General features: G+C 45.2%; 2 protein-coding genes and 2 long non-coding RNA genes across 8 annotated transcripts in view; 3 read left to right on the top strand and 1 right to left on the bottom strand.

The window, feature by feature from the left end:
- Nucleotides 1-16,676: 16,676 nt before the first annotated feature.
- LOC110303008 (uncharacterized) lies at nucleotides 16,677-36,984 on the bottom strand. The gene is made up of 6 exons (XR_003837776.2): nucleotides 36,777-36,984; nucleotides 32,653-32,875; nucleotides 21,194-21,304; nucleotides 20,053-20,239; nucleotides 19,801-19,928; nucleotides 16,677-17,274 (listed from the first exon to the last, which is right to left on the bottom strand). It is a non-coding gene; the product is annotated as an uncharacterized LOC110303008 (long non-coding RNA).
- LOC110303009 (uncharacterized) lies at nucleotides 22,528-30,040 on the top strand. Its single transcript, XR_002378890.3, has 4 exons — nucleotides 22,528-22,729; nucleotides 27,758-27,897; nucleotides 28,620-28,817; nucleotides 29,482-30,040. It is a non-coding gene; the product is annotated as an uncharacterized LOC110303009 (long non-coding RNA).
- A 63-nt stretch (nucleotides 36,985-37,047) lies between the features above and the next one.
- Rab3ip (RAB3A interacting protein) lies at nucleotides 37,048-83,125 on the top strand. Of its 5 annotated transcripts, none has more exons than XM_021173888.3 (11): nucleotides 37,048-37,205; nucleotides 48,781-49,061; nucleotides 50,554-50,809; nucleotides 60,829-60,924; nucleotides 69,181-69,258; nucleotides 69,871-70,074; nucleotides 72,974-73,102; nucleotides 74,715-74,827; nucleotides 78,493-78,592; nucleotides 78,675-78,744; nucleotides 81,778-83,125. In XM_021173888.3, exons 2-11 carry the CDS (start codon nucleotides 48,811-48,813, stop codon nucleotides 81,858-81,860), a joined length of 1,380 nt encoding a protein of 459 aa, XP_021029547.1. In that variant the 5' UTR covers nucleotides 37,048-37,205; nucleotides 48,781-48,810; the 3' UTR covers nucleotides 81,861-83,125. The 5 variants fall into 5 exon arrangements, with proteins under 5 accessions (XP_021029547.1, XP_021029550.1, XP_085699308.1 ...); XM_021173891.3 differs by having other exon boundaries at nucleotides 37,062-37,205; nucleotides 48,786-49,061; XM_085843182.1 differs by lacking the exon at nucleotides 37,048-37,205 and adding an exon at nucleotides 48,663-48,684.
- Nucleotides 83,126-91,959: 8,834 nt separating this feature from the next.
- The window catches only part of Myrfl (myelin regulatory factor like), a 121,537-nt gene continuing 86,287 nt past the window's right edge, over nucleotides 91,960-127,209 (top strand). The window contains exons 1-2 of the mRNA XM_021173503.3: nucleotides 91,960-92,005; nucleotides 125,678-125,768. Coding sequence (XP_021029162.1) covers nucleotides 91,960-92,005; nucleotides 125,678-125,768 — 137 coding nt within the window. The remainder of the gene's footprint in view (nucleotides 92,006-125,677; nucleotides 125,769-127,209) is intronic.

The raw sequence follows: 127,209 nt of genomic DNA, 5'->3' as shown, positions 1-127,209 counted from the left end.
AAAGCAAGAATTCTGACCTTCTGAGAGGTCTTGAGAGTGTTCTTCCATTAAAAGCAGCAAGTGTGTGTGTGTGTGTGTGTGTGTGTTTAGGATGTGAGTATATTTATGTGTATGTGTAGTATGATTATGGGGTATGTGTGTTTGTGTGTGGTATATAGGTGTGTATGCATGTATGTGATGTGTATGTGTGTACATGCATGTGTGTCTAGGATATGAGTACATTTATGTACATGTGTGGTATATAGGTGTGTATGTGTACATCTGTATGGTGTATAGATATGTGTGGTGTATAGGTGTGTGAGTATGTAAGTGCATGTGTGTTGTATATATGTGTATTGTGTATAGGTGTGTATGTGTTCATGTGTATTGTGTATATGTGTGTGGTATATAGGTGTGTGTGTGTGTGTATGTGTGTGCATGTGTGTGGTTTATATATGTATGTGCACGCACATCCATGTGTGCATGCATGTATGTGTAGGATGTGAGTATATTTGTATGGTAAGTATGTGGTGTACATGTGAGTGTGGTATATGTGTGTGTGTGGTATGTGTTTTAGAAGTGCACAGAGAATTATGTGATGACCTGGTGCAGTGGAAAACCGTAACACTCTGTTTTATTATGTTTCTCCCATGGTTAACCAGAAAAGCTTGTTATTCGAGATGGTTTCTTTCAGATTTATAATAATAGATATTTTCTTTCTTAAAAGAGGCTGCTTATCTGAGTTCTGTAGGTGATAGAATAATTAATTAATCTGAGGGTCATTTCCTGAGACCCTTTTAACTTTCTAAGGTAATTTTTCCACCTGTCATTACACCACAAGCTTAAAGAGAATAGCAAAAAATAGTTTTTGTAGAGAAACATATAGAATAAAAGATTATAAAAATCAAGACTAGGCTATGCCTGGTGGGTCATGACTGTAATCCTATTGATGGGAAAGTTGAGACAGGAGACTTACCCTGAGTTCAAGGGTAGCCTGGGCAATTCAGTAAGTTCCAGGATAGCCTCAAAACAAATAAGCAAATGGATACTTCCCCCACAGCCCTTAAGGATATATCAAATAAAAAGGAATACATAAAATTCAAATTTCTAAAGAATTATTCAACCTTATGTGCATGTGATCGACTTGGTCCAACTGCAAGCGCTTTAGAATCCTGACAGACTTATTTGTCTGGCTTATTTGTATTGCTGGCTTATTTGTCCCTGTTCCTCTTGTTGCTAACTTCAGGTCGGGGGTCCTGTGAATAATGAATATTCATTTAGTAATTGTGTGCTAACTGATCGCACCCCTGGGGCTCCATTAAGACCCCTGGATCTTGTTACTGTTTTGTTATCACACTTCTTCCCTGCTTCCACAGCTTTGAGTACCACAGGGGATTTGCGAACATGCAGAATGCAAACATAGTATGCCACATCTTACATCTGTGCTGCGGTGAAAGTGGGCCGATAGACCTGCAATATTGTAAACAGTTTTCAGAATTGGTGAATATTATGGAATTTGAGCTTCTATAAACCCTTGTGTGTACAAAAGAGAAATGCTGCAGGCTCTATACCTTCCCGCTCCGACCAGATGTGTGTCAGCCCCCAAACAGCGTATTTTGCAGTGGCCTTAACAGAAAACCAGGAAATCAGCATTGGTGAAGGCCACCAGGTATCCCATAGTGTTCTTTTTCTGCTACAAAATATTAAGAAAAGACGTGGTAGACAATCCCTACATGAGCATGCCATTAGATACAGAGGAGACATGACTAAGATCAAAGCTTAAGTAAAACAACATAGCTAAACAAAGCTTAAAAACTCAAATGGATTATTTTATATAGTGTCCACTGTTTTGTTTCGAGACAGAACCTTTCAGTGACCTAACACTCTCCCAGTAGGCCAGGCTAGCCCACTAGTGAGCCCTAGGGAGCCACCTGTCTCCAACTCTCAGACACCACACTGAGCGCTTTTCATGTAAAGGTTTGGGGTTGAACTCAGAGTTTCCAAGGCAACCATTCTACCCACCGAGCATCTCCCCGGGTTCCATTGACTGATCAATTTCTCAACAACAGAATCTCTCAGTTCAGTTGATTTGTGAACGACACTCACAATGATTCTTACCATACAGGTAAAGTTTCCCTGATGATAAGTGTCCTGAGAACGCAGCAGACTTTATTCCATCTCTGGTGGACTAAGCCAGCCTGGGCTTCCGTGATGGCATCAATGGCTCTAAACCAGGCAGCTGGTTGGGTCAGTCACATGGATTTCAGGTGTGCAAAGTTTGATGCATGCCATTGGACAGGGAACTCCGCCCCATGCCAAGCCAAAGGCTATGGGAAACCTCCTCAATTAGGCTTCGATTTCAGGGAGCAGTACTGAGCCCCCGAGAACCAGAAACACGGTTCATTTTACGACAGGGTCAGCTTTAAGCCCAGAGGAGACTGGATATTTGAGGAGCCATCAGTTCCTCTCCGTGCAGAGACAAATTGCCAACTCAACAAAATGGAAGTGCATTCGTTCAGGCAATGAAGGTGATCTCTTTTTGAAATGGATGCTGTGGAAATTTCGTTCTATTTTAGACATGAAAGGTCCGAGTCCAGAGAATTATGAAGACAGTGCTGAGAGTGTATCTGTGCACAATGATGTTTCCTAAGTAGATGACACGGCTCCATTCACAGCCCAGACCGCTAGAGGGGAAAATGAATTAAAAATCTGTACAATTTCACCAAAATGAAGTAAATTCAAATATGTTGCTTATTCCAAACAGCCATGAAATTCTGTTACTTGACAACCCGAGTCTGTAAATCATATTATGATGTGGGTAAAGGGTAGATTTAGGGAAATTTTACCCTTAAGTCGAGGGATAAGGCAGGATTTGGAAGCCTGAGGACCAAGAGTTCAAAGCCTATTGTCTTGGTCATGTAGTGATGTTCGAGGCCAGTCTCGGGGGGACACAGGTGGCCTGGGCTGCATTTGACCCTGTTTCAAAGATGGTGGATGGGGTACAGGTGGAAATGAGAAGCACCCATTGCTTCTAAGGAAATGTTGATTTTGGCACACAGTTCCACAGGTACAGTGCATCACGGCAGGGAAGCTGCAGCAGCAGGGGCAGGAAGCAGGTGGTCAGTTTCACCCACGGCCAGGAGTAGTGACCCATGGATCCTGGCACTCCGTTCACGGTCTTCTCTTTATGCTGTCTAGGGCCCCTGGCTCACGGAACTGAACCATCCACACTTGGAGTAGGTCCTCTGGCCTCAATAGCTCTAAGTAGATCTAGAAACTTCCTCATAAATGGGGCCAGAGATTTGTTTTTACAGTGATTCTCACTCCCATGAAGCTGGAACAGTTGCCTGTCACGTCTTCTAGGTTGATAGTCAGCTCAGCTCAACTCTGTGGTGGCTTGAATGAGAATGGCTCCCCGAGGGTCATATGTTTGGATACTTGGTCTCAGTTGGAACTGTTTGGGAAACGTGAGTGTGGCCTTGTTGGAGGAAATGAATCACTGTGCTTGGCTTTCAGTTTTTAAAAGATTCTTGCCATTCCCAGACTCTTTCCTTATCCCTCTCCCACCCCACCCCCACCCCCACCCCCTGCCTGGTGCTTTCAATCAGGACGTAAAACTCGGATGTAGCTACAATTCCAGGGATATGCCCCTCCCACCATGACAGTCATAGACTCTATATTTCCCCATAAGTGCTTTTAAAAAAAAGTTGCTGTGGTCATGGTGTCTTATCACAGCAATAGAAAAATAACGACAAATTCAACTCAGGTTTGATACTCCTGTAAATGTGCTTCAAATTGTCAGCTCCATCTTTTTCCTAGCAAGTGTTCTACCTGCTGCTGCAATTGCGGCACAGATTCCTTCCTTGCAAAAGGCCCCAAACATGAAGGGCTTTCTTAGATGTCCCCTTTACACCACCGCCCAATCTTTCATCAGCTCCTGCTGGGGGCACCTTTGAGATTTATTCAGACTCCGTTCCCCTCTTTACCTCCCCCCTCCTGGGCTCTACTCCCTCCTGGGCTTTCCAGCTGGTCCCTGCTCTATACTTTCTCCCTCTCAGTTTATTTTGACACACAGCAGAGCCATCTTATGAAAAGCTAAGTAGGAAAGGCCATTAGATTGTTTAGGGGAATCAGATTGTTCCTTGCTAACTTTATTAATATGTGATGAAATTACACGTAGATTTATATTTTCCCCTTGGCAATTCCCTTTCCAGGAACCCCTTTAAAGCATACCTATGAATGAGATGGGTAAGGACCCCCTCAGGGGTCAAAAGGCAAACTGACTTTGGGTCTTTAACCTGTTTCTAGTTAAATGTGTGGTCTTAGCAGCCTTGCCACAGAACCTCAGACAAGCCACAAGGGCAGAATGTTTACAGACTAACAACCTGTTATGGCTGGATCAGACTAGACCTAGTGGGGTGTGAGGTGGCCACATATATGACATACAGGCTAGGGAAGACAGTCGATAAGGGGAAGCCTCAGAAATGCCCCAGAGAAGCCCCCAGAGTCAACTCAGATGGTAGACAGCCTGTCAAAGGAAAATCTTGATGGTTGCTTTCAGATGTGTTTTAAAAATCACTGGGTTTGGGGTGTCACACAATTGAACCTTACGTTGTTTGCGTCCCAGCTCTGCTGCAGATAACTCATCAGACGTGGGACATCTTTGACAGTTGCCTAGGTTACTTTGCAGAAATTTGAAAGCTGTTTTGGGGGCTTTGCCTTCAATTGGCTGAGCCATCTTTCCAGCTCAAAAGCTATTTTTGCTTAAAAAACAAACAAACAAACAAACAAAAAACAAACCAAATAACCACCACCACCAATAACAAAACCCCTTTTACTTTGGAGGTCTGGAGAGAGAAGGCACTTAGTGCTCCTACAGAGGACCTGAGGTTGGTTCGGAGTACTGGATCTGATGCCCTCTTTTGGCCTCTGTGGGTACTGCGTGCACATACAGGCAAAAAAATCCTCATTATGTGCAATAAAGCAAAAGTAAATGAATCTTACACATACACACTCACACATACTCATACACACTCATGTACACACAGACAAGCACAAACACACACAGTCACACACACACACACACACACACACACGCCTCACCGATAGCTAATAGGCACTGAAATTCAATGAAAGGTGTGGCATTTCTGTCACCAAATTGTATCTTTGGGCCACATTCTACTCTTTATGCTAATCATTGAAAAATATTCAAAACATTGAAAAAATATAAAACAGAGGGTGCGCTGAGCCTGTCGCCGGTTGGAGCTGGTATGTTTCTTTCACCTTTGCCCTAGTGCATTCTTAGCAGCTCAGGCACCTAGCAGAGTCCTTCATCCTCACTGCATGCAAGGTCAGGCGGTTTATGCAAGCCAGCAAGTAGGTCAGCAGCTCCGAGGTGAAGCAGGCCACCCACTCACCTACAAGTCTCAAGACTAGAATATTTGTGTACAAGAAGGAAAATATCTTTTGAAATCTTGACCATGATCAATGGACAACTACCAAACTTTAGTCTACTCCAGGTGAAAAAAAAATCAATAGAAGCAGGGTCAAGGCAGGCCAGGGTCTGCCGGTGGATTTCCTGGCCTGCCAAGGCATGCAGTGATAAGAGGAGGTACACCTGAGGCTCAACGCTAGGGGCTGAAGATTTTGCTGACCTTGGTGGAAGGAACAGGGTGGATTTTTGAGTGAGAGAAAATGTCTTATGTGTGTATATCAGCAAAATTGTTTCTGTGTGGCTTTGCTTCCCATGGTACTGTAATATAAAAAAGTAATGGGAAATAACACCTGCTGCTGATGTGTTAATGGCCTGCATCTCTCCTGTACCTATCTCTTGCATCTTTTTTCTATCTTTCCTATAATCAGCCACACCCTCCCCCGCCCCCAGAGGGCTGTTTGACTTCGTACTGGCCAGACAGGTACAGGTGAGGATAAGTAGAGATTGAAATCCTTATATCTTGCTAGCAAGGACTGGAAATGTTGGTAAAATTATTATAGATATTGTATTGGTGATCCCTCAGAAAGTTAAAGATCACCTTGTGGTCTGATGAACAGTGAGGTTCCATACACCCTAAGGCACTATAGGCTATTGACCTTGCTTTTCGTTACAGTCCAGAACTTGAGGGTAAGAAATCAAAGACTGGCTGTTCTACAGAGTGAGTTCCAGGACAGCCAGGGCTACACAGAGAAACCCTGTCTCAAAAAACAAAAACAAAAACCAACCAACCAAACAAACAAAAAATAAATCAAGACTGGTACTCACATGGACACCTCATCCCTACTGTGTTAGAAGATACTATGTATATATTACCAGACAAGAAAGGTAACTTGCTGTGAACATTGTGACTGTGACTTGGCTGGCAAGACACGCCCACAGGCACAACATCGTCCTGAGCCAACCACTTTTTGATTGGATTTAAGTCTCACTTCGGAAGATAAAACCCAGGCCCGATCAGGCAAAGAACCTATGGTGAGACAGATCACAGGAGCCAGAGGAGAGCCTATCTCTGTAATTCTGCTAAGTGGACATAGTATTAAACGGAGTCTAATGATGTACAGTTAAATCCATAAATAGATGCTTTTGCTCCCCACTCTCTTACTGCATGGTTTGTCATGTCTCCCAACATTATAAGCTGTTGACTTAGTCCTCATTGTTAGAGTGTTGGGTGGCAGAGCCCTTCTGAGCGGCTTAGTGTAGCTATGACAGAGTCATTAGAAGACCAAGCCTGGCTCCTTAGGCTCTCTCCCTTGCATGAGTTGGCTTGTCTTGCAATGTCGCACAGTGCCAAGACACAAAGGCCCTTGCTAAGTGCCAGCACCGTGCCCTTGAGCTTCACACCCTCTTTATCAAGTACCCAGTCTGACCTTCTGCTACTCTTAGATGCTTTATTTTCTGGTACCACCCACCCCCAAATGGTCAGGCTAAGTTTCCGTTTTTCTTAGAATCAGCATTACTCCAGAGGATGTACTTGCTCGGTCCTGGGATGTGCATAAAGTAGTTACAGAATTGATAACCTCTAGGAAAATCTAACTAGAGAGAGAATAGTTTTTGTGCACTTTTTTTAATGCCTTGAATATTAGGTTATATTGTCAAAATACCCCATTCTAGAGTTGACAGTGTTAGGCTGGTACCTTTCAAGAGTCAAGTGAAGAAAGTCCATGGGATGTTGAAGATGGGAGAGGGAAGAATATGACAACTGGATCTTGGTCTAACTGGGGCACTTATGAGACAAGTGATAGAATTAATAAATAACATTTACAGGTTAATTAACAGAGTTGACCAGGCTTGGGGGTTGTCTTAGTCACAAAACATCATGACCAAGAAGCAAGTTGGGGAGGAAAGACTTTATTCAACTTATATGTCCACATTGCTGTTCATCACCAAAGGAAGTCAGGACAGGAACTCAAACAGGGCAGGAACCTGGAGGCAGGAGCTGATGCAGAGGCCATGGAGGAGTGCTGCTTACTGGCTTGCTTCCCCTGGCTTGCTCAGCTTGCTTTCTTATAGAACCCAGGACCACCAGCCCAGGGATGGCACCACCTACAATGGTCTGGGCCCTCCACCACTGATCACTAATTGAGAAAATGCCTTACAGCTGGATCTCATGGAGGCATTTCCTCAAGGGAAGCTCCTCTTTCTGTGACAACTCCAGCTTGTGTCAAGTTCACACGCAAAGCCAGCCAGCACAGGAGTGAAGCTTACTGGCAGAGCATATGCCCAGCATGTGAGAGAGCCTGGGTTCCATCCCCGACACTGCCAAACAGACAAACAGCATACCTATGTCAAAGCTAGCTTCCTGGTTATCATCATCACAGCACCACTTGGTAAGATATTAACAGGATGTGAAATCAGGTGAAGAATCTTTGTGGACTATGCGCTGCTTTTTGTTTGTAACAGTTCTACCTTAAAACGTCCTAATACAAAGTTCAAAACATAAAAAAAAAATTTTTTTTTCTAACAAGGTCTCAACCTTATTTTTCTATCCCTCCCCTCAAATCCCCACTCAAATTTGACCATTTTCTTAGTCATGACCAAAAAAGCAAGTTGAGGAGGAAAGGGGTTATTTCAGCTTGCAATTGTGGTCTACCGTGAAGTGGGGTGAGGTTATCTGGAAATACCTTTCCAGCTGAAGAGGAAAGGACTAGAACCTGGGGAAGATAAATGGATATTAGGCAAGGTCTGAGACATTAGGGGCAGTCTACATCCACCCATAGCAACCAGATGGGGAGCCAGTTGAATAAATTCACCCGTTTAACTCTGCTTTATCAGACCCAATGCCCTGACCCTTTAATACAGTTCCTCACACTGTGGTGACCCCCTGCCATACAATTATCATCATTGCTACTCCACAGCCGCAAATCTGCCCCTTCTGAATCACATGTAAACATCTGTGTTTCCTGGAGGTCTTACGAGGCCCAGGTAAAGGACTGAAAACTGCTGCCTTAGACCTGCCAAGCCCTTGCTAGGGCCTTCCATTGACCAATCAGAAGTGAGATGTCGGTTTAACCATGTCTGCCTCAGGGCCTACTGTGTGCAGACCAGGCCGGAGAGTGCATGTGGAGGAACCAAGGAAAGTACCATCCACCTTCTTGCTTTATAAATAGGAACGAGCATCTAAGACGTGAAATTTATCCAAGATCGCAACAAAAAGAGCAGTTTGGTAGAGTCGACACTCACTGGTTTCCTTGTGGGAAGACCTAGGTCCTTGTCCCCACCAGGCCACTAACAGGGCCTTAATTTCCATACTAGTTAATGGGGGTGGCCTAAAGCAATGGCCTTCAAACTGGCCTTCACTTACTTCTGGGTAGATATGAGATACTTAAAAAAAAAAAGCCTTTGTTAGTGTGTGTATTATAGAAAACAGAGTTTCATAATGATTTTATTTTAAAGATTTATTTATTTTATGTAGTGTGAGTACATTGTTGCTGTCTTCAGACACACCAGAAGAGGGCATTGGATCCCATTACAGATGGTTGTGAGCCACCATGTAGTTGCTGGGAACTGAACTCAGGACCTCTGGAAGAGCAGTCGGTGCTCTTAACCGCTGAGCCATCTCTCCAGCCCGATAATGATGTTTTTGTGTAAGCTTGCCATGGACTTTGATTGTATTTATTCTCCATTGTCCCCCCTCCTCCCCCTCCTCCTCTCAGGTAGTCCCCCTCCTATATTACGTCCTATTTAGTCTTCACACGTGCACACATGCCCACACATGCCCACACAGAGAGAGCCACGCACAGCACTCAGGTTCCACAGAGGAGAGAGCAGGTGTAGCATTTCTCTTTCTTGGCCTGGAACATCTCACTAACATGGCTCTCTCGAGTTCTATTCATTGTCCTGTAAACGATATGATTTCTTTCCTTCCTGTGGCTGGATCAAACTCCATTGTGTGTAGATACAGCACACTTTATCCACTCATCTGATGCATACGTATTGATGCGGCGTCTGAGGGTGTGTGAGGATGGGTTTATTTTAAGTGGCCTTTCAGACACAGCTTCTTCACCTGTGTTCCCTTTTTAGAACCAGTGTGCTTTTTCTCCTTTCAAGATGGCCCTTCTCCCACATGACCAAAGGAAGCTTGCTTCTCATTCATTTTCTATATTCTGGGGTATGACATTTTGGTGGCACCAACTGATAATGTTTGGAAAACGCATAGCCTTTTGGATTACTGTGACAGCACATGGGGGGTGGGGTGGAGTTGGGGAGGTTCTAAGAATTATTGAGAAGAGCTGTGGTCACTTATGGGGGATGCACACTGTACACAGTTGTTCTGAGAAGACTGTGAGTTTCATAATGGATTGCTTCACATTTGGACTTGAGAGTGGGTCACGGTCCACCCAGGAGGAAAGACGATCCTGGTCTGCTTCAGATGAGCAATGGCACACTTCTAGGAACTGGTTATACGGCATACTGGGCTGACAGGCACACCACTGGTAATAATACACAATTATCTCAAACTTTTATGTGTGTGCCTTTGTTCTTGGACACAGTCTGTGTCTTCACACGTGAGTCAGTTCACAAAAGGTAGATAGAGTCAGAAACTTCCAGGGCCAGGTGCAACTTCCCTTTGAATATGTCAAAACTAGGACCAGAGCGCGTCCCTGCTGCACTGGGGGAGCCTAGGACCAGAGTGCATCCTTGCTGCACTGTGGAGGGCCTTAAGGTCTCTCCCACTCTACTGTGTACCTAGAGAGCCGAGCACCCTCCACGATGCCAGTGCTAAGGTTCGTAGCTTCCAAGTTACATTTGATTCCCAATGGTGGCCTTGCCTTCTTTATGGTTTTCCAAATAGTTTCTCCAATTCTTGAAAAATGCTGCTACCATTTTGATTAAAATAATGTGTTTTGTAAAAGTCAACAAGAAACCCCATATTTTACCATGCAATAATAATTATTGACTGTCTCTGTGTGCATGTGTGTGGTGTGTGTGTGTGTGTGTGTGTGTGTGTGTGTGTGTCTGTGAGGAGATCTCCTTACACACCAGGGATCTCCTCCTCCTCCTTCTCTTCTTCTTCCTCCTCCTCCTCCTTCACACAAATACTTACTTCTGTTTTCTAGTTTTTGAAAGGTAACAAATAAGAACAAACTGTACCTCTTATCGCAGTTACATGAATTCCATAATTATGGATTTTTATTTAGTCTAGACAGAGAGATTAGATCTGGCTGCCTAAGAGTCTAAGAGGTTTCTTGCTTACTCCTCAAAGATGATATCTGAGTGTAGAGTGTGTATTCAGATGCAATTATCTTCTCTCTTTTGCTATCAGCAGCTCCCGTAGCATTGAGAGATGGTAAGAAAATACATTTCAGAATCTAAATGTTGAAATACTCAGGTCTTTCGATTTTAAGTACAAAGTTCTGTTGTGTTAAAATTCTCTCTACAAAGAACCTGGCTAAAAACCTTTAAGCATCAGTTGTTCAGGTGGGACGATGCATGCCACCAAGGTCCAAGACTTATTGGTAGACACAGAATCTCAAGTCTGCAAGGGAGGGGGCGAAGGTCAGTCTGGTTTTTATCTTAACATAAATACGAAGATGATCTGACCACTAGGGAGAAATGCAGGGACCAATGGGAAAAAGAACAGGACCCCGTTAGGATGAACAATTTTAACAAATTATCTAATAAAGGAAAAAGCCCTTTTCATGTAGAAAAAAGGATGGAGGTGGCGGCAACCTGCCGTGTCATTCAATAGTACACTGTGATCTGTGTGCTGCATATCTACACATCTTAGATAGGTCCCTAACTGCCCCATTAGAGTCTCATATCATCTCCCATTTCCCTCTCTCCTGAGCAATGCTTTGGTAAGCATCTTGGGCATCTTTCTTTTAAGGTTCTGCAAATATCCCTTTGAAGTCATGTAATTTGCCATTTTGGGTCATTTTGGTACTCCGTGAGGATCTAATGGCTGTTATAAGCACCTCTTTCATGTACATCGTCACAAACCTTAGTGGGATTCATTGACATTCCCCATCCCCAGAGCTCATTCTTGGACCTGCTAAGGATCCATGAACCCTAAATTAAGAGCCTGTCCTTTAGGGTGAATCCCAAAACATGTGAAATGCTAATCGCCATTAAGCTAACTAGCATTAGTCGCTCACTTGTGCAAAGCAGCAACACTACGTTCCTCTGGTCACTCAGTCACTGTGCCATCCTCCACGTTCTGGCCAATTCTAAGGGCTTAATGATAAATATTAAATAATCAGATTATATAAACTTTGATTATCACTATCCAGAGGCTCAAAAGATGTGGGACACCAAACATTGCCTTATAGCCTTTAAGGAAGTTTTATAAGTCAGTATGACTTATTAGGTAAGGTGTTTCATAAGGTTAAAAAAGAGGGGGAGGGTTAAGTATCTGACTCCACCTCACCTACTAATTCAACAGATGCTGAGTAACAGCTGCGAGTCAGGCACTAGGAGCTCGAGCTGCACAGAAGAGCCAGAGGCCTCTCCCCGATTGCTAGGAACTCAAGGAGGGACTCGCTGTCCAGAGGAGGTAGGGACACAAAGAAATCACTGTCAGCAGGTAGCGATCACAGGCCGCTGGAAACAGTATTGATAACAGAGAAACAGGAAACAGCAAGGGATTCAGGGGTGAGGTGGGGGCTGCAGGTGAGGTGGGAGGTGTGGGTGAGGTGCATGGCCACACCATCCCTGAGGTAACTTAGTACATCAGCCCCTTACACGGCCATCCATCCCCCACTTACTTCAATCTTCTCTCCTCTCCACACTGTTCATTTTCTAGGAAGTCCTAAGACTAACTTGAAACTCAAGTTTTCTGGGATAGTTTAAAGGAATCTAGGAAGCTAATGCTCACCAGAAACCAACCAACCAACCAACCAACCAACCAATCAACCAACCTACCAACCAACCAACCAACCAACCAAATACACCCGATCAAAAGAAAAGGCCCTCAGAATACATGGGGCCACAGGCTGTTTGGTGATACTCAATTGTGCAGGGTTAGAACCAAAACACCTCAGTGATGAGTCACTCCAGCGACAGGTCACGTTTCCATATGTAAATAAGCAGATGAACTGGTGTTCAGAAGTCTGTGTGTGTGTCAGAAATGTATGTATGTCAGAAGTGTGTGTGAGTGCACGATTACTGTAATCATAAGGAAATAGATTATCTCAGAAACTTGCTATTGTGTCTGTTTCTATTATCATTATTATTATGTGTATGTGTGTGTTAATCTACAGTGTTTGGCTCAGCCTAGCCCAAGAGTTCAGTGTTTTTAGATCAGTCATTTCTTTCACCTGGGCCACAGTCCAAGGGTCTCCTCAGTAGCTTGTCCCCCTTTTGAAGTAGGTGAGTTTGCCCCCTGTGTCTTCCATCTGCTCCGTTGTCTCTCTCATCTTCCACCTGCTCTGCATTCTACTCTTTCCTCCCTGCCTGTCTCCCAAGCGTGTGTCTGAACTTTTCCCGTCTGCGTTGCTACCGACTGACTGGGGACCTTTTTCTAGAACTCTGCATTTCTCCATATTTATGATCATCTTTGATGTCCACCTTCCTGCCTTGCTGACCCAGGTTCCTGGGACCCTCCACAAGACCACCGTTTAGCTAAGTTTTCCTCTTGTATCTGGGAAGAGGAAGATAAGAGTGTCTTACTTCTTCAGGGCAGTGCTCACAAAAGCTTCCCGTCCTCTTGATTTGCCTAGGATTCTGGTGCAATCTTCCCCAGGAAAGATTGACTTGTTTTTTTTTTTTAAAGAGAAAAATATGCAGAGTATGTGCCCTTTTAAAAATGAAAGTAGGTTTGATAATATCAAATATCATTGAATACACATATTAATTCTCAATAACTCCAGAGGCATCCAAAGCCAAAGGGCTCAAGCTGTCAAGGGCGGGCTCAGTGGTTCTTAAACGGTACAAAGAGCGGCTGGATTGTCTGCCAGCATCCCTGGGAGTCTTCTGTAATAGGTGCTCAGTTTTTCTAGGACTGCTTCTGGATACAAAAGAATCCACTTCAAAAGCATATGTGTGTGTGTGTGTGTGTGTGTGTGTGTGTGTGTTTCAAGACAGGGTTTCTCTGTGTAGCCCTGGCTGTCCTGGAACTCATTTTGTAGACCAGGCTGGCCTCGAACTCACGGAGATTCTTCACCCTCTGCCTCCTGAGTGCTAGGATAAAAGGGACAGGCCACTGCCACCTGGCTCCCTTAACGTTTTTATATCTCACTGAAGCATCAGGGCTTTTAAGTTTGGTTTACGTCGACAGGCAGGGATCACAGTTTTAAAGGGTTGAAAAGTGTCTTATGTCTTTCTACTCAGCGTGTCCTTAGTTTTCTCTTTAGTAAGGGGGGAATGGGAGTAGGTCGTCATGAAGGGGACAGATGCACACAATGAGACTGTGTGCTTTGTGTACTGGCTATTAAAATTCAGGCAGACAGATTCGGGAGCCTGCATGCTCGCCCACTCTACTAGAGCGTCTTGGGCGTGAGAGAGCCTGGGAGAACCAGGTTGTGGGTAAGAAGAATTTCTTTTACCCGGCATAGTAAATGGATGCTTTCTAGTAGCTTTAGGTCCGTGTAGTCCCCTGAAGCGTCCCTTACCTCCATGATTGCTGTTTGAATCAACTTCTTCCTTTCGCTGATTTTAGACGTCTAGCTTCAGGAAAAGGCACCAGATAAGGAAAGCTGAGGTGTTCAAAAAGGAAAGGGTTCCATTCCTTACTACCTTGTGACCCTGAGTAACTCTATTTTTCTCTAAGAACCAGCTCCGGGTTTTGTTGATTCTTTGTATAGTTCTTTTTGTTTCTGTTTGGTTTGATTATTTCCTGCCGTCTACTCCTCTTGGGTGTATTTGCTTCTTTTTGTTCTAGGGCTTTCAGGTGTGCTGTCAAGCTGCTAGTGTAAGCTCTCTTCAGTTTCTTTTTGGAGGCACTCAGAGCTATGAGTTTTCCTCTTACCACTGCTTTCATTGTGTCCCATAAGTTTTGGTATGATGTGTCTTCATTTTCATTAAATTCTAAAAAGCCTTTAATTTCTTTCTTTCTTTCTCTTTTGGCCGAGTTATCATTGAGGAAAGCATTGCTCAGCTTCCATGCGTATGTGTGCTTGGAAATATGAAAATTAAATTTGAAAGATAAAAGCGTGTGCTTGAATTTGTCTTTCTTTCCTTTTTTTTTTTTTTTTTAAATCAGTGCGTGTTTCTGTGTGTGGGTGTTCACATGCCACAGCACATTTGTGGAGGCCATTGAGGCCACACCGAGGCCATATTGTGGACAGAGACAATTTCCATGTGTTAATACTTGTCTTTCTGTCTTGTCTGAGGCCAGGTCTCTTCGCTGTAAGCCAGGCCAACTGGCCCCCAACTTCTGGAGACTTCCTGTTTCCACTGCCTTCCCTGTCCCTGCAGGCTGCTGTGGCAGGCGTTTAACCACTGAGCCATTTCTTCCTTTCCTCCTTTCCTTTCTTCTTTAATTTTTTTTTTTTAAAGATTTTGTAGAGAACAGAGGAGGCCTGTGTGAGGGAAATCCTGAGAGAACGTGTGCTGTTGGCACAGGTGTGGGCATTCCAAGGGCCTCAGAGCATCAGACCCATGGAGGAATGGCAAAGCCTCTCTCAAGCCCCTTTGGTGTTTGGGGATGAGGCTCAAAAGGGATTGGCAAGGCCTTCCTCTGGTCCATGTGTACACAGTGATAGTGTGTTCAGAGGAATGTCAGTATAGCTTTCTCCTCCTAGATATACAGCATAAAAACTGCTCCTGTACAGACACTGGCCCTAACTGAGATTAGCTAACTCTGACTCCTTAATCCAGTAAACCCGGCCTCTTTGTTTACCTATGTGTAATAATCCTACCTCCTTGTCCATCTGTATGCAATGATCCCACCTTTTGTACAACTGTATGCAATAGCCCTGTCGTTCTGTTCCACTCTATATAATAACCATGTTGCAGTTAGAGCTAAGCCCACCCAAACTCAGCTTCCTGTCTGTCTGTCCATATATCTGTCTGCCTTTTCTTCATTTCTTTACTGCTTCGGTCAGGTGTAAGTCTTCGGAGCCATGCCAGATGTGGGAATATCTATTTATTTCTATTTTGTATGTGTGAGTGTATTTTAATGCATGTATGTCTATGCACCACATCTGGCCCCACGGGGCCACAGCGGATTCTCTGGAACTGGAGTTACAGTTGTAAGCAGCCTGTGGGTGCTGGGAGTTGAACTTGGATCCTGTACAAGAACGAGTGCTCTGAAACAACGAGTCATCTCTCCAGTCCCTTCTCCTTTGAATCCTGAGATTTCCGAGAGCAAAATCAGGTCCACGATTTTGAGCCAAGTTTGAATCAAGCTTTAACTAAACAGTGGCCAGGATGGTGGACTCTGGCCGTGTTTACTCCCAGGTCCTCAGGAACTGGTCACAAGTCACTTTTTGCAGAGGCTTAATTAAAAAGGGCAGAACCACAGGGATACATTTCCCATCAGGTCCAACCTGGGCCAATTGGATATCCTGACTCCTCCCTCCTAGAACCTCCAGCCAACACTCATTCAGGAGCCCTCAGGCATCTGGCCCGGCTCCTGTTTTGTCCCAGGAACTTGCAAAGTATATCCTTGTTCCTGTTTTGCTCTTAGACTTTCCTCCCTCCCTCCAATTTTTTCACAAATATAATTTATACTCTGGTAGCTATTACTGTTTACAAATTATATGGAAACAGCAATTTGTGGAGCATATTAGCCAATATATGGGAAATAGCCAATTTCTCTAGAAATCAAGAAATATGTATACAGATATATACTCTGCTTATCTGAAAGCATCCAGTCTGGATAGGAACGTTATTATATATGAGCTGAACCTGTCGGGAGGCCAACATTTAACATGTAACAAACACTTTATGTTCTAAGATTATAAGAGAATTTTAGTTTGGAGAATCTAGATGTAGGAGATAAAAATGAACCTTCAAAAGAAATTTTCATGTGAAATTGTTCAGTAAGGATTTTCCATTGCTTGTTGTGAATTCTTTGAAGCTGGAAAACACCAGATGCACTAAACTGGGAACCATTAAGTGACTAAGACAGCTCTTATGTAATAATTAATGCACAGTTATTTAAAATTCTACCTAGGAATAATTTATCATGGGATGGGGAAATGCATGTTTCCTAACAAGTAGGAAATGGAATATATTTCATACACATCATGATCATAAGCATTGTGGTGCACACTTTCAATCCCGGGGCATGGAGGCAGAGGCAGGCAGAGTTCTGTGAGTTTGAGTTTAGCCTGATACAGCAAGTTCCAGCCAGCCAGGGTTACACAGTGAGACCTTGTCTCAACAGCAACATAAAACTAAAACGAATACCCCGCCCCAAATGAGTCGAAAAAAGGTCATCTGAATAGTAATATTTTGGGGAAAAATACACAAGAAGGCTGGGTGCTTGTTTGAGGTTCTGGCAAACCCCGCGAAAAACAGGAACACAGCAAAAAAGAGGAGCACGGCAAAAAAGAGGAGCATGGCAAGAAAGAGGAGCACAGCAAAAAAGAGGAGCACGGCAAGAAAGAGGAGCATGGCAAGAAAGAGGAGCACAGCAAGAAAAAGGAGCACGGCAAGAAAGAGGAGCAGGGCAAGAAAGAGGAGCACAGAAAAAAAAAGCCAATAATAAGGTGAGCTGATGACTGTGGGTAAATTTGTTTCACTGTTTCTCTGTATTTAAAAAGTTTCCATAGTGAGCAGGTGTTATTTGACAATGTTAAAAAGAGCAGCATCTTGCAAGGCACAAGGAGTCCATCTTGAGCATCCCCCCTGGAGTAAGATGTCCTGATAAGGCAGCTTCCACCTGAGCACGTTCCACACTCCGCTGCTCTACGGGGCTGAGGTGAAAATGAAATTCAGATTGTTTATAACAATAGCCAGTGCATTTTCATAGATTAAGAAAATGTTCCAAAATTTAAATTTTAAAGCCTTACATAAAAGGTGAGAGTGTTTTATGAATGATTAAATTTTTTATATTTTATTAATTTATTTGTGTGCTCTGTGGGTGTGTACACACTCACAGGAGGGTGAATGCCATAGCATGCATGTTGATGTCAGAGAACAATTCCTGTGAGGTGTGTGTGTGTGTGTGTGTGTGTGTGTGTGTGTGTATGTATGTATGTATGTGTGTGTACACCCACATGGATGTGATTGCCATAGCATGCTTGTGGACGTCAGAGGACAACTCCTGTGAGGTGTGTGAGGAGTGTGTGTGTGTGTGTGTATACACTCACATGGACATGATTGCCGTGGCATGCCTATAGAAGTCAGAGGACAACTCCTGTGAGGTGTGTGAGGAGTGTGTGTGTGTGTGTGTACACTCACATGGACATGATTGCCGAGGCATGCCTATAGAAGTCAGAGGACAACTCCTGTGAGGTGTGTGAGGAATGTGTGTGTGTGTGTGTGTGTATACACTCACATGGACATGATTGCCGTGGCATGCCTATAGAAGTCAGAGGACAACTCCTGTGAGGTGTGTGAGGAGTGTGTGTGTGTGTGTGTATACACTCACATGGACATGATTGCCGTGGCATGCCTATAGAAGTCAGAGGACAACTCCTGTGAGGTGTGTGAGGAGTGTGTGTGTGTGTGTATACACTCACATGGACATGATTGCCATGGCATGCCTATAGAAGTCAGAGGACAACTCCTGTGAGGTGTGTGAGGAGTGTGTGTGTGTGTGTATACACTCACATGGACATGATTGCCGTGGCATGCCTATAGAAGTCAGAGGACAACTCCTGTGAGGTGTGTGAGGAGTGTGTGTGTGTGTGTGTCTATACACTCACATGGACATGATTGCCGTGGCATGCCTATAGAAGTCAGAGGACAACTCCTGTGAGGTGTGTGAGGAGTGTGTGTGTATACACTCACATGGACATGATTGCCGTGGCATGCCTATAGAAGTCAGAGGACAACTCCTGTGAGGTGTGTGAGGAGTGTGTGTGTGTGTGTGTACACTCACATGGACATGATTGCCGTGGCATGCCTATAGAAGTCAGAGGACAACTCCTGTGAGGTGTGTGAGGAGTGTGTGTGTGTGTGTGTGTACACTCACATGGACATGATTGCCGTGGCATGCCTATAGAAGTCAGAGGACAACTCCTGTGAGGTGTGTGAGGAGTGTGTGTGTGTGTGTGTACACTCACATGGACATGATTGCCGTGGCATGCCTATAGAAGTCAGAGGACAACTCCTGTGAGGTGTGTGAGGAGTGTGTGTGTGTGTGTGTGTGTGCATACACTCACATGGACATGATTGCCGTGGCATGCCTATAGAAGTCAGAGGACAACTCCTGTGAGGTGTGTGAGGAGTGTGTGTGTGTGTGTGTGCATACACTCACATGGACATGATTGCCGTGGCATGCCTATAGAAGTCAGAGGACAACTCCTGTGAGGTGTGTGAGGAGTGTGTGTGTATACACTCACATGGACATGATTGCCGTGGCATGCCTATAGAAGTCAGAGGACAACTCCTGTGAGGTGTGTGAGGAGTGTGTGTGTGTGTATACACTCACATGGACATGATTGCCGTGGCATGCCTATAGAAGTCAGAGGACAACTCCTGTGAGGTGTGTGAGGAGTGTGTGTTGTGTGTGTACACTCACATGGACATGATTGCCGTGGCATGCCTATAGAAGTCAGAGGACAACTCCTGTGAGGTGTGTGAGGAGTGTGTGTGTGTGTGTGTGTGTACACTCACATGGACATGATTGCCGTGGCATGCCTATAGAAGTCAGAGGACAACTCCTGTGAGGTGTGTGAGGAGTGTGTGTGTGTGTGTGTGTGTGCATACACTCACATGGACATGATTGCCGTGGCATGCCTATAGAAGTCAGAGGACAACTCCTGTGAGGTGTGTGAGGAGTGTGTGTGTGTGTGTATACACTCACATGGACATGATTGCCGTGGCATGCCTATAGAAGTCAGAGGACAACTCCTGTGAGGTGTGTGAGGAGTGTGTGTTGTGTGTGTACACTCACATGGACATGATTGCCGTGGCATGCCTATAGAAGTCAGAGGACAACTCCTGTGAGGTGTGTGAGGAGTGTGTGTGTGTGTGTACACTCACATGGACATGATTGCCGTGGCATGCCTATAGAAGTCAGAGGACAATCCCTGTGAGGTGTGTGAGGAGTGTGTGTGTGTGTGTGTGTGTGTACACTCACATGGACATGATTGCCGTGGCATGCCTATAGAAGTCAGAGGACAATCCCTGTGACTCCGTTCTGGTTTTTTCCTCCCATCTTTTTGGTCCGGGGATCAGACTCAGGTCATCAGACTTGGTGGCAAATACTCTTAACTCCTAGCCACATTGCCGCCCCTACGAAAGGATTTCTTTTAAAAAATCCATTTTCTTACCTTTCCTTGTGCAGTTTCCTTAGCTTTATCATGCAAGTGAAATTTTATCACACCGCTTCTCAGGACTTCTTCTGTATGGAGTACCATACATTTATACACACGGATACTCTTTTTTTCTAACCAAGAACCTATCAAGAAAGAGAGCATGCTAAAATTTAATTAATTGGTTAGTTAATTAATTCATTCATAAGTCTCTTATTTTTGGAGTAATAATGGGTTCTGAGCTTGCTCAGGACGCCTTTGTCAACTCACACCTGTCATCTGTGGTTCCCCTCTTTTGTTTTGGAATTACACTGGTTCAGACTGGAAGTTCCATGGTTGCTCCAACTTATGAGGCAGAGTCTGATCTGGATGCTGCCTCGTGAGTGGAGGCATGACTGATGGGGTGGAGGCCAGTTGGCTCCTAGCAGCCTGCGTACGGAGTGAAGGAGCAATTGCCCTGGAAGGGACAGAAAGCACCCTGGCTGCCAATATGCCTGGGCTGAGCGTCTGTGTTAACCTGGGTTAATCAGTGTTCTATCAGTTACCCGAGACTGATTCTGACAGTGCTGGCTCTATCTGAAGGTGGAAAAAGAAAGTCTATCTGCTTGATTTGATACCCAAGATCCACCCGCCCGCCCTGGGAGATCTTTTCCACGGCCTGTGCAGGAGTCTGGCCTTTCCACAGTTGCTATTAAACTAAACGTTTTCCAAATAATTGAAAAAAGCTACCTGGAGACAAGAGTTCAAACATACAAGAAAGCAGCACTCTGAAGGAGAGAGAGAGAGAGAGAGACAGAGAGAGAGAGACAGAGAGAGACAGAGTGAGAGAGAGACAGAGACAGAGAGAGACAGAGAGAGACAGAGAGAGACAGAGAGAGACAGAGGCAGAGAGAGACAGAGACAGAGAGAGACACACACAGAAAGAAAGAGAGAGAGAGACACATACAGAAAGAGAGAGAGAGAGACAGAGAGAGACAGAGGGAGAGAGAGAGAGACAGAGACAGAAAGAGTCACACAGAGAGAGACACACACAGAAAGAGAGAGAGAGAGACAGAGACAGAGACACAGAGAGACACACACATACACACAGAGAGAGAAAGACACAAAGAGAGAGACAGACACAGAGAAAGACAGAGAGACAGAGACAGAGAAAGAGAGAGAAAGAGAAAGAGAGACACACAGAGAGAGAGAGACAGAGAGAGAGAGAGACAGAGAAGACGTGCTGGCTGCTCATCTTCGTTGGGCCACCCTAGACAAAAGATCCCCCTTTCTTGAGCCCGCCCATCTCATGGGTCTGAATAAAATGGTCACCCTACGGGGAAGTGCTCTGTAAAGACAAAAACACGGAAGACATTTCATGCTCAGCACTATGAAGTTATTAAAATACAGTCACACAGAAACTTGAGCTCACCCCACCATCTTGGAATGCAGTGAGCAAGTTCTGGGCAAGCTGACACGAACAACGTGCAGATGTCTGGTGACAGCGTGGGGCAGACAGAAACAGGCTGGCTGATCATTAGAGCTGTCCGGGAGAGTCAGAAAAATAGATCTGTGAGTTCCGAGTGGTATGGACATAGATCAAGGTGGCTAGCCTTTTTTTTGTTGTTGTTGTTTTACCCTCAAGATTTCTGCAGAACACAAGCTATCCTTTAATAAATTAAGAATGAATATATAAGTAGTTAAAACTACTGGTCTATTGATAAGAAAAAGCTAGAAGGTTGCAGAAAATCACCAACGGGGTTGTGTGAGAACGATTGTTTTTTCTCAACACTAATTTGTTTGAAAGCTATAACCCAGAATTTCTAGAGATGTCTATACCTTATGGTCCCAGCTTTCCCATGATCCCGCTCTCTGTAGGATCCAATACTTTTAAGCCAGCTTCAACGCTTTCCTAAAATATCATTAGGATGCCAGGGTTGTTTGCACCCGCCCACTGCAGACAGACCTGTTGAAACTCACCCCTTTAAGGACGGCTGCGGTCCAGTATCCTCTGAGGGACCGGGCATCTGTAATAGCAGCCGCTCACAGTGACCTCCCTGAGGCTCTCATCCCGCACTAGCTGTCCTTACCTGGCTTTGCATGCTCCTGTTTGAATGTCTTCTATACGCTAGGTTTCTAGAACCTTCCTTCAATGTGTTGTCTACACAGACGGCTGCTAAAGAGGATAATTGCTGACATGATTAGAGCTACTGACTGGAAAACTACACAAGCTGCCAGAAGTGTTCCCCTACTTGAGGGGAACATTGTCCCTCGTTTATAAAATGAGTGGAATTTGGAGTAAAGGTAAGATTGGGCTAAGTCCTGGCTTCAAACTGAGTTTTTAGGTAAAGTTCTTAACACCCCTAAGCCTTCATGCTAAATTTTGAACCTTCTGATTTGGAGTTAGACCATGGGCTTAAGACATTGAGATAGGGGTGGTGGTGGTGGTGGGGGTGGGGAGCAAGAATGGCGGGCAGCAACTGCTCCTCTCTGTCCATCCCCTACCTCACCCTCCTCCTCCCTCCGCTCCCCCACCCCCACCCCGAGTCCCCACTGGTGACTTGTCAAACAAAGTCTGTTGCGGGAGTTTTGACATCTAGCTGGCACTCGTCCTTCCAAGCCATAGTCTACCAAGAACGTTGTACCTAGACACAAAAAGGTGCAGAAGAATCTATCAGCTCCGGCAGCGATTGCTTGTGTCTTACAGTACTCCAACACGATAGGGATTTAATCGCTTTGATGGTCCGTTTTGTTTGCTAACTTTCTTTAGAGCCTTCAGCTTTTTTGGGTCAGACGTGATTCCAGCCACACGTTCTGGTCCTTCTTTACTCTCCTTTCCTTAACTCCCTACTAGGTGTGTAATACATATAATATGTAAATTGCAGGATGAGATGAATGAACCAATCACTTCAGGAGGTGTTCGTTGAGAGCCTACTATGTATGAATGCTACGAGCTGGGATTATGAAGGTAAGGTGGTTACTGTCTCCCAATCTCTGGTGACACACATGACGCAAGAAATTATTCACATACACACACTCCGGTGAATAGATTCATGTGTGTGTGGGTTGTCAGGATTCTTTGAAGGCAAGTAATATAACAGCTAACTTAAAGGGTGAACGGATTTATAATCTTAGAAGCCAAAACCTTTGGGTGTAGGCATCTCCACAGTTGCCTAATACATCATGGTTCTGGTCCTTTGAGTTTTCCCTCACAATCCCAAGAGGGCAAAGGGAAGCAGTGAAAACAAACAAAACAGATCTGAGGTTTCTAGCAAGGAAGAAATATGTGTGTGTGTGTGTGTGTGTGTGTGTGTGTGTGTGTGTGTGCGCGCGCGCGTGCCAGGGCGAGCAAGATCGACTGCAGTACCAGATGGAAGAGTTTAGGAGTCCCAGAGAGCAATTTCACCTGAGCCATGCGACAGTTTAAGGCTAGGCTCAAGCACACGCCTGAGAAATACACTGTGCTAGGCTTGTTGCAAAGGCATTTAACTACCACTGTTTAATAAATACACAAAACAAAGCATGTCCATTAAAAAAAAAAAAAAAAAAAGCAGCGGCAAAGGCCGGCAGTCTTAGGCGTGCTGGGTGCCCCTCACATGCCTGTATTCTTACAAAGGCGTAAGTGTCCCCCGTAGGGACACACTCATCATTGCTTGTGGTCTTAGCCTGGCTCCTCCGGGCTGAAGAATGAGCAGACAGCAAGGATTATCGGGGTCCACTTTATTTGGGAAAAGCAAGCGAGGCTGGTGAAGGAGAAAGTTTAAAAAAAAAAACAAACCGGAAGTTAATCCAGAAACAATGAAGTGATGGGATGCGTAGCTGTGCTGGCTGGTTTCAGCAGGTGTGTCTACTGCCGGATTCTTCTGGAAAAGTTTGCGGGAAGAAATCCCCTTTGGAGTAGTCTCCTCAAGCACAGAGGGAGGGGCGCTTTCTTGGGTTCTCCTGCTTCTGATATCCCATGGGGCCAAGCCTCTTCCCGGCCAGGGGGCGCGCGCAGGGGGTGGGGGTCGGGGGCACGAGGTAGCTCCTTAACAGCCCTTGGACAGTCATCACGCTCCACTGCGTGGCACGTCTCCAAATCTGGAAAGTCTCGAGAGGGACAAATCCATGCTGAAAGCATCTGTGTACCTGTAGGCCCCGGGTTCAAACTCAAACTGCAGCCTGCTCAGGAAACTCAGAAAAGCCACATATTGCAGGGAGGGCATATATAATGAGGGCATTGGTGTGACCTTCAGGACAAAGACTTACTTGAAAAATGGAAGTCTTGCAAAAAATGGAATATTGTGAACCTTGTTCTATTTGCTTTCCTGATGAAAAGCAAAAACAAAAACAAAACAACATCAACAACAAAAAGTACAGCCACTTTTCTATATCGGTGTTTTGGGACCCAGCTTGCTTCTTTTTCCCAAATACCTAGGATTCCAGAGACTAGATCTGCCGTAATTTCTTGCCATTTTCTATCGATGGGCATTTAGATTGTTCTTCTGAATTCTCCCGATCGTGCAAGGCTTCCGGGAGCACAAACTCAAAGTCCGAAGTGGAGTTCCGAAGGAAAGGCCTTATTGAAACCCAGGCACACACCTGTGGGGCTTTTCAGTGACCTGTGTCTGGGACTACATTAATTATGCACCACTGCACCTCGCCCGAGGGCTGGCGGGTGGCGCTTTCCAAATGGAGCTCTGTAACTTTGATAAGTCTTGCTATGCTCCCCCGAGGCTTCCGACTCGGAGAGATTATTTTTTTTCTCCCCGCTTTTGCATATGCCCAAAGCCTTTCCATTTGAGTTCTTTTGTCAGTGAATGATCTTACATAAGTAAAGAAATGAACTATGAATTCCGACTTCTGTGCTTGAGTGATGGGCGCTTTATCGTCTAGGCGATGGCATTAGTCAGAGACTGGTGGGGACCCGGATGGGGGAGGCAGGTGACCACAGTGTGCTTTCCCAGACAATGTTCATCTGTAAGGAAAAACATATTAGAAAAGCAAACCTCTTCAGGTTTCAGCAAAGAGGTTTTGTTGTTGTTGTTGTTGTTTTTAATCTTGTGTTTGTATTTTGTTAAAGCCATGACATTTTGACAGTTTCGAATGTCTTGACCCCTGATGGGGAGCAAAAGGAGTCTTACTTGATTTTCCTGTTTTCTAGACATGTCTTCCTCCTCAGTCTCCAAAACCTGCTCCCACGGAGTTCACCGCCTACCCCTTTCTCTTCTCCCGCTAAAATGACATTTTGGAAATTGCACTTTTCCTCTGATGTTTATAACTCCCTCAGTTTAAAACTCAATTGATGTCAGACAGTAATTGTCATAAATAAAAAAAAGTCTTTATCCTAGTCCCCTTTTCACTCTTTTTCACCAGAAAACTTTGATAACTTTTTTTAGTGTCGTTTGAATGAAAATGGCCCCAATAGGCCCATGGGGAGTGGCACTATTAGGAGGTGTGGCCTTGTTGGAGTAGGTGTGGCCATGTTGGAGGAAGTGTGTCACTGAGGGCGAGTTTTAAGGTTTCAGAGGTGCAAGCCAGGCCCAGGGATAGAACTCTTTCTTCCTACTGCTTTCAGACTGGGATGTAGAACTCTTGGCTCCTTCTCCAGCACCGTCTGCCTGCAGGCCACCATGCTTCCCATTATGATGATAATGGACTGAACCTCTGAACTGTAAGCCAGCTGCAATTAAATATTGTCCTTGATAGGAGTGGCTGTGGTCATGGTGTCTCAAACAGCATTTGAAACTCTAAGTCATGTAGGTCTGTTGGAGAAAGAAAAGGACATTCTCCATAGAGTTGTTTCAAATACACATTGTTTGGTATAAATAAGGAAGCCAAGGTGACAATGTATCCTAGTCCTGACAGGTGCTTACCCTGACTGCAGTGAGCTGGAGAGTGCTTTCAAAATCTCAAAATAAATTCTAATTCTAACACTTACATTTTAATGACAGCATTCTAATGTTGGGGGATATATTTTGTGGCTTTTGAATGGTAGAACAATTTCAAAGATAACAAACTGAGTTAACCTTATACCATTGACTTACAGCCCTTCTCGCTGATTATAAAACGTACCCCCTGGGCTCAGTGACTGCCTAAAATTTTATTATTGTTTGGTTTTTGATACAGGGTTTCTCTTCATAGCCCTGTGTCTTCGTTAGGGTTTTACTGCTGTGAATAGACACCATGACCAAGGCAAGTCTTATAAGGACAACATTTAATTGGGGCTGGCTTACAGGTTCAGAAGTTCAGTCCATTATCATCAAGGCAGGAGCATGGCAGCATCCAGGCAGGCATGGTGCAGGAGGAGCTGAGAGTTCTCCATCTTCATCTGAAGGCTGCTAGGAGAAGACTGGCTTCCAGGCAGCTAGGATGAGGGTCTTAAAACCCACAGCCACAGTGACACACCTACTCCAACAAGGCCACACCTCCTAATAGTGCTACCCCTGGGCTGAGCATATATATAAAACCATCATAGCCTGGCTGTCCTGGAACTCACTCTGTAGACCAGGCTGGCCTCAAATGCATGGAGATCCACCTGCCTCTGCCTCCCCAGTGCTGGGATTAAAGGCTTTAAATGTCAAGGCTTAGAATTTTCATGTTCTTAGAATCAGGAGTTATTTGCATCTTTTACAAGCTAGGACAGAGGAGATGGTTCAGTGAGTCAAGGTTTTGCTGTGCAAGCATGAGGATCTGAGTTCAACCCCCCCCCCCCAGCAGTCATTTAAAGCAGGTGCTGCAGTGGGTGCCTGTGCTAAGGGTGGAGCAGAAGCAGGTGGGTTGCTGGCCAGTCTGTCTAGCGGAGACAGTGAGCTTTAGGTCTAGTGAGACATGTTTTAAAACTGAGGTAGATCTGAGACACCTGACAGGTCTTCAGATGTACACACACGGGCAGGTCACCCACGCACATGTGCACACACCTGCATGTACCACACACATATGTAAATAAGTAAATACAAACAGAACCAACGCTCTAGAAACCAGCGCCTGTATTTGGCAGGATATTCTAAAGGAATAGAACTGTCCCCCCACCACACCCCTTTGTGTGTGTGTGTGTGTGTTTGGATAGGGATGGGGTAGTCCAGCAGTAGCCATTTCTACTAGGGAAGCCTTACAACCTTGTAGCTTCTCAGTCTATGAAACTAGAGGTCTCAGCTTTTCCAGTTTGATGCTGAAGGCTGAGAAGACTCCTGGAGAGTGGGTGATCTTTAGTTCATGCTAGAATGCTGAAGAGGCTGGAGTCTGATGGGGCAGAAAGTGGTAGAGGTGGAGCAGCAGCAGCAGCAGCAGGTGACACCCATCTGCAAGGGCAAGGCTGACGGCAGGCAGCACAGTCTTTTTCTCCATCTCTCCTGCTGCCCACTCTGACCTAGCACAGGACATCTCTCCTCAGTACATTCTTTCTGAGAATGCCCTCACAGAGCTGCCCTGGGGCATGTCTCTTAGTTGACACCAGGTTCCTATCTAGTTGATGGTGTGTGTGTGTGTGTGTGTGTGTGTGTGTGTATGTCTGAGAGGCGGGTCTTGTTTCCCAAACTCCTGGACACCCAGATGCCACTGGGAACCTTGAAGGTCTGAAACAGGGCCCTCTGGCCATCAACAATCCTGGGGGGCCAGGGGGAAGGGGAATCCAGCTTAGCTCAGGAGTGAGTGTCCGTGTCTGGAGGGAAGACGTCTTGGCTCTGTATGCTGAAGGCTTCCCTCCATGGCACTTCTTGATGAGAGAGACAGTCCTTGCTTGTCCAAACTGTTGATTGGCAATTGGAAAATGGATGCATAAAACGTACTCAGGGTGGGACAGAGATTAAATACCTTTTGCAGGAAGGAATGTCCTGGCAGGGAAGCTTATTGACTAAACCCTCAGGGCCTGCCCATCTAGATACCTCCTTAGCACGGAGAACTCATGCTCTGTGCTCTGTGACTAGTTGTCACAATTCTTATGTGGGGTGTCCTGGCCTGAATCTGCTCACCCTTCCCAGTTCTTGTCTGCTGACATGGTTCGACTTGCCTCACACAGAGGTGGCGTGGGAACAGAAGCTAGAGCACACCTGGAGACAGCGACTGCGAGGGGAGGTGGAAAAGACAGAGACTGTGTGAACGATCTCCTATCGGCTGGATTTCATGACACAGCATCACACCAGCACCCAGAGATCTGTGGTAAGAGGATCACGAATTGGAGGTCAACAGGGTTGCGTGAATAGACTTTGACAACACACACACACACACACACACACATACACACATACATGTACACACACAAACATTTAGGCACACAAAGAGACCATTTTCCATATTTATTGAAGTTTTTGTTTGTTTGTTTGTTTGTTTTTTGAGACAGGGTTTCTCTGTGTAGCCCTGGCTATCCTGGAACTCACTCTATAGACCAGACTGGCCTTGAACCCAGAAATCCACCTGCCTCTGCCTCCTAAGAGCTGGGAGTAAAGGCGTGTGCCACCATTGCCCAGCTTTATTGAAGTTTTGAGAAGACTAAACCAAGAGATTATCAGACTGTAGGTGGTTATGATTGAGAAATATTAAAATCTGGCTGAGGGACCACTACATGATAGAAAAATCAAACATTTCTAAATGGCTTATTCTGAGCATTAAAGATGGGGACTCTGCGGGAGAGGAATGAGAAAAGCCTGAGGGTTAATGAGGCCTGGCATAGAGACCCACGCATAAAAAAGTGTGTGTGTGTGTGTGTGTGTGTAACACTGGTCAGGACTTATGGTGGCTTTAGGGTGATTGGTTGAATTTCAGGGGGCACAAAGGTAGGGTGCACAGAATACTTGCAAGCAGTTCTTTTGTGATAGTCTGGAAATTCCCTTTTGTCACCTAAAATGAATCCTTTAGAAGTTTTCTTTTCCTTTGCTTTAAAGGGTTAACAGAAGCAACTGTGCCCGGATGGTTGTGCAGTTAAAACTCTCTGCCTGTTGTCTTTCTACTCAGAAGGCAGTTTGGCGAGACTTTCTGTCTAGCATGCCCACTTCCTTCTTGCATCTTAGACTGCTCCAGTGCCTTCTTGGAATGAGCGTTCCTGTGTAGGAGTCTAAAGCCAGCCTGACAGTTCCCCTGGGGTAAGTGATCTGATGGCTTAGAAGATCTCCAGAGGACTTTCTTCGTGGTCAGGAGCTGCGATAGGTATAAGTTGTCTGACGTGTAGCAAGTCCCTTCAGTGAAGATATGTAACTTTTTTTTTTTTTAATTGAGGGTTTTTTTCTATTTTGGACATTTTTCTTTGGGGCATCATTAAAAGTTCCATATAAAGGCTTTTTAAAAAAGGCTTCTCCCTGATTGGTGTGACGCTTGCATCCAAGAGCTATGAAGGAAGCAGCAGCCCCAGCCATGTGGTGGCTTCCTTCCCAGGATCCGATGCTGGCTCTACTGTGGCTTTCTATGCTGCACTAGGCTTCCTGCCCCTTCTGGATGGATTATGTGTGCAGGCTGGAACACAACCCCTAGCAAGCTTATGTCATTCATACAAAGCATACCTGTTCTCTATGGTGGCTACAAGGTCCAATTTATGGCAATCCTCTTCAGTTTGTTGTTGAGGAGAGAGCTGGATGTCAGGGTGGGACTCTGAGAGTCCTGACAGCTTTCTCTGGCTGTCCTAGAACTAGCTCTGTAGACCAGGCTGGCCTGGAACTCACAGAGATCTACCTGCCTCTGCTCCCGGTGTAGTGGGATTAAAGGCGTGTGCCATCACCACCCGACTGAGTCTTCAACTCTTCACCATTGCAGAAACGTCCACATATAAATTCCGAGGTTCTCCTCATCAACCCACTCCATAAAACTATCAGAAGAAAGTCTGATGCTGGCAGGTCACTAATCCAGGGCTCGTGCACAGGGAGAGGCGTGGGCCGATATCTGCAGGCACGTGGTCTTACTGGTGGCTCTCAGCATGCAACCGGGACAAGGTGCAGCTCCCCACTGGCTCCATTGTTCCTGCTAATGTTAGTGATGCTTGTAAAATTCATGTCCAGTAAGCAATTTAGGAGAGTAAACAAGAAGATCGACCTGTTTTCAGTGTGTGTTTTAGCCTTTTAACTCTAAGCTTTTCCCCGCCTCCCTTCCCCTTCGCTTGTAATTTTGTTTTCCTGTGATTTTTGTTTTATATTTTTCTACTGTAACTCTTTTGACTCTGTTCATCTACACTTCTCTGTCTCCTGTTATCTGGTCATGTTTTCCTTGATTCCCCACATTTCCGCTTTGTGGCTGTTAATAGAAGTGATTGTTGCGTCTCCGTACACATCCTCCCCACCATAAAATGTGCCGGATTAAAGCGTTCCTCGTCTGTTGCTTTGCTCTGTGTTGGTTTCTTGTTTTGAGGCTGTGACTGCACATGGGAGAGAGGCAACCTAAAGAAAAGAGGTTTATTTTGCTCCCCGTTTACAGGGATGCGGGCCATTGCTGGGGCTCGGAAGCTCTGTCTTTGGCCGTGCTTGCTCACATCGTGACAAATCAGGAAGCAGAGAGCTGTAAAGTGACCATTTCCTCTCAGGGAATCCTACCTGCTAAAGGGTCCACGCCTCATCGCAACAGCGCTGCCACTTGGAGACCAAGGGAGCTCGTGAGGGAAATTTCACCGTCAAACCAGGACCTGCTCCTTTCCTCCCAATTTTTATCCAAGTATCTTTATATATTGGCATTACTTTCCATTTCTCAACATTAAACCAACTGAGTGTTCCTACACCTGCTATCTGCAGGAGTTTCCAGCGTTTGAGTGGGAATTCCTAGTGTTCCAGATAATAATAGAATTGAGCCCTATACCTCAAGATGTCTTTTACCCTCAGAACATTATACTTTTATTTTATTTTATTTTATTTTATTTTATTTTATTTTATTTTGTAGTGTAGGGATAGATCACATTTGCTCAGCAGGTAACTCCCCGGCCAGGACTCACACTTTTCCTTGTGTTATCCAGCTGAGTCTTCTAGCTGATGAGCGAGTCTTTGCTCTCTCCTTTCTCCTACACAGCTTTTGTTAAATCAGGGCTGCTTTCTTTATCATTCATATGTGTTTTGGGAGCTGGGCAGTATACTGGTGTCCTAGTTTGCAAGAGAAAAGAGACATGGTTCTGGATCTTGAGGGATGGGAGTTAGTTTTCTTTTTGCTTTCCCCTCTCTTAAATGATTTCTGAATATGGGAAGAGGGATAGTAATGCATTCAGACATTTCATACCATGGCTCCTCTATAATTCGTCAGAATAGTGGTGTCTATATTTTAGGAAAAAATAGAAATCTACATTCTTGCAGCCTAAATTTGTCCTTAGTGTTCGGCTATTCAGAATTATAGATTTTTTTTAGAGTAAAATAAAAAGTTGTAAGACCCCAACTCAATGTGTTTCTTAGACCCCTAGAAACGAAGCCCAGCACGGAGTTCTGGGCTTCAGCCTGAGAGAATGATGGCCGCTGGGTGACCCACCCAGGCACCTGACCCATTGTGTAAGGGACCAAGAATGTTTTCTGAAGATAGCCTGTAACCGTTCCGTGAGAGATGAGCTGCGATTCACCATCCCCATTCTTACTCAGGTTCCCCATTCTTTGTGCTCTTATCTTCCCCTTACTTTGCAGCTTATTCTTTAAAAACCCTCAACTGCAACTGCTGGGGGGCTGATCTCCTCTGCCCCAGTGCGGGTTATAAGCTCGGCCTCAGCATGCTGATTTCCGAATAAACCTCATGCAATATTGCATCAAGAACGGTTTCTCTCGAGTTATTGTGGTGTCAGCTCATCCTGGGACTTGAGCGAGGGTCTACCAGAAACAGTCTTTCAAAATGACTGTGTTTCTAAAAGCTCGGCAATATTAAATCCTGGTTTTGGCTAGTTCTTACTTGGAGCCTAGTAATTAGAATACACTGAAAATTTCAGGGTCCCAAAAGATAGATCAATTGCGCTTACATTACTTATTTACTCCTTATAAAATACTAGGGTTCCCAATGGTTATTCCCCTCAAGCCCAGACTCTACAATCCTGTGGCTCACCCGTGTCTTGGGTTGGGATTGCTGGTAGCAAACTGGGACTGGTATCCACTCCAGGTAGCCGCAAGTATCCGCTTATCTAGAAAGAACTCTTTTCATGGGGTTAATAGCAGAGTGCAGAGCACTTCTGGTCCTGAAAAAATTATCATAAATCAGAAACTTGTTGGCTAATATGTTATGTTTGTGGCGTGACTTGAACTGTGTTCGGGTGGTGGGTTGCTGAATGTAGACTTGTTGTTGCTGTTGCTGACAGGACGATGGCTTTCCACCTGGATGTCAGTGTTGTTATGAAAGACATCCCTGAAGGCTAACATTTAGGACAATTTTGTCATTCACATTCCAGTTCTCAAATTCCAATTTAATTTCTGGTAGAATAGTCCCTTTTTCAGACGTAAGATCAAATTCCTTATGCATGCATCAGAGAGGTGCTTGGTGATTCAAACACATGTTGAAGTTTTTGTACCAAAAGCAGCTGCAGAAACTTAAAGTAGGATTCAAGTTCACCGGAAAATGTCTCTTCTGAAATTTGGACTCTGTTTCTACGGAAATAGGATAGGTCTTCGGAATCCGTAATTCCACTAAGCTCTGGGCTCAATCCACATGCCTTGTTTAAGCTTAGCGTTCTTCATATCCTGAAAGCCGCCCCGCCGCCCCCTTCCCCGACTGTTGCTCCAAGATCAGAATATTCTGCTAATTCGTCAGAACAGCAAGAAAGCACATTCTCTCGGGTCCCTGTGCGTTGGATGAGTTAGGCCCGTGAGAGTTCTGTAGTTTCCCCAAAGCCCTTCACCTTGAAACATGTTAACAAGATCCCAGAGTCTAGGATTCTGACTGCATTAAAAGAAACTCAAACTGGTTTGGTTTTGCCCTCATTGGAAACTGTTAGGAGCATGGGTGTGAAGAACACCAACAACCATAACATCCTGTTCTTACCTGAGGAAAAGGCCTTCTCTTCATAGTGCTAACGGCAAAATGGCTGACCACCGATGCTAGGCTCGTCAGCCCATAGCCTTCGTCTTCAGTGGGTACAGAGCATCTCTTTGTTCTTCCACTGCAGACAACCCCTGACTACTGATCAGGATCAGGTCGGTCTCGTTACTGATCACTGATGAGCTCCGATGGTCTAGTCTGTGCACTCGCTATATGCAATGTGCATCTTAAAGAAAACCAACAAAACAAAACCTCTCTGTAGACCAGGCTGGCCTTGAACTCATAATCCTCTAGCCTTAGTCTTGAGAGTGCCACTATTATGAGCATATACTGCTTTGCTTGGATCATAAGAAATACACTGTTTAAGAGTATTTTCTGGGCCAGCAAGATGGCTTAGTAGGTAAAGGTGCTTGCCACCAAATCTGATGATTTAAGTTCAATCCTTGGGACTTACATGGCGGAAGAAAACCAACTCCTGAAAACTGTCCTCTGACCTCCATACTCACTCATGTCAGGGCACGCACCACCCTCCATCCATATAAACAATTAAATGTTAAGCAAAATTAAAAAAAATATGAAAAGAATATTTTTCTGGTGACCAGTAACAGCAATCCCTTTAAAGCTATATTAAGCAAAACTGAGAATTACTTTAAGTATTTTGAGGGGGTAAGGAGACTGTACTCTGTAAAACCAGGAAGTCCTCTCTATGGTATAGAGAAATACATATTTGTTTAATGAATGGCTGGGAGGGGGTGCAGGTAGAAGAAACTATATGATTTAAAGTCTAAGGTCTTTGTGAAGCCCTCAACCCTCTAAATCTCTTATTTCCTTTTTCTTGAACCATAGAAGTGGCCTCAAATGCAGACCTGGCTATAGCCGGTCTAATGAAGAATACTGCAAAGCAGTGGACGTTCCAGTTCCCAGATGTTTTTGTACAGGAATTTCCAGAGCTTTTTGTATCCTTCCAGAGTTTCTGGTATCCTTTCCTCTAAAGCCAGAACCATGTGGCCGAAGCTGCCAAGTTTGTCTGCTTGCTGGGGCCCCCTTGGTCAAATACATTTTCCTTCACTGCTTCAGCCTGGCTGTCCTTGACCTTGCTTTGTAGACCAGGCTGGTCTGGAACTCACTGTGTAGACCAGGCTGGCCTGGAACTCAGAGATCCACCAGCCTTTGCTCTCTGGGTGCTGGGAGGTGTGTGCATCTATGCCAACCCCTAAGCTTTTTTTCAATTCCTTTTCACAAGTTGGAAGTTTGCTTGGGTGGAGGTCTTGCTCTGAGGGCACTACTCCCTTTAGTCCATTTGGCAGCAGACTTTTCTTTAAACCTTTTGTTTTCTTGAGCCCTAGACTTTAGCTCCATTGCACTTCCTGGTGCTCTTTTTTTTTTCCCTCAAACTGCATAGCTCATTTTCTTTTCATTATAGATCTGCATAAGACTGGCCACTAATAACCACATGACATAATCAATACTAGGCTGTTTTGAAATCTCCTCTGCCAATCCCATTAATCCAAAACTCTTCAATTTAGCCTCAGATTTATTTATTTATTTATCTATTTATTTATTTATCTATTTATTTATTGGACAAAGGCAGAAAACACTCTTCATCAAAATATTACAAGTATGATCTCTGGGCCACTTACTAATATTCTTCTCCTCTGAAACCCTTTGATCTGGGTCATAATCTACATTGTTCTGTCTTCCATGTAGCTAATAGGATGGTCCATTAAGTCCTGCTTAAAATGTTCAATTGCTTTCCCCAATCCAAGTTCCAAAGTCCATACTGCACCAAGAAACACAGCTTGTCATAACAATACCCCACTCCTGGTACCAACTTCTGCCTTAGTCAATGTTCTATTGCTGTGAAGAGACACCATGACCACGGCAACTCTTATGAAGGAAAGCATTTAACTGGGGCCGGTCTACAGGTTCAGTAATGTAGTCCATTATTGCCAGGGAGGGGAGTCTGGTGGCATGCAGGCAGACATGGTGCTAGAGAATGGGCTGGGAGATCTACATCCAGATCCACAGGCAGCAGGGAGAGAGAGAGACACAGGGTCTGGCTTAGGCTCCTGAAATCTCAAAGTCCACCCCTAGTGACACACTTCCTCCAACAAGGCCACACTTCCTAATCCCTGTCAAGGACCCAATTATAATAATTATAATATAAATAATTCCCAATGACCGAGCTCCAGATATATGAGTCTCTGGGAGCCATTTCTAGTCATAGCTCCACAGTAACTCTCCCCATTCTCAAACAGTGCTAGAGCCCACTCTCCAAGACTACAGATGATCTTGTAGTCAACATACATGTGGGTCACTGTGGGATTCACACATGTTAGCATTACTCTCTTCTGTAGACCCGTGACGTTTGGGGTCTTACATTGAATAAACCGAAGAGCCAATCCTCCAAATGTTCATATACCAAATAGAGCATTCTGCCTGTGTGTCAACCATCTCCTCTTCCTACCTTTACAGAGTTCTCCGTCAGGCAGAGTGCCTGTTCTCAAGACACAGACTAAAGAGAAAAAAGAGAGGAAAGCCTACTTATGATTCATGGGGAATCATAAGCACTGCAAGAGCTAAAGCAGCAGTTCTCAACCTGTGGGTCGCAACCCCTCTGGGATCAAATGACCGTTTCACAGGGGGTCACCTAAGATGTCAGAAAACACAGATATTTATGTTAAGGTTCATAACAGTAGCCAAATTACAGTTATGAAGTAGCAACGGAAACAATTTTATGGTTGGGGGTTAGTATGCACTGTGAGGAACGGTATTAAAGGGTCACAGCGTTAGGAAGGTTGAGAACCACTGAAATAAGGTGCTCTGGGATCACAGGTAAGGAGTTAGGGTTGGGAGGCAGGCGAGCATCAGTGAATGGTTTACAAAGAAACGGGAGCATGGGTTAAGTAATTAGTAATTCCATATGATAAAAGGTGTGTGTGTGTGTGAGCTGGGTGGTGGTGGCACACGCCTTTAATCTCAGCACTTGGGAGGCAGAGGCAGGTAGATTTCTGAGTTCGAGGCCAGCCTGGTCTACAGAGTGAGTTCCAGGACAGCCAGGGCTACACAGAGAAACCCTGTCTCAAAAACCAAGACAAAACAAAAAGTGTGTGTGTGAACATCTCTTTAGGAAAAAAAAATGTGTAAAACAGGGAGCCCACAAAGTTGTCTCTTAATAGTAAACTTGTCTCCCTTTGTTTGAGTCTTTGGATGGTAGGAATTTTTTGTAGAGGTGTGTGTGTGTGTGTGTGTGTGTACATGTGTGTTTCTGTATGACTCACTGTGTCACAGAATGTGCAGAGATGAAATGTAATAAATATCTGATTGACAACATAGCATTAAGGAGGGACGTTAGAAGTCCACAAATGATGAAGGCTACTTGAAACAAGATACATTTAATAATTCTTTGGGAGCAAGAACAGATAAGAATTGATGCTATATTAGAGATGAGAATAATGGCTTTCTATGTTTCTGTTGGATTGTAAGAGGGTTATATTCACCGGACACTCTGTGGTGAGGTACACTAATTACATATATTAAACCACTTAACTCTCAAAACCTTGATGAGGTAGACATTCTTACTTCCAATTATCAGTGAGAAGATTGGCGTTATTGCAGATGAACTAGCCTAAGGTCACAGAGGTCAGTAGGTGGCTGATCACAGGGACCACACAGATAACTTCCTTTTTATTACCACCTCCTAGATGTACTCAACAGAATGGCAGCCCCTGCCTCTGAGTATCACAAATATTGGCGGAAATATTGGCGGAAATATTGGCGGAGGATGACTGCTCCCTCCCACCCCCCATCCCTGAGTTAGATTTTCAGGGCTTGATTCTGTCTGTACTTTGTTTTTTTTTTTTTGTTTTTTTTTTTTTTTTCCAACTTGGAAGCCCGAATGTGGGATGGAAGTTTGATAAGCAAAACAAAACAATAGTTATAGTTCCTGTAAAAGATGAGAGCCGGTCTCTGGAAACTGCAAGTGGAAGGATCTGGGTTTACCAGCTCCCCGCCCATTCCCCCCGACTCCCGGCCCCCTAACCTTCTACTCCAGCTTCAGGTACCCACAGACGCGGAATTTCAGGTCGGCTCTGCTTGTCCTCAATACACAGTTCAAAGCCTCTTACCATCCCAGGAGAGTTCACATCCTCCAATGGCACCCGCAGGTTTTCCAGCCAGAGTGGTTCCCAGGGAAACCGCTGTAGAGGGACCCTGGACAACGCGCGCGTGGATTAGCCTGCACCGAGCCCCTCCTGTCGCCAGGGGGCGCCGCAGCGCGCGAGCCCCCCCCTCACCACTCCCTCCCGGCCCCGCCTCTAGTCCCGCCCTCTCTCCCGGGGCGGGGGCGGGGGAGAGGCGGCCGCTTCCCCGCCCGGCGCTCGGCGCAGGCGCAGTCGGCTCTCCCTCCCTCGGCTCCCATCACAGAGCGCCAGCCGCGGCGGAGAGGAGCGGCGTCTGTCCGCCGCCGTCCTCCGCATCTCCCGAGCCGGGCACGCGCACCCTGCGGCTCTGCGAGCGCTGCCGAGCGCGGGCGGCGGCCGCGGCGGATCCGGCAGGTGAGTGCGGCGGCGGGAGGGAGAGGCGGGCGGCGTGAGCACCGCCCCCTCGGCGCCTCGCCTCGCGCCTTCGTCCCGCCGGCCCGGAGCGCGGCCGGGCAGGTGCAGGAGGCGGCCGGGAGGGCGCGGACCGCGCCCGCCCGTCCGCCCGCCCGCCCGCTGCGGAGCCCCGGGGACCCGGAGGGCGGCGGCTCCGGCGCTCACCTGGCGGCCCGCGCGGCCTCGGTCGCGGAGTTGCTTAAGTCGCGGGCGGCGCGGTTGGCTGTGGATGTGCGGGGGTCGCCGGTTCCCGGGGTCTTCCCCGCCGCGCTCGGCCGGGCCTGACTTCGGGAATCGGGACCCCGGGAGTGGGAGAACAGCGGTTCCCCCTGCGTGGGCCGCTCGCCCCCCGCCGCCCGCGGAATAGCGAGGCTGGGGAGAGGATGGTGCCGGGTGAACGCTGCAGCACGCGAAGAGTTGCCAGTTGTTGGGGATTAAAAACATCGATCCGTAATGGCTGGCTGGAGCACTCTGCTCCGAGTTAGAGCCGGTGCCCCAGAGGCGCTTTAGTTTCAAGGAAATGTTGCCTGTTCCCAGCCTACCTGTTTAGACACTCCTCCGTGTCCCCCGTGTCAAGGGAAAGAGCCCTGTGATCTTTTGGCTCTGGAATGATTGCATAATTGGAGGAGAGGCCGATAAGAGGATTAAAACAAACCGTTCTATTGTAAACCTCTTGAAAGACCCGGTTTCTGTCCATTACACTGTTCTTAAGTTTTTGTTTCTAAACAATGATTCGAGAGGAAAAGGAGGCAGAGTAGGTATGCAGCCCATCGTTGTAAATATTTGATACTGTTAAATATTTCACCAGTTTTATGGGGCCTTGTTCAGTTAGCATGTGTTATTTATTTACCAGGACTGTGCGTTTTCAGAGGACTTTTCATGTTTGAATAGACACTACATTCTGAATCTACTCCTCAAGGCCCTAGGGGAATGAATATATTAACTGGAACTTAACAGTTACACAGATTTACTCAGCAATGCATTCTTAACTATAAGGACAGACAGACGTCTTTCAACTTTTTTCTCTTTCCGGTCCAAGGATGTTTTGAATTAATGCCTACTTTTGTGAATGAGCTGCTTGATGAAACGCCTCATTGCTTACATAGCAAGTCATCTGTGCTAGCGAATGATTCTCACCTTCCACGGCCTGGTTGATGTTCAGTTTCTTTGTGGAGCTTTGATGTCTCTGTTTAAATGCAGCTGCGCTTTTGAATCAGTGTAATTCTATACTCTGAGACATATTCTTTGCCTCAGAGTTTCTTTATGCCTCTACCCTGCGGTATACGTGGATGCCCTACAAATATTTTTTTTTAATGGAAAAACTACTGGGACTTGCCCACCCCTCATATTTTTCCGTGGCAGAATGGAAGCTTGGATATAACGTTAGTTTTGTATATATTGTATGGGTTAGATAACCCATGCTTTTCTGCTGAGCAGGTCTCACAGAGGCTTAGCTCTAACGAAAACAGCCTAACTTTCAGAACCATCTCTCACCAAGCATGCGACCTCGAGTAAATAATTTATTTATTTATTTAATTTTTTTTTAGTTTTTCGAGACAGGGTGAGTAAATAATTTATTGAGCATACTCTGTAGAAACACATTCAAATGTCAGCAGTTGCTCCTTTAGTAGTTGTGGGTTGTTTCAACCCAACATGAACTTTATTTATTTATTTATTTTTTTTAAAGATTTATTTATTATTATATGTAAGTACACTGTAGTTGTCTTCAGACACACCAGAAGAGGGCATCAGATCTCATTATGGATGGTTGTGAGCCACCATGTGGTTGCTGGGATTTGAACTCAGGACCTCTGGAAGAGCAGTCAGTGCTCTTAACCGCTGAGCCATCTCTCCAGCCCCCAACATGAACTTTATAAAGGTGGGATATGAGTTTAACTGGAAATTCTGTTGAGATGGGGCATGGGGGGGTGCTGCAGGGTGGGGGAAGAAGCAAGAAGTGTTAGCTTGACTGTGGCCTGGGCACTGGGCTGGTGGGCTTGTTGTTTGAGGCTACTTTGGCTTGTTGGTCCTCAGGCCATTTTTTAGGTCATAGATAGCTTTATCAGATTTTTCAAACCCGGAAACCGAAGTGCAGAAAATCAAAATAACTTGCTCGAAGTACATGGCTGTCATTTATAGTGGCTGATCGAAAAGCCAGTATTAAAAATTATTTGAGAACCTCAAATGGAGATTTAAACTCTGTTGTTCCTTATGCTACTGGTCTATGCTTTCTGAAAAAAGAGCTTTGCATTTAGAGGGCATGCCAGTGGAAGGTGTTGCCATTTGTGTGTCTGATTAAAAACTACCCCAAGTGTCCCGATGGTGACATCCCTGTTGCCACTGTTAAACTGAGTTCGAAGTCCTGATCTAAGCTTGCCCCAGCTCATGTACCCTCACCAACCAAGAGATAGGTCATTTATATCCCCTTGCTTTTCATAGCTAAGGGAATTGATACACGAGTGATTGTGTAGCTTAGCCAGGATCGGATAGCTGGCAGGTCGATTAGAAGTCAGGCAGCTTCGGTAACAGGGCTTCAACTGTCATAAACCCACGGCTTCTTGTGGTATAGGTTGTGACGCCGACGTTGTTTGCTCTTAGTCACGACGTCCGACCAGTTCATGCTTGAAGGATTGCCTGGTCTTAATTACTGCTCTGCCACTTCATCTGTAGGTCGTAATGCTGAAAAATTGCTTTTAATTTAGCTTTTATGAGATAGTTCTATTGAGTGTAATATGTAATTCTTATGTCACCAGAGGGTTTTAAATAAAATATTCAGTGAGTATCTACTTTGCAAGCCAGCGGGGGTTAAAGGAAGCTATAAAAAGTTGAAGGTAGGAACTTACGATACTCTTATATACTATATAATATGTTCCTCAAAGCTTAGAGGGACCTGGGATATAGCTCAGGGTAGAGGGGATTGCTTAGCTTACTTAGCCTGTGAGACTACAAGCTCAGTCAGTCTCTAGGATGCAAAAAGCAACAGCCTCTACCAAAACAACAGAAACAATTTAGGAGGATATGTGTGTGTGTGTGTGAACATGTACATATGTATATATATATGTCATATGTATGTGAAAATCTACGTATACATTTTGTTGAGTATTCAAAGATCTATAGGTACTTGGGTACTGGGGTGGAAGCAGAGATAAACAGTAGGCACGGGTGTGTGTGAAGGTAAGGACAGTAGGCACGGGTGTGTGTGAGGTAAGGACAGTAGGCACGGGTGTGTGTGAAGGTAAGGACAGTAGGCACGGGTGTGTGTGAGGTAAGGACAGTAGGCACGGGTGTGTGTGAAGGTAAGGACAGTAGGCACGGGTGTGTGTGAGGTAAGGACAGTAGGCACGGGTGTGTGTGAAGGTAAGGACAGTAGGCATGGGTGTGTGTGAGGTAAGGACAGTAGGCACGGGTGTGTGTGAAGGTAAGGACAGTAGGCACGGGTGTGTGTGAGGTAGGCACGGGTGTGTGTGAAGGTAAGGACAGTAGGCACGGGTGTGTGTGAGGTAGGCACGGGTGTGTGTGAGGTAGGCACGGGTGTGTGTGAGGTAGGCATGGGTGTGTGTGAGGTAGGCACGGGTGTGTGTGAGGTAGGCACGGGTGTGTGTGAGGTAGGCACGGGTGTGTGTGAGGTAAGGACAGTAGGAAGTTATAAGAATATTGTTCTTGAAGATACATTTTAAGCAAAACATTTGGCCAGTACAATGCAGGTCAACAAATTTCACTACTGTATCTACTTGATACCTTAAAAGTCAAACCTCAGGGTTTGGGATAACTCATTTAACTAGTGTCTCCTTTGCTGCAGTGTTCTCTTTAACTCCCACCCCTAACCCTCACTCCACCAGGCTAGAGCCCAGGCTTCTTTTATTCTGTAACCTTCCTTCTTCCCTCGCTTATATAATGCTGAAAGCTTACTTTTACTGTACCCTTTTATGTATTAATTTTGATATTTGTGCTACATTTATATTTTTACTTCTTTTTCTTTATTTGTTTTAGTTTCTTTGAGACAGGGTTTCCGTGTGCAGCCTTGGATGTCCTGGGCCTGGCTTTGTAGACCAGGCACAGAGATCGGCCTGCCTCAGTCTCGGGAGCGTTGTGAGCTGGATGCATGCTTGGGCGGGCAGTTGTCTGAGCTCCTGGACAGCAGCAGGTTTCACTTTATCTTACCTCAGTTTATAGCTTAGCACTGGGCTTGGTATCCAGGAGGGACTGTGCTGGGAAATCCACTGAGATTGAGCTAACAGCAGAGGTTGAAGTGTTGGGAATGAGAGCTGAGGGGACTTCGGGAAATACGGACTTGAGTAAAATCAGGCTACCATGTACTTAGTTTACACGCTGTGCCGTACACCGTCCTGCAAGGATCGTTGTGGAGAAGGCTCAGACGGTAAAACGCTTGCCCGAGTTTGAGCTCCAGAACCATGTACAAAATTGTGTATTAGTTACTTTTGCGTTGCTATGAGACCACCACCAAAGCAGCTTATAGTTGAGGTTATTTTGGGTTATAGTTCCAGCAGGCTAGGAATCCCTATTAGCAGGGACAGCATGACAGCAGGCACCAGAGCGGGGCGCTGAGATACCCCATCGTGACTATGGGCATGAAGCAGAGAGCGTGCACGGGACATAGATGAGGATGTGCGACACTAACCCCCAGCTAAGCACAGCGTCCCCCAAACGCCTGACAACCAGGTGTTCAAATAGGAGAGCCTGTGGGACATCACTCAGTCTAACCACCGTAGGTTTGGTCTGGTGGCTGCACTTGGGGGTCCCAGTATCGGGGAGGCTGAAATAGGCAAACCTGAAGCTTGCCATTCTGCCTAGTCTAGCATAATTGATGAGCGCCAGCCAGTGTGTGTGTATGTGAGAGAGAGAGAGAGAGTGTGTGTGTGTCAGTCCTCTGGTCCCCATATGCACAGGGACACACACACACATACACACATTATGGCAACTCTAATGGCAAAAAATGTCAACTAAGTAGTAAATTCAGGAAGACATGAGCATAGCACCCAAGAACAGGGAAGGGAGAGAGAAAGGACACAAAACAGCGGTGACCAGCGGTGGGGTCAGCCACGATTCTGCTGTTCCTGTCTCTCAGGCTTTCTACATTAACTGTGTTTTTAATGTAGCGGAGTCAGTTAGAAGCAGACACACTGAGGGCTTTCATCTTCTTATTTGCTGACTATTTGATCTTGACTACTGAGTGTCTCTGAGTCTGTTTCTGTAAAATGGGGATTGAGACCATTTTAAAGGCTGCTGTGATGCTCAGCCAGACCGTGTATATATGCAGACAAAAATAAACTCTTGTTCTAGAGAGTCCCAGGATATGACCTTGACATTGATCTAACCTTTATAGTGTAGGTAGCCATTTCAGCCAGTTGCCGTTAGTTAAAGCCATTATTAGCTTGAAGTTCGTTTTCCTGTTATAGGTTGGCTATGCTTCCCAGGCTGTAGGTATGACTCTTCAGGATAAACGCAAGCAACGTTTTCATGTTAAGTGAACCGTGTAGCGGTCTGCCCCTTCGCTGCCCACCCTGCTTGGTCGGCTTCTGTCCCTTTTCCTTTGCTGCTTATCTTCCTGTCAGGCCCTTACTCCCCGAGTGTCCTGTCTTAGTCTCTTGCCTTGTCAATCTTGTGGATTCCTACTTAGCATTTATCGTGTAAGTCATAGTTTACTCTCCTTAGAGAGATAGCTTTCCCCTTCCCCTCGTTGCCTGTGCCTGCAGGGTAGTCACTGACTCTGACAGCCACACGTCATCTGTTGAGTCTGCCCACTGCTCCATTCTTAGACCTTGGCTTCAGGATTTCCCCGCGGCTGAAGCTGGTGGCCATACTTCTGTGGATACTGGAAGTCGTTGGATGGAGGTGTTTAAGGAAGTGGACTAATAGGTGGGATTTGTAACACTTTAATTTATGACATACTCATGAAGTAGCAAAGTAATTTTTTAAAAGTCACGCTAACTTAGAAAGTCATCAGAGAATTAAAAAAAGTATCTTGCCAGGTGTGGTAGCTCACTCCTTTAATTCCAGCATTTTAGAGGCAGAGGTAGGTGTAACTCAAGTTCAAGGCCAGCTTGGTCTACATAGAAATTGTAGGTCAGCCAGGGCTACCTAGTGAGGCCTTGTCTCAAAAACAACAACAACAACAACAACAACAACAACAAAACCCAAAACAAACAACAAACAAAACAAAACGAAACAAAAACCCCAAAACGTCTGTGTGGGGTTTGGGGATATATAGCTCAGCCCTTACTGCATCTTTCAGTGGTTGGTAAATAATGAATAGAAGAAAGACGGAAGTAATACTTATAATCCCTTTTGGTGTTTTGAGGCAAGGTCTCACTCTAGCCTGGATTAGCTTGGAGTTTATGTAAACTGACCTCTGACCCCCAACTCGGGTGCTCTGACACTCTCAGGATTGTGCACACTCACATCATACATAGTTACAATAACAATATTTTTAAAAAGGTAAGGGCTGAAGAGATGGCTCAAAGGTTAAGAGCACTGGCTGCTCTTCCAGAGGTCTTGAGTTCAATTCCCAGCAACCACATGACCGTCTGTAATGAGATCTGGTGCCCTCTTCTGGCATGCAAGCATACATGCAAGAAGAACACTGTATACATAATAAATAAATCATAAAAATAAAAACCTAGAAAAAAAATTTAAAACTGAGATTGGTAGCTTTCCTGTTCAGGCACTAGTGTTTCTTCTCTGATGCCATATAACTTTTTTTTTTTTTTTTTAACCTCTGAAGTGTAGTTCTTGTAACAAGTTTTATAATTAGAGAATCAAATTAATTTTCAGATATACGGAGTTGGATTGGGAATGTAGTTCTTTCTCCACTTCTCACTTGTCAAGAGAAGTCAGATCAGGAAAACACTGTTAATGGGAAAGTGATTTTTTTTCTTAATTTCATGTGGATTATTAATATGTATCAAGTTTGTAGCTGCCATTTAAATCATCTATATGTATTTATTGATGTACTCAGATACAGATATCTTTTTAAAGACTAGGTTTTCTTATGTCGCCCAGGATGGCCTCAAAGCAGATGTCCTCCAGCTTTAGCTAGAATGGTGAGGTCACAGGCGTGTGTTAGCATGCCCAACTTCTAAGATGCTTCATGGAGAATAGTTTACCAATAGCTTATCCGGATGATTTCAGTTATCTTAGTGATACTTTGGTTTTCTCTTCAAGTGTGAATTTTACGTAGGAAAATGTCGTTTTCATAAGAAGTTTGGCTTTTGCTAGGCATCAGTAGTTAATACATGGGACTTTCTTCATATCCCTGCTTACTTTTGGTAGAGGCTGGCTGCTGCTTCTGGTATGAGAATACAGTCTTCTAGGAGGAAACACAGTACCACCGAGAGTGTATTAGTGGGGCTGGAGAGATGGCTCAGTGGTTAAGACTGCTCTTCTAGAGGTCCTGAGTTCAATTCCCAGCAACACATGGTGGCTTACAACCATCTGTAATGGGATCTGATGCCCTCTTCTGGTGTGTCTGAAGAGTGCAATGGTGTACTCACATACATAATATAAATAAGTCTTTTTTTTAAGAGCGTATTAGTGCTCAGAACATACTGTTCTGACCAGTTTTTCCTTGGTTAGAAGTCAGCTTTGGTCTGCCTGCATGCCTATGTGCCACAGGCATGCAGTACCCTCTGAGGCCAGAAGGTGGCATCAGAGCTCCTGGAACGAGTTACAGGTGGTTGTAGGCACCATGTGGGTGTTTGAAACCAGACCCAGGTCCCCTGCAAAGGCAGCAGGTCCTCTCTATCCCAGAGCTAAGTTAACCTTAAGGAGACTTGACTTTAGACACTGTCGCGGTGTATCAGCAGAGCAGAAGCATCGCAGGCAGACACACTCCTCAGGGTGGCTTTTCAGTTTTCCTCCCTTTAGGTGAAACCAGGGTAGAGGTGTGCGATCCTGGCATGCATGGATTGTTCTGGGAATTTAACAAGCAGAGTCAGTGCCCTTCTCTGTGTCTTACGTGGATACATTGGTTTCTCATGAGTGCCGAGGCCATACCTCGGACACCTGAGCATCCTTTGTCTTTCTGTGGTTGTTCTTAGTGGGGCTGGGGTGGAGGATGGCTTTACTCTTAATGCCTTTACTCCGAATGCCTTGGTTTCTTTGTCCTTCCTGTTCTTTCTTCTCCCAACCCTGTGTGTGTGTGTGTGTGTGTGTGGCCAGAAGTTGATCTTGGATGTAGCTCAGGTACCATCCACCCTGTCCTTTAAAACAGGGTCTCTCATTAGTTTGGAGTCACCCTGCAGGCTAGGCTGGCTGCCTGGGATGAGAGTTGAGGGAGCCCCCCAGGGCAGAGCTCTGGGGAGTCCTCTTGTCTCCCTCCTGGTTCCCACCTTTGTGGGATTACAAGCACCCCAGTACATCCCACTGTTCCCATGGAGTCTGGGACCAAGCTCTTTACTGACTGAGCCTTTGCCTGCCCTGCTTTCTGTGTCTTCTGTGACATTTAGGAAACACCAAAGACGCACTGGGATCAATTCATTATTTTTAAAATTGGTAAATAAAAGGGAAAATCAATTCATCCTTGCATTCTGGTATGTAATACATCTGGTTAGGTCATGAGGGAAATATATATATAAAAAACCACCTTAGTAAATATAAATTCACTGGACCTAGACAAGGCTCACAGTAGCTACTGAGATCACAACAGGGACAAGGGCATCAGGGCCTTTAGTCAGTGAGCGGCAATGTAGTTCTGAAACCCACTAGCAGATCTACTGCAGGAGGGCAGAACTGGAGTTCGTCATTTAAGGACTCCGTAAGATTCAACTTTTTTGATTTTGTATTTTTACTAAACCCTTGTCATATCTACAAACGTCTTGGTCACAAGTGACGTTAAGATAACTTACGCGCTTGGTTTTGTATGTGTAGTAGTTTTAGAATAAAAGCATCAGTATTACTGTTGACCTGACCACTGGGGACAGCGGTGACGCTTTCACTGCCTCCGTCCTTAGGCAGCATTGTTAGGGTTTACTTACCTTATTGTTTTAGCGTCACATAAGGTACTTACGTTTTCCTGATTAAGCTACCATCTTTATGTTAGGCATTTTTACTTCCAGAGATTAAAAAATTAATATTCATATGGTTTCCTGTAATTGTAATTTTTTTCAAACCTTTTTTTTTTTAATGATGGTACTTAAACACCTTAACCTCCCTTCTAGCCCACCACCTACCTAAGTAGTGGGAAAGAAAGGAAATGGGGGAAGTGGACCTGTTTAGAAAGGTTCTTTGGAGCAACTCCGTCTGTGATGTCTGGAAATTGGCAGCAGTTCAGCTCACAGGTTAGCAGGCAGGGGCAGCTCGATCCACTCACAAACACCTCACAGATACATCAGCAGTCCAGGATCTATCTGCCTCGAGTCGGGATAGCACACAGGAGTCGTCAGTGGTGGCAGAGACAGCCAGGCCTCAGCTGTTCTCAGCTGTGCCTCCCGATCAGCGACAACTCAGGACCCACAGGTGCTGCACAGCTAGCTGTACCAGCAAGCCAAGCTCTGTCTCGGGTCACTCCGTGGAGTCCTATTTATACCCTCCAAACATCATGTGTCCTCCACATGCCTTCCCATGGCACTGTGCATCCAATCAGCCCGAGTCTGTGGAAGTGGCAAGAAACTGCAGCACACCACCAGAAGGTTTGTGGTACGTTTCTCTCTGTAGAGTCCTGACAAATGCAGCTCAACTACACAATGCAAGGCAGACCAATATATGTATGTTGCCATCAAAGAATCCTTCGTCACATGTCCTTTAATGTGCTTGCTTTAGCAGAACGTCCTCTCTGCAGCGTCTGCTTCAGCGAAAGGTTCCTTCTCATGTCTCTGAGTCTTTCACACCCATGTCCACTTTAAGGAAATGTTCCTTCATGTGTTTGCCCCAGCAGAGCATCATACAACTGACTTTCCAAAGATCCCTCACGTTTCCAGTTACAGTTCTAACCTGTAGAAAACCAGTGAGAGAAGCCTGGCCCCATGCCCTCCGCTCTGCCTGGCTTTCCCTCCCACTAGAGAGAATGCTTTTGGTTGTGTTTTTAGTGTAACCCTCCAGTTCTGACTACACATGTGTGTTACAGTGTATGTGTGTACGCTGTAATACAGTTACATATAGTTCATGTACAGTTATAAGTTTGTGCTTTTCTCCCTACCCTAGATTTAGAAGCACAATAAATATTTTGTATTGAATTAAACTTTGAGGACTGAAATTGCCATTTGCTGTTAATAAATGTTTTATTAGTAAATTTACTTACTTTGAAGTTGGGCATATATAGATTTAGTTGGTAAAATTCTGGTTGTTCACACATGACCATGTACTAATCTGTAATTTTGAGAGAGTGTCAGTATTGTGTCTACCGTCTTCTTTCAGGACTTTCTATACTCTTTTTTTTATCCTCTACTGGATATCTTTTAAGGCTTTTTATTGGCGATGGGGGATAATTCAAGTTTTCAGTTTACAAGTGTGTGAATGTTTTTTGTGTTTTGTGGAAGAAGGGATGTGCGCAGCTGGTACTTGGGTTTGAAGCTCAGAGCAGAATCATTCACAGTCATCCAAGAGCTGCTGTAGGAGGACTGGAGGGGAGCCTGGACTTTTTCCCCTGTAGGGAAAAAACACCAAAGATTGGTTTACAAGACTCCTAGCGTTACTACTAAGAGAGCAACTTGAGAGAGACAAGTCTTATATTTTATGTATAAACTTTGCAAAATTATTGGACAACGCCGTACAAAGTAATTTCCTGCTGATGTAGAAATCAAAGTGTACTTGTAATTAACGGCTGAGGAGTAAATGTCTCGGAGGAGCAGGGTACTCTGAGGGCCGTGCGGGACTGTCTTCTTCAGTGCTCGCCCACCACAGGCTGAAGATCTTGATCAGGATTTTATGATTAGCTGGACTTGGCTGCGTATATGTCCATGTGTCTGTGTAAACATTCACAGGGGCTCAGAAATGTTAACACCTGGTCATGAGGGCTGCCTCAGAGCAGCTCTGGGAAGTTCTTATGGAATCTGAAATGTTTTCAAGACGAAAACCATTATCTTCACTGTTGTTTCTGCTGTTTCTAACCAAGATTATAGATGAAATATATAGATATAAGAAATTAAGAAGCCTTTTCTTCCCTCTCATGCCTTTGAATTGTACCGACTGAGACAACATTTCTGCATTTCCACATCTTTCCCAAGTTACTTCTGGGTAGTATTTTACCACAAGATCACTTTGTAAATGTTAAGCAGTTAGACGTTTTGTTGTTGTTTGTTGTTTTAACTGTATTTTTTTTTTAAAGATTTATTTATTTATTGTACCAGAAGAGGGCATCAGATCTCATTACGGGTGGTTGTGAGCCACCATGTGGTTGCTGGGATTTGAACTTCGGACCTCCGGAAGAGCAGTTGGGTGCTCTAACCCACTGAGCCATCTCACCAGCCCTTAACTGTATTTTATTGTAAGCTCATGCTTTATACGGATTGTTTTACAGCCTATGTATTTTGATTTTGTTTGAAGTAAGTCCCTAGAAATAACCATGGTCTTTTGTGTTTAGCTTAGGTTGTCCTATGATGAAGCCTTTGCTATGGCTAACGACCCCTTGGAAGGCTTCCATGAAGTGAACCTTGCTTCGCCTACTTCTCCAGACCTTCTTGGTGTGTGTGACCCGGGATCCCAAGAGCAGATTACCTCCCCGAGCGTCATCTACCGGCCACACCCCTCCACGTTATGCGCTGCCCCTCTCCAGGCCAATGCCTTAGATCTTTCTGATCTTCCTACACAACCTGTGTATTCATCCCCCAGGCATTTAAACTGTGCAGAAGTATCTAATATCAGGTAGGTCACCAGCACATTTACTTTGTGTTATTGTTATTTTTGCATGTCTTATTCTTTTTAGAAAATTTGGATAATACAAGTTTACGCATGTGGAGTGATGCATTTTAATCCTTAGACCAGGAATTGGCAAGTTTATGCAGATGACCAGACCAAAACATGCTTTAGGTTTAGCATGTCTCGGGATATCTGCTCACTCTGTGAGCCCCGAGATGGTGTTATTGACTCAAAATCCTGTTTCTAGTTGCGGTGCCTCAGCCCTAGCACACACCTTTGACTCCCAGTATTGGGGAAGTGCACACCTTTAATCCCAAACAAGGAAGGTGAAGTGAGTTTGTTGAAGGAAGCATCGATGTTTGAAAGTGATGTCTCATTTAGTGTCCACAAAGTGATGAATCAGAGAAAGATTTGACAGAATAGTTTGACAACTCTCAGGAGAAGAGAGAGGAGAGGGAAGCTACTTGAGGGGCAGTGGAGAGAGGAAAGGAGGCAGGTTTAATGGGACAGGTGTACAGAGACAGGTTTCAGAGAGAGAACAAGCTAGATGCAGTTGAAGACAGAACAAGATAGAGAAGGAGAAGGAGCCAGAAGATTAGAACAGATTGTCAGAGTTAGTTTGAGGCCAAGCAGAGCAATTCAGGAGTAGGCGAGAGAAGCCAGATTGAATCAGTTATCATGGAGAAGATTTTTGAGCCAGGACAGCTGAGTTAAACCAGCCAGCCAGAGTTCAGAAAGGGTGAGCTTATTCAGCAGCAAGTCTCAGAGGCTGAAACATTCTAGGCCTAGGTTAGATTGTACGGAAGCTAGAAGCTTCCGGGACTAGGCCTAGGTTAGCAGTCTGAGGCAGTAAGCCTCAGAGACGACATGTACTTTAGGCAAATAAAAGTTATTTTTATATTAGCAGGCCATATAGTGTTGTTTCATTTTGTTTTAAGATTTTATTTGCTTTTATGTTTTGTATATGGTTGTCTAGCTTGCGTGTGTATCAGTGCACTGCATGTGTGTGGTACCTGTAGAGGCGAGAAGAAGGCATTGAATCCCCTGGAACTGAGTCTCAGATGGCTGTCAGCCGTCATGCGGGTACTGTGTCCTCTGTAGGAACAGCCGGTACTCTTAACCACCGAGGCGCCGCCCCAGCCCTGGCCATACAGGCTTTGTCCCAATTCTTCAGCTTTACTTTTATGGTTTGCAAGCAGCCACAGGCAGTGTGTAAATGTGTAAGTATGGCTGTTCTGATACAACTTGTAGAAATTTCATACAATTTCTACAGGTCCTTCAGTGTGTCTGATTTCTAGTCATCCGTTCCTGGCTTGTGGGCCCTAGGTAAACAGAGGACACGTGATTTAACCTTGAGCCTGCAATCCTGTGCAGTGTAAGTGATAGCCATGAGCCACGTGGCTGTTGAGCTCTTGAAGTGTCGGCTATGAGGACCTGCTGTAATGAGATGTAGACTAGCTGGTTCACTGTGAAACTCCTGAGCTTTCTCTCCTTACAGCGTTCATGGTCCGGATCCAGCATCATCGGTAGCCTCTGCGGTAGCATCAGGGCTCACGAAGTTAACCTCCAGAAAGGACAGCTGTAATGCAGAAAGGGAGTTTCTGCAGGGCGCCACCATCACCGAGGCTTCTGGCAATGATGACATCTTTGGGTTGAGCACGGATAGCCTGTCCCGTTTACGAAGCCCATCTGTTCTGGAAGTTAGAGAGAAGGGCTACGAAAGGTTGAAGGAAGAACTTGCAAAAGCTCAGAGGGTAAGAAACCCACAGTGGGTGTCCTTCCATACAGTGTTAGAACTGACTGCTGGGGACGGGAGCTGTGAACAGCCTCACAGCCTTGCCTGACTCTTCTGGACACTCGGCCTCAGTGGGCAGCGTCCAGGGGTCTGCGAGGTCACCTGAGCATAGAGAAGGTGGGTGGTGTGTGTGTGTGTGGGGGCGTCTGTGAGATCACCTGAGCATAGAGAAGGTGGGTGGTGGGGGGGGCGGGGGGGGCGACTGCGAGATCACTTGAGCATAGAGAAGGTGGGCGGTGTCCAGGGGTCTGTGAGATCACCTGAGCATAGAGAAGGTGGGTGGTGGGGGGGGCGGGGGGGGGCGACTGCGAGATCACCTGAGCATAGAGAAGGTGGGCGGTGTGTGTGTGTGGGGGCGTCTGTGAGATCACCTGAGCATAGAGAAGGTGGGTGGTGTGTGTGTGTGGGGGCGTCTGTGAGATCACCTGAGCATAGAGAAGGTGGGTGGTGTGTGTGTGTGGGGGCGTCTGTGAGATCACCTGAGCATAGAGAAGGTGGGTGGTGGGGGGGGGCGGGGGGGGGGCGACTGCGAGATCACCTGAGCATAGAGAAGGTGGGCGGTGTCCAGGGGTCTGTGAGATCACCTGAGCATAGAGAAGGTGGGTGGTGTGTGTGGGGGGGGGGCGGGGGGGCGACTGCGAGATCACTTGAGCATAGAGAAGGTGGGCGGTGTCCAGGGGTCTGTGAGATCACCTGAGCATAGAGAAGGTGGGCGGTGTCCAGGGGTCTGTGAGATCACCTGAGCATAGAGAAGGTGGGTGGTGTGTGTGGGGGGGCGGGGGGGGGCGACTTCGAGATCACTTGAGCATAGAGAAGGTGGGCGGTGTCCAGGGGTCTGTGAGATCACCTGAGCATAGAGAAGGTGGGCGGTGTCCAGGGGTCTGTGAGATCACCTGAGCATAGAGAAGGTGGGTGGTGTGTGTGGGGGGGCGGGGGGGCGACTTCGAGATCACTTGAGCATAGAGAAGGTGGGCGGTGTCCAGGGGTCTGTGAGATCACCTGAGCATAGAGAAGGTGGGTGGTGTGTGTGTGTGGGGGGTGGGGAGGGCGTCTGCGAGATCACTTGAGCATAGAGAAGGTGGGCGGTGTCCGGGGGTTTGCGAGGTCACCTGAGCATAGAGAAGGTCTGCCTGGGAGTAGGAACCAGGGTCTGAGACTCTGAAGCCGTGGGCTGACTGCTGTGTGTCTTGCTTTTTCTGTTACACCATTTCATGGGTTAAATCCCACATGAACTCCACGTGGTTGAATTATGTGATTGGCTTGGGAGTCACTTCCCAAAAGGCCACCAGTCTAGGTCGTTCTCCTTGGAGGAACTGTTGCAGAAATGTCATCATTTTTTTTCTCCTGAAAATTGTGAGAATTGCCTGTATTTTATTTGGAGAATTCCCTTTCCTTAATAATTTCTATTTGTCTTCAAATTTATGGCCAGCTCACCCCCCTTGGCCCCAACAACTAAAACAGAATTGCAGAGAGAACTCTACAGCATTAAGAGACAGGGAACATAGTTATTACTTTGTGTGTGTGTGTGTGTGTGTGTGTATGCATATGTGTGTATAGGGGATGGTACGTCTGTTGTGTGTGCAGAGGCAGACGATAGCATGGGATGCTCCCTCCATCGCTCTCTGCTCCTCTGAGGTAGGGTCTCTCCTCAGACCCGCTTCCTTGTTAAGCTAGAAGCTCACAAGCACCACCTGTCCTTCTGTGTCTACTTCGCACTCCGGAGCTTCTGGGCTGTTAGAGGCTTGTGCTACGCTACGATGCTAGACACATTCACGTGTGCTGGGATCAACTCTGCCCCTCTCTGTCTGGGCTCTCAACTGTTTAGCCCTCTCTCTAGCCTAGGAAAAGCCATAAATGAACCATGCTACTTTCTCAGCCTGAAAATAAAAGTAGAGTTGAGACACAGTCAGGAGGAGACTGGGGATAGCAAAGACTGAGAGCAGAATTCGGTGACATCAACAAGAGAAATATGGAGTCTTTAAAACATCAATAAAATTGACAAACCTCCGGTAGACTGAGGAAAAAAAAAGAGACAGATTATCAATATTCAGAGTAAAATAGGTATTGCTCCTGACCCCACAGACAGCAGAGGTACAGTTTAGGAGTGATTCCATGTATATAAATTTGTCAGTTGTGTTCAAGTAATAACTTGTATTTTAAAAATTGAGAAGATAAGTCAGGCACTACCTCTTTTATGCCACGACATAGTTGAGGCCTGTGTCTACCATCTAGCTACTGTGCTGGTTCTCAAGGACACAACTTACTTTCTTTTTCATTTATTTATATTTTTCGTTCGTGCACGCTTATCTCCTAGCTCCATTGAGGGCCTCTGAAATCTTTAGTCTGTAGTATTTGGAGTTGTAGCGAAGTAACTGAAATGATTATGCTGTGTGGAGCATGTACATACTGAATTTCATTAGAGGATGAGTATAACACAGCTTTAATACCAACACGGGACTCGGCTTGAGGAGCACTTGAATATGAGAGCACTCTGGATTCTGATAACTTCCATGCCAGGGTTCTGCTGCTGACTTACTACCTCGTGCTCGTCCTTTTAACTTGTTAGTACTTTTCTGTTTAAAGTAAGCCTTGCTTCCCATCCCTTTTGCTGATATGTGCCCTTTAACTGGTATATTTAGGCTGTCTGTAATTAATACAGTATTCTTAAATTTGACTAAATCCATTGTGTTACCGATGTATGTTCCAGTTGATCTATTTTGCTCCTTTTGTGTTAATTCAGGTTTGATCATTAAGTCTGACTTTCTTTGGCTCACTGGCTAAGTAGTTGGTTTACGGCCGACAGTGAACTCCTTTAACTGGCCACGTCTGCTGCAGCGGTGCACTGCCTGTGCACAGCATGAGAGTCTTAGATGCGTGTTTTCACTTCCGGCTCTGGGCAGTGAATCTTATACACTTCCTTGCATATTTCAAATCTCACCGCAGACTTTGACCTTGCATTAAACGCTTGATTATTTTAAAGAGATTTATACATAGCTGTTGTTCCAGTGTTACTCTTTTGTTTCATGTGTGTCTAGATTTCTAACCGGCATTCTAACCCTTTCTATTTAAAGGGCACCATGACCATGGTTCCTGTCCATGTATGACGTGAGGACCTTCTTTTATATGTGAAAAGGTCCCTTTTTTACCTTAGTTCCTCCTTTCTTTGGGTTCATACTTGAAGGCTGACGTATGTATTCTCTCTCTTGAGTATTGAAGGTTTTGTTTCGTGATCTTCCGGCAGATTGATCTCCCTGGAAGTCGGGGTCACCCCTGCTGTTTGCTGCTCTGTGTGTGATGAGAGAATCTTCTGTAAGCATTTCTGCTGTGATTTTCCTTTTTAATGTAGTTTCTTTAAGGCTGTGTGGTGTCTGTGTTTGCATGCATGGATGTGTGCATATGCACATGTGCATACACACAATTAGAGTGTGCTGTGCTCTTGAATCTGTAGGGTTTTTTGTCTTCATAAAATTTTGGACATTTTGACTTCAGTTTTAAAAATCTTTCTATTCCTTTCTTAAGTCTCTTTTTTCAACTTCTGTTATATGTACATTAGATTGTGGGGTTCTGTTCTTTTTTAAAAAATTTTTCCTTTGTTTGGGTTTCACTGTGGATGGCTTCTCGTAGTTCTCAGAGCTGTGCTGTCTGCAGTATCTAACCTAGTCTTCATGTCAGAGTTTGAACGCTTAAATAATTGTTTGCTTTGTTGTCTAACGTGGCCGCCCTCACTTGGAGCGTCTTAAGCACCTGCTTTAAACTTCTAACTCTTTACCTGCTCACGTGATGACCCAGGGCTCCCTTCCCCTGCTTCCCACCTCTGGGTGGTCACAGTTTGTTGACAACCAGAGTTGTCTCATGTACGTTGTTCTAGGGGTTCAGTAATATCAGATGGCTGGTAAGTTGGGCCCTGTTACCCTTTCTTGATTAGAGCTGGAAGCTGCACCCTTTATATTGCTCAATTATATTTATAATGCACTTGATCTGGTAACTCCTCTCTGAACCTTCACTTCCTCACAGACACACTTCGGTTATTTTGCGCTTCCCAAGGAAGAGTGTGCATTGTGCTTCTGATTTGTGACGTTCTTGCTGTATTTTGTTGATCAAATGGATTGTGTATATGGGCATGCAGGCATACTGTTGTGAATAGGCGCATAGGCATAATATACTAGGTAGGGTTGTTGCTAATATCTTACGAGCAACACAACATATTAGAGACTTAGAATGTCAGGCTGGAGAGATGGCTCAGCGGTTAAGAGCACCGACTGCTCTTCCTGAGGTCCTGAGTTTAATTCCCAGCAGCCACATGGTGGCTCACAACCATCTGTGATGGCATCGGATGCAGTCTTCTGCTGTGTCTGAAGACAGTGACAGTGCACCCACATATATGAAATAAATATGGCACGAGTGAGGCCAGAAAAAATTAAAAAAAAAAAAAAAGAAACTTAGGAGTTTTGTCTTTTATGTATGCAGTACTCTGAAGTAGAGGTTTATAGTTGAGTAGATAGACGTTCCTGTGAGGTAATTAGTGATCCGTGTTCTGTATTGGGCTTTGTGGTCTCCTAGTACAGAACAGCCACGGTCCAGCAGTGAGTGTGCAGTGTTTGAACAGGGGAGTCATGCGTGGGACTCAGAGCTGTGGGATGGCAGTGTTATTGTGTGATTCTGCAGTTGTCTGGCCTGCCTTCCCCAGGTTGTTACTGAAGATCAGTTTGGGCAGAACAGGGGCTTTAATGTTCTTCTTAAAATGTGGATTTTCATCTCTCATCCCAGAGATGCTGAAACAGGACGGTGTCGATGACTGGAAATAGGCGTTTCCCACAAACTTCCCTGTTAATTGTTACAGTCACCACAAAGGAGCCCTCCCAGTGTTCACACTGGGTTAGCTTCAGGTTTTATTCTTCCTGAGAAAAGAATGAAATTGCTTAGGAAGTAAACTGGGCAGGAAAGCTTGCAGCCAGAGAGAATCCTCAAGGATCACTGCTCCCTGTAGTTAGCATGACCCTACTATAATAATAACTGTAGACAGGAAAGATAAACATTTTTGAGGCTATTTCATTAACCTGTTTTTGACTTTGCAGTAGCAGGAATAAAGCAGACAGGACCCTGTGCTTGTTTACTGTGGCAGAATGTGGGGGTCTAATCTTAGCACTCAGAACCCCGAGGCAGGAGGATTGCTGTGAATCGGAGGTCAGTCTGGACTACACAGTGAATTAGAGGCAACTCTGAACTGGAGTGAGGCCTTGTCTCAAGAAATAACCCACACTAAATTAAGAACACTTAGTAGTTGGACAGAACAGACGTAAATGTGCCTCAGTGACTCCACACTGTCTTTCTTCCTAACATCTGAGGTCAGCATGGGTCTTAACACTGCTACCAGTTAGACAGCAACAGGACGGTTGAGAGGCCTCCCTATGCATGAGCTTAGTCAGTGCTGCCTCTGGTAACCTAGTTGAGTTGAGTGCTTTATTGTTGATTTTAGGTACTAGGTGACATACCTTCAAAAGCGTCTCTCTGTATGAGGTATTGAAATGGAAACCCAGACTGACAGGATACGAACCTGTTCTCGTCAGCTTAAATGAATTCTCAAGAAGGCAACCCTGAGAAGAAAAGAAGCACCGAGTCACGTTTCATTAACAGCATTTTCCTTGCTATGTGCATGAAGTGTGTGTCATATGAAAAATTAGGACGTCCAGCTAGCGGCGCAGCGTAGTTGAGCAGTAGTGATTGTCCTGTGTGCCAGAGGCTCTGGTGCTTCAGCCTCCAGCACTGGAGTGGGGTGACCAGCCTGCCATGCTTGTGCAGCCCCAGCTCCTTTGGGAGGAGGCTGAGCTGCAGAAGGAGTTCTGGGACCAGCTTGCGGGACATAGCAAGACCCCTTCTGGGAATACAGAGAAGGTGAATTACTTCCTCTGATAGGAAGACTTCTGATGTGTCTTCTGTGTCTCCAGTGGGTTGTTTGTTTTTTTTTAAGAACTTGGCCACACGGATACAAGTGGTGCGTTCTGAATGGCAAACCTGGTGGTTGCTTCCTGGATTAGAACGCTTCCGTGTCACCCCTTCTCTTTTTGGTAGTTCCCCTTGGCTTTAAGATTAAGTCCTGTTTCTTTGCCTTTCAAGGTCATCAGCCTGCCTTTCTGTAGTTCCCCCCTCACCTCGTCATCCAGTGTGAGACATAACTGCTTCACGCCTTCCGCCTTCCATTTGGTAGACTCTAATCCCCTGACACACACCCATCCTTAGAGATTCCCTTGCGAGTCTGCCTGAGAGCTCTGCTTCCCTTATTAGACTGGGACTTCCTGAAAACGGTGAATTTGCTCTCTAGCATGCCCTCTGGCACCAGGAGGGAAGACTGACTAACCGCCCTGCAGGGTGCTTACTGATAGGAAGAGTGCAGATGGTAAAAGTCCTCACACAAGGACAGTACACGTCCTACCTCATTCTGCCTCATTCGTGGTTGCCTGAGCTGGACCTTGAAGCACACAAGGTCCTCCACAAAATGAAGATATCAGTCATTTGTGGGGAAAGAGTTCGGATGGACTGGACCAGGCTGGGGAGTGGATGAGAGACCTGACAGGCTCGACCCTGTTCAGAGTGTGAATCAAGGACAAACTGCAGAGGCAAATGGCACAAGCTCTTGAAAGCCTTTGGTGCTTGGGTGGAGTCACGCAGTGTGGTGGGTGGTCAGCAGTGGTCGGCAGCCGGTCTGCAGTTATGCCTCCATGAGTAACAGGCACACTGTGGCTCCAGTTGTCAGGGAGCAGAGCAGGAGGCTTCCTGTGTGCCTTCCGTGTTCCTCAGGAGGACGTTGCTCACTGGGGATTGCTGTTCTCAGTCCTGTGAAGGCTCCGTGTCCTCCTGTAATCTCTGCTCACGTGCTGTGTCTAGGATGTAATGTAGCCTAAAGTAGCCAGTGTGCAGCTGCTTCAGGTTGGCTTCTCACTGTGTTTCCTGCATATCTCACAGCTGCGTTGCTCACCGCCTCTACCCGCCAGGTGCTCCCCTCCTCCCCACATCCCAGTGCTCCCCTCCCCTCCCCCACGTGCTCGCCTCCTCCCCCCTCCCCTCCCCTAGGAGCTCCCCTCCTCTCTAGAGCCCTGGGTGCTCATCTGTTGTGTTCATTGACCAAGTTACCTGTTTGCCTAATAAAAGACACCTTGACTGCTTCAGGGTTTGGGAAATTACAGATAAAGTCCTCGAGTGTGCATGTTTTTGCGTACACCTGTCTTCAGCTCATTTGGATCTGTGGCCAGGCCGTGTGACTGTCGGATCATTTGTTAAGACTGTGTCTGGCTTTGTAAGAGACAGTCAGTCGTTTTCCTGAGTGACTGCACTGCTTGTACTCCCACAGCAAGGGCGGGGCACTTCCTGTGCCCACGTATGTACCGGCACTCAGGGCTGGCACGGGTTGCGTGTTGGCTGTCCTGATGGTTGCCTAGTGGCATCTTGTTGTAAGTGGCAGTTACTAATGAAAGACCATGGAGCATCTTTCATGGCTTGCCACTTGGCTGTCTTCTTTGCTGAGATGTCTTGGTCTAGTGTTTTGTCCATTTTTAAAGTTTTTCTTCTCTTAATGTTATAATTTTTTTTCATATTTTTGATAATAGTTCATCATATATGTCCTTTGCAAATACTTTCTCCTATCTGTGGCTCCATTGAGTGTGTCCCCCACGAGAGTCTGTGTGTGTGTCTGTGTCTGTCCATCTCTCCTCACGCTCAGGGCCTCCTCCTGTTAGTCAGGCACTCTTGCATTGAGTCACCCCCTCAGTCACTCGTACTCTCTTGGTGACTTTTTCTTCCCTTCACAGTTGTACAGTTAGGTTCCTCTCCACCCTGAGGAAAGCCACAGCGGCTGGTGTTTGGGCTATTGACAGCAGTTAGTCCCTGCTCCTCTGCCCCAGCAGGTTCGTAGGACACACACTTCCTGAAGTCTTACAGGTATATTACTCCGTGGCCTTTTACAGGAAACAGTTTGGATAGGAGACACTTGGCGCACTCTCCAGAACGTCTTTAGGAAATAGCGCTTCATTGTTCTGTAGCACAAACCCTGCTGCTGACCGTTCAACTCATCCAGTCTTTCCTCCCTTATGGGTAACTTGGCTTTGTGCTTAATTTTTAACTTTTTAAAGTTTTTAACAGACAGAAAACATAAAAATGACATACATTAATATGTTACTATGTATGTTTCATTACATGTGTATGTCGGTTGTATCATGCTTAAATCATGTTAATTATATCTATTGACAGAGTTCTTGAACGCCTTTATCCCAGCATTTTGAATTGTTCAGAACGCTGTCATTTTCAGTCACTCTGCTGTGGGAGAGAGCAGACTAGAACGTCTCCTTCCCTTAACTGTAACTTTATGTATGTATCCATGTCTGTTTCTTGGGGCTCTGGTAGAGTATTAGCTCCTTGTGAGCTAGGAGGGTCTCAGGTGTGGCTTTCCTTGTGATATTGTCATCACTTAAACATCTCTCAAGAGTTGTGCCTAGCCGGGCGTGGTGGCGCACGCCTTTAATCCCAGCACTCGGGAGGCAGAGGCAGGTGGATTTCTGAGTTCGAGGCCAGCCTGGTCTACAAAGTGAGTTCCAGGACAGCCAGGGCTACACAGAGAAACCCTGTCTCGAAAAACCAAAAAAAAAAAAAAAAAAAAAAAGAGTTGTGCCTAGTTCAGCCAGGTTTCCTCCAGTGCGGCGTTTGGGGTCTTAGAGTCTCAGTATTCCACTGCAGGATCAGAGTTTTGCATTGGGTCCTTGCCTCAACCCATCTGCGGTGTTTGATGTTTTCCCTTAAGTGGAGTCTGGCTGTGCTGGGGGCTCTGGCTCACCACTCACTACTTCTGCCCTGGGTGCGAGCTCAGGGCTTTCCTAGCAGCTAGCGGCCTACAGGCTGGAACTCTTGGATGCGTTTACCACAGGCGAGGCCTGGGACACCATTCTGCTTCTTTCCATTTTTCTCTGATATGTTCTTTCGGTTTTCTTCAAATTTTGAGGTATTTTTGATGAGTTGTGTTTCTGAGTCTCTCACTCTGTTGGCCAATCATTGAGGACACATTCTCTTAAGTCTGAGACTTGTGAGGTTCTCTTTGACCAAGCCCCACTGAGACGGTTTAGCACTAGGTTCTGATATCCTAGGATATTTGGTTTTTAGGAGTAGTCCTTGGGAGATTAAAACCTAAGCTGCCACCACAGTCACAACATGACTCATTGTTACATTCTTGGGGTGACTGTGAGTGACCTTTGAAAGGTTTACGTAGGGTGACCGGCTGCAGCATATAAAACCCAGCAGTTTGATGCTTTAATAAAATATTGTGTTTGTGTGTGTGTGGTGTGTTTGTGTGTGTGTGCATGGTGCATGCAGATGTGCATGCATGTGCAAATGTGTGGGCATCAGAGGTCAATAGTGGGTGCCATCTTTAATTGTGCTTCGTCCTATGACTCTCTCACTGAGCTTGGAGCTCTCCTGTCTTGCAGGCTGGCTAGCGTGAGTTCTGAGAATCTGCCTGCCTCTGCCTCTGCCTCTGCCTCTTCACCTGAGATTACAGATGTACACAACTGTCCTTGGCTTTTATACGTGGGTTCTGGGTCCAGACCCAGGTCTTTGTGCTTTTATGGCAGGGACTTCACTGACTGAGCCACTTCTTCTTTAGCTATACACTAAAGTTAATTAATTTTACTGGCATTAATAAGCAAAATTGAAAGAGATATAAGCTTGGTAGAAATACATATGTTTAGAGAAAAGCTAAAGGGGCACTAGTGGTTTTATGTGTTATATTCACAGGCTTTGAATGTTTTATGGAAGAAATATAATGTAACATGCTGGCTTAGTTGTAATTTTGGAACTTGTAATTCACTGTAATTCATTTTCAGTATTAACACATAGGAGATGGTATTAACATTTTATAATTTTATTAACTATTATATAATCTATACAGTTTCACTTCAGACTGAAGAGATCTAAAACAAAATTATCAATTTCTCATAGGAATTGAAGTTAAAAGATGAAGAATGTGAGAGACTTTCGAAAGTGCGGGATCAACTTGGGCAGGAGTTGGAAGAACTCACAGCTAGTTTGTTTGAGGTTGGTCTGTTTACATTGTGGCCAAGAGTGACATCTCAATTGTATATGTTGGTAGAATTGGTTTGTGAAGACATCTTGAGAAGGATATGGGTAGCTTCACGTGTGCTTGTAATACCTCTAAGCAAGACAGAGAACAAAATCTCTAAGGAAATGTAGTCTGTAATTTAAAATAGCATAAAGAGGAAAGCGGACCACCACAGCTCATCATTGGGGCAGTTAGCAGTGTGTGTGAAAGGAAAGTCAGAACTTTAGTTTTATAAAGTTTACCACTTATTTAGGGCTACTTGGATTTTTTTTGGTTTTGTTTTTTAATTTTCTTTTATGATTGCAAACCCTTGAGGTACAGTCACTGCTGCTGGGTGACTTGAAGAACATGAGGTGGCACACCTTCATCTGCAGCTTGCCCTCATGACCAGGATTTCTACCCAGCTCTGCTTGCTCAGAGAGGCATGCGCAGTGGAGCATGTGTAAGACAGGCAGAGATAGACAGATAGATATTGGATACTGTAAAGGACTGGGTCAAATGACACTGGAGGTTGCCAAGTTGCAGAGCTGTAAGGTAGGGTTAGCAAGCCAGTCTGAGCCTGAGAACCTGAAGAACTGTGTGTGAGGTCTGAAGGACAAACAGAGATTTTTTTACTCGGTGGAAGGTGGCTTTTGATGAGCTCAGCCTCCTCTGGTGGTCGAAGCCTTTGTCTCAGCGCCATCTGCCTTGGGAAGTGTACCACTTGTTAAGTTAATGGGATCCAGAGCTCCATCACAGAAATCCTTAGGATACTGGGTGGTGAAGCATGAAATAGGTTTGTCCCCCAAGTGCTAACTGGGAAGGAAGAGTAGTGCTGTTGTCCACGTGCAAGAGCAGAGGTCACAAGTGAGCACGTGACAGCCTCAGGGGAGAATACCAAGTGGAGAAAAAGGTAAGACACGTACATCGTATGAAAAGTGTAACGCTAATGCGCAGGTTAGAAATGTATTTACACAGTAAGTATTGAATGCTGCAGCCACCAGCGTTTGTTATAGAAACACACTAAGGAAGGAGTGAGCTCTGACACCATTTACAAAGCGCGTGCTGAGATGGAGGTCACTCTGCTACAAGCAGGTTCTAACGTGGGAATGTCTGCTGTGAATCTGATATGCTAGGTTTAAAATGTACAAAGAAGAGGAAAGAATCAAAGGACACACACACAGGCCACATCAAACCACAGTGAAAGAGAACTAGAGAAAACAGGAACAAGGAAGCTATAGGACCAAGAACACACTTTACAATGTGGGGAGAGTAAGCCTTTAATTATTTTAAATGTAAACAAAGCGAATTCCCCAATCAAAAGGTACATAGTTGATACAGCCTGCAGGCGAAGGGGTGGAGAAGTATTTCTGTGCAGGGTGAGGAGAAGAGGGTAGCTGTATTTGAATTGCACATAATAGACTTTCGGTCAAAACTTGTTAAGAGATAAGGTCATTACATAATGACAGAAGGATCAGTTGATTGGATGATGCAGTTAAGTATTTCCCCAATAACAAAGCGCCCAGATGTACAAAGCAACTGTCGGATCTGAAGGGAGGAAAGAAGTACGGGAATAGAGATGTGTTGCTGTGATTGCTCAGATAGAAAAGCAAGACGAAGTAGCAGGGTGGATCGACCATATGCCCCTAGACGTACACAGAACTCTCCACATTACAGAAGAATCCACGCTCTTCTCGTGTGTACATGAAATATTGTCTGGGATAATTCCTGTTACATCACAAAATTCATTATAAATTTAAAAAGAAGATCCCCAATGCCTTTTTTCCATTCTTCTCAGATATATTTTCAGTCTACCCTCAAGAGAGGTCTGGGAAACCATCCTGCCACAGTGAAATTTGATTAGAAATAACAATAACACAGTAAAATACACAAGTATGTGCATACTAAAACACTGAACTGTGGGGTTAAAGACGGAACCAAAAGGGAATTTGAAAAACTTGTGGAGACAAATTGAGAACATAGCATCGGAGATGCAGCAAAGGCGGTACTAGGAATCCCGGCAGTAAGTGCCTACAGGGAAGTACAGGAGGGCACGTGCTTGAATACCGTAACACCTTAAGGAATTTGAAAAAGAGCAAACTGAGCCCCAAGTTAGCAGGAGTAAGGAAATACCAGAGTGTAAAAGGAACAGAGACAAGAAAAAAAGAGAAACTATCAACAAAACCAAGAGTTGTTTTGAAATGAAGCAACAACCAGGATCTTTACTAAACTGAGGAAAAAAGATAAGGTTTTAAAAAGACGAAAGAAGAGACACAGGGAAGACGTTTTAAATGCAGAGTCCTTTAAGAAAAAAACATACTCCAGTCAGAAACCACTCCAGAAGAAACGGAGAAATTCCTAGAAATGCACTTCATCAAAATGGAGGGAAGACGGCATGGAGACTCAGACGAGACCAGTGACCAGCTTGTCAGTGACGGATGTGGCCGGGCCAAAGAGAGCAGTTCAGAGCTGGATGGCTTCACATAAGTAAAGGGAGTGTCACCAGCCAGTGACACAGGATAACACACATCCCCATATGCTCAAAACAAAGCAGAAGAGGACACGCAGAAGGGAGCACACTTGTCGAAGCATTTTGTCAAGTCAGTACCGCTGTACTGTCAACGCCAGTGACGGTTCCATGAGAAAAAAGGGCTGTGGGCCAATACTGAATCTTGATACACAAAGATGCAAAAATCTTCAATAAAATACTAACAACCCATGTCAGAAAGCACACAGAAAAACCACACACCATGGCCCAAGAGGGCTCTAGACTGCCCCGGTGACCCAGCATCAGTAAGTCAGTCAGTGAGGCACACTGCAGTAACAGGAAATGAAACCAGGATGGTCTCACAAAAGCCGAAAGTAATGATACAGTCTTCAACAAAAGAGGTATTAGGGGAATGTTATTGAACGTGGTGAGGACCAAGTATTAAACATAACTGCATCCTAATCTCTGGGAAACAGGACGCATTTCCTCTGTGATCTGGTGCAAGCCAAGGGCTTTCCGCCTCAATACTTCTCCTTCATGCAGGACTAGGGATCATAGTCAGAATAATTCCACAAGAAAAGGAAATATGTTAGGTCTGCAGATGATTGCCGATTATATAGAGAATCCGAAAGATTAAGCAGTAAAAACAGAACTAAGAGATGAACTTTGTAAAGTTTGAGATCAGTGTTTATGTTCTAAATGATCTGAAAAGGAAACTAAAGGGATGGTTTCACGGAAGCACCCACGGGACTCACTTATGTAGACATAAGCAGTGGTTAGCGCACTGAACACTGGGACAGGTTGATGTGAAGGGAATTTAAAGAAGACATCATTCCATGGGTTAGAATAATTAATTTAGCATTTAAATTTCTGTATAACCAGTGATCTGCAGATTCATATACTCACTATCAAATTCCAAGTATATTATTTGCAGAAATATAAAACCCATCTGAATTCATATGGATTGATGAAGGAGCCAAACAGAGTGCTCTTGAGCAAGAGCAGTCAGCTGGATGCAGGCATTTCCTCATCCCAGTCTGTGGCAAGTGACAGCCATCAAAACTGCAGTGTGACTGAGAAGAGAGAACTGAGTAGAACCCAGAAGTAAGTGTGCATTGATAATCCACTGCTTGTTAATGACGGGGCTGATGAGCCGAAGGAAGGGCAGCCCCTTCGGAGAGCGACACTGGAGAATAATGTCTGCGTGCACATGGATATGACTGCACTCTGCACTCTAAACAAAAGACCCAAAACCACACGACCACTGACTCAGCAAAAGCTGCTTGAGTGGTCTGGGCAGGGGTTATGGGTGCCGTTGCTGCTGCTGTTGTTCTTTAATGTGAAAGCAGAAGCTCAGGAGACATCACAGAAACAGAGAAGTGGAATTGCATCTAACTAAGACCTGCAGACAGTCACCCAGTTAACATGCAGTGTGGCGGAGAGAACACCATGCGCACAGTGTGTCTGCAGACAGTCATAACATGCAGTGCGGTGGAGAGAGCACGTGCAGAGTGTGTCTGGCACGGGGATAATTGCAGCATGTGTAAGGCATAGCAAAGTGAGCAACGCAGGAAAGAGATTGAGCACCCACCAGGGAGCTGCACAAGCCTCGGAAGCTGTGAAAAGGTGTTTAACATCACAGCCAGATAACGCACGCAAAGCCACCCCAGCGAGACACTGCCACTGCCTCCCTCCGAATCCTGCAGAGTGTGTTGGTGAGGTGTGGTGCTGTTGGTATGACTCTTACAGACAAAAGAATGGCGATTTCTCCTTAAAAAAATTAAAGCGAGAGCCAGTGTAGTGGCACACGCTTTCATCCCAGCACTCAGGAGGCAGAGACAGGCAGATCTCGCACTCAAGCTTAGCCTGGTCTACAGAGCGAGTTCTAGGACATCCAGGATTACATAGTGAGACCTTGGCTTTAAAAAACAAACAACCCCCCCAAACAAACAAAAAACCCCAGGCCAAAAAAAAACCAACAACAAAAACTAGAAGCATGCAGTCCCTGTGTGGGGTCTGCATCAAAGGAAATAAAGATCTTTTTTAATTTATTTACTTAGTGTATCTGAGTACACTGTTGCTGTCTTCAGACACACCAGAAGAGGGCATCAGATCCCCTTATAGATTATGAGCCACCATGTGGTTGCTGGGAATTGAACTCAGGACCTCTGGAAGAGCAGTCAGTGCTCTTAACTGCTGAGCCATCTCTCCAGCCCAGGAAATAAAATTCTTGATATCTGTATTCTCATGTTCATTGCTGTTGTATTGTCCCAAGCCCTATGTGAGCACAGTGTATTCAGCAGGGAACGAGGCGTGCTGTGTGTTTATATAACATTAGCTTTTAAAAAGGGAGACCAGCTTGACTCAGCTGGTAGAGGGGTTTGCTGTGCCGGCTCACTACCAGAGTTCAGTCCCCGGATCCTGTGGTGGAAGAGGAGTGCCCTTCCTGATGGTTGTCCTCTGACAGACAGACAGACAGACAGACACACACACACACACACACACGCATGCACACACACACACCTATTAAAGTTCCAGTCTTACCGTGTGAGGCACTGCAGATGATGGTGCGAGAAGAGAACAGGAGGGTTTTGTGTTTCCCTTGCCCGTGGACACAGTGGGTGGGCTGAGGAGTGGGGGGACGGAGTGTTGGTTGAGGGTAGGAGCTGTCAGGCATGTAGGAGGTCAGTGTGTGTGCACAGGGACTGAGTCAGGGGCTGGAGTGCACTGAAAAGTAGACCTCAGGTGTGCCCACCACCAAACACCAAGGGCGAGGTGAGGTGGGGATGGGGTTGGTTTTTAATTGAAAGTCTCACTTTTTATTTTTACCGAGACAGGCAGTTCATTCATGTATTACCTCTGGTTGCTTCCACACTGTAAAAAACAAAGTTGAATTACGGTAACAGAAACTGTGTGTGTGGTCCTGAGAAGCAAGAGTGCCATTTGGCCCTTTACAGAGGTTGGTGATTCCTAGTACATACCCCGGCTCCATACACGGCTGTGTGACTGGGCGTGGGAGGCCCAGCAGCGGCTGCTGTGTACAGCAACCAGAGGGGAACTTGAAGCCAAGCACTAATGCATCTCCAGTGTTTGACGCCAGCCTCTTCACACGGCCCCACCACCGCCGTGGTTCTCACTCTGCACTGTGCGCTCCACCACCTGTGAACGTGGCCTGAGAGGTGACGGGAGGCCCGATGCAGGACTTCAGTCCGTTAGGAGCTGCTGTGGCTTTACTGTGTACAGTTTTCTGTTCCTGTAGAAACACACAGGTCTAATTACAGAGACAGGATTTTATAATACGGCCTCACTCATTCCTCGGAGAGTATATATGAAAAGTTTGAATTTTAAAAATTGCTGTTTTAGGGTCAGCAAGGTGGCTCAGCAGGTAAGGACCCTCGTGGCCAAGCCTGATCCAAGTTCCATCCCTGGGCCCCGTGTGGGAATACAGAGCTAACTTGTGCAAGTTGTCCTCTGATTTCTACATGCATGCCATGGCACACACAAAATAAAATGATAATATAAAAAAATTAAAAAAGAAAAATTGTGGTTTGTAGTGTTTGCTTGAGTTTTATTAAAAGAAGAAAATCATTAAAAAGAGGAGTTGGAAAAAAACTGTAAGAGCCAGAAGCTGAGGAGGAGGAGGACGGCATTTGCGTTCTTCATGGCGCCTGCCCAGCCTGCACACGACCGGGCCCGCCAGCAGTCAGGCGTGGACTGGGAGGGCTCAGGGACCATAGCTCGCCCTGATGAACTGCTGGCTCCCTGTTAGTCCGAGGAGGACAGGTCATCGTCTTTACCTGTGTACCACCTGTATACAGGCGAGAGCACCAAGTCCCAATGGGTAGTTCAAAACTTGGTCACAGAGAGGACTCAGGTGTCAGAAGTCAGACTAGAAGGGAACCCTGACAGGTGGGAGGAGAGAGGCCAGGCATAGGGTGGAAATAGCCAGAGTTCATTGCAGACACGTCTCAAATTGTCAAGAAATTTAATGAATGTTATATTTCTTAAAAGTTGATGTAGTTAGCTTTGTGGCGGGACAAAGTTTGTAACAGTTTCTGAAACGGTCCTAACATACTTCTGCCATTTGTACTAGAAGACGTTGTCAGCATCGTAAAATGTTCTTGGCAAAGCTCAGTCTCGGTGGAGACAGCTTAGGGCATCTGCCTTACACCATGCTTACAATGCCTGACTTTGAGAAGGACAGTCAGAGAAAACAGCCCCACATCTAGAAATGCTGCCTTTTGGTGTTCTGTTGATCCGCAGACCCATGCCAGACGCTTTATGCTTCAGGCTAACGTCCCTTTCTCTGGGGACCTCAGCTGCTCCTGTGTATCATCAGGGTCCCTCTTGAAGCTGGAGAGGTCACCTCATTTCCCATCTCACCTTGGGGCTCATCCTGGCCTGGGTTCTGGCGTTCACCATTTCCTTAGCTCTTCCAAGCTTTCAAAGCTGGCGTCGGCTCTTCAGTTGTCCAGTCTTAAGTCTGATCCAGACTGCGCAGCTGGCACCAAGGGTCCATCCCCGCCCGGGTCAGCAGGTGTTCTGTCCAACATCAGTCTCTTCTGCATTCAGAGTTAAATATCAGTTTTCTTAGCAGAGATCCGAGCAGATAGCATTCTTGTGTTGGAAATACCTGCCAAATAGCCTTCTTTGGACAGTTCCACCTTATCCCAGGAAAGTCCGTCCAGTCTGCAGCAACTGTTGTTTTCAGAAGGGCAGAGCTGAGCTCATTCTTCTTCAGGGCTCTGCTGGATGAGCAGTGCACGGTGACGGGAGTATTCCCGAGGTGCATCCCATTCCATGCCAACCATCAATAGTGAGTATTCGGATATTTAATGTAGTCTGAGGTTCATGCTCTGGAGTCACACAAGCTGCTGCAGATGAACAGCTGTGAGTGGCACCACACTCTGAGGGAGACCTTGCCACCTGCCACCTGCAGGTCACAGACCCGAGAGAGCTGTCAGACTGTGTGTTTAATAAGTATCTTTGAATCTCCTTTGGATATCTTACATTCCCAAATACTAAGTCTGAAACCACATTTTGTTCCCGGTTATCCTAATCTATACAGATTATTTCATACAAAAGCTTAATCTCTAAAATATGAGATCATGTTATTCTCTTAAAGAAGAATTCATCTTTCACTTAGAGTGAAGTCTGGGGTTATCACCCTGATTTCCGTTGCTGTTGTTAGAGTGCACCCTGAGCTCTTTAGGAACCATGCCTTTGTCTTGTTCCTCATTCACTGTCAGAGCCTGGAACAGTACCTCCTAAAGAGACGTCATTAATAATACTGTACGACTGAAAGGCAGGCCGTGCCTGCAGTTTCATAGCTGTGGCATTGGGAACTTTTAAGAGTAGAAGATTCCCTGCTCAGGCTGCACTGTGCAGTCGTTTTCACCTGTGTCATTTTATCCATGTTTTCATGGAAACTGGAGCTCCTGGGGTGTCGTTTCTGCTGAAGTGTCCACCGTCTTGTCCCTGTCATGTATTGGCTTTGACCTGCAGCCGTCCTCCGTCCCCTTTACTGGTTGTAGTCCTGACGCGGGTGTCCCTTGGATGGACTGGACCCCACCTCTGCTGCCACGGTGCTCAGCAGGTGGCGAGTGCCTGGCCTCAGTCCTACCTTCCCGTCCGTTTGATGCAGCTGCTTCCCCCACGTGGTTGTTGGGTTCTTAGTTTCAGGCCCTTTGCTGCCTCCTAGGCAGCTGCTGAAATGAGTGTTACAATACTCTGCCTCCGGATTTTGAGACTTTGACTTTTTCAGGAAGCTCACAAGATGGTGAGGGAAGCGAACGTCAAGCAAGCCACTGCAGAGAAGCAGCTGAAGGAAGCCCAGGGGAAAGTGAGTCGGGGCCTTGGCAGTGGAGCGGGGAGACCGTGGGGAGAGCCGTCATGAGTGCCTAGTGCCCTTGGCGGCTGTCCTGACCCCTCGGAGAAGTGTGCTAATGTGGAAGGTGCAAATAGGCACACATAGGTCCCAGTAACCCTGACTCGGGTGTGTAGTGTGTCACAGCCAGCTTGCTTATCACCATGGAAATCGTGTAGAAGGATGTTGGAGTCGTTTTTAAAAGTTAATATTTATTCTCTTAATTCACTGGGGGGAAAAAGAGACCTAAGTAGATTTTATTATTTTAGGAGTGAACTAAAGGTAATTGTAAGCTGATACATTTTAATATTTTGAAAATTCATACTAATGTTAGTATCTTTGACCATTTAAAATTTTCCTTTTGACATTATTGGTAGTTGAATCCATGCCATATGGAAACCCAAAAATCTTGGATTGCTTTCCCTTCATTACTTCATAGAAAAATAACAAATTAAACTTATTTTCTGTTCTTGAAATTCGCCAAGTTGCTAGCATTGGCCACATCTGTCATAGCGCATGTTGTGGGTGTGACGGCCACATCTGCCATAGAGCATGCTGTGTGTGTGACGCTGCTGCTTTCTTTTCAAGATTGATGTACTTCAGGCTGAAGTGGCCGCGCTGAAGACACTCGTACTGTCCAGTTCTCCAACATCGCCTACGCAGGAGCCTCTGGCGGCTGCAAAGACCCCCTTTAAAAGGGGGCACACAAGGAACAAAAGTACAAGCAGCGCCATGGGTGGGAGCCACCAGGACTTGAGTGTGATCCAGCCAATCGTAAAAGACTGCAAAGAGGTAACTCCTGCAGAGAGGACTGTCCCCTCTGACCCGTTCCTCCTGTTGATTGCCATCACTGAGGTGGCCGGCAGACTTCTTTAGCACAGAATTGTCAGTGTTAGGATGGGGAGGCTGTTGCTAGGGCTGGCTGCTCTCAAGGACCCTCCCCTTCCCACACCCACCCCACTTGGCCTCAGCGTCTGCAGCAGGCCTGGGAGTCTCTGCATTTCAAGTTTCCATCTAGGGAATAAAGTGGCATGCGTTGTGTAAAGGAAAGTGGGTGCCTGAGGGGGTCCCCCACTCGTCATGACGTTCTGTTAGTGCAGTGTTAAAGTACGAATAAGAAATGTGAAAATATGATTTTCCTAAAGATTGCTAGTAGCTCTTTTTATTTGAAATCTGAGAGAAGCAAAATTTTCCATCGATAAGAAAGTTCTAGAGTTGAGTCAGATAATTAAGAAAACAAACAGAACACAGAAATAATCGAAGCCTTGCATTTTAGAAAGCATAAAGATAGCCTAGATACTGTTTATCGAATTGTGTGAAGTAAGAATTACGGCATTATTAAACATTGCTGGTTTTACCATCATGTGTGGTGTAAAGTGTTTGTAGGGCATTGCCCAAGGCTTCCTGGAGCTTCAGACACTGAGTTTTAAGCCAGTTCATGCTGAAGCAAGCGGCTGTCTGTGTTTATTCAGTAATGTGTGTGTAGAAGCTAGTATCGCTGCACTGAATGGCCAAGGGTAACTCTTGTAGCTGAATTTCACTTGGTTGGCTATTATTAAGAATATGGTAACTGAAAGTTTACTTCTCATCCAGATCTGAGTGTAGCAAAATCTAAAATTCATGTTTGTTTTTGTTAAGTAGCTAATATACTCCTTTAGTCGCTGCTTTAATTCTGATTTCTCTAACTTTAAATAAGTGTGCTGTTTTTAAAAGGTTAGCTTCTGTTGTCATTTTTGAGTTAGTAAGTGTAGTGTGTTTTCTCCTGTTGCCTATAGGAAAGCTTTTTCAGGTGGTTTCTCAGTACTTCCAAAGCTTCTCTTGTGTTTTGAAATGTATAAAATAGGCAACATGTCCCTACTTGAGTATTCTAGCCACACTTTCTAGCCTGATACTTTGTGAAAATGTCAGCAAGTTTTATTATACAAACAAGAAATGTTGACTGAAATATGCCGTGGGATACTGTATAACACCCTGAATGGAAATGGAGAGTGTCTGCGTTTCTCTAGAAACCGTGGTGGGGCTCCCAGTCATAGAAGTGTCTCTCTGAAAGCTTTAATACTGGTGTGGATGTGCGCTCAGTACAAGGCTTTGGGATCTAAAAAGTTAGGCTTGAATTTGGACTTAACTGTGTGTCTTAGGGTTATCACTGCTGAGATGAAACACATGACCAAAAGCAAGTCAGGGAAAGGGGTTTATCTTGCTTATGTCTCACACCACTGTTCGTTGTTGAAACGACACCAGGTAGATACTCAGGCAGGGCAGGGTCCTGGAGGTAGGAGCCGATGCAGAAGCCACGGCTAATTAAGAGAATGCCCCACAGGCTTGCTTGCCTACAGCTTCATCTTGAGGCTTGATCTCTATTGAGGTTCCTCCTCTCAGGTGGCTCTAGCCGTGTCAAGCTGGCACACTGTGACTTTGGGAAGCTATTTTATCTAAGTCCTGGTTTTATCGATAAACTGGGGGTCATTGTATGCTTGGCACAAACCCATGGGAACGTGGTTCCTGAGAGTCAGCCTTTGAGAGATGAATTACTGCTTCTGCACTCGAAGGTTCCCTTCCGTTATCCCCCTCCTGCTGTGGGGCTTAGTTCCATTTTCTTGATGAACTAAGCAAGAGGATTTGAAAATCTTCAGTACTATCTCTCTTGATATATTTTGTCCTCTTTCCTTTAGCTTTGACTCGAGGAACTTAGGAACGGGCATGAGAAACAGATTGTCGTTATTCACCTTTGAAGTCTGGAGAGAGCCTGGGTGCAGCAGCCTTTTGTTTCCTTGGTGGGGTCTTACCTCTCAATAAGTTGTCCCAGGCTCACAGCCCTCAGTGCGAATCCATGGGGGTTTAGCACCTTCAGCGTGGTTAAGAGCTCTGCAAGGGGGAGACACAGCTCGCTCTGTAGGGGCCGGTGTAGGCGCTGCCTCATGTGCAGCAGGCTCTCCTGAACCCCACGGGTAGGCTGCAGGGATCTGGGGGCCTGTGGGGAAGAAGGCTGAGGTCAGACTCAGAGATGGAGAAGGGAAAGAGGAGCCCCGGGGGAGGCCTGAGCAGGAAGGAAGTGGATTATTACAGTTCAGGGAGTCTTGAAGGTGCTCAGTGTAGCGGCTGAGTGCACGCTGCCGCCTTTTGTCCTGTTGCTCATGCTCAGGGTGTTTAGCCATCCTTTAGGGACCGTCTAGTTAAGAACGGCCCCTCACATCTTTATCCCACAGGTTAGACTCAGGTTATTCACTCTCTCTAGTTAATGTGTCTCCAGATAGGTACTTGTCAGAAGAGACTGGTCAGCAGCGCTTCCTATATTCAGGACAGCCTGTGTCTTCAGAGAGCCCAAGTGTTGCTGGGCATGGCAGTCAGGCGGAGGCAGGAGCCTTGTGAGGGGCAGCCTGGTCACACAGTGAGCTCCAGGTGAGCTTGGGGTACGAGCCAGACCCTATCTCAGATGAGAAGAGTAGCTGCAGTCTGTGGAGAATCATGAGGGCAGCGTGTTTGCACACCGTAGGGGACATACTCAAAAGGCTCAGTCAACCATTTTCTAGAGGAAGATTGCTATCATGGATTATGGGACAGCTGAATTTTTATTATTTTAAATGAAGAACTTTCCCTTTTAATAATGTTTAATTTAGTTTCATTTTATCAAATGTTTTATTTTATTTTATTTTTTTCCTTTTTAAAGTTTTGTATTGCTTTGGTTTGTTAGGCTGATTTATCGCTGTATAATGAGTTCAGATCTTGGAAGGATGAGCCCACGATGGACAGAACGTGTCCTTTCCTGGACAAAATCTACCAGGAGGATATCTTTCCATGTTTAACATTCGCAAAAAGTGAGGTAATGGTTTTCATTTTAATAGAAATGCATTAGAATCTATTGTACTTTCTACTGTCATGTTTCATATTTTAATGTCCTACATGTAATAAACTACTGTAAAATGTCATCTTAAACATTTTTCCATTTTCCATTAGGACCACAATCACAGCTATTCTGAACATCTTTCCTCATTGTATTAGTGAGCCGTGTAGATAGGTGTGGGAGGAAGGTTGCTGCTTGATTCGTAGACCCAGATTCAGTTTTCAGTTTAAGCCAAGTTCTATACACACCCTGTTAAAGGAGCTTGCCAGAGTGTAGCTCAGAGCAGAGTGCTTCACTGACCGTACAAGGCCCTGTTAGATCACTGCTAACATAGACCCTAAACCAGAACACCAAACGTGTCCTTAAATCAAACAGAAAGACAATGCCAACGTGCCTGGGTTAGGGTTGGTAGAGGATGAAGCAAGCAGGTTGAAGCACATTGAAAAGGTCAGGTGGATAAGTCGCATCCAACGTAAGATCAGTGTCTCAGTGAGGGTTTCTGTTCCTGCACAAACATCATGACCAAGAAGCAAGTTGGGGAGGAAAGGGTTTATTCAGCTTACACTTCCACATTGCTGTTCATCACCAAAGGAAGTCAGAGCTGGAACTCAAGCAGGTCAGGAAGCAGGAGCTGATGCAGAGGCCATGGAAGAATGTTTCTTACTGGTTTGCTTCCCCTGGCTTGTTCAGCTTGCTTTCTTATAGCACCAAGACTACCAGCCCAGGAATGGCACCATCCAAAAGGGGCCTCCCCACCCTCGATCACTAATTGAGAAAACACCTTACAGCTGGATCTCATGGAAGCTCCTTTCTCTGTGATAACTCCAGCTTGTGTCAAGTTGACACAAAACCATCCAGCAGTCATAATGTAGTTTGATCTTATATGTGAGAAGCTTGTCTCCAAATAGCCTGCTAGCTAATGTTTAAGGAATTCAGTCCTCAGAATCTTACATGACTCTGTAGAGGGAAGAGCTGTATCGTCCTTGTAAGGAGAACTGTGCACGAGCAGCTTGGCGCTGACCCGAGTGTGGGCTGTGCACGGCAGACTGTTCCCTAGTGCTGGTAACCGCAGCAGACTCACTCTGACCTTCTTACTGGCTGCGCATGGAGGGCGCTCCATAGCTCATCTCATCTGGGAGATTGTTGTGCCTGTGAGACAGAAGTTGAGAAAATATGTAGCTAAAATTACTATATATTGCTGTCATAAATGACCAGTATTTATTGTATAAATTTAGAGGGTAAAGCATTAGGATATTAATTTTGAAGTGGCTTTTATATAGTACACCTGTAGCCATGCGTGGACAGAGCCTGGAATAATAGCAATAAAATAATAATAATAATAATAAAACAACCTTACCCTCAGCCAGTTAATCCAGTTAATAAGACCCTCCTTGGTGCTGTAACTGAGCTGCCTGCCATAGCTGCTTGCGTTTCAAAGGTTAAATCGAGGCTGTACTTTGTGCTTTTCTTCCTTCTCTTTGCAGTGGCTACGGCCAAGTTAGTGAAGCCGAGGGAGGACCAGCTTGTAAAATTAATGTCGTATTTTATTTTGGTATTTTTCTGCTGACATTTAACTCTGTTTTGTTTTAAGTTGGCTTCAGCTGTTCTGGAGGCTGTGGAGAACAACACTCTAAGCATCGAACCAGTGGGGTTGCAGCCCATCCGCTTCGTGAAGGCTTCTGCTGTCGAGTGCGGAGGGCCAAAGTAGGTGTTTTCACCACGCCTTGTGGGAAGAGCGCGCTCTTCAAAGTCTCTGTGCTGTGCTCTTGTTTTGTTCTTGTCTGTGGTTTGAATGACATGCGGTGTTTGTCTTTAACTTTGTATTTCAAAGTTAAACTTATCCCTCCCCCCTGACAAAGCTGAGGTCTGTTAGGTAAAGAAAGGTGTGTGGTTTATTTAGAGAATTCTAGAACATTCTTAGATTTCAGTGTGGCTGCGGAGAGAGGAATAGCCAAGGAAAGGTCGGTGGTACAGACCCAAGGCAAGAGGTGGATGTGGCTGCTCAGGAGAGCCCTCAAGATCTCTTAATTATGTAATACATACATGCTGGGGCTGCAGGCCGACTAAAGGTTAGAGACAGTGTTGACCCGTTAGTGGGCTGTGAAGTCAGTCATGTGAATTGTAGGCCAGACTGGGAGAGAGAAAAGAGAAGGTAATGGCTTGGTAACTGGCCTTACCAAGTAGGAAAACAGGATACAGGAGTTGGAGAGACGGCTCAGTGGTTAGCAGCACTTGATGCTCTTGAGAGAGCCCAAGTTCAGCTCCTAGCTCCCACATCAGCCAACCCAGCACCCACCTGTAACTCAGGTCGGATACCTCTGGCCTGCACGAGTTTCATGGGAACATGGCCTCTGCCCCCAGACCTGGATACATATACATAATTAAAAATTAAAAAAATTAGTCCTCACCTTCCATATGATTTCTATAAAAGATGCTGAAATTGGCAAACAGCTGTCTCCCACATGTGACAGGCGTTTGGAAAGTACAAGTTGTCAGAGGGAGGACTGCTCTGTTCTTAGGGCTGGGCAGCCTTTTCCGTCCATCACTGTAAGGAATAGGCTTTAGCTTCTGTTTTATTTTATCAGGGAAAGCATTTGAGGACTGGGCTAATACAGAGGTTGGACAGCCCAGCCGAGCTCGGAGAGTCCAGCCCTTGGCTCTCATCAGGGCTGTTGTGATGCTGTGCACACAGGGCCTGTTAGAGAAGCTGTACCGTCTGTTTCTGTGGGCGCACACACATTCCCAGGGTGGCTGTAGAGTGCTAGTGGTTATGGGACTGGTTGGGTGGTGTAGCCGGTTGTGTTTGTTCCCTGAGCTGCACACCCAGCCAGAGCTGTGGTTGGTGTTAAAGTACTGTGACGATACCCTGTAGCGCAGCAGCCTGGACTTGAGGGGAGCTTACAGTATTAAATCGTACAAACACCAAAGTGTTTTCCTGTGTGCCCTGCAGTCCCTCAAATGGAAAGTCAGGTGTGGGGAACGCAGTGTTTGGAACCTGAACAAGTATGGCATGTGGCAGTTTGTCTGCTTACACTGTGTCACATATACTATACATAGGAAAGCATTCTCTACATGATGGCAGACAGCAGTGTGAATCAGGTAGGTTAAATTTAGAGAGCACTTTACACACAGTGCTTATGTGCGCAAGGTCAGGGGGGAGGAGGCGCTTGTGGTAAAATGGAAGGAGGGTTTTGTCTTTTTCTCCTTTCCTCCCTTCCTGGCTTTCTTTCCTTTACATTTTATTTTATGCTACTATGGCGGAGTCACAGTGTGCACGTGGAAGTCACAGTAGGACTTGTGGAGCTGGCTTCTCTCCCACTGTGTAGGTTCCAGGGCGTGAACTCAGGCTCTCTCTCTCTCTCTCTCTCTCTCTCTCTGCAGCCAGTGCCTTTACCCACTGGCTCCGAAAGTGCAGTTTTAAGCAAACTGTAAAGCCCTCCTGAGGCTCCTGGGAACTGGCTTTCAGAAATGGTGACTAAATAAATGGCAAGTGCTGGGGGCGTTTGAGAGAGACAAGGTCATTCCAGCTGGGACGGGGGCCCTGGATTGGAGAGATTTGTCTAGGGTTTGGGATGTGGGTAGAACTAAATAAATTGGAACAGGAAAAGAATATGTTCAGAGGAAAGGGAAAACAGAAGAGGGAGAGGTGTGATGGATGAAAGACCGGAAGTAGATGGGGTGGGGCTGGAAGAAGGAGGAGCTTAGTAGTGGCTGCTCCTCAATTGGTTGGAATTTGGAAAAGGTTCTGCTTGTGGAAGAAGCTATGGGCCGGGATTTCTACGCTGCCATCCCTGCGTGACAAGGGGAGCAATAGCCTGGAATCTGGAGCCTGGGCCCGTGAGGAGACCCCGCAGGAGTGGCATGTTCTGTGCTAGCCTCACAGGAGGCAAGGCTAGGAGTGAGCCCGGGACCATGGCAGCATTGAAAAGGATCATTTAAGAATTTTCTCTTAAGCAATTGAAGAAAAGTTTTTATTGGGCCTGAGGAAGCATATACACACAGCACGCTCACAGAGAAGGACCCTCCATAAGACAGAGCCAGTGCTTTGAAGGGCACTTTTTATTAATCTAAAAATTAGCACGTGGGACCTCACTAGCAAAATCCTCTCAAAGTGAGACAGACGGTGAAAGAACAAACATATTTTCCAGAAGAATAGCTGTAACTGGCTTGTTTGTTTTTTTCAGTTGAAGGGTATTTTTTTTCTTCTGAATAAATTCTGCTTTTGCATGTTACAAGGACTTCTAGCAGTTGAATCTTAAATTTATTGACTTCTGATCCTTCCCAAGCCAGTAGTTAGTACTTTTAAATATTGCCACGGGTCTCTAAAACAGTTTGCATGTGTGTGTGTTTGTATGTGCATGCATGTGTGTACATGCATAGGCAATAAGGCAAAGTCTCTTTGAAAAGAACAGATAGTCTCTTTTTCAAAGACATTTGCAGTATGCCTTTAAAATTATCTTGTTCCAAATAACATGTTGTGTACTTGGTTTCTTAGCAGAGGAACACCTGTGTAATGTGTCTCGTAGGTACAGCTAACATCTAATGTGGCTTATATGTATTGATTTCCTTTGTTGTGTAATTTGTAATGGCATGTCAAATGGTATTGGCAACTTCTTGAGAGCTATGCTAATTTTGCCTTAACTAAGAGGGGTGGTTGTGTCTGTCAGGTTCCCAGCTGACGAGTGGGCAGGTCCAGCCTGGTACACAAACGGGCTTCACTCTTGGAGCAGCACGGTGACAGGTGGCCCATCAGTTATTTAGCAGTCAGTAGGTGGCTACCTGGGGCCAGGCTTTAAAGATAAATAAGACACAGTATCTACCCTCCAGGAATGTATAGCCTTGACCAGCCGAAACACCTACAGACAGACAGTCAGACAGGAAGGTATGAGCTGGCCTCTTCATACAAGGGTTACTAAGGGTGGCTTGTTTCTTTATACTTCTTACATCCGACACCAAGTGCAGCCAACCCTACCCACTACACAGACTGCATTTGGCAGCTGTTCCTGTTATCGGTGGTTGTAAGACTCGAATAATCTTGATTAGCTTCATCTCAGCTAGGAAGCTGAAGGTAGGTGAGCGCCGTCCTGCAGCTGCTTGCCCACAGCCAGGACACGTATGGCAAACACCAAACACCATCGTCTGTTCTGGAAGCGTGCTCAGTACTGCTCAGTGCTGCAGCCGTAAGCTCATGCTGGGAGTCGAGTAGGGGCAGGGTCTCTGTCTGTTCTTCACGGTGGCCCCGCATCCAGAGCAGGCCCGTCACATGTTAGGGTCTCAGATATTTCCTATCTTAATGAAAAACTAAATGTAAAGAAAGTAGGGCAAATGCTTTCAACTATAAAACAAAGCTGAAATTTGTTGTTTTACAGAAAGTGTGCGCTCACTGGCCAGAGTAAGCCCTGCAGGCACAGGATTAGGCTCGGGGACTCCAGCTGCTGTTACTACATCTCTCCTTTCTGCAGATACAGGGTAAGTGACACATGCCACCGTGGCCTTTAATAATGTCTGCCTCGCTGTGAAACTGACTGGTTGTCTCTCTCTTTTGGCCTAGATCACTTCCGTATGTAACTTCTTTACATACATTCGATACATTCAGCAGGGACTCGTGAAACAGCAGGATGGTGAGTGGTCTTGTTTCACTGTAGACATTTGCTTTAAGGTTGAGGCAGTCAGAGCCACAGTGTAATTGTTCCTGCAGTTCCATTAAACTTCCTGACCACTGCTAACAAAAGTAGGGATAATTTAGAAGAACAAATACCTCATCCACAAAAGACGGTTTTTATCCCATTTGCTCTTGAGGTTTGAGTAGAACCAGTTCACCTTGCAAGGGATATGTGATAGATCACACTGTACATGTCACGAGTGTGGAATCGTACTGTATTCACCCTTTGAGAGATTGACAGCTGGGGGGGAGGGTGGTGCTGAGACAGGAGGATGACACTTTCAAGGCCAGGGAGAGCTGTAGGATGAGTTCAAGGGCAGCACAAGCAAGCTAATGGCATCCTGTCTCAGGAAAAAAAAAAGTTTAAGAAAAAATGTCAAGGGGCTGGAGAGGTAGCTCAGTGGTTAGCACACTGATTGCTCTTCTAGAGGTCCTGAGTTCAGTTCCCAGCAACCACATGGTGGCTCACAACCATCTGTAATAAGATCTGATGCCCTCTTCCTGGTGTGTCTGAAAACAGCTACAGTCTGCTCACATAAATAAAATAAGTAAATAAGTAAATAAAAGAAAAAAAATGTCAGGATGGGTGTGACTCATTGGCAGATTGCTTCATTAGCTCACACAAGGTTCAGCTGCCAGTCCTTGAGGAGTCTGTGGGTATGGAGATAAGCGAGCCCTAGAAGTGCTTGGACTGACTTTAATTGATGGGAGAGTGAAGGGGCCAAGCGTAGGTTTCCTGTGTTTTCTGCTCTCATGTCCGACTTCCCGAGGTGGGAATGTGATGATACCAAGTAAAGCAAGGCTCACCACGTTCCAGTCAGCAGAAGGGCGCCAGCCACTGCAGTGCTGTTAGAATCTCAGCGTAGCCTTCAGGCTGCTGATGGGCTTATAACTCAGCCTTAGACACCAATCACAAAGAGCAAGGTGGCAGCACAGCCTCAGAGCAGCATTACTGAGCACACGGGACTGTTCCAGAGCAGGGCCGGCAGCAGACGCAGGGAGGGCAGGGAGAGCCTGACACAGCAGATGCAGGGAGGGCAGGGAGAGCCTGTCAGTCTTGGTAAGAAATTTTCCCTTGTAAATTTTTATAGATGCTGAGATGTTTCTGTAGTGAAAGACTAGTAGAAGCTAATTCTTCTCAGTCACATACGTTATTGAAAAGTTTATGGAAAAATTAAACTGGCAAAGACTTGGTTCAGCCCGTATAGCTCTGGGATACTGTTCTGTGCCGTATTTGTTTAGAATCGCATATAATTAATTTTAATGTACAGAGAAGGCATGGAACCTATCTCCCGTATTGGAGCTTAAAGGCTGTGAGACAAAAGTAGTAAGTGTGTAATGATTTTATAATTTTAATAAAAAATATGATGATAGATAATATTATACAGATTCTTTTCCTTGTTATAGTAAGATTGGTGGGAAGTCTGAAAACAACTGACTTCATGAAAATAGGAAGAAAGTATCTTGCTTAAGTGACAGATATGATATCCTGTGGGTCTCTGTCCCTTTTCCACTTCATGTGTCCAATACACAGCACCTACAGTGTGTGTGTGTGTGTTGGGGGGGGCGGTCGTTGTATAAAGCTAAATTTTTAATGTTAAAACCTCGTCATTATCCGAACCTTGTGTTAAAGGATTGAGGTCAGGTAAAGTCAAGGCATAGTTCCTCAGCTTTCATTCTTCAGCTTAGCCACCTCAACCCCAAGCCCCAAAGGCTTCACGATACAAAACTTCTAGCATGGACCTACTGGTAGACAGTGCCTTGCCTGACCACACGGTCAGAACGCAAGTGCAGCAAAACCAATCTACCTTACCCACCCACCTCTGCCTCCCGAGTGCTGGGCTAAGGCTGGTACCGTTCTGCCGGACTCCATGTGAAAGCCTTGGAACTTTGGGTTTGAAGTTGGGCTCTTTCCCCGAGGTTATCTCATTGTGTCTGCGTAATATATATATATTTTTTTCTTAATTAAAATCTGGACTCTTCTCACGAGCATTTCAGAGGAAGGACACTCTCTTGTATTGACATTCTGAGCTTGGCTAGTTCTGTGTGTGATGGGGGAGTCTCTGTTGAGTGTGCTGTAGCATATCTTACAGCAGTTCTGGCCTCTTTATTTAGATGCCAGTAGACCTCAAGATACAATAGTGGAAAAGGTATTCCAGACATTGCCAAATGTGCTTGGGGGGCAGTTTTTCCCTGGTGAAACTACTGATAATTCAGTGTGTGCTAGCCACTGACCTTACTGCCTGAAGCACAGAGCACTTGTGTTCCGCTTCGACTGGAGACTTACGGAAGTGTGGGCAGTGGAAATGAGCAGTTGAACAGCAGAATTTTTATTTCTAATTTGACTCATGCATAAAACTTTCTTTTATCATCACAAGGAACATTCCTGAATGTTCTGTGTTCTGGGAGAACAAAACAACAGGAGAGCTGACAAGTGCAGGAGACTCGGGTGCTGCACAGTAACCTTTAGATAACTGAGCCATGAGTACTCATGGAGGGAACAGGGTTAGCACTTACTGCAGACACTCAAGTGTCTACTTTGACCTGCGTTTAACATGGCAACACTAGTGACCATTGTTAGTGACTGGTAAAGCTGGGTGCCCACGGAGCCTGAGAGGTGGCTGATGGGTAAAGCTGGGTGCCCACAGAGCCCGAGAGGTGGCTGATGGATAAAGCTGGGTGCCCACGGAGCCCGAGAGGTGGCTGATGGGTAAAGCTGGGTGCCCACGGAGCCCAAGAGGTGGCTGACTATAAAGCTGGGTGCCCACGGAGCCCAAGAGGTGGCTGACTATAAAGCTGGGTGCCCACAGAGCCCGGGAGGTGGCTGACTGTAAAGCTGGGTGCCCACGGAGCCCGAGAGGTGGCTGAGATGCTTGGTGTTAGGCATCAGGTGCTGCATTGGGTTTCAGCCAGTTGGACATTTTAATTGAAACTTGAGAGGTAGTTAAGATGACACGTTATGACTTAATATGTCTCTTCTCTGTTTGTGCAGTCGATCAGATGTTTTGGGAAGTTATGCAGTTGAGAAAGGAGATGTCATTGGCAAAGCTGGGATATTTCAAAGAGGAACTCTGATGCCCTGTGTGCGGGGCCGTGCGTGCTGCCCCTCCCTGGACCACTGAAGGATGACGGAACATTTTTATGGTTACTCAATATTTATTTCTAAGGAGAGGCCACAGACTTCCCTCCTCTTGCACACTACATTGAGAAGTGCTGTGATTTCTTTTAAGCTGACTGAGCTGTACTTGCGTATCCCTTAATGGAGCACACTATGAAGAATTGCAGGCGTGCTAGTGATGGTAATTCAACACTGCAAATCAAAACCACCAAATAAATATCAGACGGAACGCGTGTGTCTTTCTTAGCTCTGACTTGGCATAGAGAGTTGCAGAAGACAATAGTAGTCTTCACTTTGTTCCCCTGTGAGAGGCAAGGAAGGAGCCAGGTGAACAGAACTCCTTCATGTCTGTGTGTATGCTGACATCCATACGAAAGGTTTTATTTATTTTTATTCTGTCCGCTGTAATGTAGTGAATCCCTTGATCATAGTGATTTGCTAAGTGTAATAAATGAAGAACAGTGAGCATGCTTGAGCATCCTGGCTTCATGTTAGCACTGAGCATCATCATGGAATAGAAGGAGTGTTAAGGTTAATGGATGAGGGCATGGTCTAAACGGATGGGATCTGCCAGCTCTGAAGCTGATACTCACGGAGAGACCACCAACATCATTCGCACAAGTAAAATAGGTTTGTGTGCAGACATAGTCTAGGGGAACAAAGGAAAACAGCCTGCTTCGTTGACTCCACTATGAACATATGCTCACATTTCTGGAGAATAGCCTTGGACTTCAGATATTTCCTACTTATAGATGCACAATTCTGAATCAAAATGGCCTCCTTTATTAGTTGTGTGTGTATGTGTATGTGTGTGTGTGTGCTCACGCGTGCAAGCATGCTCATGGATGCATCTCACTCAGGACTGCTGCACACAGACCTGGAATCGGAGTTGCAGACCATTGCTAGTGCTGTCTCTCCAGCTCATCTCTCTTGCTTTAAAAGTAAATCAATGGAGCATCGCTGCCGGTAAACCTTCACATCTCAAAAATGATTTTTCTACATGTTATGTGTTTGTGTGAGGGTGTGTCTGCGTGTGTGGCAGTCAGATGACAGCTTTTGGGAGTCTGTTCTCTCCTTCTGTATGGGTTTTTGTGATCAAACAGACTCAGGACTTCAGGGTTGGTAGCAATATCCTTATATGTGCTGAGCCATCTCTCTGGTGCGGATCTCCACATCCTAATCCTTGTGTGTTAATTGCAATTAAATATAATTTGTCTCTAGACGTTGGGTTATCTTCAGTTCTTTACCTGTCGTGATGTGGCGTATACTTCTGTGGACATTACGGCTTTTCCTGCATGTAGGTACCTGGTTTCAAGGTGTTTGGTCTACTGATTAGACGAACTCTGTAGCCCGTCCACAGAATCAGACTGAACGTTCTCAGCCAAGGGGTCAGAAGGGTTCACCCCAAAACGCTTTTTGTTGGCACTACTTAAGGAAGAAAAACAAGTTGAGAAGATGCTAAAATTGAAAGGATGGTGGTGGGCCGAATGTGTAGGTGGAGCGCCTACCCGACTCGCACAAAGTCCTGGCTTTGATCCCTAGCACCATAGAACAAATACCAGCGAGCCAGACACTTGGGAACAGTTGGCTGACAAAGTAAATGAGAAGTGAAGCTCTAGGACACGGAGCAGCGAGACTGTGATCACCGTGCACCCAGCGGCACCCCTCAGCATCAACAGTGCCGTGCTCACAGGCCAGGAGGCATGGGGCTTCCTTAGATTTCTCACCATGCCAGAGGGAGTGGTAATGGCATTGGTAAGAGTGACAATAACAAGGATGGAGTGACAACGCGGTACAGCATGGAAATAAAGATGTTGTGAAAAGGGTCAAGTTGGATTCAAATGTGTATGTATGCACCAAGCTTGGGGCAGGGGCTAGAAATGGAAGAATGGAACAGGAAGAAAATGCTGTTGTTTATACAAAATGTATTTATATGAAAATAATGTGTTAAATAATGACTAGTAACCCAAATAGATACTCTGATAGAAAATACTAACCCCTTTAACCCTGCGCCTGCACCCAGTCCTCAGGGCAGCATGACTGGGTATGGGGAAGATCCTTGTGCTGCAGTGGGGGCCGTAGCGACAGATTCCACTGATGGACAGCTCAGTGAGGCTCTGGGGTCCTCTTCCTGACTCTGCCCAGGCAGACGCTAACCCGGTAGAGCTCCAGTCCTATCACCAGCTGTCGGCTGTGCCATGAGGCTCCTCAGGGATGTTTCAAGAGGGCTTTGAGAGTCACACGACCTAATGCACATTGGTCTAACTTCCCAAAGGACTAAGCCTTCCAAAGCACAGCTGTTGTACTTGCCCCTACCACATTCCCTTGTATGCCTCACATGACAAGGTCCTAAGAAACTGGAGAACTGCAACTAGCCTCGGCAGGCACCTGGACTTCACAGGCGAGGAGTGAGGCATCCCCGCAGCTGGACATTGCCCTGTTTACTCTTCAGATGTATTATGAGGAAATCCACTGAGCTCTGCCATAACTACCATCTCAGGGACAAGCAAATAGTGATACTATCCCCGATTAGCATCAGGTTTACATACACTGAAAGACCCAGGGGGTGTGCTTCTGGGAAGTTCTACTGGAAGTCTAGCAGCTCCTGGTGTTGCATTCCTCTGAAATGTCTTTTTGTATTGGAGGGAGATCTTGATAGGATGATAGCTGTGTAGGAAAAAGTGGAATCGATCAGATAAATAGAAAAGCAAGTAGAAGCCCCAAGAGAAATCACCCATGGCACTTGGGACAATTGAGGTTTAAATGGGAAGGTCAGGTTTGTTACAGAACTCCGAGAAATAGAAAGGATGAAAAAGAACAAATGAGGGAAAGTAGGTGGGAAACAGCCATCAGACTACCATGACACGGCCACTATCAGGTTCTTAGGGGAGGTTGAATGTGATTGGGAGAGAAATGAAGGGGCACTCGAGGAGGAGAGGACCACATAGCAGTCTGCTGGCCCAGTGAGTGCGTGGCAGACAAACCGACGATCTCCATCTCCAGAGAGGCGTGGCCACATGTAGCCTCTGCAGCTATGCCCAGAGGGTTTGACTTAACACTTAGAGAGGAAAAGTGGTGTAGGAGAATACTCTGATAGCGCTCATCATTGAACTTAAACTTTAAGTTAAAAGGAAGCATTAGAGGTAGAAGTAGCTATGAGAAAATGCTACAAAGACAAAAAGAGGGGAAGAAGTACCTGACCATGCCTGATCTTTCCCTCCCCAAGTAGGAGGCAGGAGGACACAGAGTTCAAAGCCATCCTTAGCTACATAGCAGATTCAAAGCCAGCATGGACTTTGACACCCCTTTTCAGATGGAAATATTAGAAACTGTTTAAATTCTAAGCATGGAATAACAAACCATAGGATACAGAGACTTAGGCCTCAGAAAAGATTACATGGTAATCATGGTTTGAGCAGTGGGTCACAACCCCTTTGGGGTTTGCATATGCTTGGCCCAGGGAGTGGCACTATTTGATGGTGTGACCTTGTTGGAGTAGATGCGGCCTTGTTGGAGTAAGTATGTCACTGTGGGCATGGGCTTCAAGACCCTTGTCCTTACTGCCTGGAAGTCAGTCTTCTAGTTGCCTTCAGATGAAGGTGTAGAACTCTTAGCTCCTCCTGCACCATGTCTGCCTGGATGCTGCCATGCTCTCACTTCGATGATAATGGACTGAACCTCTGAACCAGGAAACCAGCCCCAATTAAATGTTGTCCTTAGAAGAGTTGCCTCGATCATAGTGTCTGTTCATAGCAATAAAACCCTAAGGGTCAACCAACCTTCTCACGGGGGTCACTTAAGACCATCAGAAAACACAGATACATCACAATTCATAATTGTTATGAAGTAGCAACAAAAATTATGTGGTTTGGCGTCACTACAACGTGAGGAACTGTAGTGGAGGATCTCAGGCTTAGGAAGGTTGAGAACCAGTGACTGAGAGGAGCAAAGTGACAGAATAAAAATGACAGAACATGAGACTGTGAGGTGAAGCAAGGGAGTCTGTGAAACCAACCCAGGATGCTGCGACGACAGAACAGTTGACTGAAAAAAATGGACAAAGTAGGCAAAATTTTAAGGCAAACTTAATACGGAGGAAAAAAAAAACCAATGTTGAGAGTGGAAACATTTGTCACTACAGATTCTGTGCATGCTCCCAGATAACAGCAGGCATCATCAGATGTGCCAGTCAACATGAAAACTCTAGCAAAGTGGACAAGTTCCAGGAAAAGAAGCCAATGAAGAAGAAATAAACCTTACTAGTCTTATTAAATGAGATAGTTAAGATTTTCCTCAAAATTTTAGGCACAAATAGCTTTAGCAAACTTTAAAGAATGGGTTATTCTAATATGTAAATTTATGCAGATAATAATTTAGCATGCCCCTACATGCCAAATCAATGCTGTCTTTATAGTAACACTAGATAGAACCTGTATGAGAGATGAAAAGTGTGTGTCTGTTATAGTCCATGAACCTAACTAACACATTGACCAAACAGGACTCATGTCAGGAATGCCACAGAAAGGCATATTAGAAAATTGATCCCCTTCACTGTAGAGTAAATGTAAAAAGCCAGTTGATCAATAGATGTAGAGAACTGATAAAAAGATCGATACCTGCTGATAATAACTCAGCCATCTCTAAGTAGGCGAGTGCTTTCAATATGATAAGGATGTCTGGAATTCCTATCATCACTATTCTTGGGAGAGGATTCCATAGGAGAGGAATGTGAGACACGGCTTTAAAATAACGAACAAGACAAAGGGCTAGAGAGGAAAACACCCGCCATGGAGGACATCCCGCAAGGCCCCAACTCTAGGTGAAGAACTACAGATGATTCATGACCATTGAGAGTAGGAGAATGGATCTTGCCCAGGGTTGAGTCCTCTAATTGGTTTTCCAACATCAAGTGGTCAGCCCCCAAACACACACATAAGAAAACAACATTGAATGAACTCAGCAGGTTGTACTGATTATTTACAGGCAGGTGTGTGTTTAATAATAATTAAAGAGTCCATGAATTTGAGAGGGGACAAAGGGACATGCAGAAGTTGGAGGGAGGCGAGATGGAGGTGTAAATACAGTACCGATATATAAAAATCTACAAAAACCTCGCACCCACATTGGGTAGCTCATACCTGCCTGTAATTCTAGCTCTAAGGAACCTTCTTCTGGGCTCTGTGGACACCCGAACTCGTGTGCACATATCCACACTGTCACATAGGTAACATACATAAAAATTAAACTAAAATTCCTTAAAATCAAGACAAAGATAATAACTTGCTTCAATGTTAAAATCTGACATAGAAGTGTTACCACAACACAGAAAGGTAAGAGGGAACAGAAAAGCCTAACTGTTGGACAGGAGAAGACTAGAAAGAGTTTTGCAGATTGTGTGGTTGTCCACACAGAAAATCCAATTAGAAAGTCTGCCATCAGCTTATTAGACCTTAACTGGGCAGTTTACTAAAATTAATATAAACACCAATATATAATTGGGAATTCAGATATTTGCTAGTTTCGTTTACAAATGGTGATGAAACTTACAAGACAGAGACATGTAACACCCATGACCAGAGAAACAAAAACTTCTCAGCCCTTACTAAAGGATAAGTAGGTCGCACTCCTCCTGGATTTGAAAACCTGGTTATGAATAAATGTGCCCAAGTAGATGATATAAACATGCTGAAGCGCCAGTAGAAAAGACAGAAGGAGAAGGGTCTTTGGGTCCTATTTGTAAGGCCAGATATTAATATTTTACTGCAGGAGTGGACAAACCAGCCAGTGAAGCAAAAATACGCAGCTCTGGAGCAGATGCATGTAGATCAATTTCATATTGACACAGTAGGCAGGCTGTAGATCAGCGGTTCTCAGCCACGCTGTGACCCTTTAACACGGTCCCTCATATTGCGATGGCTCTCAACCATAAAACCATTTCATTGCTACCTCATAATCTTGCTGCTGTTGGGAACCATAATGCAGAAGGTTGTGATTCACAAGCTGAGAAGCACTCCTATAGACGACTAGTCCAAGTGTCCATGAAATCAGCCAACAAAAAGGGGGAAATAAGAAATTAAAATGTCCTCAACACATACAACTTATGTATCTCGAGCATTAGGACCTCTGGCGTAGAAAATACAGATTTCAAAATATATTTTGAAATATCTTCTTATTTTAAGAATTTAAGCTGGAGGCAGAGAGATAGGAGAGATGAGATAGCATTAGCTGTTATATGTACATTCCTTACCTTACTTCCTTTAGAACTTTTGTCCATCAAACTATTGGAAGACATTTGTTAGCATCGTGCATGTGTGTAAAGTTGAGACTGGTAGTTCACGCCTATAGAGATAATTACACAGGAAGCTACGGCAGGAGGATTTTAAGTTTGAGGAACATTTAGGAAGTGATTTGCTGAAGGGAGTATAACAAGGGTTGGGGTGGGGGCTTTGAGAGTGTATCGCCCCGCCCTCATCTTCCAAACTCATTCACCCTGGGGATAATCTCTTGTACGCTGTGAGGATCACCTGCTAATAAAAAGCTGATGGCCTATTAACAAAAGGCAGGAAAAAGAAGGTGGGAGTTTTTTCCGCTAGAGAGATTGTCAGTGCAGGAAGATTTACCACCCGGACTCAGAGGAAGTTGGGTGTATAAAACTAAGGAGAAGATGGGCAATGATGGCGCACGCCCTTAATCCCAGCACTTGAGAGGCAGAGGCAGGTGGATTTCTGAGTTTGAGGTCAGCCTGATCTACAGAGTGAGTTCCAGGGAAACCCTGTCTCAAAAAAGGCAAATAAATAAATACCTAAGGAGCCAAATCCAGCCACGTAGCTGAACTCAGAATAAATTCGATAGTAAGATAAGAGGTGATGAACTTGCCTAGCTTACAGCCTAGGCATTTATTCATAAATAAATAGCCCACCAAGTCATTATTCGGGAGCTGGGGCGTGGGTGGAGAAGCCCGGGATTATGTTCTCTGCTTGGTGTTTATGGTTGAAACATGTGAGCAGTCAGCTTCCTGGTTCGTCCCACCAGGCCTCCTACATGCTTCTGCTCTGACACAATGGGCTTATGCTTTCAAAGTTAGCACACAAATGAGAGTAGGCATTAATGAAAAGTTTCCTTCTCAATCACAGAAACAAAACCACAGAGACATATTTAAATATATTAAACTGGCAAAAATGAACCCCATGAAATCTAGTTCCGAAGACTTTAATCAATATGACCGGTCATGTATTGCTGCTGTGTCAATCGATATATCCACCGTGAGAAGCCATTCATTTCAAAGTTAAATATTTGAAACAAAATAAGTTATTTGAGAAAGACAAATGTTGCCCATTTTCTCTCCTATATGGAATTGAGATGTAAAAGAAAAGGTCTATTTGGGACCACTGGGGTAGGGCTTGTGCCAAGACCACAGACACAGAAACATCATCATGACACACTTTTTTTTTTTTATACAATGAACACATGACAATAAATTTAAAGTAAGAAAACTAAAATGTTAAGCACTTGCATATCTGTGACATGATATCTCACTATGTAACCCAGGCCAGTTTGGGACTCACTGTATACCCCAGGCTGGCCTTTAACTCATAGCAATCCTCCTGCCCCTGCCACCCAAGTGCTGAGATTATAAGTGTAGGCTACTATGCCTAGTAACAATTCCACTTTTAGGTATATGCTGGAGAGAAATACTGGCATGAAGTACCCCAGAATATGCGCATAATAATGTTCTAGAAAAATTCAAAGCTGGACCTGCCTGTGTGTGGGGGGAATAGATGTTCACATAGTAGACCGCTGCATGGTACCAAACTATCAAGTACTAGCTACCTGCAATGTACTAACTTAGTAACAATGAAAAAGCAATGCTCAGATATGTAGCACATACCTTTAATTCCAGTACTTAAGAGGCAGAGGCAGATGGTGGATCTCTGAGTTCTAGGCTAGCCTGCTCTACAGATTGAGTCCCAGGACAGCCAGGGCTACACAGAAATACCCTGTCTCAAACAAAACAAAACAAATAAACAAAAACATCAACAACAACAACAACTTAAATCTATGTGTGTGGGTATGTTACTGACATGTATGTCTGTGCACCACTTTTGTGCCTGGTTTCCATATAAACAAGAAAGGGTGCATGCCCTAGTTCCAGGGTTCTCTGGAACCATAGCTATAGATGGTTCTTAACTGCCGTGTGGGAGCTGGGAATGAAACCTGAGTTCTCTGCAAGAGCAGTCAGTGGTTTGAACCAGTGAGCCATCTCTCTAGCCCCTTTCTGTGTGAGATTTTAAAATACATGTTAGAAATATCCTACATCATGGATGCTAATCCTGATAGTAAAACAAGAGACACATTCACAAGGGACATTCTATGAGACAGTAGACTGGTCAGACACAAACACCCAAAATCACAAATGAACAATCAACGGAAGTGGCAAGAGGACTAGTGTGTCAATTAATTATTTAATTAGCTTGTTAACTAACTAACTAACTAACTAACCTATTTACCTTTATTTAGTTTCTAGTACTCTGGCTAGAACCCAGGGCCTCTTGTGTGCTAAGCCATCACTTGACCTACAGAATGAGCAACATCTTCAGCCCCGCTCTGAGGTTTACAAAGCTGTAACAAAGGCCATTAAGGAACACTTACTGAACACTCTACTGGCGAACAAGGAGTCATATAACAGCTATTTCAGGATCAGGAGAAACTATGCAAGATAATAATATTAATTGATGTTATTGTAGTTGAAATTGTGACACAAGTGAATGGCTTTACTGTACGGGGCACATACTGGTTTATTTAGATGACATGTCAAGATGTCAGCGACTTATGGCTCAGCCTGAAAGAAACTGTTTATCTACTAAAAAAAAAAAAAAAAAAAAAAAAAGGAAAAAGGAAGAGTTTGAAGGTAATGACTAATAAATCTGGATGAAAAGCATTTGGGTATTTTGTGGAAGTTTTCTTCCAGATTTTTTTGCTAGGCTCATGATGGTTTTCAAAATAAAAAGTTGGGCGGAAAAGAGGAAGGTTGGGGCAGATTGACAGCTTACCTTCTAACTATGTTTCTCGGGCGATTGCTAAGCAAAGGAGAGCTAAGCAGCCAAGACGCTTTTTATTTGGTTCTGTCTCAAGATTGTGAGGCAAAACTAGTTTTAAACGTTTCAAACTAAGAATGTAGTTACCGAGGGACTTTCATACTTAGTCTACACATTTAACGTTTATAGGTTTTGAAGCCTGGGGATGGTGGCGCACGCCTTTATTCTCAGCACTCAGGAGTCAGAGGCAGGAGGATCTCTCTGATCCTCCAAGGCCAGTCTGGTCTACAGAGTGAGTTCCAGGAGAGCCAGGGCTACACAGAGAAATCCTGTCTCATGTGTGTGTGTGTGTGTGTGTGTGTGTGTGTTTGAAGAAATAGTCGTCTAAGTGTATACTGAGGAAAATATAATTTTGCACTTTACATTTGAAACTATTGAACAAATTTTACTTTTTATTCTAGCAAAGCCTTTAAAAATCACCCAGTCTTTTGGCCACCACCAAAACCGATTATATTGATGCTCCCCCTTTTTGAGATTAAAGAAAAACACTGTATCTTTTTTTTTTTTTTTTTTTTTTTTTGCTGGCTGACTAGATCTGCTTAATGAAGGTGGAGATAGAAGAAATGCTAGTGTAAAGAACCTATAAGAGATAAGGCTCTTCATTTATTGCCCATTTATGTAATTACATGCATCACCAAGGACAAAGGTCCTTAAAACAAAGCCCACAGGCAAAGTAGAAGCAGTCCCTGAACCCAGAGAGATAGATTTGCCATTACTTCCCTCTTCGTGATTTTTTTTTCCCCTGTGTGGCTGCACGCCTTTTTGTTTTATAATCACATTCGAGAGCTTAGCCATCGTTTTGGGCTTAAGGGAATGGCTGAAGAACCGCTTCACGTCAATAAAAAGACTATGGAGACTTTCCAGGAGTTTTCCTAGGCTTTGAGTCGAAAGGACAGCACTTACTTCCTGAGGTCTCATAGCTCCTGTTGGAAGAGGAAGCAGCCATTAGAACCCCAGCACCATGGACGTGCTGGATGAAAACGAGGCTCTGCAGCAGTTCTTTGAAGGTAAGAGCCCACTGGGCACCACTGTTTCTTCTCTGAGCCTTGTCTCCGTCTCTGCTCACTTTCACTCTCTGTCCACTTACGCTTCGCCCCTGGAAGAATGCTATCAGATAACTCCTGCGTTGGGAAGTACAGGCTCTACTGGCTTTGTTGATAGCAAAAATCAGCGATATGGCAAATTGTTTTTCAAATCCTGGATTCCATCTTACCTAGGTTCCTTCCTCATTAAGAGTCGAATGGGCACCTGGATTATCACCTGTCTGTATGGATTAGGGCTCACTCCTTCTGTCCTTTAACTGCTTTAAAAATGCCAGTTCTGTCTTCTCGCTGAGATGACTAAATACCATGTAACAAAAAAGGTAGGATTTTAATTAAAATGTCTTAGTATAATTTAGCATAATTAACTTCAAATCAGCCGAAGACAGCAAAGGAACGCCCACTTCCTGATCCCATCTTTCTGCTTGTTCATAACACTTTAAAAACATGAAGCTGGACGGCTGTTTGTGTTTGCAGTTGAACCTCTCCCTGATGAGAGTGACTGACAGCAGCGTCGGTACACAGGCCTTCTCGCTGCTCGACATCCAACATGGTGGCGCAGTTGTTCACATTTCATAGGGAGGATGTTCTTAATGGTGGGTCTTTCGGACATGCTAGGAAGACCTTGCCTCCATCATCCCTTTTTTGATGTATGATTGGGAGCGTCAGTGTTAGCCTGGCTTCAATTAGCCAGGCTCAGACTTCCTCTGGAAAGAAAAAGTGGCCAAGCTTTTACACGGTCCAGGGTTTTTCCGTGAAGGTGAACGAGGGTGGTCTAGGGTGCACTCGCTCCAGGGCAGTTAGCAGCACGCTCGAAAACTGGATTCTGGACTTTGTTGGGTTTTGTAAAGTGTGTGACAAATGAGAGCTTTGTAAAGACTGGAAAGAACTAAGGCCCAACGCTAAAGAAGGCAGGTCCCACCAAAGGCACTGTAAGACTCTGGGTCACGGCCAAAAGGAGCGGGCATAATGAGGTCATTTCTGTGGTTTAGATTTTGCTGGAAATGGCAGGAAAGTCAAATGAAGCTGTGAGAGTCACCGTGTTCCTTTGATCCTGCATTCGGCCCCCTGGAGTCCTGCCTGCAACAGGGGCCAGGTTTGACATCATGCACCTTGGTCCTACTTGGTGTGTGCCCTGCACACTAATGCCATCACCTGGGTCCTGCTTGGTGTGTGCCCCGCACACTAATGCCATCAGATGGGTCCTGCTTGGTGTGTGCCCCACACACTAATGCCATCACCTGGGTCCTGCTTGGTGTGTGCCCCACACACTAATGCCATCAGATGGGTCCTGCTTGGTGTGTGCTTTCTGTGGTAGTTGCCCGGACACATTTCTTTTGAAAGGGAAACCATCGTTCACCCTGTAGACGCAAAAGGTAGACTTTCTCTCCTACAACTGAGGAAACCCGGTCTCTGGTCTTCGCTTTTCCTGGAAGAGCTTTTAGCCTCACACAATTCACCGGCTAGACCCATTTGCCACAGAGCTCTCTATAATGCTGTTTCCGCAAACCTCTTCTGTAGCTACTGGAACATGTATTCTACATAGTGCCTACTTATTATTATTATTATTACTACTATCGTTATTACAGTTTCTTTTTCAGCCTCAAACTAAACTGCACAGCCTCTTTGATGAGGAAGGAACCCATTCTCCACGCACAGTGTTCCTCTTCTGCGTGTGTAGCAAGAAAGACGCTAATCTCTGGGGAAACAGAGGCACAAGCCCTGACCACTACAGCTAGCTGCCAATTTAAAAGAATTCCTTCCACTATTTAGCAAACACCAAGTGCCTGTTTATGTCAAGTCTGCTCTACCTCCTTCTGAGGAACTTGCAGGGTGTTGAATGAAACCGTTCCCTTAGAGTTTAATAATCGCCTTTCCCTAACCCTTAAGGGACAGAAAGCTTCTTTAGAACAGGTCAGCAACATTAGATGTGGTGTAATGAGGGGGCTGCTGTTGCAGCCAGATGCCTATCAATCTCTCGCTGTTTTGAATCAAATGTCATCTTACACTTAATTTCATTGGTTACGAGTGAAACAGGACTTAGACGTGAGTCAGTCAATACATGTGCCATACGAACAAACTTTTGAACAGTGATTAAAAAGGATTTGATAACCTGAAAATCTCCCCCTTTTTCTCTCCCCTCCCCCGGTTTTGATAAAACGACGTCAAACCATTCTATTGTAGTACTATTTAATATATAAACTATAATTTTTTTGTTTTGTTTTGTTTTTGTTTTTTTTTTTTATTACGTATTTTCCTCAATTGCATTTCCAATGCTATCCCAAAAGTCCCCCATACCCCCCCCCACTTCCCTACCCACCCATTCCCATTCTTTTGGCCCTGGCATTCCCCTGTATTGGGGCATATAAAGTTTACAAGTCCAATGGGCCTCTCTTTCCAGTGATGGCCGACTAGGCCATCTTTCGATACATATGCAGCTAGAGACAAGAGCTCCGGGGTACTGGTTAGTTCATCATGTTGTTCCAACTATAGGGTTGCAGATCCCTTCAGCTCCTTGGGTACTCTCCCTAGCTTCTCCTAAACTATAATTTTTAAAGATTTATTTTTAGTTTAGGTGTATGTGTGAGAGCTTGCTTACATGTATGTATGCAACGGCAGCAAACGCCCTTAACCACTGACCCAAAATACGTGTGTGTGTGTTTTGTTTTTTATTTAATCACTGTCTGAAAAAACAATAAAACTCTTGGCAAACCATTGTACACTTGAAAGCAATCTTTCTCCTTTCCTTGGAGTCTTTGTCTTAAATAAGATACTTTTTCTCATAAGGATTTTGATATTAAAGAATTTAAGTTGACAGTAGACTCTTGAATTTCAAAGCTTTGCCAGTCAAAGTTTATGCTGATGCTAGTATTTGTTTTAAACTGGAATACTGAAACTCCAGCTCCCCTGGACATCTGTGGGGGTAAACCCCTAGCTATGCAAGGGCAGGGACTACCTGGAACAGCCTCCCTAGAAAGCTGCTATCCAAGCTTTGAATGGTTTCTGTTTCTGTTTCCACAGGCAGCCATTATCACAAGGGGGCAGTAAAGACACAGGGAAGGCCGAACTAGCTGCTATGGTAGTCGTTCTGGACCTGTGGGTCGTGATCCTTTGTGGGTGTGGGTGGGTGTGGGGGTGTTGTCCAACAACTCTTTCATAGACTATCAGAAAACACAGACATTTACATTACAGTTCATAACAGCAGCAAAAACTATAGTTTATGAAGTAGCAATGAAAATAATTTCATGGTTGTGGGGGAGGGGTCAACACAAGATAAGGAACTGTATTAAAGGGGTCGCAGCGTTAGGAAGGTTGAGAACCGCTGTGCCGTATACAGGTTGTTTGAGAACGCCATGGCAACGCAAGGTTCAGGAAAATAAGGCAGTTCTGGAACAGGAAACCAATGGCCAAAGTACCTAGAGTATCTAGAAAGTATCTAGAAAGTTTCTAGAGTAATCTAGAAAGGCTTGGGGGAAGGTGAGGTAGTTCTGTGGAGTGGAGGAGAGACAAAGCTTGCAGCATGCTAACACTGTGCACCGTACAGCAATTGCTGCAGCACACTGACACCGTGCACCGTACAGCGGTTGCTCCATAATATTTACCCAAAGAGTGAAAGAGCAGCACAAGCCCCTGATCCTGTCATCCAGAGGTTGTGGAATTACAGCTCTGTTTGAGGCACTCCAAAAGTCCAAATGCAGGGAAAGAAGAAAGAATTGCCCAGGAGCAGAATGGCCCAGTGAATGGACCAGAGAAAGTAGAGGCAAAGAGTCACCATTGATGGAAAGACTTAGACTCCATTATCATGAGACAGACAAGGATACACGTTGTCTTAAGTGGCCCTTGTGTATTATTTCTCTAAAATGAGATACCGACTCTGATTGGCTGATGTTTCTGGCGTTTCAAGAGAAGGATCAGAAGCTGGGAACAACCAGGTGTAGTGTTCAGGACAGATACTGCCCATTGATGGTGCCGGGTCCCGGGGAAGACTTTCCTGTGGGCAAAGGGTACCTTGACCAGCAGCTAGTCTATTGATTGCCTTTCTTTCACACTGCGATCACCACTTCATTCCTGTCTCAAGCAATCAGCGCCCCTTCTTGCTTTCTACTGTCTCAGCAGAATCTGAGCTTGTACTGAAGGTGCAAATGGCAAGTGTCCCGAGACCATCTCCCACCTCTAGAAGGGAAAGGTTACCTTTGTTAAGGGCAGACTTAGTTTCTCTCTGCAGCTAGGCTTTTTAAACAGCATCGCCTCCAGTGTAAAGTTACTCTAAAGAGGCGGGAACTTGTCTTGTCTGCGCCACAGCTGGGTGGAGACAGCATATGCTTTCCAGGAGATGGGACAATGACAGAAAGGACCAGCCAGGTCACATGAGTGACTTAGGCTTATCTGCAAGCTTCTGTTTGGTGTGGGCAGTTAGTTAGAAACCATGTGGTCTTGGCATGAGCCATGCAGAACAGACCTCCTCTCTTCTTTCATGCTGGGATCCCTAAAGTGAAGGCGATTTTGAGTTTAAAATGTGTCGTTAAGAGTGCAGCTCGGACCTCGGCCACCTGCATATACTTCATTTGCTGTGGAACAAAGAGATTAGTGCAAACCTCAGCCACCAGCACACACCACGTTTGAAACCTATTAGGCTCACCCGTGTCTTCCCCCAGATACGCCCTCCCAAGAGAAGGTTTTCATCGATTGCCTTGGTGTTACAGGTGTCATCTTTCCAACTTTGAGTTAAGCCTGGTTTCTGGCAGATTCTCCTGTGTCTTGGAACTTAATTGTTCAATACACAGCCACTAACCTAGAGATAACCAATAAGGGAGGTTAGTTTATGATCTCACTATTCAGTGCTTACTACTGTCCACCGTGTTTTGGTTTTGGCTTTGTGAATAATACTTTGTTATCTAGCCCAGATAGGCATCAAACTATACACCCTCCTGCCTCAGGTCCCTGAGCATTGACATTTCAGGTATGTCTTATCAAATTTGGCTTTTTGTATGTTTTAAATAAGTAAACTACCACCACCACCAACACTTGAGTATATCGCTGTAGTCCTTAGCACTAGACTTCTTGTGGACTACAGAGAAAAGAACTCTTATCATCACAGGTATTCTTGCTGATGTGCAGCAGAGAGCCACAAGCCGTGCGTGACCTAGAGTCCACATCTTACCAGCCACCTTCAGGTGCCGAGAACACATCTAATCATGTCCGTGCTGCCTACAGCTGCTTCGATGCTATGGTGGCAGAGTCCGGGGGTTTCAACAGAGGCCATATGGGCTGTAAAACCTAAAATATTTACCATCTGGCTCTGTACAGGAAATGTTTGCCAACCCCTAGTCCGCAACCCAATTAACAATAATAGTTGTTATTTATTGAGCCTTTTTGTGCTGAGTATAGGACCGTAATTAAGACCATGGACTTTGAGTCTGCCGTCCCGGTTGTGAGTCCTGTGATTTTGCGATGTGCTATTTCTAGGACTAGGGATGAGTGAGTCTCTCAGGCCTAATGTTTCCCTAGTTGTAAAGAAGAGGCAATTGTCTTACCTCAGTTTGTGGTTGTTTTTCAATTGTGCCCGGTGCAAAGAGGTCAATAGTCTTCACTTATTTTTAGTGTTACCATTTTCTCTGCTTACAGAAGTTCCGGCCATCTTTCCTTCTCCCTTGTGCGACTTAATCCTGAAGCTAAATATCACACTTAAGAGTCATCCAGATAGCAAGTGAAAGGTTTGCCTTGCAAGCCTGGTGACTGAGTTCAGATCTCTTAAACCCACACCAAAAAAAGCAGGGTGCTGTGTCATGCATCTGTGATCCACGGAGATAAGGGACAGACACAAGAGAATTATCCAGAAGCTGGAGGCCAGCTAGGCTGGAGCAGGCAGCATGGTGGTAAGACAGTAAGAGAGAATCTGCCTAAACAAGCTAAGAAAAAGAGAACAAACTCTATAAATGCTGACCTACACCCCCACACCTGTGCCTGATGCAGGAGAGTGCATGGGAACAAGTCACTACGGATTTCTCTGTTTGACTATTGAAACAGCCAAAAAAAAAAAAAAAAAAAAAAAAGAGTGTTTCTTAGGACCCCATGGTGTATTCATGTACAGAGCAGAGACCTTGCCCTAAAGAGCTGGCTTTTCTAGCTTAAAAGAAACTAAGGAAACAAATAAATGTGACAAAGGCCCACCTGATGCAGTTAGCACCAAAGCCCATGTGGCAAAACAACAACAACAAAAACAACAACAACAGCAACAACAAAATGACTACCTAAAGAATTATGACTTAGGGAACTGGAGAGATGGCTCAGTGGTTAAGAGCACTGGATGCTCTTCCAGAGGTCCTGAGTTCAATTCCCAGTACCCACATAGTGGCTCACACCATTTATAATGGGATCCGATGCCCTCTTCTGGCCTGCAGGTGTATACACAGACTGAGCACTCATACATAAAGTCAACCATCAATCAATCAATCAATCTTTAAGAAAGAGTTATGAATTAGGGGCTGATGATTGGGAACACTTGCTGCTCTTGCAGAAGACCTTCATTAAGTTCCTGGCCAGTGTGGGGGCCGCGCTGATGGAGGGAGAGTGGGTCTCGTGAGTCACAGCAGTCAGGAAAGGCCTCTGAAGAGACCGTACCTGAGGAGCCAGATCTGAGTCATGGCCAGGAGCAATGCCTCAGTTTGGGAGGAGGGCATCCCAGGCAAAGGGGAGCAGTGCAAAGTCACTGAGCTGAGAATGCTTTGGGGCTGCGTGGGGATGAGCTGAGTGGCAGAAGGTATAGGGGGGCGGTTGGCTTATAGTGAGCGACAAATGGGGAGCCAGGTGCATTAGAGGGTGGACTTTCATTTTTAGTGCCACAGAAAACTAGTGGAGAGTGTTCAGCAGGTCAGAAAGGACTTTCAAATGGATATGATGTGATAGAAAGGGAAACCATGCTTTCTGGGAAGAATGATGCCACGTGCTACAGTCAGAAGTGGTGCATGGTGGTGTGGTGGATTTAGGGGTGGAGGATGAAAGGAAGTACAGATGTGTGTGTGTGTGTGTGTCTGTGTATGTGTGTGTGTCTGTGTGTGTCATGTGTTTGTGTATGTCTGTGTATGTGTGTGTGTATGCTAGTGTCTGTGTGTGTGTCTGTATGCGTGTGTGTGTGTGTATGTTTGTGTGTGTGTATGTATGTGTATGTGTGCATGTGAGTGTATGTGTGTGTGTGTCTGTGTATGTCTGTTTGTGTCTCTCTGTGTGTGTCTGTGTGAGTGTGTGTGTGTATGTTTGTGTCTCTCTGTGTGTGTCTGTGTGAGTGTGTGTGTGTGTCTGTGTGAGTGTGTGTGTATGTTTATGTCTCTCTGTATGTGTCTGTGTGAGTGTGTGTGTGTGTATGTTTGTGTCTCTCTGTGTGTCTCTGTGAGTGTGTGTATGTGTGTCTGTGTGAGTGTGTGTGTGTATGTATGTATGTATGTGGTCATTCAGAACATTTTGACATTTCAGATAGTTTTGAGACGACCAAACAGAAACAATGGTAAGGCAATTAGCTAACTGAGTCTGAATCCCAAGGAAGGGGCTAAGACTGCTTTTGAGAGTCAGGGAGTCACCAGCTTCACAGTGATGTCTACAGTTTTTGAGATTGAATGAGATTACTGGGACGGTAAAGTAGACTTAATAAAGCCACGATGAGGGCGTGGCCATCCCAGTGACAGTGGCTTGCAAAGTGTGTGTGTGGGAACATGAGGTTAAGGTAGGAAACTGTGGTGGTGCATGCCTTTAATCCCAGCACTCGGGAGGCAGAGGCAGGCAGATTTCTGAGTTCAAGGCCAGCCTGGTCTACAGAGTGAGTTCCAGGACAGCCAGGGCTACACAGAGAAACCCTGTCTCAAAACAAACAAACGAACAAACAAACAAACAGAAAAACAAAAACAAAAAAGGAAACTGTTTGAAAAGGATCAGATAATGGACCATTCATAGAGTTACTTAGATAAAAGACGGTTACATATGACCTTACAAGTGGCTTACATGGGGGTTGGGAGGATGTCTTAGTTAGGGTTTTACTGCTGTGAACAGACACCATGACCAAGTCAACTCTTATAAGGACATTTAATTGGGGCTGGCTTACAGGTTCTGAGGTTCAAGGCAGGAACATGGCAGCATCCAGGCAGGAATGGCGCAGGAGAAGCTGAGAGTTCTACATCTTCATCTGAAGGCTGCTAGTAGAATACTGGCTTCCAGGCAGCTAGAATGAGGGTCTTAAAGCCCATGCCCACAGTGACACACCTACTCCAACAGGGCCACTCCCTGGGCCAAGCATATGCAAACCATCACAGGGGAGAAACCAGGCAGAGGGTTGGAAAGAGCGTAGAAGGTGAGGGGCTGGGATTGGTCACACTTTGGGGGATGTTTGCTATGGAATAGGAACCCAGACATGTGTCAGTAACAGGAGGGGTGCAGAGGAAGAGATATAATTGATAGTTGGTCTGGTTTTGATTTTAAGATGGGACATGCTAAAGAATTGGTTTCCATCACTAAATAACCCAGTCTGGAGAAGTCATCTGAAGAGGTAGGGGGGCAAAGGCGGTGAACTTTGGCCCAGGCTGACATGGCACAGAGAGCACCTGGATAGAGCATGCTCAGGCTGCAGGACACCCACTTCTACAGCGAGAGGGGAGGTGGGATGTTCAAAAGAGAGATGAGTGGTGTGGTAAATGTCTCAGTTCTGTCTGCTTTGCCTATCGCATTTGAGATGTCATAGAGAGAGACCAGGCATTGAGGGAGCGGTAGGGGCTGTTTGAGAATCCGAAGTGGGAGTTAAACAGTTATTGTCTTAGGAGGCGTATTAGCTTCCTAGGGCTGCTATCAGAAATCACGTAGCTGGTGGCTTAAAATGCTTCTTACAGTTCTGGGCAGAAGTTCAAAGTCAGCATGTCGGCATGGCGTAGCTAACTAATGGCTCCAAGGGACACTCGCTTCCATGTCTGTCTCTGGGCTTCTGGAGGAGGCCAGCCATCTTCTGAGTGGTAGGCGCATCTGATTTCTAGTGCTATCCTTCCTTTCTCTGTGAGCTTCCTTCTCTCCTCCGCTGGAGCCCCTCCCCATTCCTTGGCAGTCCTTTCTTTCTCCCTGGACCTAGGCCACACTCTGATTCAGGTTGATGGCATCTCAAGACCGTTGTCTCTCTTTTCCCTCACACTGACTTTCACTCTGGCTTCAAAGGTCTCCTGTCATGCTGAGATAGGAAGGACCAGGTCATTAGGCCTGGTTCAAGCGATGAGTTATCCTTTTGATCTCTGTGCTATCTCAACTTCCAGATGCTCACCTGTCCCGTTCACTTCCGCCACCGCCAATCTTCCATAAACACCCCTGGTCACTTTCGGCACCCGGTGACCTGGCTTCTGTACCCGTTCGTTCTGAGATGTCTTCCCGTTGCTAGAGCCTGTTGGAAGTCTGTAGCTGGGGTTCTCTGAAAGTTGTCTGTACCTGCCACTGGTACCTTCTGTTTACTCATGCACACACTCTCCTGGTGATATCCCTGGCATCCTCGCATGCTGCTCTCTCTCAGCTTGTCCCCCTTACTCCTCTGAAATCAACCCCCCTTCCACGTCTGCTCCAGCACCTGCTTCCAAAGCACATCTATTTGAGCAGCACAAGCTTACCCGTGGGTTCCCACTTATCAGCCCAGCCCGAACGGCTGACCAGCTCCAGGCCTATGCTTATAGCTCCTGAATGTTCACATGCGGACTAGACTTACCGTGCTCCTCCTCATCCAGACTACACCATGTCCTGCATGCTCTTTACTTTACAACAAGTGTGTGTTCCTCTGCTCCGTGTGTGATAGCACAGCACTGGAGACTGGGTAATTTATGAAGAATGTGCATCTTTGTCTCAGACTGATGGAGGCTCGACAGCCCAAGATCAAGACCTTGGCACCTGTTGTCTGGCGAAGACCTTCTTATGTCCTCCCATGGTAGACAGCAGAGGGATGAGAAAGCAAGAGGGATGAATGCTGCCCGAGAGCTTTCTCGGCTGGAACACCAACCAGGGCTGGAACAATCAATACCTTAGTGGTTAAGAATTCTGGATGCTTTTTAAAGAGGACTGGGTTTGATTCCCAGCATCCACATGGTGGCTCACGGTCATCTGTAACTACAGTTCCATTGATTCTAATGCCATCTTCTGGTTTTCATGGGTACCAGGTATGCAAGTGGTGCATAGATATACATGCAACCAAAACACCCATATGCATAAAGTCATAATAAAAAGAATCTTAATCCCATCCTAAAGAATGGAGCCCCTGAGGCCTCCTCACATCCCAAAGCCCCCACCCCCGAAAACTATCACACAGAAACACACCTCTGAAGGCTATGACACACCAACACTTGAATGCTGGAGGGACTAACATACAAATTAGCACCTCTCAAACTAGAAGTAGGTTTGTATCTCTCTCTCTCTCTCTCTTTTTTCTAACCCCTGACCTTTCTTTTTTAAATATTTATTTATTGTATGTATATGAGTACACTGTCACCAGAAGAGGGCACCGGATCTCGTTACAGATGGTTGTGAGCCACCATGAGGTTGCTGGGAACTGAACTCAGGACCTCTGGAAGAGCAGTCAGTGCTCTTAGCCTCTGAGCCATCTCTCTAGCCTGCTTCTTTTGCATTCTTAAGTGTGGCTGACAAAGGAGTCCCTTTCCTCGTCTGTGAAGGGGTTGTGTGATGCTCATAAGGGAAGCTGAGGAGGCTGAGTAGTGAGACTGGATCTGTAGAAATATGTTCTAGTTAGCTTCAGCTGCCAACTTGACATAGCCCAGTGTTATCTGATGAATCCCAATTGAGGGATTACCCCCATCAAATTGGCCTTCGACCATGTCTGTAGGGCCATTTTCTTAATTATGGTAGATGTGTGTCATATAACCATGTTTTGGGTTTTTTTTTTTCCCCAACTTGACATAAACCTGGACATACTTGGGAAAAGGGAATCTCAGTTGAAGAATTACCTCCATTGGATTGGCCTGTCGGCATTTCCTTAATCGGTGATTGATGGAGGGTTCAGCTGGGTCGAGCCATGCCTGGGCTGGTGGGCCGAGGCTGTATAAGAAAGGTAGCTGAGCTAACCAGGTGGGGGAGCAAGCCAGCCAGCCACTGTCTGCCATGGTTCCTCCCTCTGCCCCTATCTCCCTTTGTGAGGCACTGTTGACTGAAATGTAAGCCAAATAAACCTTTCTCTCCATAGTTGCTTTTGGTCATAAGATTTATCATCACAACAGAAAGCAAATTAGGATATAGGTCATGCCTGGCATACACTTAATACCCAATAAAGTGGTATTACCCATTTTAAGAAAAGTTATTTTTATAAAGGAGTTTCCTTAATCAGGCTACGATCAGAAAAAAAAAATGTCAGAGAGTGTTTGATTCTGTGGTACGATGTGTTCTGGGAATCAAGCCTGAGTGAGCCCTCATACATGAGAGACAGGTGCTCCATGACTGATCTACCATGTAGATCTTCAGCCATGTATTAATTCCTACCATGTACAACAACTCACTAGGAAACACTGCCCTCAGCAGTTTACAGCTGGGGAACAGATTCACGCAAGGGACGTAGTGTGTTATTAGATACCAGAGTGAGAGTTTGCACAGAAGTCCGTCTGACTCAAGAAGGCTTGCTGGGGACATCTATAGGGGTGCCTGCTAAAGCACCCAGATTTTTTTCTTTTTGCAGTTTGCATATGAAATTATTCTGGACAGTAAATAGCTGGTACTTCATTGCCATTTGGCAAAGCCCAGCTCCAGAACTATGGTAAGAAAGCAATGGGTTATGCTTATAGAGCGAGCAGCTACAGAACTAAAGGAAAAATAACCAACCATACACACATGAGAGCATCGCGTGTCGAGGCCTGTCATGATGCTTGCCTTGCAACAAGTGTAGGCAGCCAGGCTTACCTGAAGCTTAAAGTCAATATTAACTCTTGATTTTGGCATCTGGAGTAGCCAGACTGCAGACAGGACCAGTGTTGTGAGGATGGATGCTGAATAGCTGAGATGGAGGAAATCAATAGTTGTTCTTGATCTCCATTATATTGCAACTATGAAAGGAACCAAAGTGCCTGTTTTATTTATTTTGAGACAAGAATGTGTCTAAGCTTATACACAGATCCGTACATTTCTTTTTCAAGGAAATAGTCCTGTCTCCAGGGAGTTATTATAACTTTTGCATGCTCACATTAGTTATTGAACCTTTATAGTCATAAAATCCATTTATAGCCCTTCATTGCTAAGCGACCAAGGACAAAGTACTGAGTATTTCCTTTTACCATGAAAGGTTCAACTTTTCTCGATTTGTCTTGAAATCAGCATATTTTAGAGAGGACGGAACATCCTGTTTCTCTAAGGGCTTAGCTGGCATTTTTGTGTGGAGATATAGGCTTAAGTCTGGAAGGAGTACACTGTGATTATTTTACTGTTCTTAGACAGGCTAAAGCTCTTTCTGCTAGTTATATGGAATGGAAACCTGGAAGAAATCTGAAGTTGAGGGACTACAAGTTCCTTCCAAGGTGAGGTAACATGTTACCTGTGTTCTGCGATGGTCTTGCTGTGAGACCCCTCTCTTTACCCAGCAGTGGTCCTGAGGGAAGGTTGAGATGTGGTTCCTGCTGCCTGTGGACCTTGATAACCAACAAGGTTATCAAGTCAGGTCATTCAACCCAACTCGACAGCATTTGGGAAAGCTGCCTTTTAAGAGTCTTAATCAGTCCATGTAAGGGACATTTTTGCTTCAGATAAAAATGTTTAATCATTTCTATCAATTTTTCAATAGGTGAAAGCTTTGGTAGTCCCCAAAGAATATACCACTGTTCAAAATTTTACAAAGAACTTCAGTACAGCAGATTTCTCAGAACTCATGAATGCATAAACGAAAAATGACATTTAATAAAAGGTTTATGTGGCTATTTCTCCTTTTACCCTGATTAAAACAGCACCGCAGCAGATCAGACTGTCCTGTCTGAACTCTTTATTCTGAGCTGTGCTTTATATAAGGTGGGGGGGGGGGGAGTACTACAGATGTGGAAAGGAGGCCATGACCCTCTCACTCCTTTCCTTGTGGAGTTAGAAGAGTTATTGCTTTGAAACAAATCTACTGAGAAGTCCCAAATGTTATCCAGGCAGGAAAAGGCAGAAAGGATTCTAAAGCCTGCTGTAACAGCTAGTCAAGATTCTGTCACTGAGAGCAAATGCGCTTCAAGGGGGATTTGTGTGAGAGCCGTGCCACTAAGAGCTGTCTGTTAGGAACAGGTTGATCCTGTTTGACCAGTAGAGGGAGACTTTAAAACCTCAAAAATAAACAGTAACTACAATAACGAAAGTGAAGATAAGAAATCCAGACAAAAAAGAAATCTATTATCCATATGCGCTAACCGCAGTGCCTTCCACTGCATTTGAACTTCTGGCCCTCTGTCTGCCTGTGGGAAAGCAAGGCAGAAACCTGCTCGCTGCCTGGGGGATCTCAAAAGCTGAACATGGTGGTGAGCGAGGTCAAGTCTCTGAAACAAGGCCAAGGATTTCATTCTCCTTGCTAGCATTCTATGGAAAAACCAAAGATCTCTATGACACCCATTTCTTAAAAATTATTTATGTAATATATACACTGAGTACACTGTAGCTGTCTTCAGACACAGCCGAAGAGGGCATCGGAATCCATTACAGATGGTTGTGAGCCACCATGTGGTTGCTGGGAATTGAACTCAGGACCTCTGGAAGAACAGTCAGTGCTCCTAACCACTGAGCCATCTCTCCAGACTCTTATGCCACCCATTTCTATATGTTCTTACGCTGACAGTTCATTCCAAGTCTATTGTAGAAATTATTTAATCTCAATCTGGGGTTTCTACTCTGCCTTCACCCATGTTGTTCCTGGATAAGATACACACACACACACACACACACACACACACACACACACACAGAGAGAGAGAGAGAGAGAGAGAGAGAGAGAGAGACACCCTTCATATTTATAATAAGCCTCAATCAGCACAAGAGCTGGGCAGCTATGCTATTATATCTATTTTCCTACCAATAATCATAATTATATAATTTGCCATGTCTTGTCTGGTCTGCTCTTAACTCCAATTAGCCAACCCACATGGCCATTATTTTGTGGCTCACCTCACCCATGGTGGCTTTCTCCTCTCTTCATCTTCTTCTCTTCCTCCTTGTTCTCCTCTGACCCCAAGCCTGGAACCCTAAACCCTGCCTATGTCTCCTTTGTCTTATTCACCAGTCAGAAATAACTTGGGGCAAGGTCACAGAGCGTCACTTGGGTCTACATGCAGATTCTGGGGCAACCAGGTCTTGGGGGGGGGTCTGCACTTAATACTACAGTACACAGGCCTCTACACCTCAACACCAGTCTACCTTCCACTCTTCCCTCTCATCCATTCTTACCACACTTGTTTGTAGAGTCCCATGTTCCACAGACCTCCATCCCCATCCATTCATAGGTCCACAACTCAACTCTGAGAGGAGTTTACAAATTTACAAATCAAATTTTTATTACATTTATTGTGTGACCATCAAGTGTATGGATGGCAAAAAACAAACAAACAAACAAACGAACAAACAAACAAACAAACAAACACTATGTGGGGTTTGAGGTCAGGTCACCAGGCTTGGAAGCCAGCACGTGAACTATCTTATCTACCCTCAGTTTACATAAAACATGGAAAAATGTATGTTCAGTGTAAGTATATACATATAAAAGTACACATAATCTCTCTCTCTCTCTCTCTCTCTCACACACACACACACACACACACCTATTAACTCTATTTAGTGTTGATCATATGTACATGTATTTAGGGCTGGCCACTTACTTGTCTTAGGGTTTTACTGCTGTGAACAGACACCACGACCAAAGCAACTCCTATAAGGACAACATTTAATTGGGGCTGGCTTACAGGTTCAGAGATTCAGTCCATTATCATCAAGGCAGGAACATGGCAGCATCCAGGCAGGCATGGTACAGGAGCTAAGAGTTCTACATCTTCATCTGAAGGCTGCTAGCAGAATACTGGCTTCCAGAAAGTTAGGATGAGGGTCTTAAAGCCCACACCCACAGTGACACACCTACTCCAACAGGGCCACACCTTTTAATAGTGCCACTCCCTGAGCTGAGCATATACAAATGATCACACTACTTTGGATTGGAAAACCTGCCAGGGATTTTGTTGCTGAAGAAAACTGCTTCTTCCTCTGTTGGCAGCCCTTGGTCGCTTGTAGCTCTTCACCTGGCGAGGGGGTTTTTATGAAATTTCCTCCATCTACATGGGCAGGTGTCATGATATAGGTCATGCTGCTCTCCTGTCATGTCTAGAAAACACTCCTAGCAGCAGGCATCCTGGCTCTCTGGGTCTAATAACCTCCTGCTCCCTCTTACACAGTTTCCCCTGACCCTCAGATGTTAGACATTGCACTGCAGATGTGTCCACTGGGGCTTGGCATTCCGTGGTCACTTAGTCACTCCATTTTAACCAGTTGCGGATCTCTGTCAGAGGCTCCATCTGTTGTAAAAGAAGCCTCTTTGATGAGGATGGGAGCTACACATGTTGGTAGACACCGAATGGGTATTTAGAATGCAGTTAGAAATTACATTGGTTTAGGAAGATGGTAGCAGTTGGTTCTCCTCTAGGTTCTCCGATCTTTTCATTCATGGGTAGTTGGCTAGGTCTATGTACTAGGAATGAATTCCCTCTACTGAACAGTTAGACAACTGTTGGTTATCCCCAAGACAAAGGTGTCACTCTTGCAGAATTGAGCATATCTTACTGGGCTGGCCGTTAGTGTTGTTCAATGGCTTTGCAGTTGAGTAGGACTAGTGATTGCTTTTCTCTCTTGGCAGCTTGCATAGCCCCTTCTGAGAACCAGTCCTCAAGAAGGAAACTTCCAGGTGCTGGAGAGATGGCTCAGTGGTTAAGAGCACTGACTGTTCTTCCAGAGGTCCTGAGTTCAATCCCCAGCAACCACATATGGTGGCTCACAGCCATCTGTAGTGAGATCTGTTGCCTGGTGTGTCTAAAGAGAGTTACAGTGTACACATATACATAAGAAGGAAGCTTCCAGATCAGGTACAGCTCAATTCTTCCAAGTCCTGTATCTGAGGTATATGGCATCTTCAGCAATAGGATTTTACCTTTAAGCTCTGAGAAGCAACCGAGGGCAATGGGAATAGCCTATATTGTTTGGGGAGTCTCTTGGATTCACCTGATTTAAAGAGAAGTTTTCCATGCCTGGCACTGAAGTTTCTGTTACTGGGGTTTCTGTTAGATAGTCTGTGGCTCATGGGGGAACATTGTCATCTGTATGGTGTAACTCCATTTTATCTATCTGTCTATCTATCTATCTATCTATCTATCTATCTATCTATCTATCTATCTATCTCTCTATCTATTTACCGATCTACCATCTATCTATAGCCTATCTATCCACCTATCATTTATCAATCATATAACCATCATATCTATCTATCAATCTATATATCTGTCTGTCTGTCTATTATCTATCTCTATTCATCACTTATCATCTATCTCTCTATTATCATCTATCTATCTATCTATTTTGTTTTTACTATAAGTCAATTGGTGTCTACTTTGCATGTCCAATTGCATACCATGTTCACAGAGTGCCTGTGAAGGTCAGAAGAAAACATTCTGTCCCTGGAACTGGAGTTATAGATCATAGGAACCATTATGGAGGTGCTGAGAATGAAACGGGAGTCCACTGAGAATGAAACGGGAGTCCACTCAAAGAGTAGCCAGCAGCCAGTGTTTTAACCTTGGATCTATCTCTCCAGCTGATAAGTATATATTTTTAAGTAAGCTTAGAGGACACTAAGTTATCATATGGCTTTTTCCAGACATCCTAGTGTTTGAACATGTGTTTACATGTGTGTTCACATGTGTGTGCTTGTTACAGGTGCACATGCCACTCTGTGTATGTGGAAGCCAGAATAACTCTGCGTAGTCAGTTGAATGTACGTGAATTCTGGGAGCATAGAATTCAGGCCACTGGGCTTGCCCAGCAAATGCCTTTCCCCAGTGAGTCATCTTGCTGGTCTGCAAAATATGATGGTCTAAAAGATCAAATGATAATAATAATAACATATAATCTTACATTATAAAACAATAAGATTGTTTTCATATCTTCCTGTGCCACTTAAATTTTTTGTCAGCTTATGCTTTTCAAGTTTATCAACTACAGTTAAAACTAATACTGGTTCACATGCAGTGTCTAGGCTTACATGCAGTGTCTAGGCTTAGCCTTTTCAGTACCTTATTTATTCCATTCCACATTTGTGTTCATGTGTTTACTAAAGAGAAGAGCGAAGCATGAACAACATGTAATTCTCATGTGTCAGAAGAAGGCTTTTAGGTGTCAGGATCCCAGACTGATGGGAGGATAGATTCAGACTCCCAGGAAAGAGAGAGACCCCTGCCTGCTTAAATCTCTATTTTAAATTATTAATTTAAAAGTAGTACAGATTTGATAGTCTACCAGTGAAGACACTGAAATACTTTGATGAAAATAATTATAGGTCAAAATACAATAGATCGCTTTCCCTCCCTGCTTTGAATCCTGTGTGAGCTTACACCTTCGTCACTAAGGAGGGGAACAGATTGCCCAAGGGCAGCTTCCCAGACAGAACAACTGTCAGATCTTTATTATTTACTCCAAATGCGTCCAGAGTTTGTGAAATAGAAGACACAGTTGTGTGGAATTTTAGTAGCATCAATGCCGAGGGCACTTACAACATTTTTAAGTTCTGTGTGGCCAGTGCCGTCGGCAGACAGGCTCAGCACCTGTCCTGCTTAACCTGCTGAGAGCTCTCAGATCTGGGAAGGGAGTCTCTGAGCCAGCTCTGTCATGGACTGCAGCTGCCGTTGGCCAGTTCTCATAACTGGTTTTCTCTCCCTCCCTTCCCTTGTCCTCATAATTCAGCAACTGCCATTCTTTGAAGCAGTAGCATGGTCATAAAGGGGAAACGTCTTCATTCGCTGAAGTGCATAGCCACTTTAATACTATTTTAACAAGCTGCTTATGGTTTCATTGAGAGCACCACTGTTTTGATTGACCATTAGCGGTTGTTTTAGTTACAGGTTTTACTGCTGTGAACAGACACCATGACCAAGGCAACTCTTATAAAGGACAACATTTAATTGGGGCTGGCTTACAGGTTCAGAGGTTCAGTCCATTACCGTCAAGGTGCATACATGGCAGCATCCAGGCAGGCATGGTACAGGAGGAGCTGAGAGTTCTACATCTCCATCTGAAGGCAGAGAGCAGAATACTGGCTTCCAAGCAGCTAGGGTCTTAAAGCCCACACCCACAGTGACATACCCACTCCAACAGGGCCACACCTCCTCATAGTGCCACTTCCTGGGCCAAGCACATACAAACCGTCACAGTGGTTTTTACCAGTCATCTATTCAGCTATTATTTCGTATGATTTTTTATAAGAAGTGCACATATAGCAGGTGATAGTAACATATACCCAGGTCCTTGAAATGACCAAGACTGTGTCTCTGGAAAATGGGGAGAGTAAAAGGCAGTCTGATAGAGTGATGTGGCTGTCTCACTTTCACATGATGATTAAACATTAAGAAATACTTGTAACTTGACTTAACATGGTGCTGGCATGTGATATGCTTAGAGCTTACCAAACATTCTTTATCTGATTAGCCAGCTCTCCCATGGCTTGCCTGAAGGTTCTTTTGCTCTTTCTGGCCCTCCTGGGTACTATTTGTCATTTTTTTTTCCTTGAAAGGCATTGCCATAGTTAATGTCAGCTGTCAACTTGACATAAATCTAGAGTCAGCTGGGAAGAGGGAACCTCAACTGAAGAACTGCCCAGATCAGATTGGCCTGTGGCCACATCTGTGAGGCACTTTCTTAATTATTAAGGAACACAGGAAAACCCACCACCCCTAGAGGTGATGCTCCCCGTAGGTAATTGATCCTGGGCTGTATAAAAAAAAAGGTAACTAAGCAAGCCAGAGGCAGGAATCCGGCAAGCGACATTCCTTTATGCTCTCTGCTTCAGTTCCTGCCTGTGCGTTTCTGTCTTCAGTTCCTGCCTTAGCTTCCCTTGGTGACAGACTTCCCTTGGTGTAAACCAAATTAACCCCTTTCTTCCCTAAGTTGTTATTGGCTATGGTGTTTAACATAGTGTATTAGGGTTTTACTGCTGTGAATAGACACCATGACCATGGAAGTCTTATAAAGGACAACATTTAATTGGGGCTGGCTTACAGGTCCGAGGTTCAGTCCATTATCATCAAGACGGGAGCATGGCAACATCCAGGCAGACATGGTGCAGGCAGAGCTGAGCGTTCTACATCTTCATCTGAAGGCTGCTAGCAGAACACTGACTTCCAAGCAGGTAGGGTCTTAAAGTCCACACCCACAGTGACACACCTACTCCAACAGGGCCACACCTTCTAATAGTGCCACTCCCTGGGCCAAGCATATATCAACCATCACGCATAGCAACAGAAAGCAAACTAGAATAGGCATGGGTGTCACATTATCATCGCACATCATCAAGAGGTGACCTGTGTTCTGAAGAACAAGGACACGTGATGATCCTATTCTCATAGTCAAAGGTTTTATGACCACAGCCCTACGTTGGCTTTGCTTTTTCGACACTTCCTCATAATGACTTGCTAAAGGACACACATCCTTATTATCTATTCATTTCCAAGCAAAGCCAAGGCAAAGCCACATGCTTAGCTCACTGGCTGCCATCTTGTCAGAGCAGTCTTTAGTCACTCCAGACCAGACTCCTTCTCCTGCTCCATGTGCACCCGTCCCCTTCAGGTCTGATGCTTGGACTATTTGCCTATTCTATATTTATCCAAGTTAAAAATGGTGGCGCACGCCTTTAATCCCAGCACTCGGGAGGCAGAGGCAGGCGGATTTCTGAGTTCGAGGCCAGCCTGGTCTACAAAGTGAGTTCCAGGACAGCCAGGAGCTATACAGAGAAACCCTGTCTCGAAAAACCAAAAAAAAAAAAAAAAAAAAAAAAAAAAAATGCCATTATTGAGGCTAGGAGTCAGGTCTTTTTATATTAGACACGAAGCTTTGCCCTAGGTTAGCCTTCTGGACAATAGTTGCTCTCTTCCTGCATATAAAACAGGGGTTCCCAACCTTCCTGACGCTGCGACCCTTTAACACAGTTCCTCAGGCTGTGCTGACTCCTAACCAGAAAACTGCTTTGTTGCTACTTCATAACTGTACTTTTGCCATTGTTAGGAATCATAATGTAAACATCTGATGTGTGACCCCTGTGAAAGGCTTGTTTGACCCCCCAGTGGGGTCTCGACCCACAGACTAAGAACTGCTTGCTAAAGTCATCAAATTCCATGGGATTCTGAAGTATTTCTGCTACCACTTTCCAACCTTCCTACAACTCTGGTCGCCACCTCCGACCTATCTCCCACTCTCCCATTGCATTAGATGCTCCTCTCTGAAGTCTCCTTAGTGTCACACTGTTGTCACTGCCTGAGTTCTTGCTTGGCCGCTCTGCTCTTCCTTGCCTCACAGGTGAGTGCTGCCCACTCTTGAACCTGTAGTCCCTGGCACACAGCACCTCACTGAATACCCACTGAATGCCAAGTGAAGGCAGGAGCACTTCTGTTAAGCATCTAGTTGGGATCAGGATGTACCCATCCATCCAGTCTCCTAATCTGCCATTCAACTGGTGTACAAGTCTGCAGAGCTTGTTCTTAGCGGGTATGCACAGGCTCTCTGATAGCTCCTGCTCTCAGAAAAACCCAGAAGCCAAGTTTTCAATAGCCTTCTCTAGAACGCTGTATCTTTGACCATTACAGAGAACCCCATATGGAAGTTGTCCCCTGATGCACTTAAACTGTGTGCTTACTCAAATTGAATAAAGATTGAGTTTCATTTTATCTCCCAGTCATTTATGCTCCAGGTGATTCATACCATGTTAAAGTCCAGAGAGAGTTCGTTCCGTCCTGCTATCTGTGCTGGGAGAAGCTGACTAGATCTGGCTAGATCAATGTAAGATATCCATACAGGAAGACTGGGAAAGACTCAGGCACTCGAGACAGCAGGTGGGGCTGCTTTTCTTGGGTCCACTGTCCTGATACTCACCCTGCATGAGTGACTCTTCTTAGCACTGCCATGGAGTACCTGACAGGAGCCGCGTGAAGAGGGAGGGATCTATTCTGACTCTCAGCATTAAGGGAGCAACAGCCCAGCAGTGACACAGCTTGCTCCACACAGCACTGGGAACTTGCAGCCTGCTCGCATGATGGCTGACTAAGAAGCAGAGACTGGACTAGGATGGGAACAGGACTGGAGCTGTCAAGGTCCACTCCTAGTGGCCAATGCCCACCAGGAAGGCCTGACTTCACAACGGTTCTACAGCCTTCCCAAACAATGCTGCTAGGTTGGGACCAAGCATGCAAACACAGGCCTGTAGGATACATTTCACACTCAAGCATAACAATCACTGAGAATGTGCAAGACTCTCCTTTGAGGCTTGAACTTCTCCTTCCTGGAGCTGCTCACCCTGAACTCAATTCAGTTCCCAGACTTCAGCGTGATTCTCAAACTAGACTAAGGACTCGGCTGCACTCCTGACCTGTCACAAGATCCAGCGCTTTAGCCTGACAAGTGCCACTCATGTGTGATGGTGTGTGAACAAATGCTTAATAGCCAAGTCTCTGGGAGGAAAAAAAAGGGTCAGGCTCCCCGCTCTTTGTAGCATTTTGATGACATAAACATTCTGCCTATGGCCAATTTTAAGCTAGTAACTCAATGTCACTAAGGGTGGGTGATCTTAGGATAAGAGACAGAAGTATGTCCCAGTTGGCTTCTTCACCCTGTCCCACTTTCTCCTACTTTCTGGACAGTGATTCTTGTAACAGGATTAGAGTCACATGACATACAGTAGCCTAGAAGCTGCTCTTGCTACAACTCATTGACCTGGAAGCTTTTCCTGTCACCATATCACTCTGCTGAGTCATGTAGGTATCCCATAATGCCCTGAACACATCTTTAATATTTATTGAATAACAATCACATCCCCAGACCATACTTGGAATGTTGCATTTGTTGCTATGAGTTTTTTTTTTAATTTTTAAAAAGATTTATTTACTATTATATCTAATTACACTGTAGCTGTCTTCAGCTGCACCAGAAGAGGGCGTCAGATCTCTTTATGGATGGTTGTGAACCACCATGTGGTTGCTGGGATTTGAACTCAGGACTTTCGGAAGAGCAGTCAGTGCTCTTAACCACTGAGCCAACTCTCCAGCCCCCTGCTATGAGGTTTTTTTTTTTTTTTTGAATTAATTTTTTTTATTAGGTATTTTCCTCATTTACATTTCCAATGCTATCCAAAAAGTCCCCAATACACTCGCCCCCCCCCCCACGAGGTTTTGACATTTGTTTTTCCTCAGCAGTCTGTGAACTTTCTGAGTAGAGAAACTGATGGAAACAATACAAAGTAGCACTTCCCGTCCCTGCGCTAAGCCATTTGTGTGTAGCATCTCATTTAACTCTTACAACGCTACAAAGTAGGGCTATTCCTATCACTTTATAGACAGTGAAACCCAGGCAAGGCAGTCTTCCAACTGTAGACTGAAGGACCTTTCAAAGTTATAAATGTGATCACGTTGCTTCTCTGCTGAAAGTGTGTTTGTCATCTTACCACATAAGCCTTACTGCTTAGGATTGTGTCAGTTTATGTCATGGTGGTCACACATATGGCAATGCCACTCCGATTCAGGGGATATAGACCATGATGGTGGGGAAGTGGCTCATGTCCTGAGCGGCAGCGACAAGAGAGCGAGCGGGGCCGGAACGAGCGGGGCTGGGGCCTGGGGGGTGGGGGGGGGAGAAGAAAAAGTGTCTGAAGACAGCTACAGTGTAATTACAATAATAATAATAATAATAATAATAAAAAGAGTCAGCTGACCACACTGTGGAGGCCAACCATGGAAGCCTGTGGTTTTTCACATTTGGACTAATGTTTTACAGTTGTACTGATAATTACAACAACTCCTCCAAGCCTTCATTTATGGAACAAATTTAATATTTATTGAATAGCTACTATATCCCAGGTCATGTTCTGGATCAGTGGTTCTCAACCTTCCTAATGCTACAACCCTTTAATACAGTTCCTCATGGGGTGGTGGTGATGCCCCCACCACCCCTCACCTATAGAATTATTTTGTTGCTACTTCATAACTAATTTCTCTACTGTTATGGATCATAAGAGAAACATCTGAAATGCAGGTTAGCCAATATATGACTCCCAAAGGGGTGGAGCCCCACAGGTTGAGCCCCACTGTTCTAGATGCTTAAGAGCTGTACAGTAAGAGACAGTTCATGTTCTAGAGGAGCTTAGGTTGAACAGAGAGAGCAGACACACAACCCATAATTGGCCCCTGGTTAAAATGCAAAGACGCAGGGCTGGTGGTGAGCTTCACTGAGGGCTTGGCTCTTACTCTCAGTCACTTTTGTTACCTGCTTCCTGTCTCTGAGAGGTGGAACTCATTTGCATATCCCATCAAGATACATCTTCTTTGACACTCCCATGGGGCCCTATGCAGCTTTTCTTCCCGTGAGCAGGGCCGTGGCAGCCCTCTCAGCCACGAAGCCTCCATGCAGAAGCAAGGAGACTCGAGGGGGAAAGGAACCACCCGGCGGGAGGAGGGCTATGCAAGCCGGGTGATCCAATCGAGCGTTTAAGCCATTTAGAGCAAAGTGATTATTTTTTAAAGCACAAGATTTATTTTTTAAGAGCCATCTGAGACTTGCTCTCTGTGTGTAAAAACCTCCTGTAACAGTTTTATCTGACACTAGGCATTTATCTTGTTGAGTTATTTCCTCTGGGTCTGGAAAGCACGATGGGGTCTGGACTCCTAGAGGAAGCCGGCCGCAGCAGGGATCTATTTCTCTGTGCTCATTATGGCATTGGGACAAGCTGTGTCAGGCAGGGTCCATCTCCTGTGTCTATCTGGGAAGGGGAGCAGGATAATAAGGAACAAGTGGGACATTAGGGACCTTCAGGAATACAGATGCCTATTTCCACCTTCAGAAGGGTCTGTGTGCATGCACATTGTGTGTGTGTGTGCATGCGTGCATGTCTTAGGGGAGGGGTGCCCTAGAAAGCAGATGAGATGCCAGCAGGAGCTTCCATGTGAAACCAAACAGATTTCTCCTCCCATCTGCTTGGCTTAGCACTTGGCTTGCCCAACGCCCAGTGAAGCACTAGAACAGGCAGGTCTTCTCAGCAGTTGGTTGGCATCGCTGGCAGAGACAGCTCAGCCAGCTTGCCCAGAGTCACTCACGGTGTGTAAGTGACGTGGGGGTGGGGGGCTAGGGGGGCGAAGCCAACCCAGGCCTGCCTTGACACTGAGTTTCCTATAGCCCAACCTGGCCTTAAACTCACTAGATATCCAGGAATGGCTTTTAACTTATGTTCCTCCAGTCTCTGCTTCCCAAATCAAACCATGTGCCACCGTACCTGGTTTAAACAGCATGGGGGTGGAACCCAGGGCTTTGAGCATGCTAGTCGAGCACTCTACCAACCAAGCTACTTCCCTAGCCTTCTGCCTTGACCCTTGAACTTACTCTCAACACCCCACTGCCCCTATCCCTACCTCTCAAAGCACAGGCTCTGCCTGCAATCCTAACCCTTGTGAACTTCATGGTCCTGACAGCCACTGTCTAGGTCTGAATTGAGGTTGAATGGCATAAGGAAGGCAAAGCCTGACATCTGGCCAGGTACAGAGTGGAAAGTTGAAATTTCACCGATTGTCTTTGGACAGCTGCGGTAGCATTCAAATGCATCTCCCTCCCGTTCTTGCTCCCTTAAAATCCCTTTGCATAAAGCGGCCAGAAGGACCCTTTGAAACTGTGTCTGAGGCACATCAAGTCTCTCCCCAAAGGCTCCCGTCCCCTTGATCTCATCGTCCCTACACCCCTGGGCTCTGTTCCGGAGGATTGGATGCCCTCTCAGAACAGTTCCCTTGCTCTTGCCCTTGACATTCCCTCTGCCCAGCATGCTCCCTCCTTGATGCACGCATAGCTGGCTTCTTCAGAGAGGCTTCAAAATCAGAACGGTGTCCTCTAAGGCAGCCTGTCACATGGCCACCACTGTGCTACAGTATCCTAGTTACTTCTCTATGTTGTGGGTATTGTACCCAATCCTTGGTTAGCAAGACACTAAGAGGGCTCTCCCTTCTCCTCCCCTTCCCCTTCCCTTCCTCCTCCCTTCCCTTTCCTTCTGTTTTCCTTTTCTCTTCCTTCTCTCTTTGCTTCCTTCTTTTTTCTTTCTTCCTTCCTCTCACATTTGTGTGTGTGTGTGTGTGTGTGTGTGTGTGAGAGAGAGAGAGAGAGAGAGAGAGAGAGAGAGAGCGAGCATGTGTGTGTGTGTGTGTGTGCATACATCACAGTACACATGTAGAGGTCAGAGAACAACCTGCAGAAGGAGTTATTCCCTTTCTTCTAACCACAGTTCCTGGGTTAAACTCAGATCATCAGAGTTGGTGTCTCAGTTAGGGTCTTACTGCTGTGAACAGACACCATGACCAAGGCAACCCTTACAAAAACAACATTTAATTGGGGCTGGCTTACAAGTTCAGAGGTTCAGTCCATTATCATCAAGGCAGAAACATGGCAGCATCCAGGCAGGCATGGTGCAGGAGGAGCTGAGTGTTCTACCTCTTGTTCCAAAAGCAAACAGGAGAAGACTGGCTTCCAGACAGCTAGGATTAGGGTATTAAAGCCCATGCCCACTTGACACACCTACTCCAACAAGGCCACACCTCCTAATAGTGCCACTCACTGGGCCCAGCATATACAAACCATCACATTCCACTCCCTGACCCCCATAGGTTTGTTCAAGCACATGAGTTTATGGGGGCCATACCTAGCCAAAGCATAATTAAAAAGTACATTTAGTCCAACTTCCAAAGTCCCCATAGTCTATAGCAGTCTCAACAATGTTAAAACAATGTTAAAGTCCAAAGTTCAAAGTCTCTTCTGAGATCCATCCAATCACTTAACTGTAACCCCCAAAGCAAGACAGGAAACCAGTTGGGCAAACTCCAAACTCTGCATCTCTGTGTCTGATGTTAAAGCAGTCTTCAGATCTCCAACTCCTTTTTATCTTTGTTGACTACAAAAAAGTTCTTTCTCCTGGCCTGGTTCCACTCCCTCTTAGCAGCTTTCCTCGGCAAGGGTCCTACAGTCTGACATCTCTAACATCTTGGTGTCTCCAAGGCAATTTCAACTTCATAGCTTCTTGTTCCAATGTGTGAGGTCCATACATGGTCTTCTGGGTTCCTCCAAAGGGCTGGCATCACTTCTCCAGCTCTGCCCTCTGTAGCACTCTAAGCTCTGGTTGACTCCACTCCACTGCTACAGCTGTTCTTGGTGATCATCCCATGGTACTGGCATCTACAATATTCTGGGGCCTTCCACTGCAACTAGGCTTCACCAGTAGCCTCTCATAGGCTCTCTTCATGGTGCCAAGCCTCAACTTCTTCATGACCCCTACAGTCCTGGACTGTCAACTGCAACTGAGGCTGCACCTTCATCAGTGGCCTTCCCTGGCCTCTCACAGTGCCAAACCTCAGCTGCTCTCCATGACCCCTCCATGCCTTCAAAACCAGTACCATCTGGGTGATTCTTACACATTACCAAGTTCAACTGCAGCATGAGGTACAACTTGGCTATCTCTGGAACACAGTTTCTTTGTGTTCTCAGAAAACACTTCCCAGATTTTATTTCAGTGATGCTGGTCTCTTCTTAATCACCATTAATTTCTTAGCTCCAGCTAACCAGCATCAGTTGTCCCAGTAGTCCCTTCTATTCTGGACTCTAAAGCCAGTGCCACATGGCTAAAACTGCCGGAGTTCGGCTGCTTGTTGGGGCTAGAACATGGTCCCCCTTACTATATTACGAGCTTTCTGTTTTCCAACTTCCTCTCTGCGAAAGCTTGGCTGTCCTGGAACTTTCTCTGTAGACTGACCTTCAACTCAGAGAAATGTTTGGCTTTGTCTCCTGTAATCTTGGGATTAAAGGTGTGTGCCCCCATGCCCAGATTTAAGCTTTTCTTACGTAGATCATGCCTTTGTCCCAGGCTGGCCTTGAACTCAGAGATCTACTTGCCCCAATCCTAGGAATGCCTGTTCTTAAATTTAGCTGGGTAAGATCTTGCCTCAAGGTCACCATTCCCTTAATCTGTTATCTCCTAGAGAATAGGATTCAGCTCCGTTCTACTTCCTGGTGCCCCTTTAATATGTGAACCATATATTTTGTATTTTTCCTTTCTCAGCTTGCTGTTTTTCATTAAACTACTCTTCATAAGACTAAACCAGGGAACAAAGTCTCTGTTGGGCTTTTTTTGAGATTTCCTTTGTTAACACAATCTAAATCTCTTCACCTCAGGCAGACTCTTCTGACCATGGCAAAAAGCAGCCTCATTCTTCACTGGAATACCACAAAAAAACAGTCTCTATGTCACATACCGAGTGTATTAGTTAGGGTTTTACTGCTGTGAACAGACACTATGACCAAGGCCAGTCTTATAAAAAAACAACATTTAATTGGGGCTGGCTTACAGGTTCAGAGGTTCAGTCCATTATCATCAAGGTGGGAGCATGGCAGTATCCAGGCAGGCATGGCGCAGGAGGAGCTGAGAGTTCTATGTCTTCATCCAAAGGCTGCTAGTGGAAGACTGACTTCCAGGCAACTAGGGTGAGGATCTTATACCCACACCCACAGTGACACACCCATTCCAACCAGGTCACATCTATTCCAACAAGGCCACACCTTCAGATGGTGCCACTCCCTGGTCCAAGGATATACAAACCATCACACCGAGAGTCTTCTCCACTGAAATTTCTTGGTCCAGGCCTGCACAGTTCAAATCACTTTCAGCAACAAAGTCTTCCATATTCTACTAGGTAGCCCACTATGTTATACTTAAAGCATTCTACTGCTTTCCAAATCCAAAGTCCCCAAATCCACAGTCCTCCAAACAAAAGCATGGTCAGGCCTATCACAGCAATACCCTACTCCTGGTACCAACTTCTGTCTTAGGGTTTTACTGCTGTGAACAGAAACCATGACCAAGGCAACTCTTTTTTTTTTTTTTTAAGATTTATTTATTTATTATATGTAAATACACTGTAGCTATCTTCAGATACACCAGAAGAGGGTGTCAGATCTCCTTATGGATGGTTGTGAGTCACCATGTAGTTGCTGGGATTTGAACTCAGGACCTCTGGAGCCATCTCTCCAGCCCCAAGGCAACTCTTATAAAGGACATTAAATTAGGGTTGGTTTATAGGTTCAGAGGTTTAGTCCATTATCATCAAGGCAGGAGCATGCCAGCATCCAGGCAGACATGGTGCAGGAGGAGCTGAGAGTTCCATCTCTTGTTCTGAAAGCAAACCTAAGACTTACTTCCAGGCAGCTAGGATGAAGGTATTAAAGCCCATGCCCACAGTGGCGCACCTATTCCAACAAGGCCACACCTACTCCAACAAAGTCACACTTCCTAATAGTGCCACTCCCTGGGCCAAGCACATATAAACCATCACACTTGGTGACAACTGCCTTTTCCTGTTGAATTATCTTGCTGGTCCCCATGGAAGGTTCTCATTCCCCCCACCCCTTTAAAAAAAGATGTGGTTGCTGGGATTTGAGGTTAGGACCTTCGGAAGAGCAGTCAGTATTCTTAACTGCTGAGCCATCTCTCCAGCCCCTCTCATTCCCCTTTTTGCTCCTATGTCTCCAGCACATTGCACAGTGCTTGGCATATTAGTAGACACTAGTGGGCTGGATGGAAGAGAATGACATTTGTGCTGTAGTCTGCATCCTAGCCTTTCTTCAAAGTCAATCTAAAGGCCAAAGGCCATGGTACCAGTTTTGAGCATCATAGAGTTCAGGGATCTCTTTTCCCCTATAAATCCAGGAAATGTTTGTGACTGGTCCCACCCATTTCGCTCTTTACCATGTCTGCAAACAGAGTTGCTTGTGTTTCTTCTCCACAAGTGTCACAATTCCAGGACACACACAGAGAAGGAAGCCTTCAGGTTCCCTTTGTGAAGCCAGCACAGAACGTAAGAAATGCTGGTGTGGGAGAGAACGGAAGTGCTGCATATTTAAATCACACCTGAAAGAAGAACCCACAAAATGTACTGAGCCCTTATTGAACTACCTCACACCTATTTCAGAATTTAATAAGAGTAAAGAGAAGCCTTTGCCGTCCTACCGTTGGCCAAAGCCATAAAACAAAACTCCACTTGTTTCAGATTCTAAAGGCACAAGGATTTTGTTATCTAGAAAAACAAAATATTTCGTACAAGAAAGTGACCCATGCAGAATGGATGTCAGGAGTTGCCGAAGGCAATACTCTAACCCTGCTCTTCCTGTGTCAATGCAGAGCTGCGGACAGCCGCAAAGCTGCACCTGACCAACCAGTTGCTTACCCTAACCATCCCTTGCTCAGCAGCTTCTGGATGTTGGATACCTGTGACTGACACTCTATGCAGCGGTCCTTAGCCTTCCTAACGCTGCGACCCTTTAACACAGTTCCTCGTGCTGTGATGACCCCAACCATAAATTATTTTTGTTGCTCTTTCATTACTGCCATTTTGCTACTTTTATGAATTGTAATATAAATACCTGTTTTCCAGTGATCTTAGATGACCCCTATTTTGGGGGTTGTGATGGTTTGTATATTCTTGGACCAGGGAGTGGCACCATTTGGAGGTGTGGCCTTGTTGGAATAGGTGTGACCTGGTTGGAGTAGGTGTGTCACTGTGGGTGTGGGCTTAAGACTCTCACCCCAGTTGCCTGGAAGTCAGTCTTCCACTAGCAGCCTTTGGATGAAGACGTAGAAGTCTGAGCTCTGCCTGTGCCATGACAGCCTGGATACTGCCATGCTCCCACCTTGATGATAATGGACTGAACCTCTGAACCTGTAAGCTAGCCCCAATTAAATGTTTTTTTTTTTTTTTTTTTTAATAAGACTTGCCTTGGTCATGGTGTCTGTTCACAGCAGTAAAACCCTAACTAAGACAGGGGTCATTTCACCCCTAAAGACATCACAGTCCACAGGTTGAGAACCGCAGCTCTGCATACTGAAGTGTATGACAAATCAACATCCTATTTCACCCCTAACACTAATCACTCTAGCTAAATCATTTTAATTAAAAAGATTATTAAACTTATCGCTGTGTGTTCCTTGATGGGAGTCTTTAATCATCATGCCGTCCATGAGCAGTATTCGCTAGAATTGATAGAATATTCAGTGCTCTTGGCATTGATTTTAAAAGTCAAACACATTTTCCTTTTTAATAAATAAATCTAAGGACTGCATCATCTTTTTGTACCTTAATGGGGTCTCCAAAACTTCAATTCCACTGGACAGCATTCACCACTAGTCTATGGTTTTCTTTGTACATTTCATTTCTGCCAATGTGGCCTTTCATTTTTCCTCTGTGTTCCAGAGTTGTGAAACTGCTGAGGCATTATCACGTTGCTCGTGTTGTAAATGTGTGACCGGTGATTCCATTTTACTAATTAATTCATCGGCTTATTATACATTTCTCTGTGTGCATTGCAAGGGTGTGCTACTTATAGCTCGCAATTAAACAAAAACCAAGTAAGACACCAATAACAGAACCATGACCAAGGCAGCTTAGAAAAGGGAAGAGTTTTTTTTGGGCTCACGATTCCAGAAGTTTCGAGTTTATGATGGTGGAGTGGAGGTGCCAGGCCTGGCAGCTGGATCAGCAATCTGAGAGCTTATACACAACCTGCAACCCAAGCAGGAAGCAGGGACAGCAGACAGGGAATGGTGCGAAGCATTTAAACCTCGAAGCCCAGTGTCCGTGACACGCCTCCTACAATAAGGCCACACCTCATAAGCCTCCCCAAAGAGCATCACTAACTGGGGATCAAGTATTCAAACCTCTGAGCACATAGGGGCAAGTCTCACCCAAACCACCACACCTTAGATTCCATGACTGTGAAACTGGTGGGGGAGTTACAGTGTTCACGTTTTAAATGCCTGCTCTGTGGTGCTGCCTTGTTTGTTTGTTTACTTGTTTAGTTATAATTTATTTCTGTCTGTTTGTGTTTGTGTAAGTGTATGACACTTTTTAGCAGGTGCTCACGGTGGCCAGAAGAGGGCATTGGATCTCCTGCAGCTGTAGTTATAGGCAGCTGTGAGCCACCCATGGGATTACTGGGAACTGAATGAGGGTCCTCTGCAAGAACAGCATGCACTTTAAACAGTTATCTCTTCACCCTGCCTATCTATCTATCTATCTATCTATCTACCATCTATATACTTATCTACCTATCATCTATCATCTACCTAACATTTATCTTTATTCTTTCTCTCTCTCTCTCTCTCTCTCTCTTTCTTTCTTTCACTCTCTTTCTCTCCTTTCTTCTTCTTCTTCTTCTTCTTCTTCTTCTTCTTCTTCTTCTTCTTCTTCTTCTTCTTCTTCTTCTTCTTCTTCTTCTCCTTCTCCTTCTCCTTCTCCTCCTCCTCCTCTTCCTCCTCCTCCTTCTTCTTCCTCTCTCTCTCTCTCTCTCTCTCTCTCTCTCTCTCTCTCTCTCTCTCTCTCTCTCATTTTGAGACAGCCCCTTGCTGGCCTGGAACTTGCAGTTTAGACCAAGCTGGACTCAAACTCAGAGAGATCTCCCCTCTTCTGCCTCCTGAGTGCTAGGCTTAAAGGTGTGTCTCACCATGCCTGACCTTTGTGCTGTTATATAGAGAGTCTGTTAATAAGAATGAGTGGAAGTTTTCCTATTTATTCCAAGGCTATGAGTAATTCTAGGCTTTTTCTTCATTTTTGAGAATTCTGGCAACTTGGCTTTAGAATTGTTTTTTAAATATTATTTTATGTGAAGTTGTACAACCTATTTTTCCAAAGTATAAAGTAGTCGTTTTCAAATAATGATAGAATTGTCTTAAATACTCTAAGTGGGCCACTGTTAATAGTGTTGTAATCACACCCATTGTGTCTCTTCACAGAGATAACAATAAATTAGTGGCTAGGATGATTTTTAATGAAATCAATTATTTCCTGAGGTACATTTCACACTGGCCAGGCTGCCCTCAGATGCACAGTTTTATCACATTTGCATCCCACACTCAGAGGCTTCCAGGTGTGTACCACACTATTTGGCTAATAAATAGATTTTACCTTACATATACTATATTAATTTTACTTGAACTTAATACAATAAAACTAACTTGATGGGACCCATAGGGACTGTAGAATGTAGATAATTCTTTCTTTGCTGTTAGAAATACCAGCTTTAAAGAATTCTTTCAAGGCCAAGAAATAGGGTTAAAAAAATCACTAATGTGTTGGACTAGTTTCTTCTGTCCTAGATTTAAGTAGTGCTATGGTTTGTGTTTTAGGCTTTTTGTTATTTTAAATGAACCCCCCCCATTATAATCATCTGAATGTTAGTTGGTATTGTTTATATAAGAACAGTTAGTTTTCATATTTTATTTTAGCCAACCATCTTATTTGATGGTCTGATCATTTGTGATAATCAGTTATTTTTCACTTGAGTTTGCTGAGTATAAAATAATTTTCACTGCTGTCAAAAGTTTTTATTTTATTTATTATTTCTGTGTGTGTATGTGTGTGCGTGTGAAGGTGGGCATGTGTGTCTATGGGGGGTGGAAGACAACGTTTTGGAGGGGTTCCCTTTTTGCACCATATTTTCCAAGAACCAAACTCAGGTGGTCAGACATGTACAGAAATCTCCTTTTACTTGCTAAGCCATTTCACCAACCCCTAATTTTTTTTTCTCTTCTTCATTATATTTTTACACTGTATTTTATATTCTTTTAAAATTCTAGTAATATTCACAACCATCAGTGAAAAATAAATGTATCATTTTGTAAGACAAGACGAAGGATGGAACTGTGATATGCTAGGAAGTCTAACAAAAATGTAAAAAAGCTACTGAACTTACATTGGTCAAACCAAGCGGCAAGCCATGCATCCATCTGTCCACTCACCCAGTCACTCATTGTCTATCTAGCCAACAACTGATAATGTTGTTGCTTACTTCTTTCACGCCTCGGGTCAATGTGGAAAAATAAGGAAGATGAAGTTTCTCTCCTTAAAGGAGAAGAGGGGAAGGGGAAGGGGAAGGGGAAGGGGAAGGGGAAGGGGAAGGGGAAGGGGAAGGGGAAGGGGAAGGGGAAGGGGAGGGACAAGGGAGGGAGAGGGCAAGGGAAATCGAGTTTTCAACAGTGCACAAGACAAGCATTCAGTGTTTACAGGGTCATAAACAGAATGCTACAGCAGCCTCAGACAGTCAGGAGAAAGAACTTGTCATCACAAATGATCAGAACACTTAGTAGGAGAACTTGCTAAAATAAAACATAAGAACTAATTGTTCTTATATAAATAATACCAGGAAGTCTTGCTGGAAAGGGTGATCTGATGAAATTTCTTAAAGAAGTATTTAAATGGCAAAGAGACTACATTCCCAGATAAATGCGTTGTGAGTCTGGGCATCTGCTTGCCCAGGTTTCAGCAGCCAGGCTGAAAGGCTGTGGTTCTCAAGACTTTCAATTTCTCTTTGCAGCACAGGGAGCCAGTGGCACTCTGGAGAACCCAGCCCTGGATACGAGTCTGCTTGAAGAATTCTTGGGCAATGACTTTGATTTAGGAGCCTTGTAAGTAATGGCAGCCCTGCTCTCCACAGTAATGGCAGCCCTGCTCTCCACAGTAATGGCAGCCCTGCTCTCCACAGTAATGGCGGCCTGCTCTCCACTTGATGTTTTTAAAATTATGATGTAATTGAATGATTGGGAGAGTGTTGCCTTTGCGCACGCGCGCGTGCGTGCGTGTGTGTGTGTGTGTGTGTGTGTGTGTGTGTGTACAAGAGCTTGAGTAGAATTAATCTTATTTCTTCTATAAACCTTGGGCAGATTTCACCAGTGAAGCTACCAGGGCCTGGTGCTTTTTCCTCAAGGTTATTCTCGCTCTCCCAAATCCCTTCCTTTGCAGCAATTCCAGTTTCTCTACTACTAGATCTTGGAGATATTCAGGTTACTGATGGGTAGGTACTACCTTAGGCTGTATGTGGCTCTCAATTAATTTCTTAATTTTACCTAGGCTGTTAAGCTCAATGATATAAGTTGCTTACATTTCCCTATTATATGTTTTAATCATTTTTATGTTCATGAGTATTTGTCTGTGTATGTTAGCATTTTGTCTAAACTCTGCCCCAGTTACCTGGCATCAGCCATGTATACCTGAATCACTATAAAAAGGGTTGCTGGCCCCCCTCTGCTCTCTCTTGCTCTTGCCTTCTTGCTCTGTCCTCTTGCCCCTTTCCCCCTCTCCCTGTGCTCATGGCTGGCCTCTTCTTCTCCTTCTCCTTCTCCTTCTCCTTCTCCTTCTCCTTCTCCTTCTCCTTCTCCTTCTCCTTCTCGTTCTCGTTCTCCTTCTCCTTCTCCTTCTCCTCCTCCTCCTTCTCCTTCTTCTCTCTCTCTCTCTCTCCCCCCCCACCTTTTTCTGTCTACTACCCTCTCAATTTCCCTCCCCTTGCCCTGAATAAACTCTATTCTATACTATACTGTCATGTGACTGGTCCCTCAGGGGGAAGGAATGTCTCAACATGGGCCTGTGGAGGCATCCCCTTCCCCACACCTGACTTGTGTAACTATATGCCATGTGTGCTCAGGTGCCTTCGGAGGCTAGAAGAAAGCATTGCTTCCCTGGGGTGGGTTAGGAACCCACCAGGTGGGTGACAAGAACTGAACTCTGGTCTTGTGGAGAAGCAGTAAGTGCTCTCTGGCACGGAGTCATTCTTCAGGTCTCAATGAAACCATTTGGAAAGGCTTTTAAATGTTGATAACTCCATAGAGCACCACTGTACTCTGGTAACCACTGGTTTCTCTTCTCTGTCTCTATGATTCTGTTTTACCCCCATGTCTTAGTCAGGGTTTCTATTCCTGCACAAACATCATGACCAAGAAGCAAGTTGGGGAGGAAAGGGTTTATTCGGCTTACACTTCCACGCTGCTGTTCATCACCAAAGGAAGTCAGGACTGGAACTCAAACAGGTCAGGGAGCAGGAGCTGATGCAGAAGCCATGGAGGGATGTTCTTT

This window comes from Mus caroli, unplaced genomic scaffold (assembly GCF_978045245.1).
Source record: "Mus caroli unplaced genomic scaffold, Mus_caroli_1 scaffold_9, whole genome shotgun sequence".
In the NCBI taxonomy this organism is placed as follows: domain Eukaryota; kingdom Metazoa; phylum Chordata; class Mammalia; order Rodentia; family Muridae; genus Mus; species Mus caroli.
Note: the sequence above shows the minus strand (reverse complement) of the source record. Positions and strands in the feature narration are given on the sequence as shown.

What these genes read in the sequence shown, in the direction of transcription:
- Rab3ip (XM_021173888.3), top strand. Translation starts at nt 48,811, where the DNA reads ATGGCTAACGACCCCTTGGAAGGCTTCCATGAAGTGAACCTTGCTTCG. An exon ending in AACTTGCAAAAGCTCAGAGG is followed by an intron (nt 50,810 to 60,828) that starts GTAAGAAACCCA and finishes AATTTCTCATAG; the next exon opens with GAATTGAAGTTAAAAGATGA. An exon ending in TCGTAAAAGACTGCAAAGAG is followed by an intron (nt 70,075 to 72,973) that starts GTAACTCCTGCA and finishes TTGGTTTGTTAG; the next exon opens with GCTGATTTATCGCTGTATAA.